The sequence below is a fragment of the Ahaetulla prasina genome, chromosome 15 (assembly GCF_028640845.1).
Source record: "Ahaetulla prasina isolate Xishuangbanna chromosome 15, ASM2864084v1, whole genome shotgun sequence".
NCBI classification, from domain to species: domain Eukaryota; kingdom Metazoa; phylum Chordata; class Lepidosauria; order Squamata; family Colubridae; genus Ahaetulla; species Ahaetulla prasina.
In genome coordinates, this window is record NC_080553.1 from 10,816,421 (window position 1) to 10,937,558 (window position 121,138).

General features: G+C 44.5%; 3 protein-coding genes across 6 annotated transcripts; 2 read left to right on the forward strand and 1 right to left on the reverse strand.

The window, feature by feature from the left end:
* Positions 1-1,422: 1,422 nt before the first annotated feature.
* On the reverse strand, positions 1,423-104,744 carry PI4KA (phosphatidylinositol 4-kinase alpha). Of its 3 annotated transcripts, none has more exons than XM_058158132.1 (55): positions 104,524-104,744; positions 100,338-100,454; positions 99,723-99,816; positions 97,252-97,340; positions 94,509-94,581; positions 94,031-94,290; positions 91,068-91,134; positions 88,357-88,505; positions 87,549-87,614; positions 86,139-86,235; positions 85,077-85,268; positions 81,886-81,986; positions 81,427-81,556; positions 77,169-77,298; positions 76,443-76,538; positions 74,883-75,066; positions 73,752-73,855; positions 72,590-72,758; positions 71,853-71,903; positions 53,639-53,747; positions 52,453-52,589; positions 50,465-50,598; positions 49,510-49,592; positions 48,751-48,821; positions 46,085-46,209; positions 45,096-45,177; positions 43,910-43,993; positions 41,623-41,712; positions 40,495-40,614; positions 38,842-38,934; positions 37,069-37,225; positions 35,616-35,743; positions 33,678-33,836; positions 32,301-32,452; positions 31,491-31,598; positions 30,483-30,610; positions 28,409-28,528; positions 27,402-27,481; positions 26,980-27,173; positions 25,402-25,492; positions 23,270-23,437; positions 21,429-21,482; positions 20,139-20,259; positions 16,230-16,359; positions 15,096-15,166; positions 13,450-13,522; positions 13,277-13,347; positions 12,083-12,192; positions 11,739-11,843; positions 10,056-10,181; positions 7,770-7,890; positions 5,228-5,387; positions 4,075-4,164; positions 2,520-2,603; positions 1,423-1,648 (listed from the first exon to the last, which is right to left on the reverse strand). In XM_058158132.1, exons 1-55 carry the CDS (start codon positions 104,689-104,691, stop codon positions 1,597-1,599), a joined length of 6,318 nt encoding a protein of 2,105 aa, XP_058014115.1. In that variant the 5' UTR covers positions 104,692-104,744; the 3' UTR covers positions 1,423-1,596. The 3 variants fall into 3 exon arrangements, with proteins under 3 accessions (XP_058014115.1, XP_058014114.1, XP_058014116.1); XM_058158131.1 differs by having other exon boundaries at positions 88,357-88,508; XM_058158133.1 differs by lacking the exons at positions 1,423-1,648; positions 2,520-2,603; positions 4,075-4,164; positions 5,228-5,387 and adding an exon at positions 5,410-6,032 and having other exon boundaries at positions 88,357-88,508.
* Positions 55,545-65,501, forward strand: SERPIND1 (serpin family D member 1). Its single transcript, XM_058158134.1, has 5 exons — positions 55,545-55,920; positions 59,001-59,925; positions 62,247-62,520; positions 63,176-63,320; positions 64,439-65,501. The coding sequence occupies exons 1-5, from the start codon at positions 55,864-55,866 to the stop codon at positions 64,628-64,630; spliced, it is 1,593 nt and encodes a 530-aa protein (XP_058014117.1). The 5' UTR covers positions 55,545-55,863; the 3' UTR covers positions 64,631-65,501.
* A 158-nt stretch (positions 104,745-104,902) lies between the features above and the next one.
* Positions 104,903-115,903, forward strand: SNAP29 (synaptosome associated protein 29). Of its 2 annotated transcripts, none has more exons than XM_058158135.1 (6): positions 104,903-105,152; positions 108,542-108,867; positions 109,911-110,107; positions 111,128-111,213; positions 111,842-111,946; positions 114,279-115,903. In XM_058158135.1, the coding sequence occupies exons 2-6, from the start codon at positions 108,646-108,648 to the stop codon at positions 114,437-114,439; spliced, it is 771 nt and encodes a 256-aa protein (XP_058014118.1). In that variant the 5' UTR covers positions 104,903-105,152; positions 108,542-108,645; the 3' UTR covers positions 114,440-115,903. The 2 variants fall into 2 exon arrangements, with proteins under 2 accessions (XP_058014118.1, XP_058014119.1); XM_058158136.1 differs by lacking the exon at positions 104,903-105,152 and adding an exon at positions 106,724-106,854.
* The last annotated feature ends 5,235 nt before the right edge of the window (positions 115,904-121,138 follow it).

Below are 121,138 nucleotides of genomic sequence, written 5' to 3' on the forward strand. Positions count from 1 at the left end.
CAGTAAATGTTAGCATCCGGGTTAAGAGGTGTGTTGTGGTCTGCCAGTAACCTGTGGAGCTGGCAACGGAGTCAGAAAGCGATGAGGCTGAGGAAGAACGTGGGCCAGTCCTGGAGTCAGGGGAAGGTCCGGATGAGAGCTCTGCATCGGAGGCAGAAATAGGGCCAGGGCCATCTGGGAGCGATGCGCGGACTCTGGAGCCTCCAGAGGCAGACAGCAGAGAGGCAGAGGAACAGGAGGAGCCTGTTCCTAGTGCACACATGTGCAGAGCTGCCAGAAGGCAAGAGCAGCTAAAGCAAAAAGGACAACTTGGGAGTAAGGCCAGGAAATGATTGGCCACTCCCATAAGGCTTAAAAGAGCAGCAACGAGCCATTGGGTTCTTTGTGGAAAAGCAACGTTGATTTCCATGCTTCTTGTCAGCATCTTTTGAACTTTGTAGGGGTTTTGCTAAAAGCCTTTGGCAGGTTGCCAAAGACATCAAAGGTTGGTGATAAGGCCAAGGGACTGGTTATTAAGACTTTCGTTTTGGACGAAGCTGAGAATGAATTGATTCTCAGCTGTTTTAATAAAATAAGTTTGTTGAGGACTGAATTGTGTTTAGTAATCACTACTTGGGCCTTGGTCACAACAGGCTGGGAAAAAAAATCCATTTGCTGACTTCTGGAAATCACCAGAATAAAATCGAGCGTCTGATTAAAACTATATTATCTCCTTTATAGAATTTATTCAGTGAATATTAGAGACGTCTATCAATAATCTTTTCCACCGCCTTTGGCAGCGTCTTCAGGCACTGACCAGAGTTTTCCTGAAGGTTCATAGGGATGATTGGTTGTGGAGTTTCAAAAAAATCTGGTGCAGAAAAATATCCTAAAACTTTTATTCTGATTTCTTTTTTTCTTTTTTTTTAAGATTAAATATAACCTCTCTTCAGTAGAGCATCTCTCTTTAAAACAACAGAAAAAGTGGGTGGGGGGAGGTGGGGCAGGATACATTCTTCTCGAAAATACGAAATACTGACCATGGAGCAAGGAGATTTACAGTGCAAAATACAAGCGTTTCACACCGACAAGTGCAAAATGATTATCCTTACAACTTCTACAGCGTTACGCCGGAGCCCGTCTTTTCCTCCACCGCTCCGTGCTATCATTCTAGAGCACCTCGTTTGCATCCGATTCTCTAGAACAACCACGTCAAAAGATTCTGGCTTTGACAGACAAGCCAAAAAGGGGGGGGCGGGGGGGCGGGGCAGGGCTGACTTTGCCTGACATCCGCCGAAGGTATCAAATTTGCCCGTCTTCACTGAGTGCAGCAGGATTTTTACGAGTCTACGAACTGCGGCTAATTTCTAGATCACGGATACGCCACGTTGAAGATCCCAGCAAAGACGAAAGGCACGAGCTAAGATGTTGGTTGATTGTTGCGGTGTCCGCTACCACGGGGAGGGGGGACACGACACCCAGGTTGGCATGCAAACGCGCATGCGTACACAGGGCTTGCTTCGAAGGGCGGGAGACGGCGATCTCAGAAATTCACCTTTCGAGGTCAGCAGGGAGGAGGAAGCGAGCATGGTGCTTCTCCCTCCCTCCCCCCCACTTTTAGTAAGGAATATCGTTTTGGTAGTACTGGATCATATCGTAGGTCTTGCTCCTAAAAAAAAAAGAAGAAGAGGGAAAGAGGGGGGAAAAAAATTAGGCATTTTCCAGAGATGTACCTCTTGGGATTGAATTTGGTTTCTTTGGGGACTTGAGAAACAGACAAGCTTTGTGGGCAGAGGCTACTCTGGATGAAGGTTTGCTGCAGCGATGAGTCTTGGATTGATTAGAAATATACTGTATGTTGTGGTCTGCCAGCAGCTTGCGAAGCTGGCAACGGAGTCGGACAGCGATGAGGCTGAGAAGAGGCCAGGGCCATCGGGGAGTGAGGTGCGGACTCCAATGCCTTTTGCATTGGGCCTTAACGCCTGCCACATTTACTATTGTGGGAAACAGGAAGGGGGGATTGTATGGAGCATGGGTGATAGATAGTCAAAATAACATTCCTTTCTCAGAGAGTCAAGGCCATCTTGCCCTGCACCTGGACGGTTGGAACTGGGAGGCATCTCCAGTTTGGTCGGTGCTTTGATTGGACCATGGGATGGACATTTGGATTGCAGGAGAAGGGACTTGGACTTTCCTTTGGGTGTGGAAAACCTGGCAGCTTTCAGATTCGGGTTTTCCCCGATGTGCCAATATGACATCTCTAAGAAAATGGAACTTTGAGGAACTTCGAGCCTCGGAGTCTTCTTTCGTTGAGGGTGTTACTTGGAACCCTGACCTTAATCCAAATCTCCCTTTAAAAATTCAACCAGCTCTTTGGGCTCCGGGGTGCTTGTTCGGGGTCCTGAGCCCCGAACATCGACCTGAAACCGGGCGGCGTGAAGACTCAGGAAAGATGGAGGTGACAGAAGGTACAATTCTCCCTGTCACTTCGCTGTTGTTGCTGGGCCAGAAATGGGACAGCAGAGATGAAGTAGGCCTACCTGTTGCTAAGGAAGCAATTTTGAATGATCTTCATGATGAAGTTGGCAGCTTCTCGCTCCGTCATGTTGGGGCTGAACCTGTTCCTGTTTGAGAAAACAGGAGGAGGAGAAGGACGTCAAAAGACTGTTCTGCAGAAGTCTTGACTTTGACACATTTTTCTCACAAGCCTGCAGGCAACTGTGGTTGCTGATATTTTTGCAAAGACCCGTCAATTGGCAGGGTGTGATCTGAGAACCTAGCGCTGCGAAGCCCTGTTCTCACCAAGTTATAATTCTTAATACAATTATACGAGTATTTTTCTCAACCCTTACAAACTTCTAAGGCTTTAACTCTCAGAGTTCCCCAGCTGGCATGGCACTGGGCTAGAAAATGGGAGACTGTGAATTCTAGTCCTGCCTTAGGGATGAAAGCTGGTTGGGTGGTTTTAGGCCAATCACCAGGAGTCAGTGAGTTCTAGTCCTGCCTTAGGGATGAAAGCCAAGTGGGTGACTTTCGGCCAGTCAACAGGAGATGTTAAGTTGTAGTCCTGCCTTAGGCATGTAAGCAGGTTGGGTGGTTTTGGCCCAATCACCAGGAGTCAGTGAGTTCTAGTCCTGCCTTAGGTGTTGTGACTCCAGCCCCGGAACCTGGCCCCATGCCCGGAAGTGACTCCAAGAGTGAGGGGGAAGGGCCGGTAAGGCTTACCTTGGGAGCACCGATGCCTTTGGCCCGGCTCCAGGAGCCAGAACCAGACCAGTCGGAGGACGTAATGAGGCTGTCATCCCCTGATTCCTCCCTTCCTCAGGCTAGGCCTTCAGACGCAGCTGATAATAATACTAATCAAGCTGGGATCGACCCACGCTTCAGAAGATTAGAGAGGCGGCGTCATCAAAGGGAAGGGTGGGGCAGGAGCCCACCCCACAGGATATATAAGGAGCTTTGGGGCTGCTCTCATTTCTTCAGGAAGCAAATTAGCTGAACCATTTCAAAGAGAGCTGAAGTCTTACTTTGTGAGTTATTTGTTTGAACTTTGGCAGGCAGCTGCGTTTTCTCTGCCAGGACTGATAAGAGCCGTGAATCCACTGGCTGTAGGCCAGCTCGTTACTCCGAAGTGGGGATGGAGACAGAACATTAGGGATGAAAGCCAACTGGGTGACTTTCGGCCAATCACCAGGAAATGGTGAGTTCTAGACTTGCCTTAGGCATAAAACTTGTCTGCTAACTTGGGGCCAGTCCCCTTCTCCTTTCCTAGGAAGGTGGCCCTGAATGCCCCTTCTGAAAACTGCCAAGAGGACTTCTCCAGGTAGTTCCCAGGAGTCCAGACTGATTCAAAGGTAACATAAATAAATAAAACCTGGAACATACCTTCCACGAGGCCATCAAGGGATGCCTATACCCTCCTCTGTAGAGTCTCATTTCTATCTTCTAAACTTCGGGCTGAGTTCCATCCACCCCTCCAGGCTCAACAAAAGCAGCCTCCCACTTCTTTAAGTCAATCAAGCCCTTGCTTAGCTTAAGTAAGACCCACCTGCCCGCCCAGTTTCTGCTCTCAGCCAATCGGCACAGCCCACTTACTTCAAGAGTTTGATGGTCTGTCCCCGAAAGCAGGGCAATCCAGTGTCTAACATCAAAGTAACCAAAGAAACCACAGCATCCATATAAGGTCTGCAAGGAGAGGGAGAGAAGGGAAGGTATGGTTGGCATCATCTACCGGCCGGAAGAAGTTTATTTTTTAGAATAGAATAGAATAGAATTTTATTGGCCAAGTGTGATTGGACACACAAGGGATTTATTTTGGTGCATATGCTCTCAGTGTACATAAAAGAAAAAAAAAATCAAAGGTACAACATTTACAATACAAATGATGGTCATAGGTTGCAATTTAACCCTTAATGATAGCAACAAAAAGTTACAGTCATACAGTCATAAGTGGAAAGAGATTGGTGATGGAAACGATGTGAAGATTAATAGTAGTGTAGATTTAGTAAATAGTTTGACAGTGTTGAGGGAATTATTTGTTTAGTAGAGTGATGGCGTTCGGGAAAAAACTATTCTTGTGTCTAGTTGTTCTGGTGTGCAGTGTTCTATAGCGTCGTTTTGAGGGTAGGAGTTGAAACAGTTTATGTCCAGGATGTGAGGGATCTGTAAATATTTTCACGGCCCTCTTCTTGATTCGTGCAGTATACAGGTCCTCAATGGAAGGCAGGTTGGTAGCAATTATTTTTTCTGCAGTTCTAATTATCCTCTGAAGTCTGTTTCTGTCTTGTTGGGTTGCAGAACCAAACCAGACCATTATAGAGGTCCAAATGACAGACTCAATAATTCCTCTGTAGAACTGAATCAGTTTAGATTTAGGGAGGTGGGCTGGGATGACGGCTGGTGTGTTTGCAGCGAGGGGTCTGTGTGCCATCTGTGGCACCCGTGCCATAGGTCCACCATCACGGATATAGATGAAGGTGGAGATAAAGATGAGGAGTTGGGCATTTTTTTGAATATGTACGTTTGAACACTATAATGAGGATTATTTAAATTTTGAGAAATGTGATAGAGATTGCTAATGTTGTTCTTGTGAATTGGATTGATATGAATGATACCCAGAACCAACTCTGTTCACACACAATATAAATGTATAATTTTAAAAAATAATAATTAAAAAATATATTAACACCCACCACCACCCTGCCGCCAAAAAAAAAAAAAAAAGGAACCCAAGCGGAAGCTTCCTTACCTGACGGCCAGGTAGCCCCTGACGCACATCTCCATGAACCACTTGAAAGGCGTGGCTTCCATCTTGCCGCCCATGATCATGACCATCTCATCCGTTAGCTTGATGTCCGGCTCCCAGCCCAGGTTTCCGCCGGGAGAACTTTCGAACATGAATCCAAAATCTGCCAAGAAAGGAGGAAGGAAGATGTTGTGTCCTCCTCGCCTCCGTCCGAACGATGGCTTAATTAGCTGGCTCTTATCAGCTCTGGCAGCAAAAAAGCCAGCGCCTGCCAAGAGCCCTCGTTGGCTACCAAGACGCTGGTGAGTCACAACTTTCAGCTCTTGTCAATCCGTGGATTTGCCTGATACAAAGAGACACACCAGCTCTTGCTGCCTTTTATATCCTGTGGGGTGTGTCTCTATGACTCAGCACTTCCTAGGCCTGCCCCTCCCCTACTTCTGTTGTTCTCTTCTCTCCTGCCTAAGAAACCTGGGATTGAGCCAAGCCTGATTGCTCTCAGCTGGGTCTGCAGGCGTGGCCTGGGGGGGCGGAATCAGTCAGGAGAAGGAGGCCTCGTTATCTCTTTCGCTTGGCCTGCTTCTGGCTCTTGGAGCTCATCCAGGGAGGCCGGTGCTTCCGAGGTAAGTCCTGATGGCCCTTCTCCCTCATTGTCCAAATCACTTTCTTGCAGCAGGCCCAGCTCTGAGTCACTTTCTGGCAGCAGGCCCGGCTCCGAGGCACTTTCGGGCATGGGGCCAGGTTCGGGGGCAGGAGCCACAACAGAAGACGTTGACCTGTGTAGATCTTTGAAGTCCAATAACCAAGTCTTTGAAAAAAAAAGCAAAGTCTACATTCTGGATGGAGACGACCATTGGTTTGAAAGACGGGTCAAAGAGGCCATCTGTTTTAAAACTGAACAGTTCCTCCCTCAACAGATGGGGAAGGTATTGTGACCCGTTGGACAGGGAGGAGTTTGGGGAGGAACATGGGTCAGTCCTGGAGTCTGGGGAAGGCTCGGACGAAGGCTCTGCGTCACAGGCAGAGAGAGGGCCAGGGCCATCTGGGAGTTATGTGCTGCCTCCGGAATCTGACATCAGCAAGGCAGAAGAACAGTGTGAGCCTGTTCCCAGTGTGCATGTGCACAAAGCTGCCAGAAGGCAAGAACCATTAAGGAAAAAAAGGGTGACTCGAGAGTAAGGCTTGGAGATGATTGGCCCCTCCCATAAGACATAAAGGAGGAGCAAACAGATGTGAGCCTTTGCAGGAAACAATTAGTTCATATAGTCCAGTGATGGCTAACCTTTTACGGATTGAGTCCCAAAGCACGCTCGCACATGAACCCCCAAAATGCAATGCATGCGCGGACCCCCTCCCTCCCTCCATCCATCATGCACAGTGGTTAGAATGCAGTATTGCAAGCTAACTCTGCCAACTGCCAAGAGTTTGATCCTGCCTGGCTCAAGGTTGACTCAGCCTCCCATCCTTCCGAGGTGGGTAAAACGAGGACCCAGATTGTTGGCGGGCAAGAGGCTGACTCTGTAAACTGCTTAGAGAGGGCTGGAAAGCACTATAAAGCGGTATACAAGTCTAAGTGCTATTGCTAACGACTGCAAAGGAATATAAATCCTTCCATTCCCCACCATTCGGCCAGAACCGATGAAGCTTCTTGGATGAGAAGCGAATCTTTTCAAGGGGAAAAAAAACCTAAGAAAGTCTAGTTGCCTTTTGAAAAAAAAACACCCTTTGGCACAAGCATGATTGAGATTGATGGTTGAGAATCTCCACAGACAATCAGAGGGGTGGCTTTGAGGAGCTGGAATAAAAAGCAGAGCCTTAGAACTGACCCCAGTTCCGTTGTCCCAGGTGATGGCCCATCCCGAGTGCAAACAACCTTCTGCCCACTGAAGGACAATGTTTTTCTGGGGAAAATGTGCTTCCTCCAGGTCAGGAGTCGGCAATCTTAAACACTCAAAGAGCCACAAACCCCCACCCATTCAATTCTGGAGCCGACCAGAAGTCCGGTTCCCCCACCATAGAGTCTCCTCCTAGTGCGGCATCCTTTTTCCTCTGCCGACCGGAAGTCCGGTTTCCCTCACCATAGAGTCTCCTCCTAGTGTGGCATCCTTTTTCCTCTGCTGACTGGAAGTCCGGTTTCCCTCACCATAGAGTCTCCGCCTAGCGCCGTGTCCTTTTTCCTCTACCTGTCCTCACTAAAAGCCTTATCAATTGTGGAGCCGACTGGCGACAGGGAGCCACAGCAGAGGGATGAAAGAGCCACATGTGACTCCAGAGCCCCGGGTTGCCGACCAGAGGTGGAATTCATCCGGTTCGGACCGGTTCAAATCATGGATGGGCCCCACCCACCCGCCCCGGCTCTATGCCACCTTATTTAGGCACGTTTTTGACGGGCGGTGCACGCGCCAGCAAAGCGTATGTGCGGAAGGACGGGCACATGCGTGATCGGGCGCACTCACATTTGCGAATCGGTAGGGAAAGTAAGTGAATACCACCCCTGTTGCCGACCCCACCAAAAAAACAAAATAATCTCAAGGGGTAAACTAACCAATATGAATGAGATGTCCATGTTTGTCCAGCATGATGTTGCCATTATGCCTGTCTTTAATTTGCAAGAGGAACAGCAGAAGACTGTACGCAGCCATACTGCGGATGAAGTTGTAGCGAGCCTGCAAAGGGGGCGACAACGAGGGGGATATTGAGAAAGAAGGAAGGGTTTGTATCACGGGCACTCAGGGGAACATCTAAAATAGGAGCATTTTCTTGAAAGATTGCACACAAGAAAAATATATTTTGGAATGGAGGAAGTGGATTGATTATATTCAAAATAAGTATCAGATTAAAAAATATCAGTTAGTTTTTGAGTGAAGTTAGGAATTGCTATGTATTAGTTTAAGAAAGAAGGGAATTGATAGTGTGATGGTGTGAAATGGAATATGTTTTATGTTATATTTTAGATTATGTTTGTTAGTTACAATACCCTGTATTCTGTTCTGGGAAGTCTCGGGGGAGGAGGGGAACTGGGGGGAAGGAAGACTATAAATTGATTGGTTGCCATTGTACAGGAATAATGGTAGAATTAAACAAGTTGGAATGGTGTAAAGTCGGGACTGCTCGGTAACCACTCCCGAAGGGAAAGGGTAAGGAAAGAGGAGTAAAGAAGGAAGAAAGTAGGTAGGCAGGTGGGTAGGTAGGAAAGAAGGGAGGGAGAAGAAAGGATAGGAGGAGGAGAAGAAGGAGAAGATAGAGGTTAGAAATGATGGTAGTGAGAAGTGGGAAAGAGGAGGGGAAGTAGGAAAGCGAGGAGAAGGATGGTGGGGAAAGTTGAAGAAGGATGAGAAGGGAAGAAAGGATTAAGGGAGGGAGTGGCAGTCGAGCAGCCCTGATTGAGTATAATTTGAGTATAGGATTGATTGTTGGATAAGTGATTGTATTATACACTGGTCAAATTGTGGGAATTATTATGGAAAATAAAAAAATTTGCTCATAAAATAGGAGCATTTTCATAGGGAGGTGGGGAGTGAAAGGGGACTGAAGACAAAGGACTCATTTTCTGGAGAGGAATAAAGGAATCGAATTGTGTCACTTGGGTTGACTTGATTCCTAACGATACAACATTTTTGTGCTTGGCATCACTGGACGATTTACTGTCAAGGAATGCTCAACCTGCTAATTATTGTACAGCATTTTTTTCTAGTTCTCCATGAGGTTCTTTTTTTAAAAAAAAGTTTTTTATTTTTTAAAACGAACATAAAAACATCTTCAATCCAATTACAGTGTGTCGGTGGGGTGGTAACACATCTCTTGTTCAATTTCAACGTAAAAATCTCTTTAATTCGTCTAGTGTTACACATTGCATCCATCTGATATCTAATCCTTTTAATGAACCAGTGACTATAACCTTTCATTCTCTCATGTCATATAAATTCCCACAAATTAATATTTTATCTGGTAACATCATTCATTCCATCATTCTAAATCAATTCAATTCATATTTCACTTAATAATGACCCTTCTTAGATCTTTTCTAATATATCCTTCCTTCTAACCATTGATAAAAATAAATCCCATATCTTATAATATTGTTTATCTTCCTGCGAGGTTCTTATCAATAAAAGCTATCCTCCAATTGTCTCCGGAGTCAAATCAAGGGATCATTAGAGAGAGTTCAGAAAGACGCACACACTGAACGACAATCCCCCGCTCCCTTCTAGCACGGATGATGTTACTTAGTTGGGTCATGAAATGTCTGCAAGGAAACAACCACGCTCAGAGAGCACCAAGGACCCCACAGTCCTCCTCTTCCCTCCCTCTCTTCCTCTCCTCCTCTCTGCAAACCCCACTCCCTTCTAGCACTGATGGTATTACCTAGTTGGGTAATGTAACGTCTACAAGAAAACAACCAAGCTCAGAGAGCACCAAGGACCTCACAGCCCTCTTTCCCCCTTTTCCTCCTCTCCCCTTTTCCTTCTTCTTCTCCCCTTATCCTCCGTCCCTCCTCCTCTCCAAATTCCCCTCCTCCTCCCCTTCTCCTATTCTCCACGATCCCCACTCCCTTGTAGCACGGATGACATTACTTAGTAGGGTCATGAAATGTCTGCAAGTCAAGCTCAGAGAGCACCAAGAACCCCACAGTTCTCCTTCTCCCCTTCTCCTCCTTCCTTTCTCCTCGAATCCCATTCCCTTCTAGCACTGATGACGTTACCTAGAGGGGTCACGAAATGTCTGCAAGAAAACAACAAAGGTCAGAGAGCACCAAGGACCCCCCGCCCCACCTTCATTCAACCCAGAGCTACAAATATTCTCTTCTATCGATAAGAGTCACACAAAGTACCTTCTGGAAGGCCAGGGTTGATTCATCTCCGTACTGCCTAGTAAAGTAATCGTACATGCCGAAGTCGGTCTGCCTGCCCAGCTGATCCCGGGAAGTACAATCTGGAATGCATTCGATGACGCCACACTAAGAGAAAGGAGGGAAATGAAGGGATGGGAGAACTCGGGCTCCACAGGAGCTCCTAAGAGCAAGATTCTGCAAAACATCTGGGATATGTGTGATGTCAGTTCTGCCTGGCTCGGCTTGGGGGCTCCCACATCCAAGGGTGGGCTGCTAGGGGTTCGGAGTTCAGAGAACCCCCAAATCCCATTCCTGGCTGGCCTCGCCCCTCTCAGGAGTCCCCACGCGGTCCGATTTGGATGCAGGTAAGTGCCGGGCACACGCGGAGGCTTGGGGAGTGTGAAAAACGGGCCTACCGGAAGTTCGGGAAAGCCGGAAAAAGGCCCGTTTCTAGCCTCCAGTGGGCCTCCGGAGCCTGGGGAGGTCGTTTTCGCCTTTCCAGAGGCTTGAGGAAAGCCTCCAGAGTCCAGGGGGGGCAAAAATGCCCCTCCACCCAGTGGTGCAGGAGGCCGACTAGGCCACGCCCACCATAGCCACGCCCACCCAGCAACTGGGCAGAGAACCCCTTGCTAAAATTTTGGAAGCACACCCCCGCCCACATCTGCAACTCATCTAATCATCTGCAACTGGAAAAACTGTAATGAACTTAATAAACAGAAAGAAATACAGGTAAATCCTTGACTTACAACAGTTCTTTTAGCGACCGTTGTAAAACAAAGCGGCTTAGGACCCTTGTTCGCACTTAAACGACCACTGCCGCATCCTTTCTGGGTCACGTGATCCAAATTCAGGCGCTTGGCGACTGACTTGTATTTATGACGGTCGCAGGGGGTCATGGGATCCCCTTTTTGGGTGGCCTCCTGACGAGCAAAGTCCATGGGGCAGCCAGATTCACTTAACAACCGTGTCACTAACTTAACAACGGCGGTGATTCGGTTAACAAAGACGGCAAGGAAAGTCGTAAAACGAAAGTAATCTCGCTTCACGAATTTCTCACCGAGCAGCATAAATTCTGGGCTCAATTGCGATCATAAGTCGAGGACTACCTTTACAATAAATTTAATTTTAAGACGAGAGAGGGTTGGTTTTTTTAAATATTGCATTTACAGTATTGATTATACATACCTAAGGTCCATGTTGTTTAAAGTTAAAATTTGCTTAGCCTGTCCATTGCATAAGGTAAAGGTAAAAGTTCCCCTCGCACTTATGTGCTACTCATTTCCGACTCTAGGGGGCGGTGCTCATCTCCGTTTCAAAGCCCAAGAGCCAGCGCTGTCTGAAGCCGTCTCTGTGGTCATGTGGCTGGCATGACTCAAGGCCAAAGGCGCATGGAACGCTGTTCCCTTCCCACCAAAGGTGGTCCCTGTTTTTCTACTTGCATTTTTTACCTGCTTTCGAATTGCTAGATTGGCAGAAGCGGGGACAAGTCACGGGAGCTCACCCCGTTATGTGGCACTAGGGATTCGAACCGCTGAACTGCCGACCTTTCGATCTACAAGCTCAGCGTCTTAGCCACTGAGTCACCGCATCCCTCCGTCCATTGCATATCTATGCACAAAACAAAACTGTAACAACGTGGATTGATAAAAAGACTTGCTCTCAAACGTTCTTCCAGATACTCACCCCAGGAGCGGTGGCTACCACTCTGTAGGGAAAGACGTAAAGGTCGAGGCCCACCAGTTGAAATATGTTCTTGAACAGATCGATGATCTGCAAGGCCAACATGTCCTGTCCAACAACAAAAGAAACAGGATTGAAGGTTGTTTTTTTTCTTCCAAATATTATGCACAACAATGATTAATAAAGGAGGATATTTGTAGGGTTGACATGAGGGGTTCTTGGTGCGCTCTGTGCTTGGTGGTTTTCTTGCAGACGTTTCATGACCCAACTAGGGAACAGATTGCTGAAAATTGTTCCACATCCACGGGTGACTTAAGAAGACTTTCTTAAGAAAACAGCTTTCTCACCTGCCTGCAGTCATCGCCCACTTTAAAGATGGCGGCCTGCCAGCAAATCTTCTTACTCTCCCTCCCGTCTTCTCCGCTTTCATCTATGGAATCTGAACGACAACGCAGGCCTAGAAGGGAGCATTTTTGAAGAAGTTATGTTAAAAACGATAATACGCACCATGTTTCCCTGAAAATAAGACCCCGTCTTATATTTTTTTGAACCCCGAAATAAGCGCTTGGCCTTATTTTCGGGGAAGTCTTATTATTTTGGGGCGCGGGGAGCAAGACGGGGCCATCTTACCTGATTTCCAGCTCTGACTCCCTAACCCTAATCAGAGGAAACGGCGGGGACCGGCTGCGCATGCGTTTAAATATTTTCGGGAGGGCTTATTTTCAGGAAGGGCTTAGCATCGTTTTGAGGGTAGGAGTTGAAACAGTTTATGTCTAGAATGTGAGGGGTCTGTAAATATTTTTACAGCCCCCTTTTTGATTCGTGCAGTATACAGGTCCTCAATGGAAGGCAGGTTGGCAGAATAGAATAGAATATAACAGAACAGAATAGAATAGAATAGAATAGAATAGAATAGAATCAGAAAGAAGAATAGATTAGATTAGATTAGATTAGATTAGAATATAGAATAGAACGAGGAAGAAGAATAGAATAGAATAGAATGAGGAAGTAGAATAGAATAGAGGAGGAGGAGGATGGGAGGAGGAGGAGGAGGAGAAGAAGAAGAGGAGGAGGAGGAGAAGGAGAAGAGGAGGAGGAGGAAGAAGAAGAGGAGGAGGAGGAGGAGAAGAGGAGGAGGAGGAAGAAGAAGAAGAAGAAGAAGAAGAAGAAGAAGAAGAAGGAAGAAGAAGAAGAAGAAGAAGAAGAAGAAGAAAAAGAAGAAGAAGAAGAAGAGGAGGAGGAGGAGGAGGAGGAGGAGAAGGAAGAGGAGAGGAAAGGAGGAGGAGGAGAGGAAAGGAGGAGGAGGAGGAGAGAAGAGGAGGAGGAAGAGAAGAGAAGAGGAGGAGGAGGAGAAGAGGAGAAGGAGGAGGAGAAGAGGAGGAGGAGGAGGAAGAGAAGAAGAAGAAGAAGAAGAAGAAGAAGAAGAAGAAGAAGAAGAAGAAGAAGAAGAAGAAGAAGAAGAAGAAGAAGAGGAAGAAGAAGAAGAGGAGGAGGAGGAGGAGGAGGAGAAGCAGAGGAGGAGGAGGAGCCGTTGCACTAACCTTCTTTTTCAAGTTCACTCACTCCACACCTCTTCACCTTGAACTTGGCCAAGTAAGGGGCTTTGGCAGCGCTGGAAGGAAGAAGAATGGGTCAATGCCAGTAATAGTAATAATTCTTTTATTGTCTTATTAAACTGAAGTAAAAGAGGCTGGTAAAAGGTGCCAAACTCTACCTTTGCATAGGCGTTCCCGACTTGTAGTCGATATCCAGAACAATAGCTTCAGGATTGCTTGGTAAATAGCAACCTATTTAAGGGAAGGAGAGAAGACAATCCTTGGTGAAAAACCAGCTAAATGGTGTAGCTAGCAGGACTAATCAGAGAAGACAGCAGCCAGGACGTTTGTCCTCTTTACAGGCACTTCTCAGCTTACAATCGTTCATTTAGTGACTGTTCAAACTTACGACGGCACTGACAAAGAATGGCTTATGGCCCTTTTTCACACTTAACAACCGTTGCGGTGTCTCCATGCTCATGTGGTCAAAATTTGTGTGCTTGGCAACTGAATGATAGAACCGTGGTTACAGTGCAGTATTGCAGGCTAACTCTGCCGACTGCTGGCAGTTCGATCCTGACCGGTTCAAGGTTGACTCAGCCTTCCATCCTTCCGAGGTTGGTAAAATGAGGACCCAGATTATTGGGAGCAAGAGGCTGACTCTGTAAACCGCTTTGAGAGGGCTAAAAAGCACTGTAAACTGATATATAAGTCTAAGGGCTATTGCGACTGCCCTTCCTTCCTTCCTTCCTTCCCTCCCTTTCCTTCCTTTTTATTTCCTTCCTTCTTTCCTTCCCTCCCTCCTCCCTCCCTCCCTCCCTTTCCTTCCTTTTTATTTCCTCCCTCCCTCCCTCTAGTGGCTAGAATGCAGTATTGCAGGCTAATTCTGCACACAGGAGTTCGATTCTGACTGCCTCAAGGTTGACTTCCATCCTTCCGAGGTGGGTAAAATGAGGACCCAGATTGTTAGGGGCAAGAGGCTGACTCTGTAAACCGCTTAGAGAGGGCTGTAAAGCACTGTGAAGTGGTACATAAATCTAAGTGATATTGCTAATGTTCTTCCTTCCTTTCCTCCCTCCCTCCCACGGTTAGAATGCAGTATTGCAGTCTGACACTGCCCACAGTCAGGAATTCGATTCTGACTGGCTCAAAGTTTACTCAGCCTTCCATCCTTCCGAGGTGAGTAAAATGAGGACCCAGATTGTTGGGGGCAAGAGGCCGACTCCGTAAACCGCTTATATAAGTCTAAGTGCTATTGGTATTTTGCACAGTTTTCACACTGTTGCAGCAGCATCCCCGTGATCAAAACTTGGATACGATTGATATTTATGATGGTTGCAGTGTCCCGGGGATCATGTGATCCTGTTCTGTGATGAGCACAGTCAAACCTCTGGTGGCTCAGCAGACTAAGACAGTCTGTTATTAACACAGCTGCTTGCAATTACTGCAGGCTCAAGCCCCACCAGGCCCAAGGTTGATTCAACCTTCCATCCTTTATAAGGTAGGTAAAATGAGGACCCAGATTGTTGGGGGCAATAAAAGTTGACTTTGTATATAATATACAAATGGATGAAGACTATTGCTTAACATAGTGAAAGCCGCCCTGAGTCTTCGGAGAAGGGCGGGATATAAATGCAAATAAATAAAAAAAAAAAAAAATGGGGAAGCCAAGATTCAGTCAACAACCGGGTTACTAATTTCACAACTGCAGTGTTCACTTTAACCACTTTGGCAAGAAAGGTCATAAAACGGGGCAAAACTCACTTAACCACTGTCTCCCTTTGCAACAGAAAGTTTGGAGTACCTGGAAGTGTTAATTTCTTACCGGGTTGCACTTTTACTTCAGATAAAGCGTTCAGACAAGCTTTTTTTCGCTCTTCGCCTTTAGGATAAGGCCTATGGGGTGGGGGAAAAAAAACACATATTGAAGTATTTGAATTATGAATTCTGACCCGCAAGGCAAGTTGGGTTTTGTTTATAAGGTCCATTTCAATCTCATCTTCTTTTAAAGACCCCATAATCCCTTGCATCGGGGTGGAGTCTAGGCAGGAATGAAATGCTCCCGGTTCGGACCGGATCGCCTGATCCGGTAGCAATGGGTGGCGGGTGGTTCGGAGAACTGGTAGCAAAAATCCCTGCCCACCCCTCCTGACTGAGCCGCGCAATCATCATTTTTTTAAAAAAAAATGCTTTTAAAAGTAAAAAAAAAAAGCCTCTGATGATCACGTGGCTCAGCTGGGATCTTCAGAACCTTTTAAAAGCATTTTTTTCTACATCGTCTTCGGCCAGAGAGGTTGTAAAAAAAAAACCTTTTAAAAGGCTCCTCTGGCGATTCCAGCTGAGTTGCCTGATCGCCAGAACCTTTTAAAAGTATATTTTCTACAAGCTCTTCCGCTGAAGAGGTTGTTACAAAAATGCTTTTAAAAGATTCTGGCGATCAGGCAACTTGGCTGGGATCGTCAGAACCCTTTAAAAGCTTTTTTTTCCTCTGGAGATCCCAGCCGAGTTGCCTGATCATCACAGGCTTTTAAAAGCATTTTTTTTACAACCTCTTCGTTTGAAGAGGTTGTAGAAAAAATGCTTTTAAAAGTAAAAAAATGCTTTTAAAAGTAAAAAAAAAAAACTTGGCCACACCCACCCAGTCACGTTATTCCCCCCACAAAGCCATGCCTACAGAATCGGCAGTAATGAATTTTACATTTCACCCCTGAGTCTGGGCAACTGAATGGAGCTGAGTGTTTACGGGCTGGATGCCCTTCCTGTCGCCAATGCGGAGTTTTATTCAGCAGATACATTCTCATGGTGCCCAGAGAGAGAGAAAGATTTGCCTCTACCTAGGATCGAACTCACAGCCTCCTGATTGTGAGGCGAGAGTTCCACTTCTAGGCCACCGCGCCACTCGTAAGGTCCATTTCAAGGAAAGAACCAAGTTTTTCTATGCCTCTGTTTTTGTACTCACTTGATGATGGCGGAAACGTTGGTGATTTTGTTGAAGAAGTCAAATTCCCGTTGGTAAAACTCCTTTGCTGGACCAGACAACGAGCCGGTTATTTCCTCGACAAGCTGCTCCAGCAGTTCCCCAATGTCAGCTGCATAAAAGAGGAAGCAGAAGGAGGAGGGTGACGTTTGTGAGGTCTTTTTGTGCTCTCTAAGCCTGAGGGTTTTTCTTGTGGACATTTCATAGCTCAACTAGAATAGAATAGAATTTTATTGGCCAAGTGTGATTGGACACACAAGGAATTTGTCTTGGTGCATAATAGAAATAGGAATAGAATAGAATAGAATAGAATAGAATAGAATAGAATAGAATAGAATAGAATAGAGGAATAGAATAGAATAGAATAGAATAGAATAGAATAGAATAGAATAGAAGAATAGGAACAGGAATAGGAATAGGAATAGAATAGAATAGAATAGAATAGAATAGAATAGAATAGAATAGAATAGAATAGAATAGAATTTTATTGGCCAAGTGTGATTGGACACACAAGGAATTTGTCTTGGTGCATAATAGAATAGAATAGAATAGAATAGAATAGAATAGAATAGAATAAGAAAGAATAGGAATAGGAATAGGAATAGGAATAGGAATAGAATAGAATAGAATAGAATAGAATAGAATAGAATAGAATAGAATAGAATAGAATAGAATAGAATAGAATAGAATAGAATTTTATTGGCCAAGTGTGATTGGACACACAAGGAATTTGTCTTGGTGCATAATAGAAATAGGAGCAGAATAGAATAGAATAGAATAGAATAGAATAGAGGAATAGAATAGAATAGAATAGAATAGAATAGAATAGAATAGAATAGAATAGAATAGAATAGAATAGAATTTTATTGGCCAAGTGTGATTGGACACACAAGGAATTTGTTTTGGTGCATACACTCTCATTGTACATAAAAGAAAAAGAAAAAAAATACATCAAAGGTACAACATTTACAACACAAATGATGGTCATAGGTTGCAACTAGGTAGCATCATCAGTGCTACAAGGGAGTAGGCTTTGTGGAATGGAAGAGGAGGAGGGAGGAGGAGGAGGAAGGGGAAGCGGAGGAGAAGGAGAAGTGGAAGGAGGAGAAAGAGAAGGGGAAGGAGAAGGAGGAGAAGGAGGAGGAGAAAGGAAAGGGGAGGAGGAGGAGACGGAAGGAGAAGTGGAAGGAGAAGGAGGAATAGGAGGAAGGAGAAGGAGAAGAAGGGGAAAGGAAGAGGAGATGAAGGAGAAGTGGAAGGAGAAGGAGGAGGGGGGGGAAGGGGAGGCGGAGAGGAAGGAGAAGGGGAAGGAGGAGAAAGAGAAGGGGAAGGAGAAGGAGGAGAAGGAGGAGGAGAAAGGAAAGGGGAGGAGGAGGAGACGGAAGGAGAAGTGGAAGGAGAAGGAGGAATAGGAGGAAGGAGAAGGAGAAGAAGGGGAAAAGGAAGAGGAGACGGAAGGAGAAGTGGAAGGAGAAGGAGAAGGAGGAGGAGGGGAAGAGGAGGAGAAAAAGAAAGAGGAAGAGAAGGAAGAGAAGGAGGAAGAGGAGAAGGAGGAGGAAGAGAAGGAGGAGGAAAAGGGAAGGAGGAGGAGAAGGAGACGGAAGGAGAAGTGGAAGGAGGAAGAGGAGGAAGAAGTGGAAGCAGAAGGAAGAGAAGGAGGAAGAGGAGGAGAAAGAGAAGGAGGAAGAGGAGGAGAAGGGGTAGGGAGGAGAAGGAGGAAGAGAAGGAGACGGAAGGAGAAGGAGAAGGAGGAAGAGAAGGAGGTGGAGAAGAGCAAACACCTGAAGTAATCAAAAGCCGTGGAATCGATCTTCTCTCTCAAGACTGCGGAGTCCTTGGTGCTCCCGAGCCGGAGGTTTTCTGGCGGACATTTCATAGCTCAACTAGAATAGAATAGAATTTTATTGGCCAAGTGTGATTGGACACACAAGGAATTTGTCTTGGTGCATAATAGAAATAGGAATAGAATAGAATAGAACAGAATAGAATAGAATAGAACAGAATAGAATAGAATAGAGGAATAGAACAGAATAGAACAGAATAGAATAGAATAGAATAGAATAGAAGAATAGGAATAGGAATAGGAATAGGAATAGAATAGAATAGAATAGAATAGAATAGAACAGAACAGAATAGAACAGAACAGAATAGAATTTTATTGGAAGTGTGATTGGACACACAAGGAATTTGTCTTGGTGCATAATAGAATAGAATAGAACAGAATAGAACAGAATAGAATAGAATAGAAGAACAGGAATAGGAATAGGAATAGAATAGGAATAGAACAGAATAGAACAGAATAGAATAGAGAATAGAATAGAACAGAATAGAAGAATAGAATAGAATAGAATAGAATAGAATAGAATTTTATTGGCCAAGTGTGATTGGACACACAAGGAATTTGTCTTGGTGCATAATAGAAATAGGAGCAGAATAGAATAGAATAGAATAGAACAGAATAGAGGAATAGAATAGAATAGAATAGAATAGAATGAATAGAATAGAATAGAATAGAATAGAATAGAATGGAATTTTATTGGCCAAGTGTGATTGGACACACAAGGAATTTGTTTTGGTGCATACACTCTCAGTGTACATAAAAGAAAAAGAAAAAAAATACATCAAAGGTACAACATTTACAACACAAATGATGGTCATAGGTTGCAACTAAGTAGCATCATCGGTGCTACAAGGGAGTAGGCTTTGTGTAGTGGAAGAGGAGGAGGAGGAAGGGGAAGAGGAGGAGAAGGAGAAGTGGAAGGAGGAGAAAGAGAAGGGGAAGGAGAAGGAGGAGAAGGAGGAGGAAAAGGAGGAGGAAGGGAGGAGGAGGAGAGGGAAGGAGAAGTGGAAGGAGAAGGAGGAATAGGAGGAAGGAGAAGGAGAAGAAGGGGAAAAGGAAGAGGAGATGAAAGGAGAAGTGGAAGGAGAAGGAGGAGGAGGAGGAGGAAGAGGAGGAGAAAAGAAAGAGGAAGAGAAGGAAGAGGAGAAAGGGAAGGAGAAGGAGGAGGAAGAGGAGGAGGAGGAAAAGGGGAAGGGGAGGAGGAGAAGGAGACGGAAGGAGAAGTGGAAGGAGGAAGAGGAGGAAGAAGTGGAAGCAGAAGGAAGAGAAGGAGGGGAAGAGGAGGAGAGAAAATGAGAAGGAGGAAGAGGAGGAGAAGGGGTAGGGGAGGAGAAGGAGGAAGAGAAGGAGACAGAAGGAGAAGGAGAAGGAGGAAGAGAAGGAGGTGGAGAAGAGCAAACACCTGAAGTAATCAAAAGCCGTGGAATAGATCTTCTCTCTCAAGACTGCGGAGTCCTTGGTGCTCCCCGAGCCGGAGGGTTTTCTGGCGGACATTTCATGGCTCAACTAGGTACCATCATCAGTGCTAGAAGGGAGTGGGCTTTGTGGAATGGAAGAGGAGGAGGAAAAGGAGGAGGAGGGAGGAAGACTTTGGAACGAACTTCCCCCTGGCTTGCGTCAATTACCTGACCTTCGGACCTTTCGCCGTGAGCTGAAAACGCATTTATTTATTCAAGCGGGACTGGCTTAAATTTTTAAATCCTTAAATAATTTTAATTGGGGTTACTATTTATGAATTTTAAGGGTTTTAAATTTAATTGTTTTAAATTTCGACCATTTATGGAATATGTTTATTTTAAGTTTTTGTTTTAATTGTATATTGTATTGTTTTATAATTTGGCTGTACACCGCCCTGAGTCCTTCAGGAGAAGGGCGGTATAAAAATCTAAATAAATAAATAAATAAGACTGTGGGTCAATGATATTTGAACTTGATTTTTCTGGTTAGCATCAGCAGTGCTGGAAGAGAGTGGGCTTTGTGGAATGGAAGAGAGGAGGAGGAAGAGGAAGAGGAGGAGGGTAGCGCAACACCCCCAAACGTGGTCCACTCACGGTCTTTCTGGTGTCCCTCTTCATCCAGGTAGATGTTGGTCTTCATATTCCAAATGAACTGGTGAGCCAGCAGCTGGGACTTGGAAGCTGCCCAGAGGATGTATTCCCTGACGTAACCCATCTGAGAAAATACAACAGGGCAGGTCTTCTTCTAAGCAAGGCTCCGACCGAGAATGTGTTGAGGCAGAGAAGCCCAGATGCCCTAATGGACCAGTTCCCCCCACCCCCATTAAATCCCAAACATGGGAGGTCTTCTGATGCGTCTTCCTTGATTGTTGGTGACTCGTATTGGTGATTTATTGAAACACTCTAGTTTATCCAAGCATCGTAGAAACAATGAATACATTCATTGAATTGAGGCAGATTCTTACACCACCTATCTATTTCTCTGTCCATCCATCCATCCATCTACATTCATACCTATCTATCCATATCTGTCTATCCCAACTTATGACTCTATCCATATCTACCCATCCATATACATCCATCCATCCATTCATCCATCCATCCCTATCTATCTATCTATCTATCTATCTATCTATCTATCTATCTATCTATCTATCTATCTATCTATCTATCTATCTATCTATCGTCTACCATGTTTCCCCGAAAATAAGACCGGATCTTATATTAATTTTTCCTCCAAAAGATGCATTAAGACTTATTTTCTGGTTAGGTCTTATTTTGTGGGAAATACGGTACTAAATGCATCCATCTGGCTAACAACCTTAACTGGGGCTTATTTTGGAGTTAGGGTTTATGTTACGAGCATCCTGAAAAATCATGCTAGGACTTATTTTCTGGTTGGATCTTATTTTCAGGGAAACAGGGTATCTATCATCCGTCCCTCCATCATTTTCTCTATCTATCCATCAACCCACCGACCCATCCACTCACTTACCTATCATTTATCTCTCTAATTCTTATCAACTTTATCTGGATCTAGATGTCCATCTGAATATAATTTTTCTCTCATCTCAAGTTCTCTCATCCATCCATCCATCCATCCATCTATCCCTCCATCATTTTCTCTTTATCCATCTATCCGTCAACCCACCCACCCACCCACTTACCTATCATTTATCTCTCTAATTCTTATCAACTTGGACATTTACTGCATGCCAAAGAACCCGAGTGCAAGGATATTGTATGGAAAAAGCCCGAAAGTTCAATCCACAGCACCTTCCAATGAAAAAGGATCAGGTGGCCAAGAAGATACTGGATAATCCTAAACTCATCTGACCCAGGACGTCCCTTAACAAAAGTCTTGCAGTCTTTATCTGCCCTTACCTTGTCGTATCGAAGAGCCTGCACAATCTGCGGAATGTAAAATAGAATAGCATCCTGGGGAAGGTGGAGAGAAGGAGAAGAAGGAAAAAGAAGTTAGGATTTCTTTTTCTTTTCAAAGTACCGACATTCTAGCTTCAAGAGCATCTCCTTCCATCATCAACAGGCAAAGAGTTCATTTTTTTATTACATGCCAAGCACCCCAAATTTTCAACCAACCAACCAACCAACCAACCAGAATAGAACTGAAAGGGGCCTTGGAGGTCTTCTAGTCCAACCCCCTGCTTACCATTTCAGACAAACGAGTTGCCCAATCTTTTCATGAAAACCTTCAGTGATGGAGCATCCACAATTTCTGGAGGCAAGCTGTTCCACTGATTAATTGCTCTCCCTGTTAGGAAGTTTCCCCTTAATTTCAGGTTGTTTCTCCCCTTGGTTAGTTTCTACCCGTTGCTTCTTGTCCTTCCTTCGGGTGATTTGGAGAACAACTGGACTCCCTTTTCTTTGAGGCAGCCCCCCCCAAACACTGGAACACTGCTATCGTAATCACCCCTAGTCCTTCTCTTCTGAACTTTTACAAAATACAGAATGACAAGAGTTGGACGGGACCTTGGAGGTCTTCTAGTCCAACCCCCTGCTCGAACAGGAGACCCTACACAATTTGAGACAAATCCAACCTTTTCTTAAAAGCTTCCACTGTTGGAGCACCCAGAACTTCTAGAGGCAAGTCATTCCGCTGATTAATTGTTCTCACTGTCAGGAAATTTTTCCTTAGTTGTAGGTTGCTTCTCCCCTTGGTTAGTTTCCATCAGTTGCTTCTTTTCCTGCCTTCAGTTGCTTTGGAAAATAGCTTGACTCCCTCTTCTTTGGGGCAGCCCCTGAGATATTGGAATACAGCTCTCTTATTCTGTTCCCTTCCTGTTCTGTTTCCCTCCCCCCAATACTCCCAGCAAAGAGTCAATCAGTGGCCTTCTTTTCTAATTCACTTACATAGATAAATGTCCTGGCCACGTCTACCCACGGGCCTGCCAAGTTTCTGGAGATAACGAGGAAATTACAGATAAGGCCAGAATTACTCACAAATATATTCTTCCCTCCATTGATACAGTTTGTCCGCGCAAATTCATTGCTTTGTCCAAGACAAAAAACCAGGAAGTCCCGCCTCCTATTTATAATCTCTGCAGATGTCACTGCATGACAATCATGACTTGGCTTTATCCCAACGCTGCTTCTGCTGCGTGCGCCGGTCACGTCTGCGCAGTCTTGCATCACTCCAAAACTGTTCTTGGGGTGTTGCCAAATCAGAAGAAGGCTCCAGAGAATCAGGCCTTGCCGGCCCCTCCTCCTCCCTTTGATTGGGTGCCAGGGAGGGAGAGGGCTCAAGAGAAGCAGGGCTTGCCAGGTCTTCTCCCTCACTTTCTGAATCATCCGAGTCCAGGAGTCCAGGTCCAGGAACCTGGGTCACAACACTTCCCTTCCCTTATGCAAATTCTCTTCTTTTCTTTTCTTTTCTTTTCTTTTCTTTTCTTCTCTCTTCTCCCTTCTCTTCCCTTCCCTTGTGCAAATTCTCTTCTTTTCTTTTCTTTTCTTTTCTTTTCTTTTCTTCTCTCTTCTCCCTTCTCTTCCCTTCCCTTGTGCAAATTCTTTTTTTCTTTTCCCTTCTACTGTAATCTATTCTGTAATCTCTTCTGCTCCTCTTCTCCCTTCCCTTCCCTTCTCTTCCCTTCCCTATTCTAAACTGAAATTGGGAAAAATGCAGAGGGGGGTCATTTGGGAGCCCAGGATCTATATTACTTCACCACAAAGACATTTTAAAATCTTTTTTGGGCAAACGTCTTACTTACCGGTGGGAAAGATCGGAGCACTTTCACCCCGTATTGAGCTGTCAAAGGATGAGGAGGATACATGCTGGAGAAATAAGAGAGGCCCGTCGGTGGGTCGGTGGGGGTCCAGCACAGGATGTGGCTGAGCTCTGGAGCATCGGCATCGATGGTGTGCCAAGTAACAAGATACTGAAAAGCAAGGGGGGGTGGGGGGGTGGAAGAACCACATACACACACATGAGCCCCAGTAGCAATAGCACTTAGACTTGTACTGTATGCCACTTCAGAGTGCTTTTACAGCCTTCCCTAAGCGGTTTACAGAGTCAGCCTATGGCCCCCAACAATTTGGGTCCTCATTTTACCCACCTCAGGAAGGATGGAAGGCTGAGTCAACCTTGAGCCGGTCAGGATCGAACTGCTGGTATGCGTGGAACGCTGTTACCTTCCCATCAAAGGTGGTCCCTATTTTTCTACTTGCATTTTTTACCTGCTTTCGAACTGTTAGGTTGGCAGGAGCTGGGACAAGTCACGGGAGCTCACCCCGTTACACAGCACTAGGGATTCGAACCGCTGAACTGCCGACCCTTTCAATCGACAAGCTCAGCGTCTTAGCCACTGCGTCCCTGTTTCATATTATTATGAAAAAGCAAAAAGCTATGATTTGATGTGAATGGCTTATTTTACTGCAACAGAGAAAGTCGGAAGTCAATGTTTCTTTTTCTTTTCTTGCCTTTCCTCATCTCTCCTTCCCCTTTTCCTCCTCACTGCTTTCCTATTCATTTTGTATTTTAGATTACTTTATAACTCAATAAAAATGTTAATGACAAAAACAAAAAAAGGCGAAACGTTTTCCATGGTGGCTAGGTTCCCACACTGTATAAAAGACGTGGTTTCTTGTTCATCCCGATATCTTATTTAGCAATAAGCCATAGATTCTGATTTACAAACTACAATGGGTGCCTCCACCCGAGTGGTGCGGTTGCCTAGAGGTGGAGCTCTCGCCTCACAAACAGGAGGCTGTGAGTTCGATCCTAGGTAGAGGCAGATATTTTTCTCTCTGGGCACGATGAAAATTATAATCTGCCGAACAAAACTCTGCATTGGCGACAGGAAGGGCATCCGGCCAGTAAACACTCAGCTCCATTCAATTGCCCTGACTTCACCCTGCAAGGGATTATGGCAGTGGTGAAATCCTATTTTTTTTTTTACTACAGGTTCTATGGGCATGGCAGAATAGAATAGAATAGAATAGAATAGAATAGAATAGAATAGAATTTTTATTGGCCAAGTGTGATTGGACACACAAGGAATTTGTCTTGGTGCATATGCTCCCAGTGTACATAAAGGAAAAGATACCTTCATCAAGGTACAACACTTACAACACTTAATGATAGTCATAGGGTACAAATAAGCAATCAGGAAACAATCAATATCAGTATAAATCGTAAGGATGCAAGCAACAAAGTTACAGTCATACAGTCGTAAGTGGAAGGAGACTGGTGATGGGAACGATGAGAAGATTAATAGTAGTGCAGATTTAGTGAATAGTTTGTTAGTGTTGAGGGAATTATTTGTTTAGCAGAGTGATGGTGTTCGGGAAGAAACTGTTCTTGTGTCTAGTTGTTCTGGTGTGCAATGCTCTATAGCGTCGTTTTGAGGGTAGGAGTTGAAACAGTTTATGTCCAGGATGCGAGGGGTCTGTAAATATTTTCACAGCCTCTTTTTGATTCAGGTCAGTATACAGGTCCTCAATGGAAGGCAGGTTGGTAGCCATGGTTTTTTCTGCAGTTCTAATTCTGCAAAGGATACTGTAAAATCCCCATTCCCTCCTCACTTCAGGGGAAGGATGCTTCAAAATCCCCATTTCCACCCCCACTCTGGGACCAGCCACAGGTGGTATTTGCCGGTTCTCCGAACCACTCAAAATTTCTGCTACCAGTTCTCCAGAACCTGTCAGAACCTGCTGGATTTCACACCTGGATTATGGGTTCATTAAAAGAGTTCATTAAAAGATGATGATGAGCGGGTGGCTCCACCCACTGTGGTTAACCGAAGCCAAACCAAACTGAGCTTTTAATCTTTGGCAACAAGACCTGAATCAATTTTCTGGCCACAGTTCTGATCAAAAGCTGGATCACCTTCAAAGGCCCTACCTTGATGGCTTCCGGCAGGTCACTCACAGCTCCAGGGTCCAAGCGAACCAGACGGGTGACCTCCATCCCAATTGCTTCCGTGTTTTTAAATCTAAGGAACCAACAGGAGACAAACGGGTAGTCCTCTACTTACGATCGGTTGAGGTCGTCCTCAACTTAGAACTGTTATGATATGTGCCAGCAGTCTGCAGTAGCTGCCAAAAAAAGCCAACACAGTTCTAGGCTGCATCAACAGAGGGATGGAATCAAGATCATGTGAAGCGTTAATACCACTTTATAATGCCTTGGTAAGGCCACACTTGGAATATTGCATTCAGTTTTGGTCGCCACGATGTAAAAAAGATGTTGAGACTCTAGAAAGAGTGCAGAGAAGAGCAATAAAGATGATGAGGGGACCGGAGGCTAAAACATATGAAGAACGGTTGCAGGAACTGGGTATGTCTAGTTTAACAAAAAGAAGGACTAGGGGAGACATGATAGCAGTGTTCCAATATCTCAGGGGTTGCCACAAAGAAGAGGGAGTCAAGCTATTCTCCAAAGCACCCGAAGGCAGGACAAGAAGCAACGGGTGGAAACTGATCAAGGAGAGAAGCAATTTAGAACTAAGGAGAAATTTCCTGACACTGAGAACAATTAATCAGTGGAACAACTTGCCTTCAGAAGTTGTGAATGCTCCAACAGTGGAAGCTTTTAAGAAAAAGTTGGATAACCATTTGTCTGAAGTGGTGTAGGGTTTCCTGCCTGGGCAGGGGGTTGGACTAGAAGATCTTCCAACTCTGTTATTATTATTACGTTCCCTTAGTGACCATTCCAAGTTACAACAGGCACTGAAAAGAGTGACTTATGGTCATTTTTCTCACTTCCGACTATCGCAGCTTCCCCACGATCATGCGGTCAAGATTCAGCCGCTTGGCAAATGACTCGGATTTATGACGGTTGCAAGCTATTCTGGGGTGTGTGTGTGTGTGAGTCACTTGATCCCCTTTTGTGATCCTCTGACCAGCAAAGTCAGTGGGGAAGCCAGGTTCACTTAAAAACCGTGTTCTTAACGTAACAACTGCAGGGATTTCCTTAACAAATTGTTCGTAAAATGGGGCTAAACCAGGGGTGGGATTCAAATAATTTAACAACCGGTTCTCTGCCCTAATGACCAGCTGGGTAGGTGTGGCTCGGTGGTCATGTGACTGTGTGGGCGCTCACGTCGATGGGCGCTTCGCCTTAGCTGTTACAATGTAACAAGGGTTAACCAGAGAGGCAGTTTCTGTAAGCAGGGCCATAAAGATTAGGCTAGAAACACCACCAGAATGTACCTTCCTGCCTTCCTTACAGGATTAGCCCTCTAAAGCGGAAAAAACCAAAATAAGATTTCTTCCAACAACCGGTTCTCCGAACTGCTTAGAAAGTTAACAACCGGTTCTCCTGAATAGGTGCGAACTGGCTGAATCCCACCACTGGGCTAAACTCACTTAATAACAGCCTTGCTTAGCAAATGGATGTTTTGGCCTCAATTGTGACCGTATGTCGAGGGCTGCCTGAATCCAAAGTTACCAGTTTTGCGACCAAGAGCAAGGGATTCACCTGGTGGGAAGCTGCACTGCAAGGTGAGGGGAGATGCTCCAGGCCAGGTTCACGTTATCCTTCCACTGCTTCTCGCTCAAGCTGATGTATTTGGACCGCCAGTTGGCAACACTGTTCTCGCCCGTCTGGTCCAACTCCAGTTCCGGAGACGAAAGAGGATTATACCAAGTGATGAGGCGTTCGATCTCGGTAGCCTTTGAAAGAAAGGAATAAAAGTGCCGGGCTAGGAGGAGACACTATGATGGGGGGAACCGGACTTCCGGTCGGAAGGGGAAAAAGGATGCCACGCTAGAAGACTTTATGGTGGGAGGAACTAGACTTCTGGTCGGCTCTAGAATTGAACAGGGGGCTTCCGGTTAGGACCTTTGTGGCTCTTTGAGTGTTTAAGGTTGCCGACCCCTGATTTAGGAGAAGGGACTTACCAGAAGTGAGAGGAGCAAAGTTCTCCTTTTCATGTAGTATTTGTGGAGCTGAGTCCCTCGATTCGTCTTCTTAGACATTCCTTCGAAAGACAACACACAATGTGAATTTATATATTTGTTAAATGTACAGATTGCCCTATGGCCACAACTGAGCCCCAGATTTCTGATGTTCCGTGAGATGCTTGTTAAGAGAGTTTTGCCCCATTTTACGACTTTTCTTGCCACTTTTGTTAAGTGAATCATTGCAGATGATACATTAGTAACCCAGTTGTTAAGTCAATCTGGCTTCCTCTTGGACGCTGCTTGTCAGAAGGTCGCAAAAGGGAATCACGTTGTTGTGGCCAGCCGGCAGCCAGCAGAGCTGGCAGCAGAGTCGGACAGTGAGGAGATTGGGGAGGAACTTGGGCCAATCCTGGGGGCTGGGGAAAGCTTGGACAAGGGCTCTGCATCTGAGGCAGAGAGGGGGCCAAGGCCATCTGATAGTTATGTGCAGCCTCCAGAGTCTGACAGCAGCGAGGCAGAAGAACAGCGGGAGCCTGTTCCTAGTGTGTACATGTGCAGAGCTGCCAGACGACAAGAACAATTAAGAAAACAGGGTCAACTTGGGAGTAAGGCTTGGAGATGATTGACCCCTCCCATAAGACACAAATAGAAGAGCGAACGGGATGTGAGCTTTTGCAGGAAGCAATTAGTTCATCTGGCCGATTCAAGATTTGAAACTTCTGTTTGTGACTCTGTGCCAAGTTTGGCCTTCCCCTGCATCTGGAAATTAGCTCTCTGGCAGCATTCCATGTGAGATAGGTGGGGAATTCTGGGAGTTGACGTCCGCCAGGCTTAAAGTTGCCAAGATTGGAGACCCCTGTGTTAAAAGGTCTGTTTTCCGTTCTGCTGTAAAGGCTCATGGCTCAAACTTGGGCCAGGCATTCATAGACAACAAATCGACCTCCCCCGGTTATTCTGAGGATTAAACAGGAGTTTAGTGGTGCTTAAGATAAAGCAAGACAAACCTGATTTTTTGGAGATGGTGGACATGCCGCTGGATAAAGGGTAGGTGTTGATCCATCCCTGGGTAGCTTGCTGTCGGGAGCCCACAGTGATGTCGAGATTACTCCGGGTGTCTTGGTTATCTAAAGTTTTTTTTAAAAAAACAGCATCCCTTTGGCAACAAGCCAGACAATCGATAGCAACAGCAATAGCATTTATATACCGCTTCACAGTGATTTTACAGCCCTCTCTAAGCAATTTACAGAGTGGGCAACATTGCCCCCAACAATCGGGGTCCTCATTTTAACAAAAGGATGCAAGGTGGAGTCAACCTTGAGCCCTTTCAGGATCGAACTCCAGGCAGTGGGCAGAGTTAGATTGCAATACTGCATGCTAACCACTGTGCACCATGGATGGATTGATGGATAAATGGATGGATGGAAGAAAGGAAGGAAGGAAGGAAGGAAGGAAGGAAGGAAGGAAGGAAGGAAGGAAGGAAGGAAGGAAGGAAGGAAGGAAGGAATAGCAATAGCACTTAGACTTACATACTGCTTCACAGTGCTTTACAGCCGTCTCTAAAAGGCTTACAGAGTCAACCTTGAGCCCTTTCAGGATCAAACTCCAGGCAGTGGGCAGAGTTAGATTGCAATACTGCATGCTAACCACTGTGCACCATGGATGGATGGATGGAAGAAAGGAAGGAAGGAAGGAATAGCAATAGCACTTAGACTTATATACTGCTTCACAGTGCTTTACAGCCGTCTCTAAAAGGTTTACAGAGTCAGACTCTTGCCCCCAACAATCGGGGTCCTCATTTTACCCACCTCGGAAGGATGGAAGACTGAGACAACCTTGAGCAGGTCAGGACTGAACTCCTGACTGAATCAGCCTGCAGTGCTACATTCTAATCCCTTTGGCAATAGTTATAAGGATAGAATAGAGAATAGAATAGTACTTAGACTTACATACCACTTCACAGTGCTTGACAGCCCTCTCTAAGCAGTTTAAAGAGTCAGCCTATTGCCTACAACAATCTGGGTCCTCATTTTACCAACCTCAGAAGGATGGAATGCTGAGTGACTCAATCTTGAACCGGTCAGGATCGAACTCCTGGAGTGAGCAGTGAGTTTGCCCTGCAGTACTGCATTCTAACCACTGTGCCACCACAGCTCAGTCAAGGAAGAATGAAAAGTTATAGATAAATAGAATTGTCGGGGGCAAAGGATGAGGACCATGGTTGTAAGAGTGGAAAACAGTCTCTTTTTTTCAGTCTGGTTGCAACTTTGAGTGGTCACTAAATGAATTGTTGTAAATTAAGGACTATCTATAAACAAGAATCTAGTCAACGAATAGTTAGTGCTAAATTGGCAGTAGATAAGGGTCAAACAATGATGTCAAACAATGAAGCAATTCTGAACCAGCCTGTAAAAAAAATATCTCATCAGAACACTTTATACCAGACGCATCCCTGGAAGCTAAAATCATAAGATCATGTGTGATTTACTTTGGCTGTCTCATGCGTGCAAATTCACTGGAGAAGTCAACGATGCTACCGTATTTCCCTGAAAATAAGCCCTCCCCGAAAATATTTAAACGCATGCGCATCCCGTCCCCGCCATTTCTTCTGGTTAGGGTTAGGGAGACAGAGCTGGAAATCAAGTAAGATGGCAAGAGGAGCCCCGTTTTGCTCTATGCGCCCCAAAATAATAAGACCTCCCCAAACATAAGGCCAAGCGCTTACTTCGGGGTTCAAAAAAATATAAGACAGGGTCTTATTTTCGGGGAAACACGGTAGGAATGGTAAGTGGAACGAGAAGAAGGGGCAAGCAAAGAACTCGCTGGGTTGATAACATCGAAAACTGATACAAAGATCTGATATATCCAACAACTGAAAGAAGTTGAGCTTGCCAGGGTAGCATGGAGAGCATTTGCCTTATAAAGTCGGCAAGAGTTTAAACGACAAACGACAAACAAATTCTGGAGGGGTTGGGCTTAGACCTTTTGTGGGAACGTAACGATTCTAGGCTAAGAACTTGCTTAACTCCGCTCCTCTATCTCTGCCTGCTCATCTCCTACCATAACCTATTAAACACATACCTGGAGGCACAAGCTGGCTGGCCGTTAAGTATTTCTTGTCGGAGAACATTGCCGTCCAAAACTTGATGAGGATGATGATGTCCTCGCGCAGCCTCTTCTCTCCTTGGGTTGGACACTTGGGGGTGGAGCTTCAACGGAGGGCAAACAACGTTAGGATAGGAGAGGCGTTTTGGCAACAAAACGCGCACCTTGCAGGTCATTGGTGTCTTGTGAACCCAGCTTTGGGGCTCCCCTGCTCCTTCCTGATCTGATCTCTGATGTAACCAGAAGATTTTATGTTTCTGCAGTCAAGGATCCTATTACTATTTGGGATGGCCTTTTATTGCTTCACGACTGTTTGCAGGTTCCCTGCTTTTTTGTTAGGTTGTAAAACATCAATCAATCAATCAATCAGAATAGAGGTTGACTTCCCTTTCAACTTTCATTTTTCCCACCATGGAAGAGGAGGAGGGGGAGAAGAGGAAGGAGGAGGAGAAGGGGAAGGGGAAAAGGAGGAGAAGGAGGAAGAGAAGGGGTAAGAGAAGGAGAAGAAGAAGGGAAAGGGGAGGAGGAGGAGGAAGGAGAAATGGAAGGAGGAGGAGGAGGAAGAGGAGGAGGAGAAAGGAGAAGAGGAACGAGGAGGAGGAGAAGTGGAAGGAGGAAGAGAAGGAGGAGAAGGAGAAGAGGGAGAGGAGGAGGAGGAAGAGGAAGGAGACGAAAGAAGAGGAGGAGGGGAGAAGAGGGAGAGGGAGGAGGAGGAGGAGAAGGAGAAGGAGGAAGAGGAAGAGGAAGGAGAAGAGGAAGGAGAAGGAGGAGGAGGAGGAGAAGGGGAAGAAGAGGAGAAGGAGAAGTGGAAGGAGAAGGAGGAGGAAGAGAAGGGAAAGGAGAAGGAGGAGGAGAAGGGGACGGGGATGAATAGATGGAAGAAGTGGAAGGAGGAGGAGGAGGAAGGGAAGAGGAGGAGAAGGAGAAGGAAGGAAGAAGTGGAAAGAGAAGGAGGAAGAGAAGGAGGAGAAAAAGGGCAAATACCTGAAGTAATCAAAAGCCGTGGAATAGATCTTCTCCCTCAAGACATTGCGAATCGTTGCGTTTGGGATGACATCGGCATGTAGCAGAGACAGTCCCAGCGTTAACAGCCTAAAAGAGTCCAAAATAATTCCATTAGGATCTTTAGGTAGGATGCTCAAAAGAGTTAAATAGGAAGAGATCTGTGCAATATAATAGCAATAGCACTTAGACTTATATACCGCTTCACAGTGCTTTCCAGCCCTCTCTAAGCACTTTACAGAGTCAGCCTCTTGCCCCCCAACAACCTGGATCCTCATTTCACCCACCTCGGAAGGATGGAAGGCTGAGTCAACCTTGAGCCTGGTGAGATTCCAACTGCCAAATTGCGGGCAGCCAGCAGTCAGCAGGAGTAGCCTGCAGTACTGCACTCTAACCACTGCGCTTTATATAAATATAAAGTAAAATGGCAGAACGATAAAAGCGATGTTGCATCCTCAGCCCCCCCTTCCCCCCCCACCTTATTTTGATGAGCAAAAGAACAAGAGGTGGGGGAAATTTCAAGAGCCTCTTTTTCATCCCCTTGGAAAAAACCAGGGAATTAAAAACACGGTATTAATAAATACAGATGTTATATTTTCTTCCAAAAAAAAAAAATTGAGAAGGGACAGCTGCGAGAACTTGAGAAAATCATTTGTGTGCAAATCTGACAAGTAAACTCAAAACTAAAACTCTCTCTTTGATATTCTTCGTGCCTGCGCCCGCCTCTGAAAAAAATAAAATAAACGAAGAAAATATCCCAGGGGGGTGGTGGAGTGGCGGTGTCTCACTTACTTAAAACGGGGCCCGAGGGCTGCCACGTGGCGGTTCATGCTCCCCTTCGATCCGCCGATATTCAAAGACAGGGACCTCTGGAGTAAGCTGGCAAAGATCTCCACTTGATCCGAACTGCAGTACTTGGCAATTTCAAACCGCTGCACCAAGAACTGGAGATGTGGAACCAAAAGTTAAGACATCTGCTTGTCCGACAAGCCAAAATTTGACTTCCTGCAGGATGCCGATGGCCAACTCAAAAGGGAAGGAGGGTTGCTGATGGGAGGCGAGATTCCTCAATAGTGATGAATCCAGTTTGGTCTAGTGCAGGGATCTCCAACCTTGGCCACTTTAAGCCTGGAGGACTTCAACTCCCAGAATTCCCCAGCCATCAAAGCTGGCTGGGGGATTCTGGGAGTTGAAGTCCTCCAGGCTTAAAGTGGCCAAGGTTGGAGACCCCTGGTCTAGTGGTTAAGGCACTAGACTAGAAAGTAGAAGACTGCGAATTCTAGTCCTACCTTAGGCATGAAAGCCAGCTTGGCTGACTTTCGGCCAATCACCAGGAGACAGTGAGTTCTAGTCCTGCCTTGGGCATGAAAGCTGGCTGGGTGGCTTTGGGCCAATCACCAGGAGACTGTGAGTTCTAGTCCCGCCTTAGCATGAAAGCCGGCTGGCTAACTTTGGGCCAATCACCAGGAGACAGTGAATTCTAGTCCCAATCTTAGGCATGAAAGCCAGCTTGGCTAACTTTGGGCCAATCACCAGAAGACAGTGAGTTCTAGTTCCAATCTTAGGCATGAAAGCCAGCTTGGCTGACTTTGGCCAATCACCACAGTGAGTTATAATCCTGCCTTGGGCATGAAAGCTGGTGGGTGACTTTGGGCCAATCGCCAGGAGACTGTGAGTTCTAGTCCTGCCATAGCATGAAAGCTGGCTGGCTAACTTTGGGCCAATCACCAGGAGACTGTGAGTTCTAGTCCTGCCTTGGGCATGAATGCTGGCTGGGTGATTTTGGGCCAATCACCAGGCGACAGTGAGTTCTAGTCCCAATCTTTAGGCATGAAATCCAGCTGGGTGATTTTGGGCCAATCGCCAGGAGACAATGCGTTCTAGTCCCGCCTTAGGCATCCAAGTCAGCTGGGTGACTTTGTGCCAATCACTCTCTTTCCCCCTAGGATTATCCTGGAGGGAAAAAGGAGAAAGGCGTATTGAATATCTTCGCTGCCTTGAGTCATTTGTAAAAACAAGACAGGCAGGAAGCAAATAAATGAATGAATAAGTAAATATTCTCTCCCTTCTGGTTTACGACGGCCATAAAGCGTCTCTCTTATCTATCTCTGCTGTTAAAAAAAAAAAAAAAAGCAAAACAAAACTGCCTAAGATGGGGAGGATACTTGCTTCTATCCAGATGTAATGTGGGGTGACCTCCGGTGGACACGGTTTCGGTTGGCTTTCTTCGGAGGCGGCTAAAGGATCGGCTTCTTTCTGCTCGGTGGAGAAGAGGCCAAATTTCTGCTCCACGGTCATTTGCCAAGCCCCAGCCATCTCTCTCATGAACTAAGAGAAGCAAAATCATGACTACTTTTGGATGCAGCAGGACTTTAAAGATTTATTATAAATACCTTTAAAGAGCCAGTTTGGTCTAGTTGGTTAAAGTACCAGGCTAGAAGTACCAGGAGGTGGTGAGTTCTAGTCCAACCTTAGGCATGAAAGCCAGCTGGGTGACTTTGAGCCGATCACCAGGAGGCGGTGAGTTCTAGTCCTGCCTTAGGCGTGAAAGCTGGCTGGGTGACTCTGAGACAATCACTAGGGGATTGTGAGTTCTAGTTCCGCTTTAGGCATGAAAGCTGGCTGGGTGACTCTGAGACAATCACTAGGGGATTGTGAGTTCTAGTTCCAATTTCGGCATGAAAGCTGGCTGGGTGACTCTGAGACAATCACTAGGGGATTGTGAGTCCTAGTTCCAATTTCGGCATGAAAGCTGGCTGGGTGACTCTGAGACAATCACTAGGAGATTGTGAGTTCTAGTTCCACTTTAAGCATGAAAGCTGGTTGGCGACTTTAGAATAGAATAGAATAGAATAGAATAGAATAGAATAGAATAGAATAGAATAGAATAGAATAGAATAGGAATTTTTTATTGGCCAAGTGTGATTGGACACACAAGGAATTTGTCTTGGTGCATACGCTCTCATAAAAATATACATAAAAGGAAAGAAAAGATATGTTCATCAAGAATCGTAAGGTACAACACTTGATGATAGTGTTGTACACTGGGTGACTTTGAGCCAATCACTAGGAGATTGTGAGTTCTAGTTCCCCTTTAGAGGTGAAAGCTGGTTGGCGACTTTGAACCAATCACTAGGAGCCAGTGAATTTTAGTCCCGCCTTAGGCATGAAACCCAACTAGGTGATTCTTGGGCCAATCACCAGGAGACAGTGAGTTCTAGTTTCTCCTTAGACATAAAACTGATAGGTTGACTTTGGGCCAGTCTCTCAGCCAAACCCCATCTCACGGCGTTGCTATTGTGGGGGAAATAGGAGGACGATGAAGTAACAGGTATTTTTGCTGCCTTGAGCCATTTATAAAAATGTATTTAATAAAGGTTAAAAGGTAAAGGTTCCCCTCGCACAAACGTGCTAGTCGTTGCCGACTCTAGGGGGCAGTGCTCATCTCCGTTTCAAAGCCAAAGAGCCAGCCCTGTCCGAAGACGTCTCCGTGGTCAAGTGGCCAGCATGACTCAACACCAAAGACGCACGGAACGCTGTTCCCTTCCCACCAAAGGTGGTCCCTATTTTTTCTACTTGCATTTTTACATGCTTTCGAAACTGCTAGGTTGGCAGAAGCTGGGACAAGTCACGGGAGCTCACCCCGTTACACGGCAGCACTAGGGATTCGAACCGCCAAACTGCCGACCTTTCAGTCAACAAGCTCAGCTGTCTTAGCCCCTGAGCCACCGTGTCCCCTTTAATAAAGGTTAAATACACCTAAATATAAGTGTATTTAATAAAGGTTAATAATAATAATAATAAAATAATAATTTTATTAAATTATTTATTTATTAAATTTTATTAAATTTTTTATTAATAATAAAATAGGTTAACAAGGTTAATAAAGGTTAATAAAGGTTAATAATAAAGGTTAAATATACCTAAATATGTATAAATATAAACATAAACGCCGGCTAGGGAAAGAAAAAGAACAAATATAATACCATGATGTAAATGCAGCAAACCAAGCGGCACTCCATTTGGGGACATTTGCCCAAATGTATTGCTTCTTCCAGAAACACCATTTCGAAGAAAACTGATCCTATAAATTAAGTCATAACTTACCGGGACTTCTATTCCGTTCTTAGCGGCCAGCAGCCACTCCCAGCAAGCAAGGGCAGTCTGCATGACCAGTTCGCTGAACATACGCAGAGGGCCCCAGCAGAGGTGATGTAGGAGCTGGGAATCGGTCTCTGAAAAATTTACAAAGACGTTTTGTTTTTTTAAAAAAGATGTAGTGTTTTCAACGTATCTATAAATAACTCTCGGCAGCTCCTTGTGGGGCAAAAAAAAAAAAAAAAAAGTCCATGTTATTTAGCCATGAAAGCCAGCTGAGTGATCTTATCTCATCACTAGGAGACAGTGAGTTCTAGTCCTGCTTAGTCATGAAAGCTAACTGGATGACTTTGGGCCGATCACCAGCAGACAGTGAGTTCTAGTCCTGCCTTAATCATGAAAGCTAACTGGATGACTTTGGGCCAATCACCAGGAGACAGTGAGTTCTAGTCCTGCATTAAGCCATGAAATGCAGCTGAGTGCCTTTGGATCAATCACCAGGAGAGGGTGAATTCTAGTCCTGCATTAAGCCATGAAACGCAGCTGAATGCCTTTGGGTCAATCACCAGGAGAGGGTGAGTTCTAGTCCTGCTTAGTCATGAAAGCTAGCTGGATGACTTTGGGCCAATCACCAGGAGACAGTGAGTTCTAGTCCTGCGTTAAGCCATGAAACGCAGCTGAGTGCCTTTTGGCCAATCACCAGGAGAAGATGAGTTCTAGTCCTGCCTTAGCTGGGAAATCGACCTGGGTGACTTTGGATCAATCACCAGGAGACGGTGAGTTCTAATCTTGCCTTAGTCATGAAAGCTAACTGGATGACTTTGGACTTCTGTCGTAAAATCGGGCTTAACTTCTGCTTTGCTTAGCAACAAAAAATCTGGTCCCAATCGTGATTGGAGTGCCAAAGAATGGCCTGAGAGATGCCACAGGGCTCTGATTTTATCCTTAATCACTTCTCTCTCTCTCTCTTGTTTGCATCCATATTTTTATAACAATTATAACCTATTTTATAATAGGTAGTCCTCAACTTACAACAGTTCCTTTAGTGATCATTCGAAGCTACAGCGGCGCTGAAAAAAGCGACTTATGACCGTTTTTCGCACTTACAATCGTTGCAGCATTCCGATGATCCTGTGCTCAAAAGTCAGATACTTGAAAATGTACTCATATTTAGGACGGTTGTAGTGTGTGTGTGTGTGTGCGTATGTGTGTGTGTGACATGATCCCCTTTTACGACCTTCTGACCAGCAAAGTAAACGGGGAAAGCCAGATTCGCTTAGCGACCATTTTACTCATGGTTAATAACAGCAGTGATCCACTTAGCAACTGTGACAAGGAAGGTGATAAAACAGGGTAACGCTCACTCAAGGGAGAAATTTTGGACTCCATTGTAGTTGTAAGTCGAGAACCACCTATATAAACGTGTACATGTGGTGGTTGTTTTTTTTTTTTTGGTTACTACCTCTGCTGCTTATCAACAAAGCGGTCATCTTAAACATCGCCTGGGTATAGTTCTCTGCTTGGCCGGCTTCCAGGGCGTTGCTGAGTTGCTTGACCATGAGTTTATTCAGGTCCGATGTCCGCCCTGTGGCGTTGCAGTATTGAATCATCCCAGAAACCTGTTTAGAAAAACCAGGGAGGTCATTCATTCATTCATTTCCCACCTTTATTGTTATAGTCATCGTCATAATCAGCCAGATGTTTAGACCGGAACTATGTTTATCCCCTGTTGAGTCTTTTCTACAGGCGGATGTCGATGTCGGATGGGGTGAGAGGTTATCATCGCAGGATGATGTCAATTAAGGATTGTCAGGATGTCAATTAAGTTGCCTTTTGCAATTGACTGATGGGGATTTTGTCAATGCCAGCAGATTCCACCAAATTAAATTAAATTAGTATATTAAAATTAATGTCTGTCTGTCTATCTATCTATCTATCTATCTATCTATCTATCTATCTATCTATCTATTATCTTTAGCATCCATCCATCCATCTCCTGTCTGTCTGTTTATCTATCATCTATATTTATCATCCATCCATCCATCCATCCATCCATCCATCCATCCATATCTATCTATCTATCTACCTATCTCTCTACCTACCTACCTACCTAAACTGATCTGATCTATGTCTAATCTATATCTATCTATCTACAGCTATATCTATAGTTACAACAATAGACATATACCTCTTCACAGTGCTTTCCAGTCCTCTCAGTGGTTTATAGAGTCAGCCTCTTGCCCCCAACAATCTGGGTCCTCATTTTACCAACCTCGGAAGGATGGGAGGCTGAGTCAACCTTGAGCCTGGTGAGATTTGAACTGCTAAATTGCGGGTAGTTGGCAGTCAGCAGAAGTAGCCTGCAGTACTGCAGTCTAGCCACTGTGCCGCTATAGCTAATCAATCAATCTATCTATCTATCTATCTATCTATCTATCTATCTATCTATCTATCTATCTATCTATCTATCTATCATCTATATTTATCATCCATCCATTCATCCTGTCTACCATCTATACTTATCCATCCATCCATGCATCCCTCTCTCCCTCTCCATCCATATCTATCTATCTATCTATCTATCTATCTATCTATCTATCTATCTATCTATCCATCCATCCATCCATCTATCTATCGTGTGTGTGTGTGTGTGTGTGTGTGTGTGTGTGTGTGTGTGTGTGTGTGTGTATAGGTCTTTGGTTATTCGGGTTTTCTTGGCGACGTTTCGACGAAGTCTCATTCGTCATCTTCAGGCTTCAGCTTCGTGCTTCTGGGAGCTGAAGCCTGAAGATGACGAAAGGGACTTCGTCGAAACGTCGCCAAGACACTTCCAATTTTACGCGGGAGAAAACCCGAATAACCAAAGACCTATATACAAACACCCGTGAAAACCTCAGAAAACAAATATATATATATATATATATATATATGTATATGTATATATATATGTATATGTATGTATGTATGTATGTATGTATGTATGCGTGTATGTATATGTATATGTATATGTATATGTATATGTATATGTATATGTATATGTATATGTATATATATATAATAACATACACGGACTTAGAACGTATATTAGCACTTCACCTAAATTAAAAACACAGTAAACTATGAATGTTAAAAAGATCTGTATTCACATATAGATGCATGTGAATTGAGAAGGGGGAATTTCTTCTTTTAAAAGTAGTGGGGGGGAGGGGGGAAACTTGAATGCTCTTCTACTCACTTCTCCAGCGTAGCGATTGCGTAGGTTCAGGGAAGCCATGAAGTTGGAGTAATCTTTCTTCACGCAGGTGGGCCTTTCGGTTAATTGAGTGGCCTACAAGCAACAGACCACGTCGCATTTTCAGTTTTGAGACTAGAGGGAGAACTTGGATGCTTTGGGGGGTGGGGAGGGAGCCAGAAATGGATGGGACTTTGTGACTAAAGGAAATCCTGGTCCCTTATCCCCCTCCCCCACTATCATTACCCCACCCTTTTGATGAAAGAGAATGGCAGAGCAGCTAAGAAAATGACTGAACCTCCTGAAGTTCAGAGTTTGCCTATTGCATATCATTTTGTACTCTGCCCTCCAAGCTTGGTAGGTTTCTTGCAGACGTTTCATGAACGAACTAGGTCACATCATCAGGGCTACTGGGTATGGCTTTCTCCCACCAAGGAGAAATTCAGGGGTTTTTTTTCCTACCAAAACTCTTGGTTTCCTCCTACCAAGGAGAGAAGCACAAACCTACCAACACCGGCAGGATAAGCTACTATATAAAAACAGCTAGCAAACTCCACATACTTGTTGTGGCTCCCGCCCCCAACCTGGCCCCATGCCTGAAAGTGCCTTGGAGCCGGGCCTGCTGCCAGAAAGTGACTCGGAGCCGGGCCTGCTGCCAGAAAGTGACTCGGAGCCGGGCCTGCTGCCAGAAAGTGATTTGGACAGTGAGGGGGAAGGGCCGTCAGGACTTACCTCGGAAGCACCGGCCTCCCTGGATCAGCTCCAGGAGCCAGAAGCAGGCCAGGTGAAAGAGATAACAAGGCCTCCTTCCCCTGACTCTTCCCCCCCCCAGGCCACGCCTGCAGACCCAGCTGACAGCAGTCAGGCTTGGCTCAATCCCAGGTTTCATAGGCAGGAGAGAACAACAGAAGCAGAGGAGGGGCAGGCCTAGGAAGTGCTGAGTCATAGAGCCACACCCCACAGGATATAAAAGGCAGCAAGAGCTGGTGTGTCTCTTTGTATCAGGCAAATCCACGGATTGACTAGAGCTGAAGGTTGTGACTCACCAGCGTCTTTTTATTTATTTATTTATTTATATTTATATCCCGCCCTTCTCCAAAGACTCCGAAGACTCAGGGCGGCTTACATTGTCTTGGCAGCCAACGAGGGCTCTTGGCAGACGCTGGCTCTTTTGCTGCCAGAGCTGATAAGAGCTGGCTAATTAAGCCATCGTTCGGATGGAGGCAAGGAGGACATAACAATACTCTTGCACTGATAATGTCACCTAGTTGGGTCATGAAACTTCTGCAAGAAAGAAACCGAGCTCAGAGAGCACCAAGGACCCCAAAGTCCTCCTCTCCTCTTCCTCCCCTTCTTCTTCTTCTTCCTCGTTACCCCACTCCCTTCTAGCACTGATGATGTTATCTAGTTAGGGTCATGAAACGTCTGCAAGAAAGAAACCAAGCTCAGAGAGCAGCAATTTCTCCTCCTCCCTCCCTCCTAATACGGATGATATTCCCCAACTGGGTCATGAAATGTCTGTAAGAAAGCAACAAGTTGTGTACCTACAAACAGGGGCTTTCATTTTTTGGGGGGGGGGGTGGCTGTGCACAAGCTGCTCCCGCAGAAGTGAGAGTTGAAAAACAGGAGAATGGCCACATCGTGAAGAGAACTTACCCCTAGTGTTGTGTTTTGCCTGTTGTAGCCTGCAAAGTGGAGAATGCTCTCGGTTGCCATGGCCAACCCCGTGTGCTGTGACAGGCCTGACACCCAGTTCTGGTGCTTGTTCAAATATTCCTGAAAAAAGGGAGTCAAGAGCCAAAGTTATACCTAGAGTACTGCATCCAGTTTTGGTTACCATACTACAAAAAATACGTTGAGACTCTAGAAAGAGTGCAGAGAAGAGCAACCAGGATGATGAGGGGACTGGAGGCTAAAACATATGAAGAACGGTTGCAGGAACTGGGCATGTCTAGTGAAGAGAAGGACCAAGGGAGACAGGATAGCAAGTCTTCCAATATTTAAAGGGCTGCCACAGAGAGGAGGAAGGGGTCAAGCTATTTTCCAAAGCACCCGAAGGCCAGACAAGGAATAATGGATGGAAACTGACCAAGGAGAGATTCAACCTGGAAATGAGGAGAAATTTTCTGACAGAGAGAGCAATCAAGCAATGGAACAGAAGTTGCCTTCGGAAGTTGTGGGAGCTTCATCACTGGAAGCTTTCAAGAAGAGACTGGACTGCCATCTCTCAGAAATGGTGTAGGGTCTCCTGCTTGGGCGGGGGGGGGGGGGGGAAGGGGGGAGGGTGGACTAGATGACCTACAAACTTCCTTCAAACTCTGTTAATCTGAAACTATTTAAGATGATCAAAGGCCTGGAGACTAAAACATGAATGGTTGCAGGAACCGGGCATGGCCAGTCTAGTGAAGAGAAGGACTAGGGTAGACACGATAGCAAGTCTTCCAATATTTGAGGGGCTGTCACAGAGAGGAGGAAGGGGGTTGTCAAGCTATTTTCTAAGGCACCTGAAAGCCAGACAAGGAATTAATGGATGGAAACTGATCAAGGAGAGATTCAACCTGGAAAAAAAGGGGAAATTTTCTGACCGGGAGAACAATCAACCGATGGAACCGAAGTTGCCTTCGGAAATTGTGGGAGCTTCATCACTTCATCTGAGTTTGTGTGTGTGTGTGTTGTTGTTGTTGTTGTTGTTGTTGTTTTGATCTGCAGATTTCCCCTGGCCCTATTCCCCAATTTCCAAGATACAATGCCATCCGAGAGACAATACGGATATGTAGGATTTACCTGCAGGTGGGATTTGGTGACTGAAGGTGCCCATTTCATAGCTTCTTGGAGGATCATGCCACACCGGGCAGCAAAATCCTTAACAATGCTCTAGAGAAAGAGAGAGAGAGAAATAGGGTAAAGTCACCTAGTGATGCACTGCAGGTGTTTGACTGCAGTTGTATAATAAAGCAAATATTCCACTGGACACGTATCTTCGTTTTGGAGAGCGACTAACGGGGCAAATGCAGTCAGATTTGCAATGTTTTTAGAAGTGGTTTATTTTTAAGAGTTTGAGAGAGAGGCAGTGGGGAAATCTAAATTTCTTTCCTACCGATTCTGTGGGCGTGGCTTGGTCGGTGGGGATCATGTGACTGGGTGGGCGTGGCTATGTGACAGGTGGGGGGGGTCAAAAGACAGAAACTCACTAACAATGTCCTGCTGGAGTAGGCTTGGACTAGATGACCTCCAGGTCCCTTCCAGCCCTGGATTATCCTCTGAAGCTGCATCTAGTACCAGGTTTGTAGTCCTTCCTTCCTCTCCTTTTTCCTCTCTCTCTCTCTCTCTCTCTCTCTCTCTCTCTCTCTCTCTCTCTCTCCCTTCCTTTCTTTCTCTCTCTTTCTTTCTCCCTCTCTCTCTCTACCTTTCTAACGAACCCCCCCATTTTTTGCCTACCCCCCCCCATTTTTTGCCTAGCTGCCTTCAGCTTTTTTTACCTTTTAAAAAATGCTTTTAAAAGTAAAAAAAAAACCCAAACCCTCTGATGATCAGGCACCTCAGCCGGGATCGTCAGAGCCTTGTTTTAACCCTTTAAAAACAATTTTTTTTACAGCCGAAGAGGTTGTTAAAAAAATGCTTTTAAAAATAAATTTTTAAAAGAGGGTCTGACGATCGCATGGCTCACATGGGAATGGTGGGGGGGGGGCAGGGATTTTTGCTACCGGTTCTCTGAACCACCTGCCGCCATTGCTACCGGATCGACCGATCCAGTCCGAACCAGAAGCATTTCACCCCTGGAGAGAGGGACAGCCCCAAAGTCACCCAGCAGGACTAGAACTCCCACCATCTTCCAGTTTCTAGCTTGGTGCAGTTCATCAGCCTGGTTCAGCTTGCTTTTGAGTTGGTTTTGACTCTGGGCGTATGCCTCTGGCCAAGATCTTTGAAAATGTTTTATCATTTCTTTCTTCCTAGGGCTGAGAGAGAGAGTGTGTGACTGGCCCAAGATCACCTAACCAGATTTTGTGCCTGAGGCAGGACTAGAATTCACAGTTTCTAGCTTGGTGCTATAACCACTACCTCAGCATCTGATTTTGCCTTCGAGTCAATCTTGATTTCTGGTGGTGTCATATTTTTTTTTGACAACATTTTCAGAATTGATTTGCCCTTTTTTGCAGGGCTGAGAGTAAGGGTCTGGCCCAGTCACCCAGCACTAGCACTCACAGTCTCCTGCCATGGTGGCACAGGGGTTAGAATGCACTTTTGCAAGCTGATTCTGCCCACTATCAGGAGTTCGATCCTAACCGGCTCGAGGTTGACTCTGGCTTCCATCCTTCTGAGGTTGGTAAAATGAGGAGCCAGATTGCTGGGGGCAAGAGGCTGACTCTGTAAATTGCTTAGAGAGGGCTGGGAAGCACTGGGAAGCGGTATATAAGTCTAAGTGCTATAAAAGGAAGACCACGGCTTGGCATAGTCTGTTAATTATCAAGGAGAGAAGCAACTTAGAACTAAGGAGAAATTTCCTGACAGTTAGAACAATTCATCAGTGGAACAACTTGTTTGTTTTTTTTGTTTTTTGTTTGTTTGTTTACATTTATACCCCGCCCTTCTCCGAAGACTCAGGGCGGCTTACAGTGTATAAGGCAATAGTCTCATTCTATTTGTATATTTTTTTTACAAAGTCAACTTATTGCCCCCCCAACAATCTGGGTCCTCATTTTACCTACCTTATAAAGGATGGAAGGCTGAGTCAACCTTGGGCCGGGCTCGAACCTGCAGTAATTGCAGGCTACTGTGTTCTTAATAACAGGCTTTTACCAGCGTGAGCTAAACCGGCCCTTGCCTCCAGAAGTTGTGAATGCTCTAACACTGGAAGTTTTTAAGAAAAAGTTGGATAACCATTTGTCTGAAGTGGTGTAAGGTTTCCTGCCTAAGGAGGGGGTTGGACTAGAAGACCTCCAAGGTCCCATCCAACTCTGTTATTCTATTCTAATCTAAAGAACTCTGTTTATTTTAACGAAGTAAACCATGGCTTAAGACAATGGGCGAACCCACTGAATCAAAGATGTGCAATATTTGTATTCTTTTTTACCTCTCTAGCTTCGTAGGTATCAGGGACAGTAATTCTATACGGGGCATCTGGAATGTCATAATACGGTTGATCCTTATGGATGTCCTAAAACAGAAAAGAAAAAAACAGATAGTGCAACATTATTCCAAAATGATTCCTAAGGAGAAAACCAATTTCCTAATTCAGGAATAGGGATGCCCACACAAATCAGGTTTCTATTCTTTTTTTAAAAATATATTTATTCATTTTTCTTTAATTGTTTAATAAACAGTGTATTGTCTGGGTCATTTTACATATACATAATAGTAACAATAATATTTTTTACTTCTATATATTAGTATTCTTCCGACTTCTAATTTCTACCTTTACTATCTAACCATTGATAAAACAAATCCCAAGTTAAGAAAAACATTCTGTGTCTTCTTTGTCCTTTGTCCTTAATGTTAACCTATCCATCTCCGCACAATCTAATATGTTTTAAATTACTGTATTTTTTGGAGTATAAGACACACCTTTTTCCCCCCAAAAAGAGGGTGAAAATTTGGGTGCGTCTTATACTCCGAATGTAGCCCCGCCCAGCTTTTCAAACGGAGGTTTCAGCGGCTGAAAAAAGCATCAGAAACAGAACTTCAGAAAAAGAGCCCCAAATGGAGCTTCAGAAAAGAAGTCCCCAAACAGAGCTTCAGAGGCTTTTTTCCTGAAGTTCTGTTTCGGAGGCTTTCAGAGGCAGAAAAAAGTTTTTTCTGAAATGGAGTTTCAGAGGCAGAAAAAAAAAGCAGCAAGGCATTGTTGCTAAAATTCACCTCTGGGAACAGCTGATTGGGGGTATTCTGGGAGGCCAATCCACCTGCCAATCAGCTTTTTTCTTATTTTCCTCCCCCAAAATTAAGGTGCGTCTTATACTCCAAAAAAACCCGGTATATTTTCATATGTAGGAGTTTTCATCATTTTTCCAGTGTTGTTGCAAATACAAATCTCGCTGCTGTCAAAACTTGTCGTATTAAATATATGTTCCCTTCGTCATATTTCGGGTTTCTTGTTAGGTGAAGTGATCTTGCCATCATTAAAAATAAAATAAAATCTTAAACTATTTAATTCGTAATACGAGAGCAGCAGTTCATTCATACAACGAAAAAAAGCATCTTTTTTTTTCAAACAACGCCAGCTGCAGTTTTATTCTGCTTGCAATCGCTGGAGAAGCACTTACAGCGCTGAGAGAGAGGGAAAGGGTCTGGAGGATATCTAACATAGTCTTCAGCACCGTTCCGCTCCAAAGTAAGTGAGGAAACCTTGAAAAGGACAAACCAAAAGTTACAAGTCTGTACAAAATCACCCTTATCTGGGAAACAACAGGGTGAACTAAAGGATTGGATGAATTATTTGTTGAATCTGTCTGTCTGTCTGTCTGTCTGTCTCTCTACCTATCATCCATCCATCCATCCATCCATCCATCCATCCACCTACCTACCTATCATCCATCCATCCATCCATCCACCTACCTATCATCCATCCATCCATCCATCCACCTACCTACCTATCATCCATCCATCCATCCATCCACCTATCATCCATCCATCCATCCATTCATCCATCCACCCATCTACCTACCTATCATCCATCCATCCATCCATCTATCTGGGAAACAACAGGGTGAACTAAAGAAGGATTGGATGAATTATTTGTTGAATCTGTCTGTCTGTTTGTCTGTCTCTCTCTCTCTACCTATCATCCATCCATCCATCCATCCATCCACCTACCTATCATCCATCCATCCATCCACCCATCTACCTACCTATCATCCATCCACCTATCCTCCCATCTACCTACCTACCTACCTATCATCCATCCATCCATCCACCCATCTACCTATCATCCATCCATCCAATCTTTGTAATCTACATGCTACATGTATCTACATGCTGGCTGGGGAATTCTGGGAGTTGAAGTTCACACATCTTAAAGTTACTAAGGCTGAGAAACACTAATACAGAATTACAGAAAAACAGAGTTGGAAGGGACCTTGGAGGTCTTCTACACCAACCCCCTGCTCAAGCAAGAGATCCTATAGTACCATTTCAGACAAATGGCTGTCCAAAAACCTCTGGTGTTTTAGCACCCACAATTTTTAAAGGCAGCGGTTCCAGAACTAGAAGACCTGAAACCTGCTCTGCCACCAAGTTATTGCAATGTACTTACTTGTCTACAAGACCCGATAAGTATTTATCTGCAACTCGTCTTATTCGCTTATGAATGTGGTTAAAGTTGACCAGCAAGAATTGAGCGTGTCTTTCCAGCTCTTCTTCATTTTCTTTCGTTTTGGGCTAAATATCAAAAGAAGAACCATGAAAGTCCTTTGTTAGGGTTTGGGGATTTTTTTCTTGGATCCACACACCGTAGTTTATTAATTTCTTGAGCAACCATGTAGAATAACTAATCTTTTGGCTTTCCTGGGCCACGTTGAGTGAGGAGCAACTGTCTTGGGCCTCATACCAAATACCAAATTTAGTTTTTATAATATAAAAAGCACATAAATAATGTTAAAAGCCCTCTGTCTTGTGGCTTGCATTACTCATTGCACGCGGCCTGAAGATTGCAGGAGGGATATTCCTGATATGTTGACCTGCTGTACATCAAAATTTCCTAAACTTAAATTTTAATCCCTCAATCACCGCTTATTTTATTTTATTTTATTTATTTATTAAATTTATTCCCTGTCCACTTCAACCCCAAGGCGACAGTTGCTTCTTACTGGATTGCTTCCTTTGCTCACTGATATGAATTATTCTTGAAATGGTTCTGCTACTGGACCTTTAAAACACTTCTGCTAATTTTTGTCTGTGAGAATGTCTCTTCTTCTGCTAAAATGGTATAACTTTCCCTCCGCAGATAAAGAAAATGGAAAAACTAGCAGGGAGTGAATTCTCCTTTTAGAAGAAAACACGGTACCCTGAACAAGCCACACAGACTTATTCAGATTCATGAGGGAACATGACTGACACATTACAGTAGTGGCCAAAATTGTGGAAACCTTTTGGGAAGAGTGTATTTTCTAAAACTAGCTAATAACACCACTTTTTTTTTTTGGAGTAAAGGTAAAGGTTCCCCTCACACATACGTGCTAGTCGTTCCCGACTCTAGGGGGCGGTGCTTATCTCCGTTTCAAAGCCGAAGAGCCAGCGCTGTCCAAAGACGTTTCCGTGGTCATGTGGCCGGCATGACTCAACGCCAAAGGCGCACGGAACGCTGTTCCCTTCCCACCAAAGGTGGTCCCTATTTTTCTACTTGTATTTTTACGTGCTTTCGAAACTGCTAGGTTGGCAGAAGTTGGGACAAGTCACGGGAGCTCACCCCGTTACACGGCAGCACTAGGGATACTAGGGAGTAGTACCATACAATTATATATCAATGGAAAGATAATTTAATCAAGAATGTAATGCAATAACTTTTATGAAGGATTTGCTATTAGAGGTATAAAGAAGAAAAGTGAAACACATAGAAAAAACGAGATAGACAAAAATTATCACCATAGAAAAAATGAGATATACAACAATGATCACCATGTCAATTAATCCTTAGTTGGGTAACCTTTAGCATGAATTACAGCCCTACAGCGTCTTCCCATGGAGGGAACCAAGTCTTTGAGTTCTGCAGCTGTTCTAATGTGAATCCAAGATTGAAGGATGGCTTCTATTAACTGGGTTTTATTGCTGGGTCACTTCTGACTAACAAGTTTCTTAAGTCGGCTCTGTAGATTTTCAATTGGGTGAAGGTCTGGGCTATTCCCAGGTCATTCCAGCAGTGGAACATGATTATCTTGAAACTCCAAATAAATAAATAAATAAAGTGGTGTTATTCAACCATCAAAAATACACTTTTCCAAAAAGATTTCCACAATTTTGGCCAGCACTGTATGTCAAAACGAAAGGAACTGCGTTATAGCATAAATCATCTGATTTCTGTGCTGTTGTGGCACAATTTAAAAAAATGCAGCATATTAGGCTTAGTCTGCCAGCAGCCAGCAATTCGATCTTGACCAGCTGAAGGTTGACTCAGCCTCCCATCCCTCCGAGGTGGGTAAAATGAGGACCCAGATTGTTGGAGGCAAGAGGCTGACTCTGTAAAACCGCTTAGAGAGGGTTGTAAAGCATTGTGAAGCGGAATATAAGTCTAAGCCTTAGACCAGTGGTTCTCAACCTTTATGGTGCTGCGACCCCTTTAATACAATTCCCCACAATGTGGCGACCCCAACCGTAAAATTATTTTCGTTTTGAATTTATCGCGCCTGAAGCCGTATTGGCTAGTGATCTGAACTGCTTGCAATTGCCTTGAGGACAGAGGCATTAAAGCGGAGACTCCTCCCCTATTAAGTTCATCGCGCCTGAAGCCAGATTAGGCTAGCGATTGGGAGCGATTGCAGCTGGCTTGAGAGGGAGACATCAGAGCAAAGATTTCTCTCTTTTTTAATTCATCGCACCTGAAGCCAAATCCGGCTAGCGATTTGAAGAGCCTGCAGCTGGCTTGTGGAGTCAACCATTGGAGCGCGATTCTTCAACTCGCAAGTATACTTCCCATGTTTCCGATGGTCTTAGGCGACCCCTGGCAAATCGTCATTCGACCACCAACGGGGTCCCGACCCACAGGTTGAGAACCACTGCCTTAGACTATTTCTAGCGCTATCTATCTATTTAAAAACTTGCCATGCAGCAGCTCCACCAATATGTCTAAGCAAAGGTAGAGAACTTAATTTGAAATATCAAGAGGTCTGGGAAATCCAGTATTAAAGAAATGCTGGCAAACGCACCGAATGGTTCATTTGAGCAAGAACGACAAACGCAGTGAACATTCTCATTTGACAAACTTACTTTGTCTGCCATCATGCTAAGGAAAGCCTCGAAGACCTTATCGGCGACGGCTATCACGCACTGCATCATACCTGAAAGAGAGAAAGCAGCGGCGTGTTGGGAGAAAAATCAAAACCCGAATCTGTCAGAATATCCATGACTGGGAAAACACGGTAACAAGGTCAGCCAATGAAATAGGCATGGCAACAGATCAGCCAATGGGAGCTGCATTGGAAACTGAAACTGGAAGGAGGCTGGGCGTGGCTCAGCTCTGTGTGTTTGCTGAGAACTGAAAGTAGTCTGCTGTGCTCTGCTTGTGTTTTGCTTGTAACTGCTACCACGCTGGAAGAAATCTGCTATTGGTATTGTACATTTATCTTCATGTGTCATATGTATATAAAGAAGTCGATGACTTCTTTTACCTATGTGTTGCTTTCTGGATTTGATTTTTGCAATGAACTCTGATAGAATCAAAGGTCTGAGACGGCTGAAAATTGTGCCCAGCAGACAGCATCTCTCATAAGTTGTAAAAAAAAACCCCACTCATGTATTCACTCATGTAATTTTATGTATAATGTACACAGAAGATGGCATTTAATTTCATTGTACAAGGTGCAATGACAATAAAGTACTATTAGTACTTTCTTATTTGCATCTAAACAATTAGGCAAAAAATAAATAAATCACATCACGAGATGGCTTGGGATCGGGTATTTATTGTGCAAGAATTTGACACAGTGCCCACCTGATTTAAGGACCACGGAATTGGAGTAGCCTTACCTGATTTGTCTTTCTGGATAGCTTTATCCTCAAAGTAATAAAACATCACTTGGAAACGATCTGGGTCTGTTGAACGTAGGACCCTAGCAGACCAGGGATCGGGAATTAATTTCACCAAGATATACTTGAAAAAGAATTTTTATAAATCTGTCTGTCCGTCCGTCCATCCATTCATATCTACCTATCTATTCATCCATATTTATCTACCGTCTTTCCCCCGAAAATAAGACCCTGTCTTATATTTTTTTGAACCCCGAAATGAGCCCTTGGCCTTATTTTCAGGGAGGTTTTATTATTTTGGGGCGCGTGGAGCAAGATGGGGCTCCTCTTGCCGTCTTACCTGATTTCCAGCTCTGTGGTTAAATATTTTCAGGGGGGGCTTATTTTCGGGAGGAGGGTTATTTTAGCGCATGCGCTCAATTGGGCTTATTATCAGGGGATGTCTTATTTTCGAGAAAACAAGTTATCTATCTATCTAGCTAGCTAGCTATTTATCTTGCTATCATCTTGCTATCTTGCTATCTATCTATCTATCTATCTATCTATCTTGCTATCATCTATCTTGCTATCCCTCTTGCTATCATTTCTCTCTCTCTCTCTCTCTCTCTCTCTCTCTCTCTCTCTCCTATCTCTTAACAACCCTGTTACTAACTTAAAAACTGAGGAAAGAAAGATTGTAAAATGAAGCAAAACTCATTTAACTGCCTCACTTAGCAATGGAAATTTTAGGCTCAATTATGGTCGTAAGTTGAGGACTACGTGTACTATGCCTGAAAATGGGAGGGACACAGGGACTCTGGGGGACGGGGTTGTTAAAACCAGCCTGTTCTCCTTCCGATATGGAATTGCACGAGCATAAATATTTCTTCCACTCTTGCCCCAGGTAAGAGATGTAAGGTAAACAAGAGCGTCTCTGCCCCCACCCCCATCCCAGAGGCAGCGTTTCAAGGAATACCTCATGCATTCTAGGCGATATACGGAAAGCAGGTAGGTAGACATGGCAAAGTCCAACTTGTTGATCAGGGCTGAAACTTCAGGAGGAGGGTCCAGAAGATTTATGATGGTGCTCCTCAATTCGTTCAGTTCAGCCTAAAGGAAATATAGGAATTAAAAAAAAAATAAACAAGTGACTCATCAGAGTGGGGTAGCTATTTGTGGCAGGAGGTCATCTATCAATCAAGATCACCTGAAGTGTTAGTACAGCATTATAAGGCCTTGGTAAGGCCACACTTGGAATACGGCATCCAGTTTCAGTCGCCATGATGTAAAAGAGATGTGGAAACTCTAGAAAGAGTGCGGAGAAGAGCAACAAAGATGATGAGGGGACTGGAGGCTAAAACATATGAAGAACAGTTGCAGGAACTGGGTATGTCTAGTTTAATGAAAATAAGGATTAGGGGTGACATGATAGCAGTGTTCCAATATCTCAGGGGCTGCCCCAAAGAAAAGGGAGTCAACCTATTCTCCAAAGCACCTGAGGGCAGGACAAGAAGCAACGAGTAGAAATTAATCAAGGAGAGAAGCAACTTAGAACTAAGGAGAAATTTCCTGGCAGCGAGAATAATTAATCAGTGGAACAACTTGCCTCCAGGAGTTGTGGATGCTCCAACACTGGATGTTTTTAAGAAGAGATTGGACAACCATTTGTCTGAAATGGTGTAGGGTTTCCTACCTGGGCAGGGGGTTGGACTAGAAGACCTCCAAGGTCCCTTCCAACTCTATTATTATTCTATTATGTTGTACCTTATGATTCTTGATGAACGTATCTTTTCTTTTTATATATACTGAGAGCGTATGCACCAAGAGAAATTCCTTGTGTGTCCAATCACACTCGGCCAATAAAAAAAATCTATTCTATTCTATATTATATTAACCCTTTAAAGCTGTCCATGTTCTTGACAAGCGCAAGGCTCTCTCCATCTACCCACAAGTGAGCCGCCCCGAAGTTACCCTGAGGGAAGATAAATTTTTATAAACAAATAAATAAAAAGAAATAAGTAAACTCCACGGAGCCCAATAAGGCTTGCTGAGAAGTGGGGTTGAATCACCGTGGCAGGAAGGCATCGCTTCTCTCTCTTTCAAACAATGATGGTTTTCGGCGAAAGGAACATCAAAGCATCGGACGACCCAAGGACAGTACTCAAATATTTGAAAAGCAGATCCCAGGGAGAAGACAAACACCGAGTTAGAAGGCTTAGAAGCAGTGAGGAGCAAGAATGCTGATGCTGGGTATTGCAACTCAACGCATGTCAGGATAAAAGGTTGTTAATCAAAATTAAGAATCTCCCTGAAATGCTTAGCTTTGGAGCTCTATTCTTTCTTTCTCTTTCTTTCTTTCTTTCTTTCTTTCTTTCTTTCTTCTACCAAACCTATCTCTCTGTCTCTATCTATCTATCTATCTATCTATCTATCTATCTATCTATCTATCTATCTATCTATCTATCTATCTATATCTATCCATCCATCCATCATCTATATTTATCATCCATCCCTATCTATCTATCTATCTATCTATCTATCTATCTATCTATCTATCTATCTATCTATCAATCTATCTATCTATCTATCTATCTATCTATCTATCTATCTATCTATCTATCTTTCTATGTTTATCATCCATCCATCCATCCATTCATCTTGCTCTCTCTATCCATCCATCCATCCATCCCTCACTCTCTCTCTCTCTCTCTCTCTCTCTCTCTCTCTGCCTGCCTGCCTACCTACCTAATCTATTATCTATCTAAATCTCCTGCCTTTATTTTTATTACTTTTGTCAGGTTTTTATCTCTATCAATAATTTCTCTCTGTTACCTATTCTCTCTCTCTCTCTCTCTCTCTCTCTCTGAGTTGCCCGCGATAGTTATGTTTTTATTTGCGTTTGTTCGTATCCGCTGCACATTATCAACTGGCCAAGAAAGGGGCAGAGGAGGAAAAGGGACTTACAGAGGTGACTGTGTCATTTTTCATGGCAGAGTTATACTGAAGGACAGAACGAAGGGGCTCCTTGGTCGGGAAAGTCAGCAGGGGTGACTTGGTGGCGATCTCGCAAACACCCTCGTACCATTCTTCGGGCCAAAGACCTGAAGTGACATGGGGAGAAAAGAATTAGAAGCCAAAGAACGGTAAATATTATTTCTGGACCAGCTCAGGAGCCCTCCAGGTCGGCTGGAGCTTTTTTGGATCAATATTTTGGATTCCAGCGGAGTCGAATAAAGCTTGTGTTAAATGGCTAGGAACAAGCCCCCCGTCAAACCGTGATGTCTTACCTAAGCTGCTTTCAAAACCATGGTTTAAACCAGAAGTCTTCAAACTTGGCAGCTTTAAGACTTGTGGACTTCAACTCCCAGAATTATCCAGCCAGCTATGCTGGCTGGAGAATTCTGGGAGTTGAAGTCCACAAGTCTTAAAGCTGCCAAATTTGACAACCCTGGTTTAAACAAACCACGGATTCCCGACGTTAAAAAACCAACAACCCAGCTCTCAAATGACTTCAAGATTTCTTGATCTGGAGCACAAGCCCCAAGCTGTTTCAGATCCAAGTAGAAAAATGCTCCTTTTTTGGGGGTTCCTTCTGACTTTCCAGCATTAATTATTGAACTTCAATATTTACAATAATATACAATTACAATCAAGCCAATACCTTGGCTGAGTTTTCCTGAAAAATTCTTCAAAACCGATGAAGCTTTTTTAAATACGACCCAGGGCTGTTAGTCTATCGATTTTCTTCTAAATAAAGGTAAAGGTTCCCCTTGCACATATGTGCTAGTCGTTCCCGACTCTAGGGGGCGGTGCTCATCTCCGTTTCAAAGCCGAAGAGCTAGCGCCATCTGGAGACGTCTCCTTGGTCATGTGGCTGGCATGACTCACCGCCAAAGGCGCACGGAACGCTGTTACATTCCCATTAAAGGCGGTCCTTGTTTTTCTACTTGCATTTTTTAAGTGCTTTCGAACTGGTAGGTTGGCAGAAGCTGGGATGAGTCATGGGAGCTCACCCCATTACGCGGCACTAGGGATTCGAACCGCTGAACTGCCGACCTTTCGATCGACAAGCTCAGCGTCTTAGCCACCGAGCCACTTACTCCCAATCAAATTGTTTCTCTCTTCATGCAGGTTCAGATGCAAGACTTACCTGAACCTTCCACGGCAAATCCCATCAGCACCGAATACAGCCAGAAGTCGCGGAAGAGTTTTTGCAATCGTGGTTTGGCTTCCTTGATTGGTGGCAAGCGTCTGGTGAGCTATCAATGAAACAACATGTTTTAAATCAGGGGTCACCAACCTTTCGGACCACAGGGACCACTAAATTCATAATTTTAAATCCCAAGGACCACTAATATGAATTTTTTAAAAAGATAAATAGTCTTTAGTGCAATATAAAAAATGCAAATAATTTTTCTGCGGACCGCCAACATTTTCTCACGGACCACCAGTGGTCCACGGACCACTGGTTGGTGACCACTGTTTTAACTGTTTGTTTACAGGAGGGGAACAACCCAAACTTCACTAGCCACCAATACAAATGGAATAATGCATTGATTTTCTGATCCTACCCATCTTGGCTTCTACAACTTAAAGAGAGTAAAATCACTTCCAGGTTCAGTTACGTCAACCTAACAATTTACTGTAATCCAGCTGAAAACATATCTTTCACAGATCAACAGAGTTGGAAAGAAACTTGAGGGGTCATCTAGCCCAACCCCCCGCCCAAGCAGGAGACCCTACACCATTTCTGACAGATGGCAGCTCAGTCTCTTCTTGAAAGCTTCCAGGGATGACGCTCCCACAACTTCTAAAGGCAACTTCTGTTCCATTGGTCGACTGCACTCACCAGGGGTGCTATTCAATTACTTTCCCTACTGGTTCGCAAATGGGAGCCCGTCCACGCATGCGCCCGGCCTTCTGTGCATGTGTTGTGGTCCGCCAGCAGCCTGCAGAGCTGGCAAAGGAGTCAGACAGTGATGAGGCATAGGTGAGGCCAGGGCCATCGGGGAATGAGGTGCGGATTAGTCTGAGTTGCAGGGGGATTTGAGCTGGTGAGCTGCATTGCTGAACCCACATTGATCATGAAGCACGACCAAGGATCAGAAGCCAGACTGCAGCTGCAACATTAGCCATTTCAAACCCCTCCAATCCATACATGCAGCAGACTGTCACCCACTATGAAGATGTAGCATGACCACGAACACGAAGTCAAACAACAGCAATGCAGCTCACCAGCTCAAATCCACCTGCAACTCAGACTAATCTGAGCACAACCAAGTCCCCACCCTAACAGGACACACCCTCAGCCAATCAGAGCACAAAAAAAACCCCAGCCAATCAGAGCACAGCCAAGCTCCCACCCAATCAGTTCAAACCTCCACTAGCAGTTAAAAAGGAAGAAACAGCTGCGATCACACATTGCTCCCAGAAGCATGAAGCTGAAGCCTGAAGATGACGAATGAGACTTCGTCGAAAGGTCGCCAAGACACTTCCAATTTTACGCGGGAGAAAACCCGAATAACCAAAGACCTACATACAAACACCCGCAAAAACCTCAGAAAACAGATACACACACACACACACACACATATATGTAGGTCTTTGGTTATTCGGGTTTTCTCCTGCGTAAAATTGGAAGTGTCTTGGCAACATTTCGACGAAGTCTCATTCGTCATCTTCAGGCTGGTGTTTACAGCTTAGTGCTTCTAGGAGCAATGTGTGATCGCAGTTGTAAACACCAGCCTGAAGATGACGAATGAGACTTCGTCGAAACGTCACCAAGACACTTCCAGTTTTACGCGGGAGAAAACCTGAATAACCAAAGACCTACATATAAACACCCGCGAAAACCTCAGAAAACAAACCAATATATATATGTATGTATGTATGTATGTATAAAATATATGATAGGGAAGAATAAATATATTTATCTTTTAATGATGTCTTTAAAAAAATAAAAAAGAATATAACCAGAAACAGAGCAGGAAATCAACTGGCAGTAAACAGCACCCATCAGGGATTTCAGCTGACATGGTAAGTGATTGATTTACAGTGTGTTGACTTTAGCAAGCATCCAGCGGCACCAAAGTTCAGACTGAAACATTTTCCTCTGCCTTTCTTGCAAAAGCCTTTGTGAGCTTTCCCTTCGTCAACAGAAGAGGTAAGGGATATCAATCATCGTTTTTTTGGGGGGGAGGGGGCGGATTAAAAATAAATAAAATAAGCTCAAGTATTTTTAGGGTGAAACCGGCACAGAGGGTTTGATGGCCGCCACTCAAGGCAACCGATTTGTCGTTCAATCGGATCGTGCCGTTGCCACGAACCATCGGGTGACGATGGAATTCAACCGCTGGATTTTTATTTATTGTTTTGATGCTAACGCTGCCGGCTCAGCATAACTTAGTGGGGGAAAAGACGATGGAAACCACGGTTTGTTGGTGGTCATTGCGTTGCAACGGAAAACTGTGTGAAGGGAAGACATTTAAAAGGGGTTTCTTCCAGCCAGTACAGAGGGACGTGGTGGCTCAGGGGCTAGGACATTGAGCTTGTCGATCGAAAGGTCGGCAGCTCAGCGGTTCGAATCCCTAGTGCTGCCGTGTAACGGGGTGAGCTCCTGTTCCTTGTCCCAGCTTCTGCCTAGCAGTTTCGAAAGCACATAAAAATGCAAATAGAAAAAATAGGGACCACCTTTGGTGGGAAGGTAACAGCGTTCCGTGCACCTTTGGCGTTGAGTCATGCCGGACACATGACCACGGAGACGTCTTTGGACAGCGCTGGCTTTTCGGCTTTGAAACGGCGATGAGCACCGGCCCCTAGAGTCGGGAACGACTAGCACGTATGTGCGAGGGGAACCTTTACCTTTACCTTACCAGCCAGTACAGGTGGCAAATTGGTTTGCACGGCAGAGAGTAAGATAATGGAGGAGAATCTACGTGTCCCCAGGATAATGTTGCAGGATCCATTCTGGGTCGGTCACTGGGAGCAGAGATTTTGTCTTCCGAGTTTTCGGATTTCGCGCTGGAGCCCATCCTCGGGAAAGTTCTCTCTAGCAAAGTGTGTGCTTGTCCTGTGTGCAGCTACTACAAAAACCAAAAACAGCCAGGGAAGTGGTTGGAGCTTGGGAAACAGGCCCTTTGTCAATCACTTCCCTGGCTGCTTTTGTGCCTGATCGTCCAACAATCTTAGTATTGATGATGTTACCTAGTGTGGTAACGAGATGTCTGCAAGAAAGCAAGCGAGCTCAGAGACCACCAAGGATCTCACAGTTCTGTTGGTGGGAATCTAGTATCTTACGAACTTTGTGCAATGCCAACCATGCCTTAGCCCAGTCTGTGTCTCAGAAGTCTGTTAAATCCACCCACTCTTGAATATAAGTGAGTCAAGTCTCCACCATTGCATTTAGATTTTAGAGATTCTCAATCATCCAGGTCATGGTTGTCCCAAAGGTGCTTTTTCGGGAGGCAACTGGACTTTCCTTGTTTTTTTTTTCTTTTGAAGACGTTTCGCTTCTCATCCAAGAAGCTTCTTCAGCTCTGACAGGATAGTAGGGAATGGAAGGATTTATATTCCTTGCAGACAGCTGGATATTTGCATCCTTTTAGAGGGTCGCTGAAGCACTTGGAGGTTTATCGGTGTCCTCAGGGTCACCGGAGTGGTGCTCCTGGCTCCTGTCGCCTGCAATTTTTTTCCCTCTGGAAATCCACTTCTCCTACTCCCACGCCATTCAAAAGGGAGAATTGCAGAGCAAAAAGTCTATAGAGCAAAAAGTCTTCAAAAGGAAAATACGAAGAAGTCCAGTTGCCTCCTGAAAAAGCACCTTTGGGACAGCCATTGTTATACAGATTAAAAGAAGTTGGAAGGGACCTTGTAGGTCATCTAGTCCAACCCCACCCACTCCCGCCCAAGCAGACCCTACACCATTTCTGACAGTCCAGTCTCTTCTTGAAAGCTTCCAATGATGAAGCTCCCACAACTTCTGAAGGCAACTTCTGTTCCATTGGTTGATTGCTCTCACTGTCAGAAAATTCCTCCTTATTTCTAGGTTGAATCTCTCCTTGGTCAGTTTCCATCCATTATTCCTTGTCTGGCCTTCAGGTGCTTTGGGGAATAGCTTGACCCCCTCTTCTCTGTGGCAGCCCTTTAAATATTGGAAGCTTGTTATCTTGCCTCCCCTGGTCCTTCTCTTCACTAGATTAGCCATGCCCAGCTCCTGCAACCGTTCTTCATATGTTTTAGCCTCCAGTCCCGTAATCATCCTGGTTACTCTTCTCTGCACTTTTTCTAGAGTCTCAACATCTTTTTTATAGTGTGGTGACCAAAACTGGATGCAGGATTCTAGGTGTGGCCTTACTAGGACTTTATAGAGCGGTATTGGTACCTCGCTTCGTCTTGATTGTATCCCTCTGTTAATGCAATTTAGGACCGCATTGGCTTTTTTGGCTGCCGCCACAGACCGTTTGCAATTAGTTGATTCCTTGTCTGGAAATCAATTAGTTGATTTCCTGCCTGGGCAGGGGGTTGGACTAGAAGACCTCCAAGGTCCCTTCCAACTCTGTTATTAAGTTCTGTTATGTTAATAATAATAATATCAGAGTTGGAAGGGACCTTGGAGGTCCAACCACCTGCCCAGGCAGGAAACCCTACACCATTTCAGACAAATGACTATCCAACATTTTCTTAAAAATTTCCAGTGTTGGAGCATTTACAACTTCTGCAGGCAAATTGTTCCACTGATTAATTGTTCTAACTGTCAGGAAATTTCTCCTTAGTTCTAGGTTGCTTCTCTCCTTGATTAATTTCCACCCGTTGCTTCTTGTTCTACCCTCAGGTGCTTTGGAGAATAGTTTGAATCCCACTTCTTTGTGGCAGCCCCTGAGATATTGGAAGACTGCTATCCTGTCTCCCCTAGTCCTTCTTTTCATTAAACTAGGCATACCGAGTTCCTGCAAACGTTCTTCATATGTTTTAGCCTCCAGTCCCCTAATCATCTTCGTTGCTCTTCTCTGCACTCTTTCTAGAGTCTCAACATCCTTTTTACATCGTGGCGACCGAAACTGGATGCAATATTCCAAGTGTGGCCTTACCAAGGCCTTATAAAGTGGTATTAACACTTCACGTGATCTTGATTCTATCCCTCTGTTTATGCAGCCCAGAACTGGGTTGGCTTTTTTGGCAGCTGCTGCACACGGCTGGCTCATATCTAAATGGTTTTCCACTAGGACTCCAAGATTCCTCTCACAGTTACTACTATTGAGCAAGGTACCACATATCCGGTACCTGTGTATTTTGTTTTTATGTTATGTTATGTTATGTTATGTTATGTTATGTTATGTTATGTTATGTTATGTTATGTTATGTTATGTTATGTTATGTTATGTTATGATTCAAACATCCCAACCGTATCTAGTGGACTTTACTCTTTAGAACCCAAACTGCATTTTTTCCATATACCGTATTAAGAGAATTGGGTTCAATAGATCATGTAAACCTGTGCAAATCTTCTTGTCTAGATCAAGGACATCTCATCTCAAGGACCCCGTTTCCAGTCAAACAAGATGATTTTCTTCTGGCGCTCAGCGGTCTTCTCCCTCACCATCTCCTTGGTCTGGTGTGGCATCAAGGATCTTCACGGTCACTTTGATCAGGTGGGCGAGGGGGCCCAGTCCCTCCAGGCTCGTGGCCTTCTCAGGAACGAAACCCTTCGGGTGACGAACCTGTCCCCCGAATTCCATCAAGAAAACACGGTGACCAACGACTTGAGCGTGGAAGAGGAGGAGGAGGAGGACTACCTGGACTTCGACAAGATCTTAAGCGAAGATGATGACTACATCGATATCATCGACAGCATTCCAGATGCGATTTCTTACGTCGACCAAGGAAATGTGCTGGCTCTCTTTCGTGGGAAGACCAGAATCCAACGCCTCAACATCCTGAATGCTTACTTTGGCTTCAACCTCTACCGAAGCATTCGGGACCACGTCAACTCTTCCGATAATATCTTCCTGGCTCCGGTTGGTATCTCCACCGCCATGGCCATGCTTTCGTTGGGACTGAGAGGTCAAACCCTGGAGGAAGTCTTGGATGTCCTAGGTTTTGAAGACTTTGTGAACGCCAGTTCCACGTACGACTACACGACGACTCACAACCTCTTCCACAAACTCACGCACCGGCTCTTCCGGAGAAATTTTGGCTACACCCTCCGGTCGGTCAACGACCTCTACGTCCAAAGGCAGTTTTCCATCCTGAGTGAGTTCAAGGACAATATGAAAAAATACTATTTTGCCGAGGCTCAGCTGGCTGATTTCTCTGATCCAACCTTCATCAAGAACGCTAACGAGCGAATCATGAAGCTCACCAAGGGCTTAATTAGAGACGCGCTCGTTAACATACACCCTGAGACGCTCATGATGATCCTCAACTGCTTATACTTCAAAGGTAAAGCAAGAAATATCAGCAAAGTTGGGTTTTTTTTTCATACGTATAGAACATAGAATAATAATAGGGTGAAAGGGACCTTGGAGATCTTCTAGTCCAACCCCCTGGGGCCATGGCAGGAGTTCCTTGTTGTGACCCAGGCCCAAGTAGGTAGTAATAAACTTAGTCCGTGGAAAAACAAACTTTATTCAAACAGCTGGGAATTACTTCATTCCCAGCGTTGTTCAACTCAAAAGTAAAACAAATGCCTCCCAACACAAATTCCTCGGTTATCTAACAAACCTTAGTCCAATTAGGCAAACTGCCAAAGGCCCTTCCTGGCAAACGTCCAGAAGCCACAAAAACAAAGACGTAGACGAAGCAGAAGACGGAGCAGAAGACAAAGCTACAATGTTGTTTTCTGGCAAAGCCCAAACGCCGTTGCTCGTCTGTTTTAAGCCTTATGGGAGAGGCCAGTCATCTCTTGGCCCTACTCCCGAGTCGTCCTCTCTGCTTGAGCTGCTCTTGCCTTCTGGCAGCTCTTCTCATGCGTGCATTAGGAACAGGCTCCTCCTGTTCCTCTGCCTCACTACTATCAGTCTCTGGAGGCTCTGGAGTCCGCATCTCACTTCCCGATGGCCCTGGCCCCACCTCAGCCTCATCGCTGTCCGGCTCCGTTGCCAGCTTAGTAGGTTGCTGACGGACCACAACACTCCTATGCCATTCCAGACTTTCTTTGGGCTTGATGGGATGGGTTACATGTGATCGTAGAAAGAATAACTATAGAAAGAATATCTCTTACTGTATCTTATAAGAGCAAAGAATGTGAAAAGACCTATACATAAGCTAGCTCTTGGTTTACAACCCTTCATTTAGTGACCAAAGTTACAACAGCAGTGAAAAAGGTGACTTATGACCGTTTCTAGGAGCTTTGCAGTATTCCCATGGTCACATGATCAAAATTTGGGTGTTTGGAAACTGGCATGTTGTTATGACAGTTGCGATGTCTCGGGGTGTGTGTGTCACTTAATCGCCATTTGACCAACACCTAAAGCCAATTTATGCTGAATAAATTCATTTAACATTGCTTCGTTAAATGTAGGTTGTAGAATCAGGTGTGGCTCGGTTAACAACCTCCCTTTGCTTAGCAACGAAAATTTGGGAACAAAATTGTGATCGTTAAGTTGAGGACTACCTATATAAAGAGCCGTGGTGGCGCAGTGGTTAGAATGCAGCATTGCAGGCGAATTCAGCAAATTCTGCCCACATACCAGCAGTTCAAACCTGACCGGTTGAAGGTTGTCTCAGCCTTCCGAAGTGGGTAAACGGAGGACCCAGATTCTTGGGGGCAATGTGCTGATTCTGTAAGCCACTTAGAGAGGGCTGTAAAAGAACTACGAAGCGGTATCTGAGTCTAAAGGCTATTGCTATTGCTTCTTCCTCTGCAAGGAATATTCAGCCCCGGCGGACTTCACAGGGAGTCCAATGTTATCACAAAGAGTGACAACATTTGAATTTCCTGAGTCAACATTCTGAAAATAATATTTTTTTCAAAAAACAGTTCACGATCCAAAGTTCTGTGCAAGCTGCACGACTGTTATATTTAAGAACGGCTTAATTTGTCACGCAAGAAAAGTTACATCAGATACCACTTCGGTATCAACAAAAAACAGAGCAATTTACCTTGAAAAAGAGAAGAGAAAGCCTGAAAGCCGTGTTGAACTTCAGAAATAAAAAATAACAGAGTTGGGAGGGACCTTGGAGGTCTTCTAGTCCAACCCCCTGCTTAGGCAGGAAACCCTACACCATTTCAGACAAATGGTTATCTAACATCTTCTTAAAAACTTCCAGTGTTGGAGCATTCACCAACTTCTGGAGGCAAGTTGTTCCACTGGTTAATGGTTCTAACTCTCAGGAAATTTCTCCTTAGTTCTAAGTTGCTTCTCTTCTTGATTAGTTTTCACCCATTGCTTCTCATCCTGCCTTCAGGTGCTTTGGAGAAAAGCTTGACTCCCTCTTCTTTGGGGCAACCCCAGAGATATTGGAAGACTGCTATCATGTCACCCCTGGCCCGTCTTTTCATTAAACTAGAAATCCCCAGTTCCTGCAACCGTTCTTCGCATGTTTTAGCTTCCAGGCCTTTAATCATTTAAATAGAATAGAATAGAATAGAATAGAATAGAATAGAATAGAATAGAATAGAATAGAATAGAATAGAATAGAATAGAATAGAATAGTTGCGGTCGTTGGGGCCCACTTGTAGAAGTAGGTGAAACAGCTAAATGCGATCGGCCCCGGGGGAAAATGAATGACGAAACTCGTGTTTTCGTTGTGGTTACCAGGAACCTGGGAAAACAAGTTTCCGGTGGAGGCGACCCACAAACAGACCTTCCGGTTGAACGAGAAAGAGACGGTGAAGGTTCCTATGATGAAGATCAAAGCCAGCTTCTTGGCCACCGAAGACAACGAGCTAGACTGCAGAGTGTTGCAACTGCCCTATGTGGGGAATATCAGCATGTTGATTGTGTTGCCCTATAAGCTGTCTGGCTTAAAGGTCCTGGAGAACCAAATCAGCCCCCAGGTGGTCGAGAGATGGCAGAAGAGCATGACCAACAGGTATCCTATTGGCCTGGAAATCCTGCACAGCCCAAGTATATCGCACTCTCTGAGTCCGGTCTCAAAATGATTATTATGGTCTGGTGGTTAAGGCACCGGGTTAGAAAGCAAGAGACAGGGAGTTCTAGTTCAGCCTTAGGCATGTAAACCGGGAGAGGGACTTTGGGCCAATCAAAAGGAGACTGGGAGTTCTAGTTCAATTTTAGGCAGGAAAGCCAGTTGGTTGAATTTAGGGCCAATCAGCAGGAGACTAGGAGTTCTAGTTCCACCTCAGGCAGGAAAGCTGGCTGGGTGACTTTTGGGCCAATCACAAGGAGACTGGGAGTTCTAGTTCCACCTTAGGCAGGAAAGCCAGTTGGAGGACTTTGGGGCCAATCATCAGGAGACTAGGAGTTCTAGTTCCACCTTAGGCAGGAAAGCCAGTTGGAGGAATTTGGGGCCAATCACCAGGAGACTGAGAATTCTAGTCCGCCTTAGGCATGAAACCCAGTTGGGAGACATTTGTACCAATCACCAGGAGACTGGGAGTTCTAGTTCCACTTTAGGCAGGAAAGCCAGTTGGAGGACTTTGGGGACAATCACTGGTGCCAAACCAATGATCCATAAAAGAACTGACTTGAATCCGCTCACGTTTAACTTCTAATTCTCTCTCTAGAACCCGAGAAGTCGTGATGCCCAGATTTAAGCTGGAGAAGAGCTACGACTTGATCGAAAATCTGAAAGCAATGGGGATCGAGGAGCTGTTCACCCCGAGTGGCAACTACTCCGGCATCTCAGAGGAAAAAATCACCATCAATAAGGTAATCCAGCGTTGGCACAAATGAAAACGCCAGAGATTTTTTTAACTTTGCACGAGGGACGGAGGAGAAGAATTATTCTTCTGTTCGGGCCCGTTTGGGTTTAGGTGCTGTGGTCAGAAGGAGGCCAAGAGAAATATTCTGAGATTGTTAGAGTCGACAGGTCAGGAAAAAGGAGCATATCAGAGAGCGAAAGATGGACACAGAGAAAAAGGAGAGGACATCAAGAATAGACGGGCAGGGGGAAAAAAAAGATTTAATAACAGCCGCTTTAGAAAATTACTGGTCAGGTACATGGCTGAGCTACAGCAGCCCAGACAGAATCATTTATTTACCTACTTATTCAATTTTTATGCCAACTTTATTACTTTATAAACACCTCAAGGCAGTAAACATAAATTGTACTCTTCCTTCCTCCTTTTTTTCCCACAACAACCCTGTGAGGTGGGTTGAGCTGAGAGAGGGAGGGACTGGCCCAAAGTTACCTATCTGGCTTTCATGTCTAAGACGGGACTAGAACTCGCAGTCTCCTGGTGATTGGCCCAAAGTCACCTGGCCGACTTCCATGCTTACGGCGGGGCTAGAACTCATAGTTCCCTGGTGACTGGCCCAAAGTCATCCAGCCAGCTTTCATGCCTAAGACGGAACTAGAACTCAGTCTCCTGGTGATTGGCCTAAAGTCACCCAGTCAGCTTTGGTACCTAAGGTGGGATGAGAACACAGGTTCTCTTAGTGATTGGGCCAAACTCACCTGGCCATGCCTATGGTGAGACTAGAACTCCCAGTCCCCTGGTGATCGGCCTAAAGTCACCCAGTCAACTTAGGTGAGATGAGAACTTAGGGTCTCTGGGTGACTGGCCCAAACTCACCTGGCCAACTTCCATGCCTATGGTGGGACTAGAACTCCCAGTCCCCTGGTGATTGGCCTAAAGTCACCCAGTCAACTTTGGTACCTAAGGTGGGATGAGAACTTGGGGTTTCTGGGTGACTGGCTCAAAATCACCCAACCGGCTTTCATGGCTACGGCTGGACTACAACTCCCGGTTTCCAGGTCAGCGCCTTCACTGCCTTATCGAGCTTCGTTTGTGCTACTTCTGAATGTTTAACCTTCCTTATGACAGTTCAACCATCAAGGGACCATCACGGTGAACGAAGAAGGGACCGAGGCTGCCTCTGTGACCACCGTGGGGTTTATGCCCCTTTCAGCTCAAATCCGCTTCGTCATCGACCACCCGTTCCTCTTTCTGATCTACGAACACCGCACCAGCTGCCTGCTCTTCATGGGGAGAGTTTGCAACCCCAGCAAGCGCTAAGATCGCATCCGTGGGGGGACCAACTGCATGTCGCAAACGTGGGGATTTATTTACCCTATTCCTGGTTTTTATAGGTAGAGCCTCAGGTGAAGCACAGCACAGCTTTCCCCATACCCTCCCCCAAGCTGGTCCAGGTAGTCCTCGATTTACGACCACAATTTGAGCCCCACGTGTCTGTTGCTAAGCGAAACGTTTGTTAAGAGAGTTTTGCCCCGTTTTTTACGACCTTTCTTGCCACCGCTTGCAGTGGCTAAATTAGCAACACGGTTGTGAACTGAATCTCGATTTCCCATGGATTTTGCTTGCCAGGAGGTCGCTAAAGGGGATCGTGTGACACACACACACACACACACACAGGACATTGCAACCGTCATAAATAGGAACCAGCTGCCAAGCACCTGAATTTTGTTCATGTGACCACGGGGATTTTGCAACGGTCGTAAAGTGTGAAAAGCAGTCAGAAGTCACTTTTTCCCCAATGCCGTTTTGTAACTTTGAACGATCACTAAACAAACTGTTGATAAGTCGAGAATTACCTGCACCTGCCAGGTGTGCTAAGGTGGCCAACTCCAGAAAAGTGGCCTCAACACATCTGGCAAATGCCCTACTGGGGAAAGCGCGGGTTCCACTAAGGATTGTGCAACGTTGCCTGAATAAAAATATTACCGCAGAGGATGATTACATGAGAATTTGTACGCGCCACTGTTGCCCTAAAGGGTCTGAGGGGGTGGTTTCATTTTGCTTTGTGTTTGCACAAGTGGCCCTCTTTAGGGCACCCCCCCAAAGCATGCTGGATTAATTCTTTTCAAAGTAGGGGGCGCTTTTGGGTGCCACAAATCTTTGGCAGATGCATAGTATACACAAGAATTCAGAGAACATCTGCCAGGAGCAAAAAGAAATGGAAAAAGAAAAATTGCAGGGGATTAAAAGCTCTTTAGGGTTAAAGTTAGGAAGGAAGGGAGGAAGGGGGGAAGGAAGGGGAGAGAGAGGAAGGAAGGAAGGAAGGAAGGAAGGAAGGAAGGAAGGAAGGAAGGAAGGAAGGAAGGAAGAGAGAGAGAGAGAGAGAAAGGAAGGAAGAAAGAAAGAAAGAAAAAAGAAAGAAAGAAAGAAAGGAAGAGGGAGGGAGGGAGGGAGGGAGAGAGAAAAAGAGAGAAAGGAAGGAAGAGGAAGGAAGGCAAGAAAGGAAGGAAGGGAGGGAGGGAGAAGGAGAGAGAAAAGAGAAAGGAAGGAAGGCAAGAAAGGAAGGAAGGCAAGAAAGGAAGGAAGGGGGAGAAAGAGAAAGGAAGGAAGATAAAGAGAGAGAGAGAGAGAGAAAGAAAGAGAAAGAAAGAAAGAAAGAAAGAAAGAAAGAAAGAAAGAAAGAAAGAAAGAAAGAAAGAAAGAAAGGGAGGGAGGGAATTTTAAGATGGCTTCTGAGTCCTTTTAGGAGCACTTGTGATAAAACTCACTCTATCTCAATATCATTATGATTATAACATTCATTTATATTTAATAAAAAATGTGAAACATCTGTTATTAGACACGACCAAGAGGAGGTCTTAATTTTTTTTTATTCAGGCTTACGTCAATGTTGGGAAACTTCTGCCATGGCTGACGACTTGCAGCACCCAAAGAAAATGATGCTGAGAAGACCAATTCAAGGGGCTTCTGAGCTGAATAAGCAAAGCCCTCTATTACTACTTCTGTGCATTTGGTGGGGACCTTGGTACTCTCTGAGCTTGGGGGGAGGGGGGGCTTGCCTGCAGGCGTTTTATTACCTGACCAGCTAACATCATCAGTACCAGAAGAGAGTGGGGTTTGCGGAGTGGAGGTGGAGGAGGAGGAAGGCGACCAAGACTGTTGAGAGCACTGGTGCTCTCTGAGCTGGGTTGTTCTCCTGCAGACGTTTCATTACCAAACTAGGTAACATCATCAGGGCTAAAAGGGTGCGGAGTTGGCTACTGATGATGTTGCCTAGTTCGCTTTACGAAACGTCTGCAAGAAAACCACCAAACTCAGAGCGCACCAACAGCCCCTCATTTCAACCCTGAGCTACAAATTCTCTTCTCTCTCAGAAGCTAAATTACAAAATCCATGATTAAAGTAAAGGTTCCCCTCGCACATCTGTGCTAGTCGTTCCCGGCTCTAGGGGGCGGTGCTCATCTCCGTTTCAAAGCCAAAGAGCCAGCGCTGTCCGAAGATATCTCCGTGGTCATGTGGCCGGCATGACTCAACGCCAAAGGCGCACGGAACACTGTTCCCTTCCCACCAAAGGGGGTCCCTATTTTTCTACTTGCATTTTTTAAAGTGCTTTCGAATGGCTAGGTTGGCAGAAGCTGGGACAAGTCACGGGAGCTCTCACCCTGTTACGTGGCACTAGGGACTCGAACCGCTGAACTGCCGACCCTTCGATTGACGAGCTCAGCGTCTTAGCCCCTGAGCCGCCGCGTTCCATTGATCTATGATTAGCCATTACTTATCTATGATTACTAATCTATGATTAGCCATTAGTTATTGTGCAATTGTCCCAAAGCTAACATTTTATGGCCTGCTATAATATTATCCCCCCCCACACACACAAAACCGTCATTGCTTCTCTTTTTATTAATGCTTACTAGTTGATCCGTGGCTGTTAATATGCTCATTGGTGATTCGACTGTATGCAGAGATATTCCCTGTCTATCAAATCCGTGATAGCTCAGGCTGTTAGAAGCCTGTTATTAGAACACAGCAGCCTGCAATTACTGCAGGTTCAAGCCCGGCCCAAGGTTGACTCAGCCTTCCATCCTTTATAAGGTAGGTAAAATGAGGACCCAGATTGTTGGGGGGGCAATAAGTTGACTTTGTAAATATACAAATAGAATGAGATTATTGCCTTACACACTGTAAGCCGCCCTGAGTCTTCGGAGAAGGGCGGGATATAAATGTAAATTTTTTAAAAAATCGTCTTTTTCAAGCAGTCGTGAAGTCCTCCCACCACATTTTAAAAGGAAGAGATGAAGGAAAACACAACCGAGAACTGATGAGCATCACCAATTTTGCAAGGAAGCTAAATATTTGCCTTACCGACCCCCTAAATGTAACCATTAACTTCTGTCAATACTCAGGAGTGTATTTACTGAGCGACTAGCAGTTGGGGGGTGGAAAAAAATCAGATTAGAGCCTGTCTGATCAAACGCCAAAGTGACTTTGAAGTGCAAGGAGTCCTCAACTTACGCCCGCAACTGAGCCCAGAAGCGATGCTGCTAAGTGAGGAAATTGGTTCAGTGAGTTTTGTCCCGTTTAATGACTTTCCTTGCTTGTTCAGCGAATCACCGCAGTTCTTAAATTAGTAACCCGGTGGTTGCATGAACCTGGCTCCCCCCCGCCCCGGACTTTGCTTTTTGGAAGGTCACAAAAGGGGATCACGTGACCCCGGGACACTGCAACCGTCATAAATATGAGTCAGTTGCCGAGTGTTTGAATTTTGATCATGTGACCATGGATATGCTGCAACGGTCATGTGAAAAACGGTAAAAGTATTTAGAATAGAATAGAATAGTTGGAAGGGACCTTGGAGGTCTTCTAGTCCAACCCCCTGCTTAGGCAGGAAACCCTGTATCATTTCAGACAAATCCAATCTCTTCTTAGAAACGTCCAGTGTTGGAGCATCCACAACTTCTGGAGGCAAGTTGTTCCACTGATTAATTGCTCTCACTGTCAGGAAATTCCTCCTTAGTTCTAGGTTGCTTCTCTCCTTGATGAGTTTCCACCCATTGCTTCTTGTCCTGCCCTCAGGTGCTTTAGAGCAGGGGTCACCAACCTTTCGGACCTCAGGGACCACTAAGTTCATAATTTTAAACCCCGCGGACCACTAATGACCAGCTGTGGGGGCGTGGCTAGGTGGTCCTGTGTCTGGGTGCGCGTGGCCAACTCAATGTCACTCACATTGAGGGGCACCTCGTCAGCCTCTGTTCCTGCAGATGTGAACACCATCCAACCTTGACCGCTTGAAGAATGTTACCATACTCCTCAGCCCCCCTTCTTCCCCTCAGGGGAAAAATGTGGCAGCGTCTGGAACCCTAAAGTCTAGTATGGTTTCCAGGCCTGACACTACTCACTCTTCCACTCCCAGCCACTCACCTCCACTCGCCTCCAGTTGTTGAAGCTAAGCAGCCACCACGAGAAAAAATTGGCGAAACAGCTCAGTTCAAATTGGATCTGACCGAGAAGGAGGCTCAGCAGAAGCACCTCACTGAGGACTAGGAGCATAGGCTTTCCAAGCAGAGGGAAGACCTGCGGGAGTGCAAGACCAGGTACCGGCACCTGGAGGCTCAGCGGGCTGAGATGGTCAGCCAGTTCCAGGCCATGATGCAGTCCCACTGGAGCAAGGCCCTCCGGCTCTTTGCCACCAGCGGCGCTTCCCTCCAGCCTTTGCCCAAAGCCCCACACCAGGAGGCTGAAGCAGACCCCAAGTCGGAATTTCTGCCCCCCTCCAACCTGCACAAAAAGACCCCAAAGGGGGAGATTCTCTGTAGCAACACAAACGCTCATTGCACATATCCGTCCCAGGGGCCATAATTTGAGGACCCCTTATTAAGTGCAATATAAAAAATGCAAATAATTTTTCTGCGGACCATCAAAATTTTCTCATGGACCACCACTTGGTGACTGCTGCTGTAGAGAATAGTTTGACTCCTTCTTCTTTGTGGCAGCCCCTGAGATATTGGAAGATGCTATCATGTCTCCCCTAGTCCGTCTTTTCATCAAACTAGACATACCAGTTCCTGCAACCGTTCTTTGTATGTTTTAGTCTCCAGCCCCCTAATCATCTTTGTTGCTCTTCTCTGCACTCTTTCTACAGTCTCCACATCTTTTTTACATCTTGGCGACCAAAACTGGATGCATTATTCCAAGGGTGGCCTTACCAAGGCACTTTTTTTCAGTGATGTTGTAACTTTGAACGGTCACTAACTGAACTGTCGTTAAATCGAGGACTACCTATAATGTGGTTAGAAGCGCTCGGGGTTAAAATAAGCCTTCAAGCGGGAGGGAAAAAGCTCTCAGGGGGCACTGGAAAAAGGCTTTAATTTCTTGAAGCTAGACACAACCAAATTAAGAAGAAAAAAAATATTTTTCTTTCCGTCATTGTTAGGAATCAACAAGGGGAAAAAAAATGGAGCCTCCTCTAGAAATGCTCCATCAGTCATAAGTCGGGGACTATCTATTGCGCTTCACATTAGAATCAGATTCAGAATTGAGCTGGAAGGGACCTTGGAGGTCTTCTAGTCCAGCTCCCTAGGAGACCCGATCTCATTTTAGAGAAATGGCTGTCCAGTCTCTTCTTGAACCCCACACCCCATGATGGAGCACCCATTATTTCTAGAGGCAAGCCATTCTACTGGTTAATTGTCCTCACTGCCAGGAATTTCCTCCTTAATTCCAGGTTGCTTCTCTTCTGGATTAATTTCCACCCATTGCTTCTTGTCCTGCCTTCTGGTGCTTTGGAGAATAAATTGACCCCCTCCTCTTTGTGGCAGCCTCTCAAATACAGGTGTTTTGTTTTTTTTTAAAAAAACAGCAATGGAAGATAAAACCGATTTTGACTCGTGCAAGCCCTGACTTTTGCCCTTCATGAACATGCAGCGGAAAATATTGTTTTGAGAACCCAGACTTAAAAAACAAAAAAGTTATGTTTACACGTCAGGGTCTCGGAGTACCCTTCTGATAAAGCCTGCAGCGGTTAACGTGTAATCTGGAAAAGTTTCTTTAAACAGTACTCCTTCATTATTTTTTTTTCATATCGCCCACCAAGGTGTCTAAAAATGCAGCGCCTTGTGTTCTAATGGTCTCATGGAATAAACTTTCAATATTTTTTTTCCCCAGCTTCTGCAGAAAGCAAGCGATTTTCTTAAGACATGCCACGCTAACGGTGCTTTGGTTAGCATTCACTGCAGCCTTCTCCAACCTGTGCCCCCAGCAAGCGGTGAGAAGTGGCTGACAAAAATAATCTGAAATTTCAAGCACGCGTGTCAAAGATGCCGTTCAAAACTTTCTTTTTTTTCCTTTGAAAATCATCCCAAAGGTGTTTTTTTCAAGGGGCAACTGGACTTCCTTGTTATTCTTTGAAGATGATTCGCTTCTCATCTAAGAAGCTTCTTCAGAATGTAAAAAAGTGCTGAGACTCTAGAAAGAGTGCAGAGAAGAGCAACGAAGAGAATTAGGGGACTGGAGGCTAAAACATATGAAGAACGGTTGCAGGAACTGGGGATGTCTAGTTTCATGAAAAGAAGGACTACGGGAGACATGATAGCAGTCTTCCAATATCTCAGGGGCTGCCACAAAGAAGAGGTGGTCAAGCTCTTCTTCAAAGCACCTGAGGGTAACTGAGGGTAGGACAAGAAGCAATGGGTGGAAACTGATCAAGGAAAGAAGCAACTTAGAACTAAGGAGAAATTTCCTGACAGTTAGAACAATTAATCAGTGGAACAACTTCCCTGCAGAAGTTGTAAATGCCCCAACACTGGAAATTTTTAAGAAGATGTTGGATAACCATCTGTCTGAGATGGTGTAGGGTTTCTTGCCTGGGCAGGGGGTTGGACTAGAAGGCCTCCAAGGTCCCTTCCAACTCTGTTGTTGTTATTATTATTATTTGGATAGGAAGCGAAACATTTTCAAGAGGAAAAACAAACAAACAAAGGAAGTCCCGTTGCCTTTTGAAAAGCACCTTCGGGACAGCCACAACCTGGGTGACTGAGAATCTCCGTAGACTTTCAAACAGACGGTTAATGACCTTCTAACTCAGTGTTGGCGAACCTTTTCAGCACCGAGTGCTGAAATGGGAAACCGCATGTGCGGCACGCACGGGTGGGAGCAACGTAAACCAGGAGAGCAATTTCCCAGTGTGCACGCGTGGGAGTGCCGAAAACCAGAACAGCAGTTCCCTGGTGTGCCTGTGCGCGCCAGGAAGCTGAGCTTCCGGTTTCCAGCGTGTGCATGCACGCCGGTCACCTGCTCTTCCATTTTCCAGTGCTCCCGCATGTGCGAAGACTAGCTGCCTGGAACTCGGAAGACCAACGGGCGACGGCTGTGCCACTTCCGGCACGCTTGCCATAGGTTCGCCGTCACCGTTCTAACTTCTAGCACAGCGCATGCAGACGGTCGAAAACCTCTTGGGAGAAGTTTCTCCAGATTTCCTACAATGCTTCTTGCGCGTCTTAAAAACCATGCACTTCCTGTCTCGGGACAGGAAGTGAACACTCACCACAGCAATAACAGGGATCAGCACTCCGAGGTTGCCTGCGCTGCTGGAGGCCTGTGAAAGACAAGAGAGACCAACTGAGAACAGGAAACAGGAAGAAGGGAAAGAAACAAGGATTCTCCTGGCTGTTAAGCTCAAGTATGGGCTACGCACCGTCTTCCAAACTCAAAGTGGGGAATTTAGGGCTACATGGCGCAATAACAATCGAGTGGCGCGGTGGCCTAGCGGTGGAGCTCTCGCCTCACAATCAGGAGGCTGCGAGTTTGATCCTGGGTAGAGGCAGGTATTTCTCTCTCTCTGGGCACAACGAGACTATATCTGCTGAATATAACTCCGCATTGGCGACAGGAAGGGCATCTGGCCAGTAAACACACAGCTCCATTCAGTTGGGAGGCATTTGTTTTAATTTAGTTGAACCACGCTGGGAATGAAGTAATTCTCAGCTGTTCGAATAAAGTTTGTTTGTTTTTTTCACGGACTGAGTTTCCTCCTACCTACTTGGGCCTGGGTCACAACACAGACCAAACCGGCTCTTCGTTTCATTTTAACTGTTTCCACTGAAATTTTAATAATTGTTTTTAATTATTTTATATATTTTGAGGTTTTCGTTTCTGGGCTCTGTGTGCTGCCTAGAGATGGGGCATCTATAAAGCAACTGATCAATAATATAATTTATAACAAACCGGGAGAGACTTTTGATTCTGAAGATTGGTAAGAAACCTCGTCGCTTCCTCGCCTACCTTCAGCGCCGGCCCTTTCTCACTTGCTCGCTCGCTGGCCCTTTTTCCTTCCAGCCCCAGCTGCACAAAAAGTTCCAACAAATTCATCAGCAACTCGTCAACCAAGTGTTCATCCTGTATATTGGCAGCGATGTTAGCCAGGGCATTAATAACAGCTAAGGAACAGTGTCTGATGAGAAGGCAGAAGGGTGGTGGGGAGGAAATAAAGAAAAGAAAAAACCAGAAGCATCAGCTTTCTGATGAAACATGTTGTCTAATTTTTCTCGTGCTCAAAGCCAGGTAAGATTATGAAAAGGACTTTGAAACTCCTCCGAAAAGCCTTGAAAAACAGGACTTAGATAATCCCTCCAGGTGAGACGGGTGGCATAGAAATTTAGTAACTAAACACAGGTAAAGGCTTCCCCTGTCCAGTTGTGTCTAACTAGGAGGCAGTGCTTATCTGTTTCTTAGCCTTGGGAATCAGCATTGTCCGAAGACATTTTCCGCCGTCATGTGGCCAGCATGCCTATATGCCAAAGGTGGATGGAATGCTGTTACCTTCCCACTGAAGTGGCACCTATTGATGTTGGAATTCATTGTTGGGATGTATTTCTATGCAACTACTATAGTAATATTCAGCCAGTAGATGGCAGTGTTTACAAGTTTGGATCTATGGTATATACTCCAGACTCTTTTGTTCTAAGTCTCCTGTTTGCTATTATAGTTATATGATTCAGCAGTAAAGCACATGGTGACTGTACTCTTTGTGTGCTCTGTATGGGGCTTTATATAAACAGAATTTCTAACAATTGATCTACTGACATTTGCATGCTTTTAGACTGCTAGGTGGGCAGGAGCTGGGGCAAGGAATGGGAGCTCATCCCGTCACATGGTGCTTGTGTCTCGAACCCAGGCTGCCAGTTTTCTAACTGACAAGCTCAGCGTCTTTAACCACTAAACCATCGCGCCCATAAATAAATAAAACAGAATAAATCCAGGTGGCATCAGATCTAACACCCTGATTTTAAAAAAAATCTGGGTAACCATTTTTACTGTCGTATGAAGCATCAGTTTCTAGATTTAAAAAAAAATGAAAGGGGGAAAAATCTACAAACGTTCACATCAACCAGTAATTAAAAAATATATATATATTTCAATAGCGCAGCAAAAAAAATTAAGTTACCTGTATCCATGATCTTTATAGTCTTTAGTCGCAGAGTATACAATGGAGCTTGCTTTCACGCTGATCTGCTGAAACAAATTCCACACCTCCTGGTAAATATATTGCTGGAAATAAGGAAATAAAACCTAAATTAGCAGAAGGAACAAAAAAAACAACCCTTGGGTACAAATGATCAAAACAAATAAAAACATAAAACATTCCTGACACCATTAATGGGAAATGAATCTCTAACATGATCTCTTAAAAGACTGTTGTGGTCCGCCAGCAGCCTGCGGAGCTGGCAATGGAGTCAGACAGTGATGAGGCTGAGGAAGAGCGTGGGCCAGTCCTGGAGGCTGGAGAAGGCCTGGATGAGGGCTCTGCGTTGGAGGCAGTGGTGGGGCCAGGGCCATCGGGGAGTGAGGTGCGGACTCCGGAGCCTCCAGAGGCTGACAGTAGTGAGGCAGAGGAACAGGAGGAGCCCGTTCCTAATGCACGCATGAGAAGAGCTTCCAGAAGGCAAGAGCAGTAAAGCAAAGAGGACGGCTCGGGAGTAAGGCCAGGAGATGATTAGCCCCTCCCATAAGGCTTAATGGACCAGCAACGGCGTTTGGGCTCTTTGCCAGAAAACAACCTTGATAGCTTTGTCTTGTTACATTTGTATCGGTCTTCTGAACTTTTGCCAAGAAAGGCCTTTGGCAGTTTGCCTAATTGGACCAAGGTTGGTGGAATTTGTGTTGGGAGGAATTTGCTTTAGTTTAGTCGAACTACGCTGAGAATGAGTTAATTCTCAGCTGTTCGAATAAAGTTTGTTTGTTTTTAGACTGACTTGAGTTTCCTACTACCTACTGGGGCCTGGGTCACAACAAAGATGTCTAGAAGCTTCAAGGACATGAAGGAAGTTGTAGGTCCCAAGACGTCCACCTGAGAAGGGAGACTTAGCAGAGACTTTGCAAGCTGTTCTTAGATGTTAGAAGTTAGGTGAACCCAGATTGGTGCATTTTGGAATAATTGCCATTTGGCACATGGGGTTCAGAGGCTTTGGCAAAGACCAAACACCAAGAAACACCACTTTGGCAAAGTCACCAAGAAGGAGGGAAGGAGGAGGCAGAAGAGGAGGAGGCAACTCCCAGGCAATTGACCCAGCCTTACATTTCCGGTGATAACTAAACAGCCCAGCTGGTCGATGATGAGCACGTCAAGAGGAGACGGTGGCTGGCAGAACTTCTGCTGCAAGATCTGGAGAATGGGCTCCATCACTTTGGGGGTGTCCCTCAGAGCCACTGCTATGTGGCCCAGGGCACGGATTGTGTGGTCTGGAATGAGGTGGGCCTCCCTTAAAAGAAAACAAGAAGTCACTATTAAAAAAAAACAACTGAATACATATGACTGTAAAAAAATAATACCAATGAAGGAGAATATCTGTAGCTCAGGATTGAAATGAGAGGTCCTTGATGCTCTCTGAGCTTGTTTGTTTTCTTGCAGATGTTTCATGACCCCGCTAGGTAACATCATCAGTGCTACAAGGGAGGGAGGTTTGTGGAGAGGAGGAGGAGGACGACGACGACAACTGTGGGGTCCTTGATGCTCTCTGAGCTTGTTTTCTTGCAGACGTTTCATGACCCAACTAGGTAACATCCTTAGTCGTAGAAGGGAGGGAGGTTTGTGGCGAGGAGGAGGAGGAGGAGGAGGACGACTGTGAAGTCCTTGGTGCTCTCTGAGTTTGGTTGTTTTCTTGCAGACGTTTCATGACCCAACTAGGTAACATCATCAGAGCAAGAAGGAAGTGGGATTTGAAGGGAGGAAGGGGAGCGGAAGGAGGAAGAGGAGGAGAACAATTATGGGGTCCTCAGTGCTCTCTGAGTTTCATCATCTGCCTGCAGGCATTTTATTACCCAACTAGGTAACATAATCAGTGCTAGATATGAGTGATATATGCTGAGAAGAGGAGGACTGTGGGGTCCTTGGTGTTCTCTCAGCTTGGTTGTTTTCTTGCAGATGTTTTGTTACCCAAACTAGGTAACATCATCAGTGCAACGCTGATAATGTTACCTAGTTTGGGTAATGAAACGTCTGTGAAAAATTTGTTCACCTAGCAATGGAATATTCCAGAGAGCTTCACTTCCATTTTCTTCTGGAACACGCTGAATGTCCTCCCAGACCGTGACAACTCGGGGGACACTTAACTCGGGGGACACATAACTTAAAAACAGAAGCAGTCCGAGATGTTTTAGACCTGGTACCGTGGATAAAACAGATTTGTTTCAGGTCCAGAACATCCCTAGAACACCTCAAACTGCTTCCACCTGAGGTAATTTATTTCTGGAATTGAACATTTTATTGCCAGACTGACGCATTTTTAACATCCTAAGATGCTCATACGCACATGCCCTCTTTGGACCGGAAGAACAATTGTAAAAAGATTTTAGGTTGCAGAAATATTTTGCGAAAGTATCTCACCAAATTCCAGATTGTCAAAGGATCTGTGCTGATTGAGTCTTCAGAGAAGGGCGGGATATAAATTCAAATAAAATAAAATAAAATAAAATAAATTTTTTAAGGAAAGAAATAATAACTCCCAAACGAGGCCTTGAGGAAGGAAGTAGAGTTTGAGCTTGAGCATGGGGGAAGGGGTTAGACTAGAAGACCTCCGAGGTCCCTTCCAACTCTTGCCATTCTGCGAGATCACTTTGCAGCATTCAAGCCACTTACTTATCACTTTCTTGGGAGATGTAGAGACGATTCGATAAACTGGCTAAGAAGGCTTCAACGATGACAGGATCGATGGTCAAACCGGCTTTCAAACACCTGCAAGATACAAAATTTGACTGGAGAGACAAAAAATTCCTTCAAGCCCTATTTTTTTGTATTAGTGGTTAGATAATAGAAGTAAGAAATTAGAAGGTAAAAGATTATCACCATGTACATGTAAATGATGGTGATTATTTATTTATAAATAATAGGTATTTATTTATTTATTTATAAAAATATAGGGCCGCGGTGGCTCAGTGGCTAAGACGCTGAGCTTGTCGATCAAAAGGTCGGCAGTTCAGCGGTTCGAATCCTTAGTGCCGCGTAACGGGGTGAGCTCCCGTGACTTGTCCCAGCTTCTGCCAACCTAGCAGTTCGAAAGCACGTAAAAAAAAAAAAATGCAAGTAGAAAAATAGGGACCACCTTTGGCGGGAAGATCACAGCGTTCCGTGAGCCTTTGGTGTTGAGTCATGCCGGCCACGTGACCATGGAGACGCTTTTGGACAGCGCTGGCTCTTGGGCTTTGAAATGGAGATGAGAAAAAAAAAAACCAAAGCACCTTTGGGATCGTCCTCCAGTTATGACCGTAATGGCGTTGCCAAAAATCTGCTCTTCGTTAAGAACCCAGGATGGCTTTTCCACCTGCTGAGTGGATCACCTCTTTGCACACCTGAGATAAAACCTACCTGCAGATGTTATCGATCGCAACATCCCGGAGCTGTTCGTACATGGAGGATTCGTTTTTCTTGCCCGACATTACGCTCAGGGTAGACTCGGCGTGCTCGTTGGTTATGCTGATCTTGATGTCGTTGGTGCCTAAGAGGAAAAGAAACGGGGAGGGTTACTAAGTGAATTTTGCCCCGTTTTATGACCTTCCTTGCCCCGGTTGTTAAGTGAATTAGGCCGTCGCGAAGTTAGTCACGCGGTTGTTAAGTGAATCAGGCTCCCCCATCGACTTTGTTTGGCTGAAGGTTGCAAAAGATGAGCCCGGGACATTGCAACTGTTATAAGTACAAATCAGTTTCCAAGTATCTGCATTTATATACAAACATACATACGTACATATATATATATATAATTATTATATATGATATATATATATGATCTATCTATCTATCAGTGGTGAAATACAAAATTTGTTACTACCGGTTCTGTGGGCGTGGCTTGGGGGGGTTATGTGACTGGGTGGGCATGGCCAACTTTTTTTTTTAACTTTTAAAAGCATTTTTTCTACCTCTTCAGCTGAAGAAAAAATGCTTTTAAAAGGCTTCTTTGACGATCCCAGCTGAATTGCCTGATTGTCAGAGGCTTTTCTTTTCTTTTAAAAGCATTTTTTGGGGCCTTTAAAAGAAAAGAAAAGCCTCTGACGATCAGGCAACTCGGCTGGGATTGCCAGAGCCTTTTAAAAGCATTTTTTTACATCTTTGGCCAAAGAGGTTGTAGAAAAAATGCTTTTATAAGGCTCTGATGATCACAGCTGAGTTGCGCGACCATGAGAGGCTTTTTTTTTTACTTTTTTTTTTTTTTTTTATAAAAAAGTTTTATTTTTACAATCTTATCAAATAATTCATCCAATGTACAGTTATATACAATTAGTCAGGCCTGCCCAGTCACCACCCCCCTTTTTAACCTTCTTCCCTCTTCTACCTTCTTTTACTTTCCAAACCTTCCTCTCCTTCTCTTATCTACCTCCTCTCCTCCCTCCACCCTACACTCTTCTCCTCTTCTACCTCTTCCTTCCTCTTCTCCTCTTTCCTACCTCCTACTCTCTTTTTCCCTCCCCACCGTTCTAAAATGGCAACTGGTCAGACCCGACCCTACATTAATTATATTTATACATCTTCAATAATCCCTGTACATTAACCATCACTCCATCACTAACCTCAACCTCTCAATTCCCTTCCCTTACCCCCACCCCCACCCCGACTTCCCAGAACAAAATGCAGGTATCAAAACTAACAATCATAATCTAAAATAATTCCTAAATTATAATCTCTAGTCTCTCCACGCTTATTCACACTCTCAATTCCCCTCTCCTTCAAAAATATATCTAATACAAATTATTTCCTAAATTTACTCATATGCTATTTGATATTTTTTTATCTGATACTTATTTTGAATATAATCAATCCACATTTTCCATTCTAAAATATATTTTTCTTGTGTATAGTCTTTCAAGTAAGCAGAGATTTTTGCCATTTCTGCCAGATTTGATACTTTAAGAGTCCATTCTTCAATTGTAGGTAATTCTTCTTTCTTCCAATATTGAGCAATCAAAAGTCTTATGCTGTTATTAAGTTCAGAATCAATTTAGTCTCTATAGCTGTACAATCCATAATTATTCCTAGTAAAAAGAACTGGGTAAACTTAATCTTCTTTTTCAAAAATATTCTGCATGATCCACCATACTTTAATCCAAAATGCTTTAACTTTTTGCAAGTCCACCATATATGATAATAAGTAGCATCTTCACAATCACATCTCCAGCATTTAGCCTGTACATTAGGATACATACATGACAATTTTTTGGGGTCTAAATGCCATCTATAAAACATCTTATAAAAATTTTCTCTCATATTTTGCGCTTGTGTAAATTTAACATTCCTCACCCAAATTCTTTCCCAAGTTTCCAACATTATTGGTTGCTGAAAATTTTGTGCCCACTTAATCATACAATCCTTAACCAAATCAGTCTCTGAATCTATTTCTACTAATACATTATACAACCTCTTAATATGCTGTTGACCTTGATCTCTCATTTGTTTTAACAAATTATCCTCAATTTGCTTAACACCTATTTTTGATCTAATTTCCATCTAGCTTGTAGTTGTCCATATTGGAACCATGTATAATTTTTCCCTTCTTCCCCCATCTTTTCTCTAGATTTTAATTGTAACTCCCCCTTTTCCATACAAAGAAGTTCTTTATAAGTAACTACCTCCATCTTTTGATATATATTTATATTTTCTATCATGTGTCTCGGTTTGCCCATATTGGAATCTTTCCATCTAATTTGTATTGATATTTCCTCCAAACCCTCAATAATGCATTTCTAATTATATTATTTTTAAATATTTTATCAACTTTCTTATCATATAATAAATAGGCATGCCACCCATATAACAAACCATAACCTTCTATATTCAGAACTCTTTCCTCAGTTAAATTAATCCAATCAGTAATTAATGATAAAACAACTGCTTCATAATACAATTTTAAATTAGGCATTTTAAGACCCCCTTTCCTTATATCCTGCATTACTTTTAATTTTATTCTTGGTTTTTGCCCATCCATACAAAATTTACTAATCCCTTTTGCCATTCCTGTAATTTAATATCATTCTTAAACACCGTATCATTTGAAACAAAACAAAACCTGGGCAAAACATTCATTTTATAGCCGCTATTCTTCCCAGCAAAGATAGTTGTAACTTCTTCCAACTCTCCATTTCTTTCCATACCTTCTGCCACAATATCTCATAATTATTTTTGTATAATTTAACATTTGAAGCTGTAATATATATTCCTAAATATTTAACCTTTTAACGATTTCAAAACCTGAAGTTCTTTCTAACTCTTCTTTTTGTTGTATATTCATATTTTTAGTTATCATCTTTGTCTTTTGCTGATTCACCTTAAATCCAGATACTTTACCATACTGACCAATTATATCTTTTAAACCAGTTACTGAGTATATTGGTTGAGATACAGTAACAACCAGGTCATCTGCAAAAGCTCTTAATCTATAATCTTGATGTTTAACTCTAATTCCCTTTATTCGATCGGAACCACGTATGTTATTCAGAAGAATTTCTAAAGTTAAAATAAAAAGTAATGGGGACAAGGGACATCCCTGTCTCGTCCCTTTCTCAATTTTAAAAGTTTCTGTTAACTCACCATTTACTATTATTTTTTTTTACTTTTAAAAGCATTTTTTTGGCTGAAGAAAAAATGCTTTTAAAAGTTAAAAAAAAACAACCTCTGATGATCGCGTGACTCAGCTGGGCAAGGGGGGGGGCAGGGATTTTTGCTACCAGTTCTCCGAACCACCCATTGCCATCACTACCGGATCGCGTGATCCGGTCTGAACTGGGAGCATTTCACCCCTGATATATATATATTATACTCTTTGCTTTAACATACATAAGTGTTTAGTAAACAGTGTATTTTCTAGATCAGTTTACTTATACATAATCATAGTAACAATAATATTTACTTATACCTAATAATAATCTTCCAACTTATAATTTCTACCTCTATTGACCAACCACTGATAAAACAAATCTAACCACTGCACTTACAAACGGAGAACGAACTTCCACCCTCAAATAAAAACCATTTGGGCTGATCAGGAAGACGCAACAGAAAGTAAACCGTATGAATTGGACAAATCTTTCAGAGGGGAATCTAATGAGCGAACCGAAAATACCTGTTGTGACTCCAGCCCCTGAACCTGGCCCCATGCCCGAAAGTGACTCTGAGAGTGAGGGGGAAGGGCCGGTAAGGCTTTCCTCGGGAGCACCGATTCCTTTGGCCTGGCTCCAGGAGCCAGAACCAGACCAGTCAGAGGACATAATGAGGCCGTCATCCCCTGATTCCTCCCTTCCCCAGGCTACACCTTCAGACCCAGCTGATAATAATAATCAAGCTTGGCTTGACCCGCGCTTCAGAAGATTAGAGAGGTGGCGTCATCAAAAGGAAGGGTGGGGCAGGAGCCCCACCCCACAGGAATATACCAAAGGAGCTTTGGGACTGCTCTCACTCCACGGGAAGCAAAAGTTTAGCTGAACCGTTTCAAAAAGAGCTGGAAGTCTTGCTACATGAGTCATTTGTTTGAACTGTGGCAGGCAGCTGTGATTTCTCTGCCAGGACTGATAAGAGTTGTGAATCCACTGGCTGAAGGCTAGCTCGTGGGTCTGAAGTGGGGAAGGAGACAGAACAATACCTGTTTGGTACTGGCTGTGATATTTGTACAATTTGACCAGGACTGGAGAAGGGATCACAAGGAAATCCCGCAAAGACGGATTGACCGAGTGAACCACCACGGGGAACCTCTCGCACAAGCGGCCGAGACCCTGCAGGGAAGAAAAAGAAAAGAAAAAATAGGGAATGTTACCCATGACACAGGGAAGCTGCCTTCGGAAGTTGTGGGAGCTTCATCACTGGAAGCGTTCAAGAACAGACTGGACTGGCATCTGTCAGAAATGGTGTACAGTCTCCTGCTTGGGTGGGGAGGGTGTTGGGGGTTGGACTAGATGACCTACAAGGTCCCTTCCAACTCTGTTAATCTGTTAAAACTCAGCCTTCTTCCTGCCTGCTGAAGATTCCAAGCTCCGCTGCCTCTTTGCTTCCCCCTTGGAAGCCGCCCCTCCCTCCTGGGAATCTAGACGATACTCCACCACACCTGTAAGCAGCAGATCAGAAGAGGCAAGTGGGCGATGATCACTTTGCTGGAGGTCTTGGACTGCAACTTTTCGGACAACCTGATGCAGAGGTTTTCTGCTCCTGGTTTGCAAGAGAACGAAAAGGAACTCTTGTTAGAGGAAAAGTCTTACAGGAAGAGATGCAGACTTATAGCTAAAGAGATAGAGGTGTGCGCTGGCACGCCTTTAAGTGCAATCGAGGTAGTCCTCTTTCAGTGACCACAATTAGGAAAAGTCACTAAGTGAAAAATCATGCAACTTGGGCTTATAAGTTTATCTCCACCTTAGGTACTACCGTGCAGGATTAACTCTGCTTGTCACAAGCATAAATGCCCGTCAGTTGTAAATGCAAGGATTGATGACAAAAGAACATTTCTCAGCACCGTTGTAACTTCAAACATTTGTTGCACACAGCAGTTGTTAACCATGGTGTCTACCAGTGGTGAAATGTAAAATTTGTTACTACCGGTTGTGGCTTGGTGGTGGTGGGTAATGTGACTGGGTGGGAGTGGCCAACTTTTTTTTTTTTACTTTTAAAAGCATTTTTTCTACAACCACTTCGGCCGAAGAGGTTGTAAAAAAATGCTTTTAAAAGGTCCCTCTGACGATCCCAGCTGAGTTGCCTGATCGTCAGTGGCTTTTCTTTTCTTTTAAAAGCATTTTTTTTTTGCCTTTAAAAGAAAAGAAAAGCCTCTGATGATCAGGCAACTCAGCTGGGATCGTCAGAGGAGTTTTTAAAAGCATTTTTTTTTTCGGCCGAAGAGGCTGTAGAAAAATGGTTTTTAAAGGGTCTGACGATGGCAGCTGGGGTGTCTGGTTGTCAGAACCGTTTAAAAGCTTTTTTTACAACCTCTTCAGCTGAAGAGGTTGTAAAAAAGTGCTTTTAAAGGCTCTGCCGATCCCAGCTGAGTTGCCTGATCATCAGTGGCTTTTCTTTTCTTTTAAGAGCATTTTTTTTTGCCTTTAAAAGAAAAAAAAAGCCTCTGCCAATCAGGCAACTCAGCGTCAGAGGAGTTTTTAAAAGCATTTTTTTTTTCGGCCGAAGAGGCTGTAGAAAAATGCTTTTAAAAGGTTCTGACGATGCCAGCTGAGTTGCCTGATTGTCAGAACCTTTTAAAAGCATTTTTTACAACCATTTCAGTGGAAGAGGTTGTAGAAAAAATGCTTTTAAAAGCCTCTGATGATCCCAGCTGAGCTGCGCGATCATCAGAGGCTTTTTAAAAAAAATTTAAAAGCATTTTTTCAGCCGAAGGAAAAAAACCACAACCTTCTGATGATCGTGTGACTCAGCTGGGCATGGAGGGGTGTGTGTGCAGGGATTTTTGCTACCGGTTCTCTGAACCACCCGCTGCCATCGCTCCCAGATCGGGCGATCCGGTCCGAACCGGAAGCATTTCACCCCTGGGGTCTACCCATACTGGTAGTCCTCAACATATGACCACAACTGATCCCCACCTTTATGTGGCTAAAGTGAGAAATTTGGTAAGAGAGCTTTGCCCCATGTTTACAACTTTTCTCACCACGTTTGTTAAGTGAATCTCTGCAGTTCTTCAATCAGTAACCAGCATGTTAAGCAAATCTGGCTTCCCCATTGATTTTGCTTGTCAGAAGGTCACAAAAAGGGATCGCGTGACACCCCTCCCCCCGCCGGGACATTGCAACCGTCATAAATGTGAGCCACTTGCCAAGCATCCAAATTTTGATCAGGTGACCATGGGGATGCTGAAATGGTCATTAAGTGAAAAATCATGCAACTTGGGCTTACAAGTTTATCTCCACCTTAGGTACTACCGTGCAGGATTAACTCTGCTTGTCACAAGCATAAATGCCCGTCAGTTGTAAATGCAAGGATTGATGACAAAAGAACATTTCTCAGCACCGTTGTAACTTCAAACATTTGTTGCACACAGCAGTTGTTAACCATGGTGTCTACCAGTGGTGAAATGTAAAATTTGTTACTACCGGTTCTGTGGGTGTGGCTTGGTGGTGGTGGGTAATGTGACTGGGTGGGAGTGGCCAACTTTTTTTTTTTTACTTTTAAAAGCATTTTTTCTACAACCACTTCGGCCGAAGAGGTTGTAAAAAAATGCTTTTAAAAGGTCCCTCTGACGATCCCAGCTGAGTTGCCTGATCGTCAGTGGCTTTTCTTTTCTTTTAAAAGCATTTTTTTTTTGCCTTTAAAAGAAAAGAAAAAAACCTCTGATGATCAGGCAACTCAGCTGGGATCGTCAGAGGAGTTTTTAAAAGCATTTTTTTTTTCGGCCGAAGAGGCTGTAGAAAAATGCTTTTAAAAGGTTCTGACGATGCCAGCTGAGTTGCCTGATTGTCAGAACCTTTTAAAAGCATTTTTTACAACCATTTCAGTGGAAGAGGTTGTAGAAAAAATGCTTTTAAAAGCCTCTGATGATCCCAGCTGAGCTGCGCGATCATCAGAGGCTTTTTAAAAAAAATTTAAAAGCATTTTTTCAGCCGAAGGAAAAAAACCACAACCTTCTGATGATCGTGTGACTCAGCTGGGCATGGAGGGGTGTGTGTGCAGGGATTTTTGCTACCGGTTCTCTGAACCACCCGCTGCCATCGCTCCCAGATCGGGCGATCCGGTCCGAACCGGAAGCATTTCACCCCTGGGGTCTACCCATATTGGTAGTCCTCAACATATGACCACAACTGATCCCCAACTTTATGTGGCTAAAGTGAGAAATTTGGTAAGAGAGCTTTGCCCCATGTTTACGACTTTTCTCACCACGTTTGTTAAGTGAATCTCTGCAGTTCTTCAATCAGTAACCAGGATGTTAAGCAAATCTGGCTTCCCCATTGATTTTGCTTGTCAGAAGGTCACAAAAAGGGATCGCGTGACACCCCTCCCCCCGCCGGGACATTACAACCGTCATAAATGTGAGCCATTTGCCAAGCATCCAAATTTTGATCAGGTGACCATGGGGATGCTGAAATGGTCATTAAGTGTGAAAAAGGGTCATAAGTCATTTTTTTTCAGGGACATTGTAACTTGAAACATTGTAAAATGAACAGCTATAAGTTGAGGATTACCTGTACAGGTGCCCAAAAGTCGTAAAACGGGGGAAAACTAATTTAACCAATGTCTCACTTAGCAACGTAACTCCTGGGCTCAATTGCGGTCGGAAGTCGAGGACTTCCCGCACAGAAGACTCACCTTGCTCATCCTTCACAGCCCAAACCATGAGATCCACGCAGGCGGCGTTCGCCTGGCAACGCAATTTCAGCGGATTCAGCTCGTTGTGCAATTTATCGACTTCGTGAAGGAGTTTCTGAAGCTCCGGCTGGCTGGTGTTGAATTGTTCCAGCACGAAATCGTGAATTTCTTTCACAAAAGAGTTGGGAAGATCTAAGAGATGGAGAAGAAAAAGGAAAAAGAAAAAATAAGTAGAATTCTGACAAAACCCATGATTGTGATGGCGTAGCAAAAAAGGCATCATGTTATTTAAAACGCTGGATCCTAAGCTAATCGGCCATTCTTTCAAAACCAGATATATTTTTATTCCCTTTTGACAAACGTTCTTCATATGAAACCACTCACAGTTCTACAGATGAGCTACATATTCTCTGGAACTCTGGGAATATTCAGTAGGAAAATGGCTTAGATGTTTTGAGATTAATGTTCATGAAAACCCATGCAATTTTGGTCACCACAATGTAAAAAAGATGTTGAGACTCTAGAAAGAGTGCAGAGAAGAGCAACAAAGATGATGAGGGGGCTGGAGGCTAAAATATATGAAGAACGGTTGCAGGAGCTGGTGATGTCTAGTTTAATGAAAAGAAGGACTAGGGGAGACATGATAGCAGTCTTCCAATATCTCAGGGTCTGCCACAAAGAAGAGGGAGTCAAGCTATTCTCCAAAGCACCTGAGGGCAGGACAAGAAGCAATGGGTGGTAACTAATCAAGGAGAGAAGCAACTTAGAACTAAGGAGAAATTTCCTGAGAATTAGAACAATTAATCAGTGGAAGGACTTGCCTCCAGAAATTGTGAATGCTCCAACACTGGAAGTTTTTAAGAAGTAGTTGGATAGCCATTTGTCTGAAGTGGTGTAGGGTTTCCTGCCTAGGCAGGGGGTTGGGCTAGAAGACCTCCAAGGTCCCTTCCAACTCTGTTATTCTATTCTATTTACACCAGGAAGTCAAAAAGCTTATTAACACCTTTTACGGGCCAATGATCCAAGGGAAGCATCTTCGTCTTATTACCGCAAGCGCCTTACCTTTCATATGGTACAGGGTGTCTCTCAGCATTTTGAATTGGGCCACGTACAGAGGGTCGCTGAACATTTTGTAGAAGACCTCGATGTGCGGGTTGGCCTGTAAGGCATTTAACAGAAAGGGGTCAATTCAAGAGCCAACTTTAAAGCACTGGATTTGCACAGCGGAAAATCCTTTAAAAATTGAAAATTGCTCCCACAGGAGCAATTAACAAGCATGTGGACTTCGATCCAGCGTATGAATGTGTAAGAAACCAGACCATTCGGACGACCAATCAACCTGTTCTGTCTCCCTCGCCTCAGTCCGAGCGATGACTTAATTAGCCGGCAACTATCAGCTTCTGGCAGCAAACTAGCGAGCGTCTGCCAAGTGTCTCTGTTATCTCTCTTGGTGAGTCAACCAGGAACAAACAGTACTTCAGCTCTAGTTAAGCAGTTGATTTGCTTGCCACAAAGTGGTATAGCAGCCCTTGCTGCTTTTATATCCTGTGGGGTGTGGCTCCATGACTCAGCACTTCCTAGGCCTGCCCCACCCCTGCTTCTGTTGTTCCTGCCTCTCCTGCCTATGAAACCTAGGGTCCAGCCAGGCCTGATTGCCATCAGCCGGGTCTGGAGACGTGGCCTGGGGGGGGAAAGAGTCAGGGGACGGAGGCCTCATTATCTCCTCCACCTGGCCTGCCTCTGGCTCCTGAAGCTGACCCGGGGAAGCCGGTGCTCCAGAGGTAAGTCCTGATGGCCCTTCCTCCTCACTTTCCGAGTCGCTTTCTGGCAGGGGCCCCGGCTCGGGGGGCGCAGACACAACACAACCAGAGAACCAATCAGCTGCTCAGAATTCACATATAGCGCTAAACGAACAACCAATTGCAAAATCTCCATTCCCACCCCACTCTGGGGCCAGCCAGAGGCGGTATTTGCCGGTTCTCCAAACTGGCTCAAAATTTCCGCTACTGGTTCTCCAGAACCTGTCAGAACCTGCTGCATTTCACCCCTGCCTAGCATGTTTTTACATGTGTGCCAGTGGTGAAATGTAAAATTTGCTACTACCGGTTCTGTGGGCGTGGCATGGTGGGGGAGGGTAATGTGACTGGGTGGGTGTGGCCAACTTTTCTTTTTTTAAAAACTTTTAAAAGCATTTTTTCTATAATCTCTTTCACCGCAGTTCGCCACCACTGCTCTAGTTCTTATTTTGGGACCCAAAAGAAAATAAGACCCGGTCTTATTTTTGGGGAAACGCAGTATATAAGCTTAAAGAGGAATAGGATAAAAAAAATCCTGCCGATGACGTTGTCTAGTCTGGTAACGAAACGTTCAGAAACTAAAATGAAACAAGCTTGGAGCGCAAAACCACTGGCAAAATCTAAAACCTGAGCTACAAAGTATTTTGTATTTTTTTCACTGTAAAAATAGGCGTACCTCGATAACTTCAGTCGCCACTGCATCCAGAGTTTTGAGAACAGAATCCCCAACTATTTGTTTGACCTACGGTTGAAAAGAAAGATATACATATATCAAATCCCAACGTTTGCAAAACCCTTTGAGCACAACGTGGATTGCCTGGGGGAGCACATTACAGGCAGTCCTTGACTTATAACTATTTGTTTAGCGACTGTTCAAACGAAGGCACTGAAAAAAAGCAGTTTACGACTCTGCCTGTTACACCATCCCGGTGGTCACGTGAACAAAATTCGGTCACTTGGCAACCAGGATTTACAATGCTTGCAGCATCCCTCCACTACAATGGCTGCAACATGACCTCCACTTGCAATGTTCTGACAGGGAAAAACAATGGGGGAAAGCCAGATTCACTTAATGACAGCATGATCCATTTAATGACTGCAGCAATTTAACAACCTTGGCCAAAAAAAAAAAAAAAAAAAGGTTGCAAAATTGTTTGTGACGCGCTTAATGACTGCAGTGGTTAGCAATAGAAATTCTAGTCTCAATTGTGTTCGTAAACTGAGGATTATCTGTATAGTTGTTACAATGTACTAAGAATTAAGCAGAGAGGCAGTTTCTGTAAGCAAGGCAATAAAAATTGGGCTAGAAACACCACCAGAATGTTTCCTTCCTGCCTTCCTTACAGGATTAGCCCTGTAAAGCGGAAAAAAACCAAAATAAGATTTCTTCCCAACAACCGGTTCCCCGAACCGCTTAGAAAGTTAACAACCGGATCTCCCGAATAGGTGCGAACCGGCTGAATCCCACCACTGGGCCCACTTACCATGTTCAACAACTGGCGAAGCATTTCTAGCGGAATGTTAAACTCTTTGTTGCTGATCCCGTTAAAGAGGGGCGAAACAGAGAAGCTGGAGCTGATGGTGGAGAAATAATATTCGGGGTCGACAGCGCTCCCATCCGGCAGATAGGAACCTGCTTATTAAAAGAAGGGAGAAGAGAAAAACGGTAACCAACTTCTTTTGTCACCCACGTGTCAGGGTTCCAAGTAATACACTCACAGCAAATAGAACTCCGAGGCAGGTAGATTCTTCAAAGAAGAGTTTTATTGGCCATATCCGTGATGGCGAACCTATGGGACGTGTGCCACAGGTGGCATGCAGAGCCCTGTCTGCAGGCATAGCAGCCATTGCCCCAGCCCAGCTACACCGCGCATGCGTGCGCGCCTCCCAGCTGGCCTTCAGGTCTCTGCAATGCATGTGCAGGGGGCGAGGCCTTCCCTGATCTCCGCAGGTTCACGTCCCAGCACACCCCTAACTTTCTCCATTTCCGTCGCCAGTGCCTTTCCCAATTTCCACAGACTCCCCCCAGCGCGCCCTACCTTTCTATTCCATTTCTGCCACCCCCACCAACCTGGAAGCCAAAACGGGGCAAAGGGGCACCGTGCGAGGGCCCCTCGTGCCCTGTTTTGAGCCTGGAAAGCCACCTGCACCAACCTGGAAGCCAAAATGGGGTGCAGGGGGGAGGCGCATGCGCTGGGTGCATGCATGGGAGGCGCTCGCATTGCATTTTGGGGATTGGGGCACATGCCCGTGCATTCGCGCACTGGGCACTCAGCACCAAAAAGGTTAACCATCACCGGGCTGTATCGTATTGGCACCGACTGGTGAAAACCGGCTCTAAAGATTCCCGCGCTTTTCACCTAATTAGAAGTAAACGTTTTTCCCCTTTCCCCAACCAGCCAGTCACATGGTCCAATCAGGGCGTTGTCCGGTTGCTTGGTAACATTGCTCCTCCTCTCTTCATCCACCTGTGGGAATGTCCTTGGTTCCCAGGGGCAAGTATTTTGTTTCGGCTACCAAAACCCCAGTTTCTCTCTATTCCCCACCCCCCCCCAACTTTCATCTCCATTGTGTCAACACTGAAGCCCCAAAGATGGCCTCACTCAAGACAGTATCAGAGTTGACACCACGGAGAGAAAATGGAGAGGGGAGCAAAGGACACGTTCGCTCTCAAAGCCGATAGTTCAACCGAAGTGCAAGAGACTGGGCTTCACTGGATTTCCTTAAGCATAGCAGCGACAGAGTTCACACACAGTGACCTTCACGCGAGGATCCCAGGAGTCTGCAACTTCGGACGTCTTTGCGCGAGAAGGTGACCATGGTTTATGAGCATTAAACAGGGATTGGGGAAAGCAGTATGGGTAACATCACAAGCTGTGGGTGGCCACTGTAGGAAGTTTCCCAGCCCATTAACGGCTTCGATAAAGGAGACTATATATTTGTAGCTCAGAGTTGAATTGAAGGGTCCTTGGTGTTTTCTGAGCTTGGTGGTTTTCTTGCAGACGTTTCATGATCCAAGTAGCTAATATCATCAATGCCAGAACGGAGTGGGGTTGGAGGAGAACGAGGAAGAGGAGGAGGAGGAAGAGGAGGAGGAGAACAACTTCAGGTTCTTGGTGCTCTCTAACCTGTTTTGTTTTTTGTTTTTTTTACATTTATATCCCGCCCTTCTCTGAAGACTCAAGGCGGCTTACAGTGTATAAGGCAATAGTCTCATCCATTTGTATATTATATACAAAGTCAACTTATTGCCCCCAACAATCTGGGTCCTCATTTTACCTACCTTATAAAGGATGGAAGGCTGAGTCAACCTTGGGCCTGGTGGGACTGGAACCTGCAGTAATTGCAGGCAGCTGTGTTCTAATAACAGGCTCCTTACAGCCTGAGCTATTCTGGCCCTTCTTGCTGATGTTTCATTACTCAACTAGATAACGAAGAAGACTAAAGGTAACATCATCAGTGCTCATCATCAAATTACTGATGTTACCTAGTTTGGGTCATGAAACATCTGCAAGAAAACCACCAAGCTCAGAGAGCACCAAGGACCCCATAGTCGTTGTCCTCCTCCTCCCTCCAAACCCCATTCCCTTCTAGCACTGATGGTGTTACCTAGCTGGGAAATTAAACGTCTGCAAGAAAACCACCAAGCTCAGAGAGCACCAAGGACCCCACATTCATCCCCCGCTCCTCCTACTCCTCTCCCTTCTAGTCCTGGTTATGTTACCTAGTTGGGTCATGAAACATTTGCACGAAAACCACCAAGCTTAGAGAGCACCAAGGACTCCATGGTCTTCCTCTTCCACTTCACAACCCCCCTCCCTTTTAGCACTGATGATGTTACCTAGCTTGGTCGTGAAACATCTGTGAGGAAATAAGCAAGCTCAGAGAGCATCAAGGACCCCACAGTCCTCCCCCTCGCCTCCCCACCTTCCTCTCCACAAACCTCACTCCCTTCTAGCACTGACGGTGTTACCTAGTTGGGTCATGAAACGTCTGCAAGAAACCCAACCTCAGAGACCACCAAGGACTCCTCACATTAGTGGTCGCTGTTCAATTGGCACGGAACAAAAATATCCAGTGGCCAGAGATGAAGCCAAATTGGCAAAGGACCCACAGGGTCCAAAATTTTTATATATTGTATTCTATATGAATTAGACCTTTTTTTTTTTTTTTTTGCAAAGGGAGAAAGCAATACCTTCAAAATACTGTATAGCCGTTCCTCCTGGAGAACCGGGCGGGGGAATCCCACGATTAGGGCTGACCTGAAATGGAGAGACAGGCATGAAATACCATCCAGTTGGGTGGGAAAAATTAAGATGATGACTAAAATATTTCGAAGAAGGGCCATCGCCCTTAATTTCCGCTTGGTTGATGGCCTTTCGAAATCCAAAAGCATCGGTCAAGAATCAGGACCTCACATGACGTCCCAGTTCAGCGGATGAATTATTATTATTTTTATTATTATTTATTGGATTTATAAACCACCCTTCTCCCGAAGGACTCAGGGCGGTGTACAGCCAGGATAAAAAAGAACAATATACAGTTAAAATACAATTAAAAAACTTATTATACAGTATGGCTGAAATAATTAAGAATTAAGAATCTAAAAACCCCAATTAAAACCAGAGAAAAAATTTAAAATTTAAAATTAAACAATTTAAGAAAGCCCCGCACGAACAAACAAATATGTTTTCAGTTCGCGGCGAAAAGTCCGAAGGTCAGGAATTTGACGTAAACCAGGGGGGAGTTCGTTCCAAAGAGTGGGGGCCCCCACAGAGAAGGATCTTCCTCTGGGGGCCGCCAGCCGACATTGTCTGGCGGACGGCACCCTGAGAAGGCCTCGCCGGTGGGAGGGTACGGGTCGGTGGGAGGCATGAGGTAACAGAAGGCGGTCCCGTAAGTACCCAGGTCCCAAGCCATGGAGCGCTTTAAAGGTGGTTACCAAGACCTTGAAATGCACCCGAAAGGCAACAGGAAGCCAGTGCAGTCTGCGCAGGAGAGGTGTCACATGTGAGCTACGCGTGACTCCCTCTATCACCCGTGCAGCTGCATTCTGGACCAACTGAAGCCTCCGAGTGCATCTCAAGGGGAGCCCCATGTAGAGAGCATTGCAATAATCCAGGCGGGAGGTAACCAGAGCGTGAGTGACTGTGCATAGGGCATCCCGATCAAGGAAGGGGCGCAACTGGCGCACCAGGCGAACCTGGTGAAAGGCTCTCCTGGAGACGGCCGCCAAATGATCTTCAAACGACAGCCGTGCATCCAGGAGAACACCCAAGCTGCGCACTCCCTCCTTTGGGGCCAGTAACTCGCCTCCAACAGCCAGCCGCGGCTGCAGCTGACTGTATCGGGGTGCCGGCATCCACAGCCACTCCGTCTTGGAGGGATTGAGCTTGAGCCTGTTCCTCCCCATCCAGACCCGTACGGCTTCCAAACACCGGGATAGCACTTCGACAGCTTCGTTGGGGTGGCCCGGGGTGGAAAAGTACATTGAATTGCTCAAGTCTCTACGGCAGGGGTCTCCAACCTTGGCAACTTTACCACTTGTGGACTTCCACTCCCAGAATTCCTCAGCCAGCACGAGCTGGCTAAGGAATTCTGGGAGTCAAAGTCCACAAGTCGTAAAGTTGCCATGGTTGGAGATCCCTGCTCTACAGTACATAAGAATCTAGTCAACTAAAGGCCAGGACTAAATTGGTGCTAGATAAACAGTTAAAGGAACACAACTTTTGTGGCTAGGGAGGGACTAGAATTCACCATCTCCTGGTGATTGGCTCAAAAACACCCTGCCAGCTTTCATGCTGAAGGCGGGACTAGAACTTACCATCTCCTGGTGATTGGCCCAAAGTCACCCAGCCAGTTTTCATGCCTAAGGTGGGACTAGAACTCACTATTCCTGGTGATTGGCTCAAAATCACCCAGCCAGTTTTCACGCCGAAGGCGGGACTAGAACTTACCATCTCCTGGTGATTGGCCAAAAGTCACTTAGCCGGCTTTCGTGCCTAAGGCAGGACTAGAACTCACCATCTCTTAGGCCCATATTCACCCAACTGGCTTTTGTGGCTAAAGCAGGACTAGAATTCACCATTTCCTGGTCATTGACTCAAAATCACCCAGCCGGTTTTCATGCCTAAGGCAGAACTAGAACTCCCCATCTCCTGGTGATTGGCCAAAGTCACCCAACCGGTTTTCATGCCTAAAGTGGGACTAGAACTCACTATTCCTGGTGATAGGCCCAAAGCAGGGGTGAAATACTACCAGTTCGGACCGGATCGGCCAATCCGGTAGCGATGGCGGCAGGTGGTTCAGAGAACTGGTAGCAAAAATCACAGCTGAGCCGCGCAATCATCAGAGCCTTTTTTTTTTTACTTTTAAAATAATTTTTTTACAACCTATTCGGCTGAATAGGTTGTAAAGAAATACTTTGAAAAGGTAAAAAAAAGGCCCTGACGATCCCAGCTGAGCTGCCTGATTGTCAGATCCTTTTTTTTTTACTTTTAAAAGCATTTTTTTAACAACCTATTCGGCCGAATAGGTTGTAAAAAATGCTTTTAAAAGATAAAAAAAAAAAGGCTCTGACGATTCCAGTTGAGCTGGGCTGCATGTGCAGCCAGCGAACCGGTAGTAAACCGGTTCAGATTTCACCACTGGCCCGAAGTCACCCAGCTGGCTTTTGTGCCTAAAGCAGGACTAGAACTCAGAGTCTCCTGGTTTCTAGCCTGGTATGTTAATAGAATAGAATAGAATAGAATAGAATAGAATAGAATAGAATAGAATAGAATAGAATAGAATAGAATAGAATAGAATAGAATTTTATTGGCCAAGTGTGATTGGACACACAAGGAATTTGTCTTGGTGCATATGCTCTCAGTGTACATAAAAGAAAAGATACCTTCATCAAGGTACAATATTTACAACACAAATGATGGTCAATGTATCAATATAAATCCCTTAATATTAATTAATTGCTCCAGGAAGAATTACTTCTCATCATCCTCAGGGTCACCATTTTTACCGTGCAACATTTTCAACATTTTTAATACCCCCAGCCACCCGCCTGGTTTTTCAGCGAGATTGAAAATCCAATTTTAAGCACATCATCTGGCCGGCGTCCAAGTGAAATGCAGGTAAGATTTTATATTCTGAAAGCAACCCTACCTGTGTGATGCTGGAAACGCTGCTGGTTTTCCTCTTTAACGATCCTTCCTGGCAGACGGTCAGCAGAGAGTTGGGAAGGATGGAGCGGAAGTCATTGAAGGAACGCCTCCGTATCCCGTCCAGTTCGCTGGAGGCCCGGTGGGAATGGGGGGACACTTTGGGGAAAAGCTTGGACAGCAGAGCCTCTTCTGAATGGCTGTAGCGACCAAACGCTCGGGATATTCCGATTAGGCAAGGCAGGGCATATTTGCACAAATATTCTGGAAAAGCAAGAAGTTGGGTGTTTATTTACCTCCGAGATGGCGAACCTGTGGCACGCGTGCCAGAGATGGCGCACAGAGCCCACTCTGCTGGCACGCGCACGGTCACCCCAGGTTAGTTCTTTGTGGCTGTTGTGACCAAGGCCCAAGTAGGAGAACAAAAATTAATATTTGTTGTTACAAGCAGCAATGTTACATCGGAAAGGTATCTTGCTTACCTTTATCCTGGATCTGTGGAGATTGACACATTCCTAGGAGAACTTGCATCACTTGTAAAATTGGCTCCAAAACCTGTAACAATAAAAGCCGGCAATTATGGGCGGAAGGGGGAGGAGAGGGGGAAAGGGGGGGAAAATGATACATGGATTGATTATTAATGTATAGTAATTTTTGAAGATATGAAAATAAAATTTAAAATGATATTGGGGATGCTTGATTGCCATTTCAGAAAGAAAAGGAGAGAGAAGTAGAAGGAGGGAAGAAAGTAGGTAGGAAAGAGTAGAGAAGGAGGAGGGGAATAAGAAGGTTAGATAGGGTAAGAAGGGAGGAGTGGAGAAGGAGGAGAGGAAGTAGTAAAGCGAAGGAGATGAAGGATGTGAAAGTAGTAGAGGGTAGAGAGGGAGGTTGTGAATAAAGGAAGTGGCAATCGGGCAGGCCTGAATCAGTAATAAATGAAAATTAATGATTAATGATAGATAATAGTTTGCACATAAATATGATGTTGGAAAATGGAAATAAAAATTATTTATAAAATAAAAGCCGGCAATTAGAAATAAAAATCTAGGGGCAGAATTAACATGACGTAAACACGTTGAACGCTGTTGTTTTTTTTTAATTTGAATTTATATCCCACCCTTCTCCGAAGACTCCGAGCGGCTTACACTGTGTTAAGCAATAGTCTTCATCCATTTGTATATTATATACAAAGTCAACTTTTATTGCCCCCAACAATCTGGGTCCTCATTTTACCTACCTTATAAAGGATGGAAGGCTGAGTCAACCTTCGGCCTGGTGGGGCTTGAACCTGCAGTAATTGCAGGCAGCTGTGTTAATAATAGACAGACTTAGTCTGCTTAGTCTGCTTATTCTGCTGAGCCACCAGAGGCCCAGGTTGTTAACAAGAGAGGATAGCATAAAATGACAAAACATGAACAGTAATGTAAGCTACAGAATGAAGTAATAGCGTTAAATGTCAGAATGTTGAAACAAAGCAGGGGTGAAATCCAGCAGGTCCTGACAGGTTCTGGAGAACCAGTAGCGGAAATTTTGAGTAGTTCGGAGAAAAAGAAAAAGAGCAGCAACGGCTCTTGGGCTCTTTGTAGGAAAGCAACGTTGCTACATTGGTTTCTAGTCGGCATCTCTTGTTTCTGAACTTCGTGGGGCTTTGCCAAGAAAAGCCTTTGGCAGGGTGCCAAAGAAGACCAAGGTTTGTGATATGGCCGAAGGACTTTTTCTGAAGGACTTTGTTTTGGAATTAATTTGGACTAAGCTGAGAACGAAGTAATTCTCAGCTGTTCCAATGAAATACGTTTGTTTAGGACTGATTGTGCCTGGTAATAACTATTTGGGCCTAGGTCACAACATCCGAGAAGCTTCTTCAGCTCTGACTGGATGGTGGGGAATGGAAGGGTTTATACTCCTCGCAGACAGTTGATCATTTGCATTCTTTGAGAGAGTCCGTTGAGGCCACTTGGAGAGGTTTATCTGTGTCCTCAGGGTCACCTGAGTGGTACAAATGGGTGTGGAGCCTTCTTGGAACTGTCAAAAGGACTGTGTGGTGGAGCTGTGCTTTCTGCACGATGTTTTTTTAGCCCTGTGTCTTCATTGTTGAATACAGGCACGGGCTGTTGAGGGTGAGTTTGTGTTCAAGAAGGGTCCTCACCCATTTGCACCACTCAGGTGACTGACGACAAGCGGCCTCAATGACTCTCTCAACGAATGCAAATGACCAACTGTCGGCAAGGAATATCTGTCAGCTTGCCTCCGATCAGTACCCAGGAAAATAAACGCCCAACTCCATATGGTTATAGAGAATGGTAATTTTTACTGAGTACGTCTGATTGCAAGAAAAGTAAAGCAAGATCTGAGAGTGGGTGTGACTTACAGATACATTTCCCCTCATTCATCCCTCCTCCCTCCAAAGGCCAAACAGATCTAGTCCAATGTCTTTGCCTTCATGGGCCACGTGGTGTTCTTCTTCCGATGTTAAAAGGGCCGCGGTGTGGCTCAGGCTGTAAGAAGCCTGTTATTAAACACAGCTGCCTGCAATTACTGCAGGTTCTAGTCCCACCAGGCCCAAGGTTGACTCAGCCTTCCATTCTTTATAAGGTAGGTAAAATGAGGACCCAGATTGTTGGGGGGGGCAATAAGTTGACTTTGTATATAAATATACTATTTATATTAGACTATTGCCTTACACAATGTGCCTTATACACTGAGTCTTCGGAGAAGGGCGGGGTATAAATGTAAACAAAAACAAAAAAAATGTAAGCCGCCCTGAGTCTTCGGAGAAGGGCGGGATATAAATGTAAATAAAAAATTTTTTAAAAAAATTCTTCGGTCTGCTATGCAAAGATCGTTGATGCCAGCGGGCGTGTCTGACTGTTTGAATTCCTTCTCACTCCTCCTTTCAATGGCAGCCGAAGCTTAAAGAGCCACAACCCCCATTAATCTAGCATGACAACAACTAGCAATAAAACACTTAACAAAGTAATAAAACAGTTAAACATCCTACTACGTAACTAAACACTTAAAGTAATAAGCGGAGGCTGACATTATCATTCCTCCCATTTCCCCACCTTCCAGTCAGAGCTGAAGAAGCTTCTTGGGTGAGAAGCAAACGTCTTCAAAAGAAAAACCAGAAAGTCCGGTTGCCTCTTGAAAAAAAGCACCTTTGGGACTTTAAAATGATAGAAAAAATAAAATAAGTCAATGCGTTGAATGGCACGTGTCCACTCTTACCTGCTCTCTTAAAGACGCATCTCTGTAGGCCACATCGGACAGCAAGGTCACTAAACAGAAGCTGAAGTTTTCTGCGACTGGAAGGGTGCCTACAAGTGTGGTAATTAACGGAACAGGATTGCGATTAAGCAGATGAATGCACGCCAGCGATCCACCCAAGACCAAGACGTGTGTTGTGGCTCCGGCCCCCGGATCTTCCTCCTCCCTGGCACCATCTCAGATTCCAGCTGCAGGCCAGGAGGAGGAGGAGGAGGAGGAGGAGCTGAAAAGGCCTCTTTCCCCCGACCCCTCCTCCTCCCTGGCAACACCCCACTGAGGATCAATCTTGGGTAGATGCGAAACAGCGACGCCAAGAGAAGCGTGCGCAGCAGAGGAAGGGGTGGGGCAGGCTCAGGGAGTGCTGAGTCATGGAGCCACACCCCACAGGGGATAAAAGCAGGGAGAGTGCTCCGTAGGCCCTTGTGTCGGATAAAGTTACGGACTACTGGCTCTTGGACTGCTTTCGACTGAAGGCTGGGATTACCTGTGAGAACTTTAGATCATCCTGCAGACTCCTGGTTGCCCTGGCAACCATCTGTCGGCACTTGCTAAGTGATAAGGACTTGGCTGGCACGTGAAGGAACATTGCCAGAACTTTTGTTGCCAGAAGGAACCTAGCCAAGTGTAAATAAATTGCTGGCAGACCGCCTCGGCTGGTGTATTGTTTTGGGAAGGAAGGGAGGGGACAGAACAACGTGGAAGGCTCAGAGAGCTTTTTAGTTTATTAACCATCTAGATATGAGCCAGCAGTGTGCAGCAGCTGTTAAAAAAGCCAACACAGTTCTGGGCTGCATAAACAGAGGGATAGAATCAAGATCACGTGAAGTGCTAGTACCACTTTATAATGCCTTGGTAAGGCCACACTTGGAATATTGCATCCAGTTTTGGTCGCCACGATGTAAAAAAGATGTTGAGACTCTAGAAAGAGTGCAGAGAAGAGCAACAAAGATGATTAGGGGACTGGAGGATAAAACATATGAAGAACGGTTGCAGGAACTGGGTATGTCTAGTTTAACAAAAAGAAGGACTAGGGGAGACATGATAGCAGTGTTCCAATATCTCAGGGGCTGCCACAGAGAAGTGGGAGTTGGGCTGTTCTCCAGAGCACCTGAGGGTAGAACAAGAAGCAATGGGTGGAAACTGATCAAGGAAAGAAGCAACTTAGAACTAAGGAGAAATTTCCTGACAGTTAGAACAATTAATCAGTGGAACGACTTGCCTGCAGAAGTTGTGAATGCTCCAACACTGGAAATTTTTAAGAAAATGTTGGATAACCATCTGACTGAGATGGTGTAGGGTTTCCTGCCTGGGCAGGGGGTTGGACTAGAAGGCCTCCAAGGTCCCTTCCAACTCTGATGTTATGTTATGTTATGTTATGTTAATTCAATTTATTTGCCCCCTCCCAACTCATTAGTGAGCCACGGAAGCGAACACGGTGCTAAACCTTCATCCCTTTTCTTACTGCCTTGCCTCACAAATCCAGATTTAAGAAGCTGACATCAGGTAGTTCTAGTCGAAGCCAATGTTTCTCAACCTTGGAGATTTCTAAGAGGTGTGGACTTCAACTCCCAGAATTCTCCAGCCAGCATGCGGAATTCTGGGAGCTGAAGTCCATGCTGTTGTGGCCTGCCAGCGGCCAGCAGAGCTGGCACAGAGTCGGACAGTGAGGAGGTTGGGGAGGAAAATGGGCCAGTCCTGGGGGCTGGGGAAAGCTCAGATGTGGGCTCTGCGTTGGAGGCAGAGAGGGAGCTAGATAGCAGCGAGCCAGAGGAACAACTGGAGCCCGTTCCCAGTGTGCGCATGCACAGAGCTGCCAGAAGACAAGAACAATTCAGAAAGCAGGGTCGACTCGGGAGTAAAGCCACACCTTGGAGGTGATTGTTTAATTGTTTTTAATTGTTTAATTGTTTTTAGAATTGTATTTATTGCTTTTAAATGCCTGTAAACCGCCCTGAGTCCTTTGGGAGATAGGGCGGTATATAAATATAAACAATAAATAAATAAAAAAATTGGCCCCTCCCATAGGAAACAAAAGAGGAGCGAACGGGGAAGAGGCTTTTGCAGGAAACAATTTGTTCGGTCAGTCATTTCAAGAGTGGAAAGTTCTGTTCGTGACTCTTAAGAGACTCTGTGCCAAGTTTTGTACTGTGTTTGGAAGCAAGGTACGTGGCATCTTGCCAAGCGAGATAAGTTCTGTGTTGATAAATATTCCTTTGAAAAACTGCTTGGACAGGCCTTGCTGACTGCGAATGAAAGGAATTCACAGTCGTGTAAATAAAAGGGGTTTTGCTGGGACCAAGACTCTGCTTCCTGCTTTTTAAGGGAGCCTAGGTCAGAACACACGCATCTTAAAGTTGCCAAGGTTGAGACATACTGGCCTAAGCCTAAAATCTGACTAAACTGCCCCCTCCCCAAAAAGTTTAAAACGTCACCTCGGCCTTTTCGCGAATTGCTTTCTTCAATCCATTGCACTTTGGGAAGGCCCCTCAGTAGCCGGAGAAGGTAAGGGATGAGCGAATCTTTGTGCTGGAAGAACAAATTCTTTTTTAAAAAAAAATAAAAATAAAAGAAATGTCACAACCCCAACAGAATGCATGCCGGGAAATGTTATCTCGATACTCTTAAGAATGAGGCCAAGCTTAGCTCAAAGGCACTGCACAAATGATCAGAATAATCGGCACCACGCGGCTAATAAGATTAAGCAGAAAAACACAGAGAAACGTTTCACAAAAGAAACAACCTATTAGGGCGGTGTTGGTCAACCATGGGAACTTTAAAGAGGTGTGGACTTCAACTCCCAGAATTCTCCAGACAGCAGAGGGAATTCTGGGAGTTGGAGTTCCACACACCTAAAAATCGCCCAGCTTGAGAAACGCGGCTTTAAACCAATTAACTTGGCTAAACAAGTTTAGCAGACATGAGACATGACGGCGTTTTAATAGTTTTATTTCGGTATAATTAGTTCGTGGCCTGGAGAACCCTGAGGAAGGAGGGGTTGTAAATCTTTTTTTTTTTTTAATGGTAATTGTGAATAAAGGGAACTGTACCTGCAGGTCAGACTCTATGAGAAAAATTCCCAGTGCAATCACAGCATCTCTGCGGCGCTCGTCCAGCTGAAAAATCCCATGGATATCCACGGGGCACATGCACATAAGTTTTTGGACCTATGGGAGAAAGAAAGGGGAGGATATACAGGTAAACCTCAATAGGGTGATGTGGTGGCCTAGCGGTGGAGCTCTCGCCTCACAATCAGGAGGCTGTGAGTTCGATCCTAGGTAGAGGCAGATCTTTCTCTCTCTGGGCACTCTGCATTGGCAACAGGGAGGGCATCCGGCCATTAAAAACACTCTGCTTGCCCCACTGAGTTGCCCAGACCCTAACCCGCAAAGGGATTATGAGGTCGTTAAATGATGATGATACAGGTAATCCGCACGATGAAAACTGAGCCCAAAATTCCTGCTGCTAAGCGAGACCGCCCTTAAGTGAGGCTTGCAAATTTCTGTGGCTAAGCCAGACATTTTGGTGAGTTTTGCCCCATTTTACGACCTCCCTTACCCACACGTGTTAAGTGAATCACTGCAAATGTTAAGTTAGTAACACGGTTGCTGAGTTACTCTGGCTTGTCAGAAGGTTGTAAAATGGGACACTTATCAAATGTCTGGCTTAGCAATAGAATTTTTTTTTAAAATTTGAATTTATATCCCACCCTTCTCCGAAGACTCAGGGCGGCTTACATTGTGTTAAGCAATTTGGGGGTCAATTTATGGTCATAAGTCAAGGACTACCTGTATAAACGTATAGCATATTCATATTGTACAGTGCCATCCTACATATGTTATATGCAAGCTCTAAGCAATTCAATAGGTAAATCTTTTTAAGATCACACTTCTTCTTTTATTAACTTATTTTTTAATCCCTTGCAGGGTGGAGTCTGGGCAACTGAATGGAGCTGAGTGTTTACTGGCCGGATGCCCTTACTGTCACCAGTACGGAGTTTTGTTCAGCAGATATATCCTCATCGTGCACAGAGAGAGAAAGATCTGCCTCTACCTAGGATCGAACTCACAGCCTGCCAATTGTGAGGCGAGAGCTCCACCTCTAGGCCACCGCACCACTCTGACATCACACTTTGAGATACTTTTCAGAAATCAGTATTTCTGGAACTAGTATTTATTTATATCCCCTTTTTGTTCTTTTACTGTCCTTAATTCTTCATTGCTCTCTGACCACTCAATAGAGGTACAAAGATATTATCCCAACCCGCTTAAATGCCACTGCCATAGAGAGTTCATGCAATTTGGTAGAGACCAGAACAAATCTTTCTGTATTATTGAAATATTCTTATCCAATTTGCCTACTAAACATCCCTAAAAGCAAAATGTCTAGGGAAGACATCATAATAATCAGCCAAAAATAAAACTCATAAACACGGGAACCAAAGCCACATCATTACAGGGGTGGTATTAAAAACGTATGGAGAGCTGTCGCTAGAAAACCCATAGTGGTGAATATGGTCTCAAATGAAAACCTGAATTGTAGGTTAGGTTAATATAATCCGCAGAAAGACAGGTGAATGAGAACCAGCTGAAGATTAACTTGATGCAGAAAAATTGTAGAGAAATCTGCGATTGTGTGTGTGTGTAAGAACACAAAACGGGTTTGCAATAACCACATATATGCATTTTCTTTTAGTTTGCTTTCTTTTTACTGTCTGCAGTTGACTTTAGCAAATGTTTATTGAAATCCGGCAAAAGTTTATTTTTACTTCAGACCTTTTAACAGTTATAACTTTACAACCTTACAAGAAAACAATCAGTCTACCCTGATAAAGAAACAGCGAATACATTTTTACCAAAACCACCAAACAGTCACCAAGTTTAGAAAGAATCTCTCTAAACCAGTGCTTTCCAAAGCTGGCAATTTTAACCTGCGCAGAGTTCAAATTGCAGAATTGCTGGTAGGGGAATTCTGGGAGCTGAAGTCCACACATCTTAAACCTGTCAAGTTTGGTGGAAAAAAACTGCTCTAAACTAAGAAACTGATCCTGTGCTTAATTACTTTAAAAAATTCCACAATAATCTAGGAGGCTTACTCCCAAGCAGAACATTCAACAGATCAGTTCAGACATAAATCTGATTTAATCTAAGTTACTCCTACATTGGGTAATAATAAAAATTCACCAGAAAACCAAGGAAGAATGACGGACTGTACTTGTATTGACTGATAGATCATCCTAGCAAAAAGGATGTCTACCAATTAAAAAAAAAACTTAGAAGCAACTGAATGGCTTGAGAACACATATATATGCTGCAGAGACCAAAAGATATTACAACATTCCTTTTTTTAAAAAAGACAACGAAGAATGTTTTTGAAACTACATTCCTAATTGCACAGAGAAAAGCGTAAACACAATTCATATGTGTAATATAGAATAGAATAGAATAGAATAGAATTTTTTATTGGCCAAGTGTGATTGGACACACAAGGCATTTGTCTTGGTGCATATGCTCTCAGTGTACATAAAAGAAAAAATACGTTCATCAAGGTACAACATTTATTGTATAAATAATATAATATTTAAATAATAATATTAATATTTAAATAATAATATTTAAATAATATTAATATTTAAATAATATAATATAATATTGTATAAATAACATAAGATTGCTAGAGCACAAGCATTTCCTAATAATGCCGTACCTGGTTATGTAAATCTTTGTGATCACCTGACAAACAGGTGGATTATCTGACAAAGAAAAGCACTGAACTTTCACTCAAGTATGGGCCTCTGGTGGCTCAGACTGCTAAGTCTGTTACTAACACAGCTGCTTGCAATTACTGCAGGTTCAAGCCCCACCAGGCCCAAGGTTGACTCAGCCTTCCATCCTTTCTAAGGTAGGTAAAATGAGGACCCAGATTGTTGGGGGCAATAAGTTGACTTTGTATATAATATACAAATGGATGAAGACTATTGCTTAACATAGTGTAAGCCGCCCTGAGTCTTCGGAGAAGGGCGGGATATAAATGCAAATAAAAAAAAAAAAGTTCACGCTATCATGTCATCCCTAATTCTTTTTTTCTTTAGACTAGCTTAGCCAGAGCCAAAACCTGCAGCCGTTCTTAATGCGGTTTAATCTCCAGACCTTTGATCATTTCAACTTCTTTGAACTTTTAGAATAGATGGGACCTCGGAGGTCTTCCAGTCCAGCCCCCTTGCTCAAGCAGGAGACTCTATACTGTTTCAGACAAATGACTGTCCAGTCTCTTCTTAAAAACTTCCAGAAGAGACTGGACAGGCTCTTGTCTGAAACAGTCTAAGCTAGGGTCTCCAGCATGAGCAAGGAGGCTGGACTAGAAGCCTCCTTCCAGCTCTATTCCGATTGATTGATTGATTGATTGATTGATTAATTGATTGATTGGAATGGTCAATGGAGGAGAAGACCTCCAAGGTCCCTTTCCAGCTCTATTCTAATCGATTGAAATGGTCTAGGATCTCCTGCTTGAGCAAGGGGGCTGGACTAGAAGACCTCCAAGGTCCCTTCTATTCTGATTGATTGATTGATTGATTGATTGATTGGAATGGTCAATGAAGAAGACCTCCAAGGTGCTTCCCAGTTCTATTCTGATTGATTGATTGATTGATTGAAATGATTCTAGGGTGTAGCTGGGGGACTGGACTAGATGACCTCCAAGGTTCCTTCTATTCTGACTGACTGACATTGATTGATTGGAATGGTCAATGGAGGAGGTCCCTCCCAGCTCTATTCTGATTGATTGATTGAAATGATTCTAAGGTCTAGCTGGGGAGCTGGACTAGATGACCTCCAAGGTCCCTCCTAGCTGATTGATTGATTGAAATGATTCTAGGGTCTAGAGGAGGGGGGCTGGACTAGATGACCTCCAAGGTCCCTCCCAGCTCTATTCTGATTGATTGAAAGGATTCTAGGGTCTAGCTGGGAGGGGGCTTGACTAGACGACCTCCAAGATCCCTCCCAGCTCTATTCTGATTGATTGAAAGGTTTCTAGGGCCTATCTGGGGGTGGACTAGATGACCTCCAAGGTCTCTTCCAGCTCTAATTCTACGATTGATTGATTGATCGATCAGTTTCCGCGGCCAGCCCTCTTTATCCTCCTCCTCCCGGCTGCTCTCGCTGTCTCCAGGCTCTGCCCCGACAAGCCCCCCGGCGCCCCCCACCCGCGCGACCCCCGAAGCCCCCCACCCGGCTGCACCTTCTCGAGCGGGGCGGGTCTCTGGACGGCGAGCGAGCGGGCGAGCGACAGCACCGTGTTGAAGTAGAAGCCCCGCGACGAAGCCGGGCTGCCCTGCCTGTCGGAGCGCGCTGCGGTGACGGCGGCCGCGGTGGCAGCCGCCGCGGTCGCCACAGCCAGCGCCGACATCTTGGAGGGGAGCGAGAAGCCGCCTCAGCGAGCCGTCACGGCCGGGCCACGCCCCTCACGACCGGGCCACGCCTCTTACGCTCCCCACGCAAGGAGGAGGCCGGCTCGTCTCGCGAGAGCTGCCCCGATCGCGACGCAGAGATGGCTTCGGCGCAGGCGCGCTACTCCTTCTTTTATTAACCCCGCCCACTCCGCACCGCTGTAGCTCCGCCCCCTTCCCCTCTAGTCACGGGATGGTTCGACCCGGCGACGGCGGCCGCGGCCTTGTCCGTGACCGGAAGTGAGGCAGAGGTCGGGTAGCCGTGGGTGGCGCCTGAGGGAAACTCCCGGGTGGGCGGTTAATCGCCGGCTTTGTCTTCGGAGAAGCTCCGGGCAACGACGTTGGCTTTCTTCAACGGCCTGCCTTTCCCCCTTCTGGCGCTTCGGGGTGGGTGGGGAGTGTCCCACAACACCCCTGCGAGGTAGGCTGGGCTGAGGGTAAGGGGGCGGCTGACGCGGCGTCGCGCTTATTTAATCCTGCCGGGGGGAAAAAATGAGACATTTTAATCCTCTCCTAGGACAGATCTGCGTGAGCAGGGGGTTGGACTAGATGACCTCCAAGGTCCCTTCCAACTCTGTTACTGTTATGGTGGCTCTAAGTCAATGTATAGACTTTGTTTCTTTGGTCCTTGTCGGAGTGGTGGTGGGGGATTGTCTCTGAGCTGGGGGTGGGGCTCACAACGGCCCCGTGATGTAGGCTGGGCTGAGATGGATGGCCTCAAGATCCCCTCCTTGGTGGGTTTCCCTGACAGCGTATGAAGGTTGAGGATGGGTGTGTGTGTTACTGGCTAGATTAGAGTATTCCCCAGTTGAATGATTTCCACTAAAACTGGGACTACAGTGCCCATCATCCGCAGCTAATCTGGCCCAGGTATAGTATAGTTTATGTATATATATAACTTATATATATACATAAATATATATATATGTTATTTCAGAAAACAAATAACATATATATAGTTTATATATATAGAAATGATATATATTATACGTTTTATATATATATATATATACACATTATATATATGTACATTGTGTGTGTATATAACATATAAGTATAGTATATGGCTTCCTTCAGATGTGTTGTGTTCCCATCCCCATTTATTTAAAAACATTTATATAGCTGGCCATTTTTCAGCCAATTCAGGTCTAATCCCAATCAAAATTTATATATAAACAAACACCATATAAAATCATTTGAAAAGCTATAAAGTTCAACCGCTTAAAACATAAAAAATTAAAAACAATAAAAAAATCTGGCTCCAGTCGCTTCCAGCCAAGATTTAGTAAATAAATCAAATATGCTGTCATCTAATCTCTTAGTGCTTGGGGGGAAAAACAGGTATTTAAGACCTTAGGAAAAGAACCTGCCGTTTGTTTATGATATTTTTTATTTATGTTTATTTATGATATTTATATAGCCGCTTATACCTCATGAACATGACTCTAGGCAGCATACAATAAAGTGGTTAAATCAAGGAAAAAAGTTAAAAAGACACTAATACAATAGTAATTATTTATTAATTTGTCTTCAGCTTTTGTAATAATAAAAACTAAAAATAATAAACATTAATAGGCAAACAGATCAATATTCTACATATAGTACTGTATAACAATATTGTGGGTTTCCCCTTTCTCTCAAAAGCCCCAAGTCTGCTTGGGAAAACAAACAAACAAACATATTTTGGGGGATTTCTTGATGCTAGAAAGGTCAGGGCTGATCTCACCTCGTGACATTTGCAGTAACAATAAATTTGGCCTCATGACTTGCAATAACAATAAATTGAAATAATAGAATTGGGTCAAATTAACCGTTTTGGGGGTTGTATATTTTAAAATTATCCTTTGAAGCAGGAACAAGGTTAAAAACAAGAAGTGACGAGGTGTTTCTTTTACGGAAGTGACATCGCCTTAGATATGAAAATAATATTTTGTTTTGGATGTTCTGCAATTATAACCCTAACTCAGTTGGAAAAGGGGAACCATAAAAGATGGTTCTGTAATCTGGGCAGGAATCGATAGAGATCCAAGATGGGAAAGGATATGAAAGTCAGATTAAGTCACTTTGAGTCAATTAAAATCGAAGGAGATAAACAAGAGATATTCTTGAAACACTGCTGAAAGGTACAGTCCAGTTCCTTAAGTTATTCTGAAATAGTTGATGATTAAATGCAGAGTACTTCCAAGGAATTTTGTGGCTTCCTCTGTCAATAAGTGCTCATGTGTTTGTCATTTGGTGTCTTCCAAAGAGGTTTAGTAGATTGTAGTCAATAGTATTCACTATTTCATCAAATAGTAAAATATTTATTGAAATGGGAATAGAATAGAATAGAATAGAATAGAATAGAATAGAATAGAATTTTTTATTGGCCAAGTATGATTGGACACACAAGGAATTTATCTTGGTACATACGCTCTCAATGTAAATAAAAGATACGTGGAATGTTGATAATTTTGTAAAATGGGATGTTATTTTTCATGGGAAAACAGTCCGCTTTAAGCTGTATAAGTGTGGTTCTGTCAATATGCTCTGACAATAGTTTACTTATGTAAAAAAAAACTTGCGCTTTTTTCAGTTAACTTTAAGAGTAGAGAAAATGTCAAATTTTGAACAACAAACCTTTCTTTGCATTGGGACTAAAAACTGAGACTTGTATGTATTGTAATATTTCAGTGAGAGATCTAAAATGAGATATTGTGAACAGGCAGTAAATTGTTCATAGGTTGTTTTTTATTGTTGTGCTGGGTTGTTGTCCCCCCCCCCTATTTTAATGCCAATCTATTGACTAAGATTTTCTGGGTCTTGACTCATTCAATAAGAGCAAACTAATTATTTGACTGCCTAGAACAGAATGTCTTGGGCCTTCCCTAAGAGATTTGACTTTTTCCCATTACCAACGTGACTTCGGCTCCACTAGTTGCAAAAAAAACTGCCCACAAAGCAGTTTCAAGATGCCCTGAAAAGTGAATGTCTGTTACAGAGAACAGCAGGACTTGTGGCTCAGCTGGTACGCTTTGAATTTCCTGAAATTGTGGTTTTTGTTTTTCATAACCGGATAACCGATTTCTCTTTGGGCAAATGAGAAGATAGATGGAATCACAACTACCCTACGATGGTTCCGTGAAACGAGAACTCTTAATTGTTTGCTGTCCTTAGAAGTTTTCACAGAAGTCTGCATTCAAGCAATTGGATGCTCTGTTTAAGTTGATCAGATTTCTATACCGCCCAACTCGCCTAAGTGACAGTGGATGGTTTATAGATAGTCCTCGACTTATGACCACAATTGAGCCCAGCATTTCTCTTGTTAACAGCAGAACAGTTGTTAAATGAATTTTGCCCCGTTTAATGACCTTTTTTAGCCACAGCTGTTAAGCAGATCCCTGCAGTTGTTAAGTGAATCTGGCTTCCCCTATTGCAGGGGTCTGCAAACTTGGCTCTTTTAAGACTTGTGGACTTCAACTCCCAGAGTTCCTCAGCAGCAAAGCTGGCTGAGGAATTCTGGGAGTTGAAGTCCACAAGTCTTAAAAGAGCCAAGTTTGCAGACCGCTGCCGTATTGACTTTGCTTGTTAGAAGCCAGCTAGGAAGATTATATATGGCCACTTCATTCTAGGATGCTGCAACCGTTATAAATGCGTACTTGATCGCCAAATTTCGATCATGTGACCATGAGAATGCTTCAGCAGCCATAAGTTACTTTTTCCAGTGCTGTTGTAACTGCAAACGGTCGCTAAATGAATGGTCGAATTCGAAGACTACTTGTACGACTAAATGTAAATACGTTTCATGCTGGAAATTTCTTTCTCTTGCAGGGTTTGGCTTTTCAATCCTTTTACACTCTTCCTCTCAACAACACCAGCTTGATTCTGTCCTTGAAAACCTACGTTATAAATACGAAGCTATCTGAACTGCAGCGATGTCGGCTTTCCCCAAAAGTTGCAATCCTTTTGACGACGATGAGGATGATTTCAGGCCGGTCAAGTGGAATGAAGGGGATGAGCCTCCGCGAGAGGGTCCAGACAGACAAAGATATTTGCAACAGGAAGTCATGAGGCTCTCGAAATCGACTCTAGATAGCACCAACAACTCCCTGTCTCTCATTTATGAGTCTGAACATGTGGGAGTTGCCGCATCAGAGGTAAACAAGAATCTTGAAAACATATTTTTCAGTGTTTGCATGCTACGTACGTAAGGATAACAAGGTAATATCAGTACTGACGAGCTAATGGAACACCTGCAAGAAAACCAAGTTCAGAGAACACCAAGGATTCCTCCTCCTTCTCCTCCCTGCTCCTCCCCCCTGCTCCTTCTCCACTCCACAAATCCCACTCCCTCCTAGCACTAATGATATTACTGTTGTGACCGAGGCCCAAGTAGTGATTACCAAACACAATTCAGTCCTGAACAAACTTATTTAATTAAAACAGCTGGGAATTAATTCATTCTCAGCTTAGTCCAAAACAAATTCTTCATAAACAGTCCTTGGGCCATATCACCAACCTTTGTCGTCTTTGGCAACCTGCCAAAGGCTTTTCTTGGCAAAACTCCCACAAAGTTCAAGAGACGCTGACAAGAAGCACTGGAATCAACGTTGCTTTTCCTACAAAGAACCCAATGGCTCGTTGCTGCTCTTTTAAACCTTATGAGAGTGGCCAATCATCTTCTGGCCTTACTCCTGAGTCGTCCTTTTTGCTTCAGCTGCTCTTGCCTTCTGGCAGCTCTTCTCATGTGTGTACTAGGAACAGGCTCCTCCTGTTCCTCTGCCTCTCTGCTGTCCGCCTCTGGGGGCTCCGGAGTCCGCGCCTTACTCCCAGATGGCCCTGGCCCCATCTCTGCCTCTGACGCAGAGCCCTCGACTGGGTCTTCACCTGACTCCAGGACTGGCCCATCCTCCTCCCCAGCCTTCTCACTGTCTGACTCCGCTGCCAGGTCCCCAGGTTGCTGGCGGACCACAACAATTACCTAGTTGGGTAATGAAACATCTGCAAGAAAACCACCAAGCTCAGAGAGTACCACCAACACCCCCCCCCCATGGTTCAACAATCCTGTGAACTATTGGTAATAATTATATTTCATATCGCCAATGCTTTAGCTTAACAAAGAGAAAACCACAGTCCCTTTTGCCAGTTTGTTTGTTTGTTTTGTTTTGTTTTGTTTGAAACACTATGTTGCTTTTGGCAGGAACTCGTGCGGCAAGGCGAAGCCCTGAGGCGTTCTGAACGCATGGTGGATAAGATGGATCAAGATTTAAAGGCGAGTCAGAAACATATCAATAGCATTAAGAGCGTCTTTGGGGGCTTCGTCAATTACTTCAAAGCCAAGCCGCAAGACCTCAAACCTGAGCAGAACGGAGCCTCCCAATATCAAGGAAGCAACAGGTAAGACAGTGGAGGTTTTCTTCTAAGGAAGCAGGAAGCGGGTGGCCATGCCTAAGTGACATTCGGCTTGAATTTATTGTTAGGTTTTTATCCCACTTTTATTACTTTTATGATTCAAGGTAGTAAACATACCTTAATACTCCTTCCTCTTTCCCCACAAAAATAATCCTGTAAGGTTGGTTGGGCTGAGAGAGAAGGACTGGCCCAAAGTCACCCAGCTGGCTTTCATGCTCTAGAAGTCCAAGTCTCCTGGCAATTGGCCCAAAGTCACCCAGTCAAGTTACATGCCTAAAGTGGGATTAGAACTCCCAGTCTCCTGGCGATTGGCTGAAAGTCACCCAACCAGTTTTCATACCTAAAGAGGGACTAGAAGTCCCAGTCTCCTGGCAATTGGCCCAAAATCACCCAGCCAAGTTGCATGCCTAAAGTGGGACTAGAACTCCCAGTCTCCTGGCGATTGGCCCAAAGTCATCCAACCGGCTTTCATACCTAAGGTGGGACTAGAAGTCACAATCTCCTGGCGATAGCCAAAAAGTCACCTAGTTGGTTTTCATGCCGAAGGCGGGCCTAGGTTTCATGGCCAGCACCTTAACCGCTACATGTCAGACTTATGTCTGGGATCTTTCTTTCTGAAAAAAGGGTGAGAAAATAAAACGGTCATCTTAATTGTGCAGACTTTCCAGTAACTTTCTGTGGGTTTGCGGTTAAACCCAAGAGGATGTTTTCAGCCTGAGCGGCTGCTTTAACCATGCCCACAGTAAATAAAACATTTCATACGGAAATATAGTAAAAAGGAAAACTTTTTTCTTCTTCTTCTAACGCAGTATTTCTCAACCTTGGCAACTTTGAGATATGTGGACTCCAACTCCCAGGATTCCAGAGCCAGCTTAAAGTCCACACACCCTTAAAGTGACCAAGGTTGAGAGACATCGATAACACAAAACTTATTTCTGTTGGGAAGCAAGTGGAGCCGTAAATGCTGAATGTGGGAAATTCCCTTTTCCCCCCACCTCTGTCTAGATTAAAAGAAGCGTTATCCGTCAGCAAAGAGCAGGAGTCCAAGTACCAGGAGACTCATCCAAATTTACGCAAGTTGGACAACTCAGGTTTGCTCGATCTTGTTTGGTTCTCCGCATTTTCTAGAACTTGAACATTGTCACCGTTATTTTGGGCAGCAGAGCTCTTGTGTAGTACAAGACCTCCTGTGTTTATTAATCAGAAAATAAGGGTAAAGGTAACGGTTCCCCTCGCACATATGTGCTAGTCGTTCCCGACCCTAGGGGGCGGTGCTCATCTCCGTTTCAAAGCCGAAGAGCCAGCGCTGTCCAAAGACATCTCCGTGGTCACGTGGCCGGCATGACTCAACGCCAAAGGTGCACGGAACGCTGTTCCCTTCCCACCAAAGGTGGTCCCTATTTTCCTACTTGCATTTTTTTACGTGCTTTCGAACTGCTAAGTTGGCAGAAGCTGGGACAAGTCACGGGAGCTCATCCTGTTATGCCGCACTAGGGACTCAAACCGCTGAACTGCCGACCTTTCAATCGACAAGCTCAGCGTCTTAGCCACCGTGCCACCGCGTTGCTGGCTAAGTCAGAAAATAACCTTGCTTAATTTGGTGAGGAATGTAAGCTTAGTCTCATACGAGATAGGCCCTTGAATATGACTTAGTTTTTAAAAGGGATGTCCTTGAACCTTAAGCTGGGTGTCTAAAGAACTGTCATTTTCTATTTCCAGACTTCAGTTCCAGTGCAACTAGTTCAAACAACCCATCCCAGTCTGATCATTACCCTAGGAACCAGCACCTCCGTGCTTATCACCAGAAAATTGATAGCAACTTAGGTGAGTCACGATAGTCCATGTTCCCCAGTGTTAATCTTAGTTGTTTGCTTGTCTTATGATCACAGTTGAGGCCCAAATTTCCATCGCTAAACAAGACTGCTAAGTGAGTTTTGCCCCATTTTAGGACCTTTCTTGCCACGTTTGTTAAGTGGGTCGCTGCAGTTGTTAAGTGAGTAACAGGGTTGTAAAGTGAATCCAGCTTCCCCACTCACTTTGCCTGTCCGAAGTTATGTTATCAATACATGCCAGTTTTTTTTAATTTGCATTTATATCCCACCCTTCTCCGAAGACTCAGGGCGGCTTACACTATGTCAAGCGATAGTCTTCATCCATTTGTATATTATATACAAAGTCAACTTATTGCCGCCAACAATCTGGGTCTCGTTTTACCTACCTTATAAAGGATGGAAGGCTGAGTCAACCTTGGGCCTGGTGGGGCTTGAACCTGCAGTAATTGCAAGCAGCTGCTGTTAATAACAGACTGTCTTACCAGTCTAAGCCACACAGGCCCCTATTTCAGTTTGCCAAGCATCTGAATTTTTGATCACAAGACCATGGGGATGCTGCAACGAACGTAAATGGGGAAAAATGGCCACGAGTCGATTTTTTTCAGTGCCATTGTAACTTCGAACAGTCCCTAAACCAGGGGTCTGCAAACTTGGCTCTTTTAAGACTGGTGGACTTCAACTCCCAGAGTTCCTCAACCAGCTGGCTGAGGAATTCTGGGAGTTGAAGTCCACAAGTCTTAAAAGAGCCAAGTTTGCAGACCCCTGCCCTAAACATATGATTGTAAATTGAGGATCGCCTGTATTAAGCCTGCTAGATTTTTGAGCATCTTCCTTTAAGAAGAGAATGGTCTTGTTCAAGGGTGGGCTTCAAAAATTTTAGCAAGGGATTCTCTGCCTGGTTGCTGGGTGGACGTGGCCATGGTGGGGGTGGCCTAGTCGGCCCCTTGCACCATAGTGGGGAGCATTTTTGCCCTCCCCAGGCTCCGGGGGCTTTTTTCAAGCCTCCGGGAGGGCAAAAACAGCCTCCCCAGGATCTGGAGGCCCTCTGGAGGCCAGAAACGTGACTGTTTCCCGCCTACCCGAACTTCTGGTAGGCCTGTTTTTCGCCCTCCCTGAGCCTCCGCACACGCCCTGCACTTACCTGCATCCAAAACGGGCCACATGGGGACTCCGGAGAGGGGCGAGGCAGGGTAGGTTGGGGCCAGCCAGGAGTGGGATTTGGAGGTTCTCAGAACTGCACAGAATCTTAGCTAGAGGTTCTCCCGAACCGCTGCGAACCCCCAACTGCCCACCCCTGGTCTTGTTCCTATTTCCTGGCAGAGGAGGAATTGGGACAAAGGTACCGTTGTCTTTCCCAGCAGAAAATATTTAGGAAAATCAAATTAATACTTTGCACAAACCATAGTTAATATTAAGCATGTTTCTTGAACAACCCACAATGACCTGACTTGTAATGTGATGGTTTACTGACCCCAGTAGTTATAGTTACACACATTGTGGTCCGCCAGCAGCCTGCAGAGCTGGCAGTGGAGTTGGACAGTAAGGTCAGGGGAGGACAATGGGTCAGTCCTGGAGTCAGGGGAAGGCCCGGACAAGAGCTCTGCATCGGAAGCAGAGATGGAGCTAGGGCCATCTGGGGGTGATGTACAGACTCCAGTGCCTCCAGAGGCGGACAGCAGAGAGGCAGTGGAACAGGAGGAGCATCTTCCTAGTGCGTGCATGCGCAGAGCTGCCAGAAGGCAAGAGCAGCTGAAGCAAAAAGTACGACTTGGGAGTAAGACCAGGAGATGATTGCCCCCTCCCATAAGGCTTAAAAGAGCAGCAAAGGCTCTTGGGCTCTTTGTAGGAAAGCAATGTTGCTATAATTGTTTCTTATCGGCGTCTCTTAGTGGGGCTTTGCCAAGAAAAGCTATTGGTAGGGTGCCAAAGAAGATAAAGGTTTGTGATAAGGCTGAAGGTCTTTTTCTGAAGGACTTTGTTTTGGAATTAATTTGGACTAAGCTGAGAATGAAGTAATTCTCAGCTGTTCTAATAAAGTATGTTTGTTTAGGACTGATTGTGTCTGGTAATAACTACTTGGGCCTAGGTCACAACAACACAGTGCGAATAGCTGAAACCTGAAACACCCCATTTTGGCTTCTTAATGCAGGGGTCAAATTCGCTCCCGCTGGGCTGTTGGCAAATCCTCAAATCCTCTTTTAATTTAACCAAGGGAATCTCATGAATCGTCTTGGATCACAAACTGCTTCACAAACACCTCTGTGCTTATCTACCTTTTGTGTTGCTAATTTTACGCTTTTGTGGGGGGTTGGGAATATTTGCAGATGACATGTCCACCGGGCTGGGCCGACTGAAAAATCTCGCTCTTGGCTTGCAAACCGAAATCGATGATCAGGACGAGATCCTGAATCGCCTCACCGGGAAAGTGGATACTTTGGACATCAACATCAAAAGCACAGACAAGCGAATCAAGGATGAGCTTTAAAGGAATCCCCGGGTGTCTCTCACCTCTTGTTTATAAACTCAATACATTTTATGCAGCAGCTGCATTGGGAAAGCGCTAGAGAAAAGAAGTTGCTAGTCCATCTTGCCGTGCGATTAAAAGTGTGAATATTCTTTAAGTGCAATCTGAGAAATTTAAGCTATTTTCTTTCACGTATAATTCCCAAAAGCACTCTGAAGTGCTTCTGAAACTTCTGATCTGATTTTGGAGGAAACATCTCAATTCTGGACAGCGATTGGAAAAGACGATTACACCCTGCCTTTCAGTATTCCTTTTGCCTTAAATTGTAGCAGGTACGTGCGTTGCCTACTTCACATACTGCTCATGTATACATTTTTATAAAAGGCTAGCTGTGTACAGTTGAAGAACCGTAGAAGAGGAAAGTTTGCCTTGCATTTCAAAGCTGGGTTGTGACAAGATGCTTCTGGTGCATATAATGAAAACCTAACCCTGACCCCAATCTTAAGCTACACCAATAAAGCAGTCGTTACCAAGTCAGCGTTTATTCCAGTCAAAGTCCAGAGTGAGTGAAAAACACTTAAGGGATATCCAGTTAAAAATTCTAGAACAAAATAACAACAAATCTATATTAAAAAATCACAACCTAGAATTTTTAACTGGATATTCCTTGAGTGTTTTTAACTTGCTCCGGTCTTTGACTGGAATAAACCTTGACTAAAAGCAGTCATTTTTTGGGGCGGAGGGGGTGTCATTCTCCAAAGTACTTACCTACTTGATTTGTGCCAGTACAATGAAGCTTAGACTCAAAAAAATAAAGATTTGGGTGAAGACATTTATCCAAGACTTAAAGCTACAGGATGGTATTTTGGGTTGGAATGCTTCAATGCAAAATACTGCCTTCTGCGGGGTCTCCAACCTTGGCAACTTTAAGCTTTGCTGGCTGGGGAATTCTGGGAGTTGAAGTCCGCCAGGCTTAAAGTTGCCAAGGTTGGAGACCTCTGCTCTAAGCAGCACTTCTCTGGCCCATAGCTGTGAGCATTGACGACTCAATATGTTGTGCAAGTCGGTTGCTGCTCCAGGTCTATTTTAAAAATAATATTGGAGAAGAAATTACATGGGGGGAGTCGCTTTAAATTTCCACCCAACTGGCTACAGTGGACACCTTTCAACACAGTTAAATTTCACCCATGAGATCTTGTGCTTCTGTGCCCAGGTGAGCTTGCGATTGTTTGATTTGTGGTGTAAGCATCACATGGCTTTCTTCCCTGATTAATGAAAGGTCCCTTCCCAAAAATAGTCTTTGTCCTTATAGTTGACATTTTATTCCTGCAATGTCACTTCTCGTGTGTGTGTGTGTAAATTCTACATAATCTGTCTATTCTTGATACAAGAAAAATACCAATTTTCTTGTAAGTATGTCTTCAGTAAATCATTACAATGAGGAATTTTGGAAACAGCATTTATTAAAAACAACCATTTCTTTCCCATGTTGCTATTTATTAGATACCAGCTGGAATCTTGGGTGTTTCTACGTCGATATCTCTTCAAATTGACTTTGGCTTTAATTCCTAATTCCTTGGCAGTTTGGCAGAAGCCAATTATGGCAATGTCTAAGCACATCAAATAATTACCGTAGTTCTTTAATCCACTTCTGTTTGTAGCCAAGATAAAATCTAAACAGCTAATACACTGCCACAACCGTGAGAAATATCTTTGCTTTCTGTCAAAGCATCTTATTTGGGCAGTGAAGGCAGTTTTTCCAGTTGAAAAACTGGAATAAAACTGGAAGATTATTTCTTCCTCAGGATCTTGTTCAGTTAGCTTTATTGATCAGCCTATAGGCCATATCAAAGCATAAAACACATATCACCAATAAAACCTTATACAAACAATTTTATTTTAAGGATAAAATACAATAGTAGGACACGATACAGTATAATTTGATACATAAATATATAAAATAGAGTAAAATGACAAAATTATATTTTGGTGTCACCGTTACGGTCTACCCCAATCAGTCCCATATAGGCAGATCTCAACCAAACCATTTGGTTTTAAGTACTGTGCTGTGTTAAATGTTATTTTCAGGTTCTGGCCACACATGAAGTAAGTTGTTTTTGCATGCTGATGGTTTTAACGTTGAAATATTACATTCAACTCGGGGAGAAGAACACATTTATCCTATTTTCCCTTCCCGTGAAGCTAATTTAAATCTTAAGACGTTTAATACACAAGAAGACAGCATAAAAATTTGAAGTGCGCATGAAAAACGGCCGTGAATGATCCATTTGGGTGAAATAGCGAAGATACTCGCTTCTCATGTTTTTCTAGGAAAGCGGCTTTTCATGGAGAAAGTTGGGGAATGTGCCCTGTTGCTCTTCTTTTAAACACTTGGCCCACTGTGTTGGGGATGCAATGTTTTTTTTTTAAGTATCAAGGATTGTGATAATTAAAGGATTTGGGGATTTTTTTAGAGTTGCTTGGGGCGGTTGCCAAGAAGAAAAGAAGATATTTCTCATTGCGTTGCTTTTGCTTTAGGCAAAATAATTCCCACGATGTAACTTTCTGTGTTACGTTAAGGTAAAGGTAAAGGTTCCCCTCGCACATATGTGCTAGTCGTTCCCGACTCTAGGGGGCGGTGCTTATCTCCGTTTCTAAGCCGAAGAACCAGCGCTGTCCGAAGACGTCTCCGTGGTCATGTGGCCGGCACATTTTTTCTACAGCCTCTTTGGCCAAAGAGATTGTAGAAAAAATGCTTTTAAAGGGTTCTGACGATCCCAGCTAAGCCGCGCAATCATCACGAGTTTTTGTTTTTTTTAAAGCATTTTTTTGGCCGAAGATGCTTTTAAAAGTAAAAAAAAAAAACCCCACCTCTGATGATCACGCAGCTCAGCACATGGGAAGGGAGGGGGAGGGATTTTTGCTACCGGTTCTCCGAACCACCTGCCGCCATCGCTACCGGATCGGATGATCCGGTCCGAACCAGGAGCCTTTCACCCCTGTATCAAAGGCAATATTATGACGCAATAGCTTTCAACTCCAGCAGAAAATAAACAGATTTCTCGATTACCTGCTTCCATCCAGTCAACGGATGCTTAAAGAAGACTCAGTCACGGTCAAAAGTAAATAGATGGGTTGTGAAATCTGCCAGGAAATTGGAAGAAGAATAACCCCTAAGAAGAGTTTTGTCTCGAATTGCACTTCAAATGACCCATGCTGTCAGATGTTGGTGTGTGCTCTTAATTCTGCTTCTATCATCTGAGCTGCAAATCTATTTATACCGCAAGGGTCCAGGATCACTGCAGTTGGGTCCTGGCTGGGTGTTCCATAGAGGAATGACCGTAACACGAGCAACCTACAGATCGTCCTTGACTTATGACCACAATTGAGCCTTACGTTTCTGCTGGTGAGAAATTCATTGGTTGAGTGAACTTTTTGCCCATTTTACGACCTGTTTTACGGCCACAGTTGCTAAGCCAATCGCGGCAGTGGTTAAACAAGTAACACGGTGGTTAAGTGAATCTAGCTTCCACATTGACTTTGCTGGTCAGATGGTCGCAGGTGGACGTTTGCAACCATCATAAATGCATGCCGAGTTGCCAAGCGTCTGAATTTTAAATCGCGTGACAACGGAAAGGCTGCAATAGTCCTCAGTGTGAAAAAAAAACACCCCAGTCATCAGTCCCTTTTTTCCAGTGCTGTTCTAATAGTCACTAAGTGAACGGTTGTAAGTCAAAGACTACTTATAGATCCCCAACTCTGTGTATCATGAAAGGAATAGAATAGAATAGAACAGAACAGAATAGAATAGAATGAGAAGGAAGGAAAAAGGTAATAGGAGAAGAATGAGAGAAGCAGAAGCGAATAGAATAGAATAGAATAGAATAGAATAGAATAGAATAGAATAGAATAGAATAGAAGAGTTGGAAGGGACCTTGGAGGTCTTCTAGTCCAACCCCCTGATCAGGCAGAAAACCCTATACCGCTTCAGACAAATGGTTATCCAACCTCTTCTTAAAAACTCCCAGTGTTGGAGCAGCCACAACTTCTGGAGGCAAGTTGTTCCACTGATTAATTGTACTGACTTGTCAGGAAATTCCTCCTCAATTCTAGGTTGCTTCTCTCCTGGATTAATTTCCACTCATTGCTTCTTGTCTTGCTTTCAGGTGCTTTGGAGAATAGCTTGACTCCCTCTTCTTTGGGGCAGCCCCTCAAATATTGGAAGACTTTTATCATGTCTCCCCTGGTCCTTCTTTTCATCAAGCTAGACCTACCCAGTTCCTGCAACCGTTCTTCACATGTTTTAGCCTCCAGCCCTCTCATCATCTTGGTTGCTCTTTGCACGCTTTCTAGAATTGGTGTGGGTGATAAGCAAGATTTGACACCAGGCCCTGCACGGCTTTACACTTAAAAGAAATAAATAACCCAAACTATGAAGTCACTGCTGTTTCCTTCGCAGCTGTTACTTTGAAAGAGCTGGTGGGTTGGCGCTCTTCCCTTTCTGCCAAGCTAACTAGGCCACAAAATACAGTTTGCGTGTGCTCGCAAGCCACAAAGCCCGGGCAATGCGACGATGCACTTGCAACCTTTCCCAAGAGCCGGGGCCATGGAGACAGAGTTGGCAGCCGTCCGTGCCCTTTTAAACCAGGGGGGGGGAGGCTCCAAACCACAAACGGTCCCTTTGCATCAATGGCCCATTGAAAGAGAGGGAAGCGGTTGGGAGTGTGGTGGGGGGAGGAATGTTCAAATAAGGGACTGTGTCCTCTGGGTAACCTGGCAGAAGGCATGGCCAGGGCTTCTCTGTAGAAAACAATTCGGATGGTGGCCAGCATCTGAGCAAGGGGCTTCGTTCCTAGGTTAGATAGATGGATAGATATAGATACTGAGGTCAGAAAGAGGAAGAAATAGCTAGCTAGAGAGAGAGAGAGGGAGAGAGAGAGAGAGAGAAATTAGATAGCGACATAGACAGATAGACAGAAAGACAGATAGATAGATAGATAGATAGATAGATAGATACAGAGATACAGAGATACAGAGATACAGAGATACAGACAAAGATAAATAAATAGAAACAGATGATAGAGATAGACAGAGATAGATAGATAGATAGACACAGAGGCATAGATAAATAGAGACAGATAGAAACAGACATAGAGACATAAATAAAGACATGATAGATAAGAGATGATAGAGATATAGATTAGATATAGACAGGCATAGAAAGAGAGAGACACATAGACATAGAGAAATAAATAAATAGAAGATAGATAAGAGGCATGATAGAGATAGATAGAGAGACATAGAGACAGAGACATAGATAAATAGACATGATAAGATGATAGAGTGACAGATAGATATAAATAAGAAAACAGATAAGGTATCGAGAGAGACATGGATAGATAGTTAAGAAAGAGAGATGGATAGGTAAGCTTAGATAGAGATGTGTATAGATGGAGTAGGTAAGAAAAGAGATGGATAGATAACAGACTGAGTAGGTCAGAAAAAGGACGAGAAAGAGATATGGATAAATAAGAAAACAGATTTAAAGAGATGGAGAGAGATAGGTTAGATAAACATGGATAGTTAACAGATGAATAGAGAAGAGTAGATAGAGATGGATAGAGTAAGAGAAGAGAATGGTTAGATAAATATTGATAGATGGATAAAGCAGGTAAGAGAGAAGGTAGATTACTTATTTATATCCTGCCTTTATTATTTGTATAAACTCCAGATGGCGAACATATCTAATATTCCTTCCTCCTGTTTTCTCCATAACAACCCTTTGAGGAAGGCTGGGTTGAGAGGGAAGAACTGGCCTAAAGTCACCCGATTGATTTTCATGCCGACGGTGGGACTAGAACTCACTATCTCCTGATGATTGGCTCAAAGTCACCCAGCCGGCATAAGGTGGGGACTAGAACTCACAAACCTGAAGTCAAATCTAAGCAGAGTCTGTGGTTTTACTTAGTCAGGGCTTCGCTCGACAAGCAAGTTGCCAGTCCCCCCTTGTAGTTGCTGATTGTGGACTCCCTGCATAACAAAACACAACAAAACACAAACCAGCCACCCACGTAGCCATAAGATCAGTGAATACAATTCCGAGGTCAATCATGTGTGATAGTTGTTGGCACACATCCCCAGCAGCTTCGCTCCACAACGGGTAAATAACGCACGTTTCCCAAATATTGATTTTAGAGCCGATGGATGCTTTCACAAAAGATGCAGAGGATGTGATGCTTATTTCAGTCCCAGCTGTCTCCCGTGGCAATTGGCAGACTTAAGAGCGGTTTGCCGAAGAACCCTAGTTTTTGGTGTTTTTCATACATGGCACCATAGCCTGAGAGGCATTGAAAAAAAGAAAAATAAGCATCTTTGGCACATAAAAACACTAGGAAGGGTCCAGCCACCTGTCCTTTTGCAATTGAGATAATAAGAGATTAGGTGACTATTGGGCACCAACCTGCCCAAGTGGAATGCTTGGTGCGAGAAGGAGGAGGAAGAGAAGGAGAAGAAGAAGAAACAACAAGGAAGGAAAGAAGAAAGAAAAGGAAAAGAAAGGAAAGAGGGAAGGAAGGAAGGAAGGGAAGAAAGAGAAAGGAAAGAAAGAGAAAGGAATAGAATAGAATAGAATAGAATGAGGAGGAGGAGAAGAAGAAGAAGAAGAAGAAGAAAGGTGGAGGAGGAGGGAGGGGAAGGGGAAGATGGAATGAGAGGTGGAGC

Coding starts and splice junctions, on each gene's coding strand:
- PI4KA (XM_058158131.1), bottom strand. CDS start 104,691: ATGTCGGCGCTGGCTGTGGCGACCGCGGCGGCTGCCACCGCGGCCGCC. Junction 94,582..97,251: donor ATGCGTCTTTAAGAGAGCAG/GTAAGAGTGGAC, acceptor TTATTGTTACAG/GTTTTGGAGCCAATTTTACA. Junction 5,388..7,769: donor TGGACATCTCATTCATATTG/GTTAGTTTACCC, acceptor CTTTCTTGGCAG/ATTTTGGATTCATGTTCGAA.
- SNAP29 (XM_058158135.1), top strand. CDS start 108,646: ATGTCGGCTTTCCCCAAAAGTTGCAATCCTTTTGACGACGATGAGGAT. Junction 108,868..109,910: donor TGGGAGTTGCCGCATCAGAG/GTAAACAAGAAT, acceptor TGCTTTTGGCAG/GAACTCGTGCGGCAAGGCGA. Junction 111,947..114,278: donor GAAAATTGATAGCAACTTAG/GTGAGTCACGAT, acceptor GAATATTTGCAG/ATGACATGTCCACCGGGCTG.
- SERPIND1 (XM_058158134.1), top strand. CDS start 55,864: ATGCTAACGCTGCCGGCTCAGCATAACTTAGTGGGGGAAAAGACGATG. Junction 59,926..62,246: donor CAACTGCTTATACTTCAAAG/GTAAAGCAAGAA, acceptor TGTGGTTACCAG/GAACCTGGGAAAACAAGTTT. Junction 62,521..63,175: donor CAGAAGAGCATGACCAACAG/GTATCCTATTGG, acceptor TTCTCTCTCTAG/AACCCGAGAAGTCGTGATGC.